Source organism: Leiobunum rupestre, chromosome 4, assembly GCF_980474605.1.
Source record: "Leiobunum rupestre chromosome 4, qqLeiRupe1.1.hap1, whole genome shotgun sequence".
Taxonomy (NCBI): Eukaryota; Metazoa; Arthropoda; class Arachnida; order Opiliones; family Sclerosomatidae; genus Leiobunum; species Leiobunum rupestre.
Window position 1 is genome coordinate 60,001,609 of NC_143387.1, and position 111,221 is coordinate 60,112,829.

General features: G+C 36.7%; 4 protein-coding genes across 6 annotated transcripts; 3 read left to right on the forward strand and 1 right to left on the reverse strand.

Moving 5' to 3' along the window:
• Positions 1-19,922: 19,922 nt before the first annotated feature.
• On the forward strand, positions 19,923-70,772 carry DIP2 (disco-interacting protein 2). Of its 3 annotated transcripts, none has more exons than XM_090173613.1 (25): positions 19,923-20,178; positions 38,928-39,002; positions 46,776-46,865; positions 62,434-62,562; positions 62,655-62,978; positions 63,066-63,274; positions 63,532-63,589; positions 63,671-63,750; positions 63,837-63,960; positions 64,046-64,248; positions 64,315-64,710; positions 64,777-64,990; positions 65,057-65,657; positions 65,720-65,804; positions 65,869-66,100; positions 66,452-66,645; positions 66,712-66,877; positions 66,954-67,255; positions 67,322-67,544; positions 67,619-67,695; positions 67,768-67,938; positions 68,010-68,204; positions 68,273-68,447; positions 68,515-68,638; positions 68,805-70,772. In XM_090173613.1, exons 1-25 carry the CDS (start codon positions 19,938-19,940, stop codon positions 69,055-69,057), a joined length of 4,941 nt encoding a protein of 1,646 aa, XP_090029739.1. In that variant the 5' UTR covers positions 19,923-19,937; the 3' UTR covers positions 69,058-70,772. The 3 variants fall into 3 exon arrangements, with proteins under 3 accessions (XP_090029739.1, XP_090029737.1, XP_090029738.1); XM_090173611.1 differs by having other exon boundaries at positions 65,869-66,099; positions 66,439-66,645; positions 68,805-70,771; XM_090173612.1 differs by having other exon boundaries at positions 65,869-66,099; positions 66,439-66,645; positions 67,771-67,938; positions 68,805-70,771.
• A 99-nt stretch (positions 70,773-70,871) lies between these two features.
• On the reverse strand, positions 70,872-73,092 carry LOC149948565 (uncharacterized). Its single transcript, XM_090173614.1, has one exon. The coding sequence runs from the start codon at positions 72,830-72,832 to the stop codon at positions 71,234-71,236; it is 1,599 nt and encodes a 532-aa protein (XP_090029740.1). The 5' UTR covers positions 72,833-73,092; the 3' UTR covers positions 70,872-71,233.
• Positions 73,093-73,378: 286 nt separating this feature from the next.
• Positions 73,379-80,838, forward strand: LOC149948566 (tyrosine-protein phosphatase non-receptor type 23-like). Its single transcript, XM_090173615.1, has 19 exons — positions 73,379-73,510; positions 73,786-73,860; positions 73,933-74,060; positions 74,128-74,254; positions 74,313-74,444; positions 74,509-74,691; positions 74,761-74,919; positions 74,982-75,304; positions 75,365-75,504; positions 75,561-75,652; positions 75,939-76,143; positions 76,207-76,522; positions 76,591-76,784; positions 76,847-78,841; positions 78,906-79,231; positions 79,296-79,348; positions 79,409-79,513; positions 79,586-79,785; positions 79,860-80,838. Exons 1-19 carry the CDS (start codon positions 73,424-73,426, stop codon positions 80,387-80,389), a joined length of 5,370 nt encoding a protein of 1,789 aa, XP_090029741.1. The 5' UTR covers positions 73,379-73,423; the 3' UTR covers positions 80,390-80,838.
• A 1,152-nt stretch (positions 80,839-81,990) lies between these two features.
• On the forward strand, positions 81,991-106,899 carry LOC149948567 (atrial natriuretic peptide-converting enzyme). The gene is made up of 15 exons (XM_090173616.1): positions 81,991-82,266; positions 99,456-99,678; positions 100,297-100,326; positions 100,418-100,530; positions 100,650-100,720; positions 101,926-102,092; positions 103,110-103,448; positions 103,520-103,627; positions 103,702-103,794; positions 103,865-103,975; positions 105,099-105,452; positions 105,514-105,700; positions 105,769-106,010; positions 106,089-106,210; positions 106,365-106,899. Exons 1-15 carry the CDS (start codon positions 82,249-82,251, stop codon positions 106,518-106,520), a joined length of 2,334 nt encoding a protein of 777 aa, XP_090029742.1. The 5' UTR covers positions 81,991-82,248; the 3' UTR covers positions 106,521-106,899.
• The last annotated feature ends 4,322 nt before the right edge of the window (positions 106,900-111,221 follow it).

Below are 111,221 nucleotides of genomic sequence, written 5' to 3' on the forward strand. Positions count from 1 at the left end.
TCTATTAACTATTAATTCTATTAACTATTAATATACGCTTCCGCTTAAGCTGAATTTCTATTTTTCAGCCAAGCGTAACAAGTCGGTGGTTTAATGGTAGAACGCCCACCTGTCACGCAGGAGGGCTCGGGTTCGAAACCAGTACGATGCTATAGTAATTTGATAAGAAAGACTTTTAGACGTATACCGTGAACATCAAAAACACGAATTCGAATACAGACGTTTTAATAAAAATAAACCTTTTTCCAAAATTCAAGAAATTGCAAACACGGTTTTAACATTTCGCCACAATACTGCGGACAGACAGACAGACACATACACGATGATTGTAAAACCTCTCCTAGGAAACATAAGTTCATCGGATAGGTAAAAATCGAATTGATTGATTTTTATATAATTAATGACTCTATTCCTGAATAATTAACGGATATTTTACTTTTGAGTTAGCTAATCTAGAATTAAATGAAATCTTAATTGAATTAAATTACTATTTAATATTTTAGTTTGCTCAGATGTATTTTCATTATTTAAGAAACTTTTTTGTCATTTTTTATTCCTACACTAAAATTAAATCAATAATTAAGAAAAAAAATCGGTTTTTTCTTCAAAAACTCTAAACCACCTTAAATCCAGATTTAGTCTCGGATGCTTTATTTTCAATAAATTCCGGTACAAAAACCATCGGTTTGCAATATTTTAATGTCCTTTAAAAAATGGTTAAACTACAAATTTTGTAAGTACGTTCTATGATAAATAAATGTTTTGGAATAATTAAATTCAAATAAAGATCTTATTAACATGGTTTCGTAATTGTTATCTATTTAATAATAATAATAATAATAATAATAATAATAATAATAATCAGCTATGCTAATACCCAAGGCACCACCTAACTATTACCATTAACCTCAACAAGTTTTATGGAAGGGGAAACCGAAGAACTCGGGGAAAAACCCCTTAAACCAGTGGGGAGAGAACTTGCAAACTCGACGCGGAAGGAGTGGTTCCGAGTTTCACCCAGTGCCACCAGTTGGGATCGAACCCGGCTCCTCTTGCCGCGAGGCGAAAGTGCTAACCACTCCGCCACCCCACAAATAACCAGATTCTACGTCGAACATGGGCTGGCAATCTCATCTTTATGACTCGGGTACCCGGTAACGTTTGATAGATACCCGACGTAATCATGTTCGGGGTTCTTCCCGCCCGTTCTCCCGTAGTAATCCCGCGAAGGCCTCCGCTTCCGTCTAATGACACTCTCCCGTCCGTCCCGCCGCACCCCGGCTTCGTCTCCCTCGTGCCAAAGACATCAATGATTCCGCTCCCGCCGCGCTAAAATCCCGAGGGGGGGTTCCGAGGGGGGGTTCCGAAGGAATTGGAAGAAATTCCTCCTTCTCTTATATCCAATATGGCGTGTGCGAAATGAGGTAGTTGACGGGGGTTTTATCTTTTCATTGTTCCTCTGGCTGACGTCTTGGCGAAGTCCATAAGACAGGGTGCCTCGTAAAAGTGGCCCTGAGAGAAATGTCTCCATCGATTGGCGGCAGGTCCGTTCCCCGTTGGGCCCGTACTACTTGTTGATGCGCTGTCTCGACTCGACGCCTTTTTATCTTATCCACGCTCCAGACAATGAAAACCGCTCTTTTCTTCCGTCCCAATATTGAAATATCTGGCACATTTTGCATTCGGGAGGCGAGTTTTAGATAAGAGTACGTTTTACCCTATATTTTATAGATTTATTTCTATATTTTATAAATTTATTCCTGTATAAAAACTCTTTTTTGTTAAAATATTGAAATATCCGTCGTATTATTGAGTAGTTGAGTTTTAGAGTATTTGTAGGTTTCATTTATTCCTATATTTTAAAAATTTACTCCTATATTTTATAAATTTACTCATATTTGATAAATAACTCCTATATTTGATAAATTACTCCGATATTTGATAAATGTTCTCCGATATTTGATAAATGTTCTCCGATATTTGATAAATTTACTCCTATATTTGATAAATTACTCCTATATTTGATAAATTACTCCTATATTTTTTTTAAATTTACTCCTATATTTTTAAAATTTACCCCTATATTTGATAAATTTACTCCTATATTTGATAAATTTACTCCTATATTTGTTAAATTACTCCTATATTTGATAAAATACTTCTAAATTTGACAAAATTACTCAAAACAATTTTGCGAGGGGTCGGACACTTGCCATTATTTTGTACGGGATTTCGGGATTTCGTAGAGATTTTGTCGATTTTATCATTACTTTTTGAAGTGATTTTGTGATTTCAATGTTAATTTACCATAGAGAGAGTTAAAAGATTTTGCGATTTTATCATTACTTTTTGAAGTGATTTTGTGATTTCAATGTTAATTTACCATAGAGAGAGTTAAAAGATTTTGCGATTTTCGACAAAGTGTACGGCATTTTGGTAAATGTCCGACCCCTCGGAATTTTGCAAACTTCAAATGTCTTTCTACAAATTCTTATTATTTCAACTGCTGTCCAATATTTTCCCTTTATTCGCTAATTGAAAAATTTAAATATCGTTAATAAACATAAATTTGCAAATTTATGTTTTAAATACTAACCATGGCTAAAACATTTAACGTATGATTAAATATCGTATGAAACAATCAGTCTGTGATGTTTATAATTTAGTTATTAATTCGACTCGCGTGTCAGATTGGAGTAGTTAAATCCAACGTGTTATTATACCACCTTAGAATATTGTATCAAGATGGTAATATTGTTGATCGTTTTTATCCTCGATTCCCAGTTCCGTTAGCCTCGTTTATAACCGCGTGCTTGTGTACGCGATAGAAAATAAGAAATGTAACATTATTACTAGCACTGTACTAGGTACGAAACATTCGTTATCGTTTGAATAGGATAAAGAAGCGTGTGATAAACGCAATCGTTTAGTAACACCTAAATACAGAGGTAAAATCCCTGAACAAATCGACTTCTTTTCTAATTTACGGACGCGCGAAGAAGTGGCGCTAAACATCCTCGAACCACTGTCATTTCCTCCTGACTAATCATACCTTCTGATCCGGCTCAATGACAAGGGACGTTGTCAGTTCGTGTTCCGCTTGGCGCGATGAGTAATCAGATACGTAATGGCGTTGTCTTTGTTTCGAGTTCTCCCACGTAGTTTCCCCGCCGATAAAAACCGCCTTTCGAGAGTGTCTCTTTATGTCCGTCTTTCTATCGAACGCGACGGCCTTGTCCGGGCGACGACTCGTTTTATATTTCTATCGAATGATCTCTTAACGATGCGTGAAAGAAATTGAAATTTCTGAACGGTTTTTACGGGATCATACGCGTTTGCGTGGTCGGAATTGTTAGCGTAAACAATGGTTACGGTTAGCGTATGTGGTTGATTATCATCCTTAGCGTCACCCCCTCTATGGGTCGATTCCTCAGACCTTGATGGTTATTTCATTTTACGCTGTTGCCACCACGTCGTTGAAATACTATCCGAAAAACCGCTACCTAATTTCACATTAGAAGTTACGGCGCTGAGTAGCGGACGGTTTTTCGGTGTAAAATATCAGACTTGGAAATAGTGATATTTTTAACGGGGGCCCTACGGTCTCCCGGCCCCTCTAAGTTTATTTTTATTGAAGGCCACTGGCCTAGGGGGGAGGGGTGAAATGGGGGAAACATATTTTAAAAATAGGGAGGGAAAATACGAGAATAGAAATTGGTTACGTTACTTAAAGCAAACTTTAAAACGTTAACTTTAACTCTAGATTTCGCTCTCGACTATGGTAGGAAAACAGTGTTTCTGAGACGGCGTAAAATATTATCCAGAGTTTCCCTGAGGTTTTTTATAACTATTTTTAATAAACTTTGGGGGCCCCGGTGGCCCGCAACCCCCTTTCGAATTATTTATTTTAAGGGCCCCCTGATTTTTTTAAGAGCCATTGGCCCCAGGACTCCCGCTATTTCCAAGTCTGTAGAATATAATACATTTAAAGGAAGCATGAACCAAATCAAAAAATCGTCTGCCAACTGGCGCTGCGACTTGTATTTAACGTAACTAGCGCCAATCATCTCTAACTTCTGTGGTTCTTTAAGTAGGAATAGAAAACTACAGTCGTTTAACCCGTTTCTTAAAATCGACTTAGTTTAATTTAGTTTCACGAGCATTAAGCGGAAAATATTATCTTGTCTAGCGCAAATAGAATAAAGAGATTTTAGAAGATGATAGTTAGAGTATAAACGTAAATTATTTTATTTTAGTTAATCCAAGTTGAAGCGACAGACGAATTTATATAGCAGAACCAGGGTTGCCACACGTCGGGGAAAACAGGGAAAAGTCAGGGGATTTTAAATATTTGTAAAAGTTCAGGGAAAAGTCAGGGAATTTTAAATATTTGTAAAAGAATCAGGGAAAAGTCAGGGAATTTAAAAAAGGGCCTAAAAAGTCAGGGAATTTTAAATATTTGTAAAAGTTCAGGGAAAAGTCAGGGAATTTAAAAATGGGCCTAAAAAGTCAGGGAATTTTAAATATTTGTAAAAGTTCAGGGAATTTAAAAATGTGCCTAAAAAGTCAGGGAATTTTAAATATTTGTAAAAGTTCAGGGAAAAGTCAGGGAATTTAAAAATGGGCCTAAAAAGTCAGGGAATTTTAAATATTTGTAAAAGTTCAGGGAATTAAATTTTATCTGGACACTTTTTGGAGGTAATTTTACTCTAGATCTATGACAAATTCTACGATTATCATTTATTTCCTTGAAAGTTTGGCTAATTTTTTCAATATTGCGATAACCTTTTTACTGAAATATAAGTCCTATTAGATTTATTAACTTCTGATAAAAGTAAAATATAAAATAAAATAAAATAAAATAAAAATATTGGCCTTAAAAAGTCTGGGAAAATCTCTTAAAATGGTCAGGGAAAACAGGGAATCTGAATCTGAAAATTTTGTGGCAACCCTGGGACTGCAATTCACAAAAGTTTTTGTTTCTTAATTTACGATTAGAGGTAAACAATTACACTATTAACGCCCCAAAACCGGATAATTTCCGCTTATTTTATCGTGTTATAAACTAACTCAGGGTTCATACAGACCTGGAAAACATGGAAACGTCAGGGAAGCCCAAGTTTTAAAATTAGGGAAATCAGGGAAAGTTTGTAGTAAAGAGTACTAATTTACATCAATAAATTTTTGTACTTAAAATTTGCCTTTACTATTTCTCTAACATACATAATAATATAGAACCAATTTAATGTCAGTCACAAATGAATAACCATATATATTGGTTAAGTTAACAATGACACGGAGAGTTACACTTGGTAAGTGTTTGCGACGTGAGATAAAACCTTAGTTTTTATTGAGGTTATCTCGAGACATATTGGGTGCTCTTGCACTTGGAAATATCAGGGAAATTATTTTGCCAATAGTTGTATAATAATAATAATCAGCTAGGACTTTTAATTTCTTTATCCCGAGTGGCCGGGTTACAACGCGTAGGAGGCTGGTGGTGTCAAGCCCTTCGTGCCTTTAACCCAGTAACTAATTTTATAATAGAAACTGTTCCGTAAATATTTTAAATATAAAATGATTTTGAAATGCTTTGCCGACTATTCTCAGTCTGAAAATGTGTTCACCTTTTTCGTACGTGACAATACAGGTACATTTTTACCCTTGAAAATAGGCTAAAGACGAAACTTTCCTAGTAACGTTTTCTTACAGTGTCTCGGGCACTCCTTTTAGGGAGCGACTTATACGAGGAAAAAGATGCGACCCAAGAGACGATCCGGGTTTGCTATAGCGACAGCGGCGTAACTAATGACCCCGGGGAAAATAACAGTTGTCTGCTATATTTCGTAACATTTGGTCTACCACCGCGCGTGCCTGTCGGGCTTCCAAATATACTGGATGCGTGTCCGCCACTAAACCTCCTCACCGGACAGTCTCCTCCACGACTAAGCGGAGGGGTAAAGCTTATTCCCGTAACGCGGGCGATCCATTTCCAATTGACCTTTGTATCGGGAGAGGAGTGTATAGGGCAGGTGTATCGTATGGCGCCGTCCAGATTGGAGGCCACTGTCCGTGACTCAATGAACGCGTTGATGTAATATTATAACTCTCTCTCTACCCCCTTCTTAAGGTGAACCCCCCCCCCCCCCCGGGCTTTTTTTTATGATTATTTGCAACTGGGATTTTTGATAGCGGCACTAAATTCGTAATTGGAGCTCCCGACACGAAATCCGTACTTTTTGGAACCGCGTAACAATGCGTGCCGCAGAGGCCTTCTAGACGATTTTCGATTCTCCACACGCCTACGTTACCTTGTCCGAAATTGGTCAGAAATTGATACGCCGCTCTTTTCTGAATTCTTCTCTCTTTTTAGAAGAGCATTCTTTTGGGGAAATTCACCGCGACCCTCAATTTGCCCCTGCGCGTTCGCGATTGTTTACCCAACTTGGTTTCTTATTTATTGGAGTGCTATTGTTATTTCTATTGGCCGGGATTACGATTATTACCGTATTTATTTTATTTATTTATTTGAAAATATTAACATTTTTATCAATAGAAGGTTTACCACAACTAGTGCTCGGAATTGTTTATTCATTATCCACAAACTTTTCGATTTATTTAAAAAACGTTGGTAAAAAGAATATAATTTTAACTTATTTAATTATGTTTTTTTACGCAACCAAGCATTTATTTGAATAAACGTGGCATTTATTTAAATAATTGTTTGTTTTATTTAAATAATAGGCTTATTCACTTTCGATTATTTAAACATTTTACAATGTTTATTCAACTATTGGTTATTTAAATAAATATTATTTAAATATCGCCGAGCTTATTTTATTCATGGATAAAAATTAATCGAAATCCGAGCACTAACCACAACAGACAAAGTGGGGTGGCGGAGTGGTTAGCACTTTCGCTTCGCAGCGAGAGGTACCGGGTTCCATTCCAACTTGTTGCACTGGGTGAAAACTCAGAACAACTCCTTCCGCGTTGAGTTTGCAAGTTCTCTCCCCACTGGTTTAAGGGGTTTTCCCCCGAGCTCTTCGGTTTCCCTTTCTATAAAAACTTGTCGAGGTTAACGGTAATAGTTAGTGTAGGGAGCTGTTGGCTCGCGTGGCATGAAGGGCTAGCCACCACCCTCCTACGCGTTGTAACCCGGCTACCTGAAGTAAAGGCCTTAAAAGTCGTTCAATGACTTAGGCCTAGCTGATTATTATTATTATTATTAGAATATATTTTTATCAATTCGCCAGTTTCAATAATGTAAAGGTATTTAAGTATAGCCAACTTCATTAGTTTTGAGACGCGCTTTTATTTTATCGCTATTGGCCAGGATGGTACTTTGGCGCGAATCTAATTTTAAGAAATTAGATAGATGGCGGTAATGTTATTGAAACTGGCAAATTAATTATTTTCATCTAAATGGTTTTCTGTCAAATAATAATTTTTAACATTTTGTAAAAATTAGTTTTATATTCTAATAAACCGATCCCACACTGTCATGGCCGCAAACGTGGCGCCATCCCTTTATTTTTTGTTGAACTGTTACTCGGCAAAGCTCGCTGCATTCTGCTAAACCGTGGTTCAGCAACGAATCGAGAGATGGCGCCACGTTTGTTTTTTAGTCCGTTACGACATGAACTTTCCGTAGGTTGAATCTCTAGTATATTTTTACCAATCTAGGCAGTGAGATCGAATTATTAGTTATTTTGAATTAGCAAATGATGTATATTTTCTTTCTTATAAAAGATTTATTCAAATTTCATTTTTTTTTTCGTTTCTTGTAAATTTTTTAGTAATAATGTAATGCATAGTACAATAGGCTTCGCCCGTAGTTTAAACTTTGGTCATAAGTGCCGCCGCCTACCGACCGAGTTTCAAATTGAATATATGAAAGCTGTCTGCTCGTTCAAAATTATCTCTGCGCAACAGCTGAAAGTTCAACCGAAAAACGTCGAAATTCAAAAGTCGTCTGCTATTTCTTCACATATTTAGTTGACGGATATTAAGGCAGATGGCGCTATATTTCCTAAACTCTAAGCCTATAACCACCACTCCAAAACAATATAAAGTTTAAGCTTAAATTAATAATAATAATGATAAAATAAAAATGGGCTAGCAAACGTATTTAATTGGGCGAGGAAATATTTTAAATATTTCAATGAAAATAAAATAGATATCGTTGGAATCAACAACGGCAATCTGAAATCTAATTTCGGAAACGGTCTGCTAAGGGAATTCTTGGATAGATTTTTGAAAACTTAACAAACTGATAAAAGTAAATGTATACAAAGTGAGATATAGAGGGATAGAGGTGATAAATTCATTAAAAGCATGGGAAAAATGTTTCCGTCGATTTATGGGTGAATAAACTAATCGGCAAATGGCGCGGTAATTATTTTCTTCTTGGAAGGCGATTTATTTCCCACACACGATCTCTACGAGAGATTATCGCGGATAAATCAAACAGGGCCTATAGAAATAATGTAAGGCCTTTGCTCTCTCTCTCTTATAATATTTATTTTCGCCGGTATCGTCCGCTATCGTATTTCTCCGCCAGGGGGTGAGATTTGCGATCCGCCCAATCTTTCGTGATTCATACTACTTTCCAAAACGCGTAAACATTGGAGAATAAATATTTTTACAATGTTCAATCTTTGTTTATAGAGTAACGAACTCCCGAGTTTTTTTTTTAACCGCCCGATTGTATACTATATTTTCATAGTGCTATAGCTATTTTTGGTGCAAAAACAGGAACAAAAACCATCTATTTTTCTAACGCCGGTTTTATACCTAACAGGGTTGCCACAGTACTTGGAATTCCTGGAAATGTCAGGGAATTTGAATATGGGTTTTAAATGTCAGGGAATTTCGAAAATTAGTCTAAAAATCGGGGAAATGTCAGGGAATTTCGAAAATTAGTCTAAAAATCGGAGAAATATCAGGGAATTTCGAAAATTAGTCTAAAAATCGGAGAAATATCAGGGAATTTCGAAAATTAGTCTAAAAATCGGAGAAATATCAGGAAATTTCGAAAATTAGTCAAAAATAGGGGAAATGTCAGGGAATTTCGAAAATTAGTCTAAAAATCGGAGAAATATCAGGGAATTTCGAAAATTAGTCTAAAAATCGGAGAAATATCAGGAAATTTCGAAAATTAGTCAAAAATAGGGGAAATGTCAGGGAATTTCGAAAATTAGTCTACAAACCTTGAGGAAAGATAAATTAAAGTAACTACATTCGCTATAGAAAACATAAATATATATAATGTATTGTTAGAGTTAAGTAAATATCGCTACGCAGTGTAAATTTTACATTTCGCATCGTCAGGCGGTGTTATACAATCGTGGTGCGGTTTCGTAAATTAGTTCACAATGAAAGCTGCCTCGATTCAACGAAATTGCTTCATTTCGACTTTAGTCTCTCGGTAGACATCTCGAGAATGTATACTTAGGTAGATCCTAGGGGATTTATGTGTATTCGCTTCATGTACTGCTTCCGCTGCCACCGTCAGTGTTCGCGTGATTTCTCGCGGTATGTTAGAGATAACATGGCACATGATACGTCAATCGATAGCAAATATAATGCCCTCGCCCACATGTAGAGGTCGGCGTTTGAATAAGGAATTATACGATTGTTTATATTTATCCATAACCGAGAATTATTCAGAAATATTCGAAAAAAATGATTAATTTTGCATGTTAAATCGTTGTTTAATCGTATAATTTATTCGTATAAAACAAATAATACTAATTTTAATGATTAATTGAAATTTTTGCGGTTAATTTATTTGTTCCGCCGACCTCTACCCACATGGTTATCATTTGTGAGATCGGGGCCCGGAAGTGGGGCATTCGCCCATTTTAGTGATTTTATGCGATTTTCGACATAAAATCTACATACTTTTCTTAAATTAAGAGCGACTTGGTGGAAAATAATATTTTTAGTTAGGACTGATCATTTCTGAACTACGTTTTCGGTTGCATTTATAAATTTTCATTTCAAGTGATATTTCTGGCCAATTCGCGGGACCCCACAACCCGCGTACGCACTATTTTCATATTTGAACTTCGTGCCAATTGATATAGGTGCCATCTAACTCGTTCGCGATTTGCTACCTTATTTCCAAAATCAGGTAACTCGAAAACTTCTTTTTCAATATATTTCGTCTTGATTGATAATCATGAAATGAGCTACTCTGTAATTCTTAGTTCTTAGTTTTAATTGCAGTTATCTTATACCTGGAAAAATCAGGGTAATACCCGTGGGAAAACCTGGAAATATTAACCCTGCAAAGGCTACGTGTGACGCGTTAGCAAGCGGACGCAAAACGGCGACGAAGCCCGTAATGCAGTCTGTCTATAATAATAATAATCAGCTAGGTTAATTACCCAAGGCACACCTTAGGCCCAAGTCATCATGCGACTTTTAAAGCCATTAAAGTAGCTCTCAGTAAAACTTTTGCATGTGAAGAATTGCAAGTGTCACACTTATAAATGTAACAATCTTATACACTTATGTCCCTATAGAACAATTTATCTGTCCGGGTCCTTTTTAGGCCAGTTTCGACCTTAATTTTGAAGGGATGTCTGTGGTAGAAGTCGGCAGTGAGGTTCCCCCGTAAAGGTTAGGTTTGGAAAATATTTTCCTCAATAATTCCGTATTTATTTTCTGGAAGTAAACGGAGATGTCGCTTTTAGTTGAAAAAGAAAGAATGAATTACTTGAACCGCGCCGTGAGATGACAATGTGGAAGATTTGTAACATATGATATCGGAACCGAAGCGAGTCAGTGGGTGATTCGCCAAATTTTGCCAACAGTGTAGTAGGTCTATAACCTCGCCGAGTCATGGTTGAGAGGAAATTGTCAGGCAAATTGTTGTTCATATTGATTAATTCCGTTAGCAGCTTCCGTAACGCGCGTAATCTGATTTCCCGCCCACTCTTTGTCGTTGGAAGGGTTGATGCACCCAACCTCTCTCTCTCTCTCTCGCTCTCTCTCTCTCTCTCTCTCTCTCTCTCTCTCTCTCTCTCTCTCTCTCTCTCTCTCTCTCTCTCTCTCTCTCTCTCTCTCTCTCTCTCGCTCTCTCGCTCTTCTGATCTGGTTGAGGTCAAAGTGTAAAACCAGTTTCGCGGACTGGTAGGGACGCGCCCATTCTCGTATTCGTATGCAAATGAATGCCTAATAACCTCGGTTGACCGCCTCCTACCTGTAATGCCTCTCGTTTAATCGAAATTATCTCATCCTTACACCCTCCCTTTAAGGCAAATTACGGCAGTTTATTTAGTGGATATACGAGCTCCACACACGTACGCCATCTAACGGCATTGCCAGGAAATTTGACTCGGAATATTCGTGCGCTACGTGATCGAGATTTGAATCTATTGTTATGATTGGTTCCGCCTTTCAAAGACTGCTAAAGCACGTATTTTCTTAACAAACGGTTTTTCCAAGAATTAATTTATTTGCGAATGACTTTGTTGAGATTAATTTTTAAGTTGATCCGTCGATACAGGGTTGCCATTAGTACCTGGAGAACCTGAAATGCCTGGAAAAGTCAGATAATTTTAATATGGGCATACAAATCAGGGAAAAGTCAGGGAACTTTAAAAATTAGTCTAAAACCAGGGACTTTTCAGGGAATTTAATTTCGGTTGCAAATAGGAAACTTTTACTAAAATATTGGTTAAAAAATACAAAATCTTGGCACAAAATAAGTCAGGGAAAATATCCAGAGATGGTCGGGGAAAACCTGGAAAAGTCAAGGAATTTGATTGTGAAAAAACTGTGGCAACCCCGCGATAGATGGCGATAATGGGTAACGTATTATATACGTCATGCTGCCAAGTCCCTATATGTTTTTATGCCAAATAATATTATTATTTTTAAAATTTTTTAAACATTTGTTTTATATTCTAGTAAACCGATCCCACTTTCTTGATTTTTATAACTTTGAGAACTGTAAGAATATAGTGTAGATTTTACAATGAAAACGCGGAACTTGGTAAAGAAAATTAACATTATAATTATAATTATGAAATAGCTGATTCCGAAAAAGATTGGTGGTCACATGATTTGGTTACTTTCTGTTGTATGGTTAAAATATTTTAGCGCGCACTTCTTAAGTTTTTTCATGTTCAACGCGCGCAAAATCGCGCGAGCTACAATTTACTAATATATCGAGAGCGCGCGCCCAAACAAATTTACTCTTTTATACATGTATTTGCCGTTATTATATTTCAGAATCACCTATTCAAATTTTACTTAAATGATTAGCATTTTAATGAAAATTTTCGAACATCTTTCTAGTTGATTCCGTTTATTTTATTAGTTTGGTATTATTATTATTATTTTGCCATTCTGGAACGTGTATATGAATTTAATATCGTATAATTCATCCACCGTTTAATATTATTAAAAGATTGTTTGGGCCCATTTCAGAAGTTGAATTACAACGAAGGCACTCTTTCGGATTGCGCCGCTTCTCCTCGTTGCATCCGAGGAATTTAATCGCTTATTTCCCACCGTGACGGCTAGATGGCGATAGCTGCTCTAGGAAATAATATTTTCACTCCCGTCCCCCACTCCGTTCTTCGTCGTCGTCGGCGTACGTCGTCCGGACGAAAACGGAAGCCCATTTTTCAGGCGGCAGGAAACGGTTTGACGCGCCGAGCAGCGATGTCCCGCCGAGAAAACGGCCGTCCAGGGGGTAATGAATCGTCGAGGAGCGGCAGTAGCGACTCTTTTCCGCCCTGTCGAGAGTCTTTTCATTTTCTTTGGGGATAAAGTTGGGAAAGTTCCGAATGAAGAAGATATTTTCTCGAGATTAACTCGTAGAATCGAAGTCCAATTTTAAACTTCCAACAGTAACTTTCCAAATACCAAGGCGAAATTAAAACGGATCCGTTTTTATTTCGCCAATTTAGCGAATTACTTCAATTGGAAACAATATAAACCGCTCCACCTGGTGGTCTTTTTTCGAACTACGTCCCTCCGCGTGGCGAGAGGCGGGGGTCGGTTTGGGGGTTTTAATGTAGTTAAAGGGAAATGAAAATAGAAACAACATCAATGTTTACCCCCATCCCCCCTCTATGTAATCCCCCCAGCTCGGAATCTATTTATATTCGTAATACCCGGACGACAACCCGGAGATATTAAACGCCACCTAGCGGCTATTCAATTCTTAAGAACGCCTCGTAGACTTTATCCCATCGTCGCCTTTGACGCGCGCTGTCTTATAAAATTCGTCTCGAAGCGAGAAATGAAAACGTGCGGTTTTGATTCCCCCTCGTGACGGTAGGGGGCGGGTGTTGACTCACGCTGTCAGGATGTTCGGTTTTTTTAAAGGGAGGCTTTCGAGTACTGCCACCTGGTAGATAATAACGCGATTATTTTGATTATTTTTTATCTTTATTCCCGACGGAACTAGAATTTGGTCGTTGTGTTAAGGAGTTATAATTAGATTTGAGGTAACTCGAGCTTGTTAGTATAACCGCATGGGGTAAATTGACCTTTAAATAGAGGAGGACTTTTGTTTGGCATATTAATAACGCGGGTAGGGTTCCTACCAAGAATGGATTTATCGGGCCTGATACTGACTCACTTTCCTCACTTAAAATCACTTTTCACAAAATAAGTTACTATTTATCACTTATACTATTTTGGTTGTGTAATTAGTCAAAAAACGCAATAAAAACAGTATTTTTTTACCATTTTTGCTAAATTTTCAGTCACTATTTAGTCACTTTTCGGTTACTTTTTTAAAAAAAATTCAACTTGCAGGGTGACCAGACTTCCTATATTTCCCTATATTTTTAATAATTTCCTTTATTCTTACCTATTTTCCTATAATTTCACGGTCTTTTGAAAATGAAAGAACTTTTTTGTACGTATCATCATCTACTGTAAATACTGCCATTTTCGAACAATATCTTGAAATATACGAGCTTTGTAAATCCGCTAAGTGATCCAATAATGCAAGAAAGCAGTGTACAAAACATTATCAATATTCTAGGTGATTCGAGTCAAAGTATACCGATATGCAATAATTACCTTATTATTTTCCCCATATTTTTCTTAGCCTATTTAGTTTCCTATATTTTCCTATAATTCACCTATTTAGTTTCCTATATTTTCCTATAATTCACCTATTTAGTTTCCTGTATTTTCCTATAATTCGCCCCTAAAATTCCTATTTTTCCTATAAAATTTTCAAAGCTTTTCCCTGGTCACCCTGAACTTGTTTACATCAATTTTTATATAGTATTTTTGAAAAAGAAAAAGCCTCGCCAATTGCTATAATTTAGGTTTAATTATAATCTTTCTTGTATTTCCCCCCTAATGTTGCATTGTATTCTACCTGTGGGCTGTGGCTGGGGATTCCGCCAAATTTGTTTTGTGAAGTACCAAAATAGGTTTTAAAAAATAAAAACTTCTATATGATTATTAGCTTAAATTGAATAAGTCTTTAAAAATTAAACATATTTGTTTTAGGTAAAATTATGATACTAAATTATATAAAACTTTTGAAATTTTAATTAAAATCAAAAAAATCAATAAAAATCGATTTATTTGATTTTTTTTTTAAATCAAAAAATTGCCAACGCTGATTTCGTATCTTCCCAGTCGGTATACTTTAGAAATGGGTGTTTTAATTTATCTTATCCAAGAACGACGTCTTGTTTTATTTCCGAATATTCTCACCTTGGAAATCGGGTATTGGTGTAACGTGGGCGGACATTTTTACCTCAATTATTTTCCGGTGTTTACAAATTACAGTGTTGCCCGCTCGTAATTGGGACCGTTACGATTGAAACGTGGGTGATACGTAGCGACGGATGTTTTTATAAAATCTAGATTATAATTTTTATAATTGGTTTACGATAAACCTTCGATGTTGTTGTCATTCAACGGAAGGAAGTCTGGAGGAATTGGTAACCATATTTGGTTTGAAATATTTCGACCTTATTAGACATTTTACTTTTGATTTTAATTTGATAGTGTAATACCAATTTCCTTCGACGTACGCGGGTCTATAGATGCAGTTTATTTGAACGAAAAGTTAATTTAAGTTATGGCTGGTTTAAATCGGTATTTAAATGAAGTTTTTTTTAAATCTTTGATTTACATCATTGGTTTTTCAATGGTGGAATACCAATGGCATAAAATAGGTTCTAGAACAATTCCAATACAAAACAAATCTAAGCAAAGTAAAATATTTTAAAAAACCTGGAAAAGTCAGGGAATTTCAAAAAATTTCCAAAGGGTTAGGGAATAGTCAGGAAATTTTGATATGGTTCAAAAAAGTTAAAAAATCAGGCAAATACATTTTTAAAAGATATATTAAAAAAACAAATTTTTCAAGTTTTTACCTCGAAACATTCATTATGGTCAGGGGAAATTTGGCAATTTGGTCAGGGAAAACCTGGAAATGTCAGGGAATTTATTTCCGGAAATTTTGTATGAACCCTGTAAATTGTAATTAAGATTTAATTTAGTTTTAGATGTTATAACCGATTGAGGCGTATTATCATATTGAAACGACTGGAAAAGTCAAAATTAAATGTTCAAAAATTAATAAATTCGATTTAATTTAAAAGAATGATTAATTAGATTTTTAGAAAAGAATAAAAATAAAGAACCAATTTTGTTCGGTTTTATTCGATGTTAGGGGCACCTGTACTTTCTTTCTGAAATGAAATACAGAAATACCACGGAATGTTTGGCCAAACGTTATGGTGAGGTTGCATTTTATTTGCCGTGAATTCGAAGATAATTCTGCCTCCATATCTTGTATTTGTTTTTTAATGTTTTGATATTTTGGTGGTCTGTAGAAAAGGGCTTGTTCTTTTCGAAAACTGGTAAGTGAACGGCTGTTTCAGCTTCTTCTTCTGGGGAATGTTAGTGGTCGGCGTTGAAAGAAACAGGTGTTGTGACGTCACCGGCGCTCGGAGTTCCCTCGGGAGTCTAGACATATTTGGGGAGTTCTCAGCTTTTAATGATTCTTTTGATCCTCGCTGAAGATGTGCCTTCGAGCTCTTTTTATTTTTGCGCCATTTTTTTCCACCATTTTAGAAGTCTTTTTTTCGAGCTCTAAAACCAGGTAACTCGACTTAAGCTAATTCGCTTTTTTTTAAAGGGGATTTCAACCTTAATTTATTGTACAGGGTTGACGCGGGTCAGGGAAATATCGGCAGGGCTCCCACCAGGTCCTTAAAATACCTAAAAGTCCTTATTTTTCTTCAAGGTCCCTAATCTACCCCAAATTCTGGATATGGTCCCTGAAGTTCTTAATTTTCGTGAAATTCAGGGAAACCATCAGACTTTTTAAAATAATAATTTTATAAATCTGATCAATTATTGTTTAAAAAATAGTCAAATATGTGGATTAACGATAAAATAGTTCGAACATAGTACATAAGGTAGCACCACAAGCGTAGTAACATCATTAAATTCTAAGACAACCTCCCTGTTAGGTTGTAAAATTAAAAAAGTTAATAAATATCAAGTCGGTTTTGAAATCTATTTCAAATAAAGATCTATTTTTGTTTTACATCCAGGCCTATTTGGTTCCAATTTTGAAAAATTTAGTCCCTATTTTGTTTTTAAAGATTTTAGGTGTTTTAAGAATTTGAGAAAACTTAGGGAAAAGCTTGGAATTTAAACTATAACCCGAAGTGTCACTTACACTTATATAAAATCAGAAGTAAAAAGATTAAAATCTGATAAAAGTAAAGTATAAATTTCCAAAATGACAAATTTGGCCTTTAAAAGGTCAGGGAAAATTTATAAAGGAGGTCCGGGAAAAGTCAGGGAATATAAAACTGAAATTTTTGTGACAATCCTATTTTAAAAATATTAAAAATAATCGCCGGTAAAGTTTGGAAAGTTTTACAAATTTTAAAAAGCATCGCGTAAACCTTAAAATGGTGACAAAAATTCCCTTTTTTGAGATACCCGTTTTAGGAAGTAAGTAGCTTCGAGCCGTAGTCGCGTATGATTTATAAGTCTAGACCCGGCAATTTCCCAAATTCAAAAAGAGATAGTCGAGCTAAAAAGCAATGTTTCGAGTCCTGTGTTCTCGTAAAGACGAAATCACGGTTCTTGATTTTGAATTTAATATATTCTCCATAAAAAAGAAATGAAGAGAGAGAGAGAGAGAGAGAGGGTGGTTTTATCACACGCTTGAATCGGGGAAACGAAGCGCTTTTTTCCGAGTTATTACCCGATAATTTATGACTAATGAAAATGAAGGTCTCGGTAAGAGAAGGAAGGTGCGTTCAGAGGAGGATGGAATTTCGTCCCCTCCTCTTCTCGCGCTCTCTGCCTCTTCCGCGCAATGGACCCTTCCATCAATTTAGACAGTCAACCCGCGCGAAGGGATCTTCCCTAAATGCTCGTCCCGCTAAACGCTGTCTAACCCCAAAATCTTACGAACGGAGGCCCAAAATATCTCAAATAAGCGAAAACGTTTTGAAGGGTATAACTTTAAAAGTTGTTTGAAATTCTACTGAACTTTGTTACAAGGAGCAAATATGAAATACTAAATGGCCCTAAAATCCAGGGTTCCGCCGCTAAACGCGGTCCAACCTCCCACGGGAACGGCAAGGGACCCCAAAATCTTACGAACGGAGGCCCAAAAAATCTAAAATAAGCGAAAACGTTTTGGGAGGTGTTTTAAATTTTTTTTGAAATTCTATTGAACTTTGTTACAGGGAGCAAATATAAAATACTATATTTTGCCAGCTTTAGGAAATGAAAAAGTTCTAAAATCAAGGGTTCCGACATTCGTCAAAATCCCGTACACTCTAGAGAAAAATTATTTTAGAAATCTCCAAATCAATTTGAAAATCCCGAAATATGGGATAAAATCAGTTCCGAAATTTCGAAATCAGTCTAAAAAAACAGAAATCAACACGAAAATTGCGCCCTAAAACAGGTTTTCCACACGTCAGGGAATTTTAAGTATTTTTAAAAAGTGAGGGAAAAGTCAGGGAATTTTAAGAATTTGTAAAACGTGAGGGAAAAGTCAGGGAATTCAATTTTATCTTGACACTTTTTGAAGGTATACTCTATAGATCTTTGACAATTTCTATGATTATCGTTTTTCCTTGAAAGTTTGGCTAATTTTTTCCACATTGCAAAAATCTTGTTACTGAAATAGAAGTCCATTTAAATTTACTAATTTCTAATAAAAGTAAAATAAAAAATAAAACTTAGCCCTAAAAAGTCAGGGAAAATCTCTTAAAATGGTCAGGGAAAACCGGGAATAGTCAGGGAATTTGAATCTGAAAATTTTGTGGCAACCCTGTAAAATCTCAAAATGAGTTTGATTTCAGAGCTTAGATTTTACCACTTTCCCCGATCTACGGGTCCCGTAATGACTTGGCACTATGACGACACCCTTACTTTTTCTTATAGATAAAAATTAGAGTTGTTAATTGTAAAAATTGAATGCGTAAAATTTTTACAAAATTTTCCGCGAATCGGAAAATTGAAAAATTTAAACATATATTAGTTTAGGTTTAGTTGTACTTTTGGATTCGAAAAAATGAGGCGAAAAAGCCGCGAAATTTTAATTTGGCGAACAAATAGTTTTCTACAATAGAATGTTTTCAAATTAAACATTGTAGTACAATTTCAAATTCAAAAAACAAAATTTATTTGACCAAGTATTTGGTTAGCTACAGTTCAATATGGTCAAGTCTTAAAAGACTTTTAGGCCTGGACCCTGGCAGTGCCCATTTAATTAAAGTATTAATTTATTTACATTTAATTATAGTGTTTTTAGTTCGTTTAATTACAGTATTTTAATTCATTCAGTTAGTGTTTTTAGTTAATTTAATTATTTTTACAGGATTCAAGTTTATCTTATTATTATTTTTTTATATATTTTTTGAATGTCATTAAATTATGCATTTCTTGAACGGATACCGGTAGCGAGTTATATAGCTGTACTCCAGTATAGAGTTACTACAAGCATTTAGCCTATTTTCATCGACTTTTCAATAGTCTTGGCGTTTTCAAAGGATTTCGAAAACAAGCCTTCGCTTGTCAATATTACGAACGCGATTCGGGATTTCGAACAAGCCTTCTCTTGTCCAAATGATTTCCGCGATTCGGTAATCGGCTAGCCCGTGGCTAAAGCTCGCGTCGCAGTCCCTTCTAATTAAAAGCCAACCACTCCCTCCCGGAGTATTTCGTCTTCCACTCCCAGATTTCTCGGCGTGGTTGTCCTAATTTCGCTTATTTCATCCGAGTTTGTAAACGCTGATTCAATCTCTTTCTTCGCGAGCAATCCCTCGATACTCTCGCTCTCGCTGTTGGGGTAAAAAAGAGAAACGGTTTGCAACCTCTTCTCCACATCAAGCGTCCGTATGAGAATCTATCTTTCCGACCCCGCACCAGCACCACCACCCCACCACCGCCGCCAGAAGAAGAAGGAGAGGCGAGTCCTCACCAGCCTCCCCCGAAATACGCGGTTGCTCGCCCCCCCCCCCCCGGCGTCCCGACGACTTAGCTCTCACTCTCTCTCTCGAAGCCTTGACAACGGCTCTTCCCCTTCAGTCTGTTTCCAAGACGCTGCTAGTGTGGCCGTGCCGTTCCCACATTCGAGATTTCCCCAACGAAAGCGTCCTTTTCGTCCGACCGCGCCAGATATTCTCCCTATTGTGTCCACACGCGCGAGTCGTAAGTACCGCTACCTCGGGGGAGCGACCGTCTCTTTTTCGCGATAACGTTGGATTTCGCTGATATTATTCGGCGTATTTCGCTCGGTCGGTGCGCTATTCGGAACACGTGGGGTTTTTGGGGAACGCGTCCGGTTCCAACCGTTTCTTATTGTGATTTTTTTCGCGCGCGGTTTCTCGGGAAATGAATTTCGAAGTGCTTTCGCGTTTTTGGTCAGCGCCACTTTTGTGAGAGATTGTTCCGTCATGCAAAGTCATCATCATCATCACCATCGTAAGGATCGCCAGTTGATGGGCTCTTGTTGGAACGACATGACTCCGGCCTTGTGGTCGGCCATCCAGCCCTTGTTGGAACTGGACGGCGTGGTCAATTCCTACGACACTTCTTCGTCCTCGTCGTCCGGAAGTCCGCCGTCGACGTCGTCCTCCAGATATTCGTCGAGGATCTCTTCGGACGGATGCGATTCGGATTACGCCGTTCCAACAGGTAGTGGTTCCCCTTCTCCTCGTTGTCTTTAAGAAGATCCGGGAAACGGTGCCAATGACGAACGGCCCTAGTTTCGCGTTCTTCAATTGTCTTTTCGTTATTTTTAAGTCACCGATGCCAAACGTCCAAATTTACCTTGAGTTACCTGTTTGGTTTACAGAGATTCTTTCCAAATAATTTAAACCGTAAAATGAACTTTAGATTTTAATCTTTAGATGACTTTAGATTTTAGGCTTTAGATGACTTTAGATTTTAATCTTTAGAGGACTTTAGATTTTTATCTTTAGAGGACTTTAGATTTTTATCTTTAGAGGACTTTAGATTTTAATCTTTAGAGGACTTTAGATTTTAGGCTTTAAAGGACTTTATTTAACTTTGGATTTTAGGCTTTAGAGGACTTTATTTGACTTTAGATTTTAGGCTTTAGAGGACTTTATTTGACTTTAGATTTCAGCCTTTAGAGGACATTATTTGACTTTAGATTTTAGGCTTTAGAGGACTTTATTTGACTTTAGATTTCAGCCTTTAGAGGACTTTATTTGACTTTAGATTTTAGGCTATAAAGGACTTTAAATGATTTTATTTGACTTTAGATTTTGAACTTAAGTCGACTTTAGATGACTTTAGATTTTGAACTTAAGTCGACTTTAGATGACTTTAGATTTTGAACTTAAGTCGACTTTAGATGACTTTAGATAACTTTAGATTTTTAACGTAAGTTTCTCTAATTATAAAATTACATTTGAAAGAAATCACGCTCAAAATTTTTGTAAAATTTCTAAATCTGATGTTTTCTTACTTAAAAGAATGTACAGAATTTTTAAAAAAATTCCAGATTCGTCACCGTTTTTGAGCATTTCGAGATCTCCTCATCTACGTGTACTAGGGCCTTGGTAAACGTATTTGGCGTTCGCTAGCATTGGTGTCTCGCTAATTTGTTCATTATCTCTAATTACAAATGGGAGGAAGGAAGAGGCGTGGTCAGACAATTGCTTTCGGGGCTATGACGTCATTTTATGGCTGCAAATTTCTACCCAGAATTACGAATGTAATACAAATTGTAAAAAATTAATTCAGTGTTAAATATTTTTAACCGCGCCTATTTTGTTGGCGTGTGCGATAGTTAATTTTCGGAAAAGTTTAAAATGATTAATATAGATCAGTTGCTATATATAGTTTCAACGAATTTTACACGTCTGCGTGCTAGCTTAAGGTTTTTCGATTTAGCTCCTACCAGGAATTCATATAGTCTTTGCCTCGAACGAAGGTTTACGAAGTTGAAATATTATTTTCGAAACGCATTTTGGCTCCGTACAAAACATAATAATAATAATCCTATTTATGCGCGAAAGAATTTCTTTAGTTATGTTTACAGTTTATTTAAATAAAGTGACAAGATTCTGCCCCTATATTGGTACAGAGACTTCAAATTGGCTGCCTTTAGAGAGGATATACTTTTTAGCATTATTGCAATTTATGTATAAAGTTCATAACAATAGTCACTCAGACTATATATTGATATTGTTCCCAAAGGGTAACGCAGTTCATAATCATAATACGCGGGGTAGTGGCAATAACTTCTATAGAAACTCAGAAAATTCAAAAAAAACTTTGAATAGTAAAAGTATCAAAGAAAATGGGATTAAACTCTGGCATTCTTTGCCGAATGAAATTAAGAATTGTGGAAATTATAAATATTTAATAGAAGTGTCTTGGATTATTGGTCAAATAATGATTTAAATTAACTAATAATAAATTAATTTAACGTGTCAGACCCTTTTGTAAAGCAGTGTAACTGAAAAGGATATCTGAATAAAAAGCTTTTATTATTATTATTATTATTCTCAGATTCCGCAATTTCGCGTTGAATTCAACTTTAATAATGGCCGCAGCTCGAGACTATAACTGTAACCAACCAAGCATTTCTTTGTTTATATCCGTATGTTTATCTTACGCAACGCTGGTCTTAATTTAGTCGAGGAATCTTCTTTGGTGAAACCTTTTAATACGCGTAGCGATCCGCAGTTCCCAGAAGCGCAATCAGTGGCGGGCCCAAACCGCACGAAACCGCTGCCGTTCTTTGTTCTATTCGTCTTTATAGCGACTGGAGGAAAACATTTTTCTCCCTTTACCCGTATAGCCGCTAAGGAAACGTATCTGGGGGGTATATTCGCTTTATGGTCAGTAGCTAAGATAGGCTCTCTCGCCCTCTGCAAATTGACAATGAGCCCGTCTCCGATGTTGCGTGTTTCCCTCGGCAAACAATTATTCGTTGGTGGGCGGCGGTGGCGTGATAAATACCGAAAGGAAACGGGCCGCGTAATGCCCCTCGTACCTTTGCCCCCTCGTCTTCCAGCCAGAGGATCGCTCTTTCTAATGGCGTAAGAACTTCGAGCACCCCCCCCCCCTTTCCCTAGGATCAGCGAACTTGGAATCTTGAGCGTTTTTACACACAATCCCTAATAAGCGATTTGCACGTACTGGGCCCACGCACAGTGTAGCCGATGCCGCCGCCGCCGTATTCCAACAATGGACGCTTCAATAAAAGATACTCGGTTTTTACTCTCCTCTCCAAATTCATCTGGGAAGGAGCTATTTCCGGTCGGTCGGTTAAACGGTTAGAATGGCTAGCCAAAAAGTCATATTTAAGCCATTTGGAGACGCGTTTTTGCTATCATGAGAATTTTGCGTCAGATAAGAAACGCGTCGGCTCACGTGTATAAGGAACATACTAATGTTAATTATTATTATTATTATTATTATTATTATTATTATTATTATTATTATTATCATCGTCTTATGGTATAAATAATTAAAATTATATGTAATATTTTTATAATACCGGGCAATTTTAAGGCAGAGTTAATTCATTTCGTATAAAATTATCTTTAGGAAAAAGATGAAAACTCATTCCTTTAGAACTAAACATTTTACTTTTGCAGTACGGTATGCAACAAGTGTTTCCTTTTTACCAGGTAACTTTTTTGGCATGTTAAGGCTTAGCAAAAAATCGATGTTACGTTCGAGAAAGTTTCCAGCTTTCCAATTTTCAACAAGCACTATATAAATAATAACTTATGAGCCCTGGCTGTCGGAAATATTACTTCTTGGAAATTTCTGGGAAGATGTTTTATTTAAGCGCCTATTAGGTCTAGAAGCGTCGGTGATATGTCCATCGAAGGCATTTAATTCTAGTGGCGTAGGAACGAAAATAAAAAGGGGTGCCAAATAGACGAAACTATAAAGTCCATGGGGACTGAAAAGATGGTAGTCACGTGACTTTGCGGAAAACGGCAGCGCCATCTATCTCGAAAAACGGCAGCGCCATCTATCTTAAGAAATACGAATTATTGTTCATTTTCTTTTGCTAATGGCGGTTTAAATTTGGATCGATTCATCTAAATTAACAAATTACTATTATTATTTAAAACATTTTGTAATGGAAAAGTGGAAGTTAATTAGCTGTCTGCAGTAACTGGAAGGAATAATTTGTTCTTTACCGTCGCACGGCCATTATCGAATCAAAGTTGGCTGTGAAATGGTAGTCACGTGATTTTGTTATCCCATTTTAACAAGTTGTTTAAGACCAAATTTACTTTATAGTTTCGCCTAATAGGCGTCAAATTGTTTTAGAAGGGGCGCAAAAAGTCGGACGATGAGGGGGGCGCCAAATTTAGCATCCTAGCGGAACCCCCCTTAAGCTAAAACGTTCCTACGCGCCTGTATATTTCCATAGGTAGTCCGTAGTAAATTTTTTAAATCGAAGCTCAAGAAGTTAATTATTATTTTTTTTTAATTAAGATCGACTTGGTTGAAAATTACATTTTTAGTTATAGTACTGAACATTTCTTAACTACATTTTCGGTCGCATTAAGAAATTTTAATTTTAATTGAGGTTTATGGCCAATTTGCGGGACCTCATAAACCGCCTACGCACTATTGTGATATTTGAATATTGTACCAATTGATACAGGCGCCATCTAACTCCAAAAAACATTTACCTTTCGCTACCTTAACTCGAAAAATTCGGTTAGTCTAAAAATTAATTTATATTTACTTGTTTGCGTTTTGCTACCTTATTTCCAAAGCCAGGTAACTCGAAAAATTCATTTTCTATAAACTACCTCTTGGGTTTATTAAGCTTATGTATAAGATGATTGAAAATTTGTTCAAATTGAAATTTTACATTTAAAATATATTGAATACATCGGGGGATTGTGTGTACTTAAATGTCCGTGACATCTTGTTATTTCTGGAGTTGGTTTTCGTGACTGTATTAGGTATCTTTGATTTAATTTGACTAGACCCGTTTTGCTCGAAGTTCGGGATCTTTCCTAGAATCTAGATTTGTTCTAGTACCGTATTTTTAAGCGCCATAGGCTTCAAATATTATTATACTTTTCAAGGTAAAGCATCAATGTACAATTGCTACAACTTACAAGGAGACATCCCGAAGTGTAACCCACCGATTTTGTTCAAACTCGGGGGATTGGTAGACCTTCATGTATCATGAAAAATCCTAAAGGGAATTTATTCACTGGGCAACCGTTTTGCCATGGCAACGAAAAATGTTTTTGACAACACGAAATATTAAATTTTCCCATTGAAAATAACATGGGATTTTGACCTCAAATTGATCAACAGCTGATCAATTTTGGTCAATTTGAATCTATTTTTTTCTATTTTTCACAGGGGGGGGGGGGGTCCTAGGAATCGGTCAGAATCCCATGTTATTTTCAATGGGAAAACTTCCATTTGTTGTTGTCAAAAACATTTTTCGTTGCCATGGCCAAACCGTTGCCCATTGAATAAATTCCATTTAGGATTTTTCAAGTTACATGAAGGTCTATCAATCCCCCGAGTTTGAACAAAATCGGTGGGTTACACTTTGGGATGTCTCCTTGTTAGTATACGAGTCAGTTTTGGCGATTGTTAATAACTAAATAAATTTTTGAAATCCGGTAATTAAAACGAAATAAGCTTTTTCGATAATCGAGTTTAAATAAAGATTGCATTTTGTTAAACATTTTCACCTATTTGGTTCCTATTTTTATCCTCTTCCTTTAGTATTGAGGAAAGAGGCTGTTACTTTCGTTGCTGATGTAGGCGTTGGTGGTGAAGGTGAATAATACAGTGTAAGCTAGGATACAGTACAGGCTATAACTCCGTATAGGACCCCGGGAATCGACGAATTATCTGCAACAGCATTCGATATAAATTTAATTCGGGCGTCATTCGATTGGTATTAGTTCTCTCTATCTAACTAAACCAGTGGTGAGTCGCAGTTTTTAATCAAAGTGGTAAAATCAAGAGTGCTAGGAGGAAGAGGCTACTATTGTGGGTGTGCCATCTTGTTAATTTTTTCTCTATTTTACCCTATTTTTTATAACGCGAAAAAACTATTTATTGTAACCCGGCCACCTGTTTAACGGCGTTATAAGTCGCTAGATGACTTGGGCCTAAGGTGGTGCTTTGGGTAATAGCCTATCTGATTATTATTATTATTATTATTATTATCCCTTAATTTTTACCCTGATTTTGATGGGGCCCCCGAAACTGGGTAACACTTACGTATCGGTTAGCCTCATTTCGTTACATTTTTGGTTAATTTCTGATTCAGGCAACGTTTTCTGCAATCCGTACGATTTTCCATAATTACCCTTGATTTCCTTCGAAATTATCACTAATTGCTAGAATATTTCCCGTAATTAGCGCTGATTATCTAGGAAATACTGTTGTACTTAACGGTTCTTAGAAATGTAAGAATAATTTTTAGAAATATAATGTTGAATGATTGTCTTGGAGAACTCGAATCAACATTTACTTTTAACAGAAGGAGATAAAGATAACACAAGGGTTCCCTAGTGTAACGGCAGTCCGACCAACCTCGAAAAGGCGTGAAAAAATGGCGGAAGTACACACTTTTTAAACCAATTTACTCCCACAAAAAACATAGTCCCAAGAGCTCTCCGTGGTTGGCTAATGGCTAGAGAGATTCAAATCTTTTGTCCCGCGTAATTAAATTTACTTTACCAGATTTTTTAAGATTCTCCGCTTTTGCGACGTGAAAGTCGGCCATTTTATTTTAAAAAATGTAAACAGAACTACTTTTTCACTTCACGTCACGTGAGCTACCCGTATCTGATGACATTGTACGTCACTATTACGACATATGCTTGTCAGCCAATCAGAAACAAATCATGAAATTCGATGTTCGTCGGACTGCATAGTGATAGGCAGTGTCATCATAAGTGTATAATATTTATACATAAGTATGACACTTCCTATTCTTCACACGCAAAAGTTTTACTGAGAGCTATTCACAAAACGACTGCATTACGGACTTCGTCGCCGTTTTGCGTCCGCTTGCTAGTTGTAACGCGTCACAAGTAGCCTCGCCAGGGGGATATTTTCTTCTCGTGATGACGTCACTCCGTTACTAGCTCTCAGTAAAATATTCCTCAAAGTGACAAACTTATGGAAAAATATTATAGACTTATGGTTTTATGTACATCTAAAAACATTTCGAAAATATTCTCTTCAGCATCGGCCGACCTCCGTAAGATCATCATCATAAACTCTAGCGTTGTTTTTGACGCGAGAACTTTTCGAATGTATTATTTAATTCTCGAAGATGGGACCTAGTTAATGACTAGCTTCCTGACTCTCTCGCTACGTTGAAGCCTTCTTTTGATTACGTTCAATTATATCCTTTTTTAAAGCAGCCTCGCCATTACTCGAGATGGCTAATTGTCTCTTAAATTGTTTTCCACTTTTTGCTCGTCTCTCGGGGGACTCCGCGAAATTGAAAACTTCAAACTCCCCGTTTTAGCAGGACCACTTGTCGCGAACCGCCTCGTAATGGATCTTCCATCGATTGTTTTATCAACAACCCGCAATTTACTTATATAAACGACTTAATGGTAGCTCGGTAGGATCCATCTCTATCCTTCTTGAATGGCTCCTTGTTGGGATCTGTCTCGTTAGCGAATTGTCGATGTATTTGACGCGTTTAAATATCTCCGTCTCTCTCTAGGGTGGCTAATAAAAACAAAATAACAGGCCCGAGTTCGTTGGCATTTTTGCGTCTTGAGTCGGCCGGCGCCTCGCTAGTTTTTTTCCCCAATTTGGGACGGGCCGTTTTATTTCAGTTTTGACTCTAGATGACACGATGAAGAGGAGACAGGATATGGGTGACGCATTCCTGAGCAAATACACTTTTTAGACATCGTTTTAACCCACTTAAACGCGAAACTTCGCTGTTTGCCGCGAATGGCTGCGTTTATTTTTGTCGATGATTTTTACATTAAGGATGTGTTTTTCGATACACGCCGTAATCTTAACAGGGTCAGTTCCTAGGATGTCTCTCTCTAATATGTCGTTCTTACGGTACCCAAAGTATTATGCCAAATGCGGATGAGCTAAGTGTAGAACGAGAATGAGAGAGAGGTTTAGTACCTGACGTAATGATCGGGAACAAATTATCTAGTTCTAAGATTTTTTTTAATTTTCGAGTCCTATTTTTCTTTCAAAATTTTGGGTCCTAAACTTTTTGGGCAAATTTTCGAGTCCTACAATTTTTATTCAAATTTTTCCGGTCCTACAATTTTTTTTTCGAATTTTCGAGTCCTGCAATTTTATTTCGAATTTTCGAGTCCTGCAATTTTATTTCGAATTTTCGAGTCCTGCAATTTTATTTCGAATTTCCGAGTCCTGCAATTTTATTTCGAATTTTCGAGTTCTACAATTTTATTTCCCAAGTTTCGAATCTCACATCATTTTTTGACAATTTAAAATTTTCGGATCCTAGAATACTGAAAGTATTTTATGAGAAAGCTGGGCAAATTCAAGTTCTTGTCGGTACCCTGTACTGGCATTTAATAGTTCTCACAAGCGGTATTTTCGGTTTTCCACCTTTTCCTTCTCTTTTGAAAGACAGCGTCGCGAAAGAAAAACTTCCGAGATAAAAAAACAATAAACCAAAAATGCCCCCCCCCCCCACCACACTATTAACAAGATTTTATTAGAGTAGACTCACTAATGCATTTCCCTTTTTGTACAAAATGAGCCGGAATAATAATTAAAATAATTTTTATTTCCGCGTACGCTAATTATCAGCGTCCATTATTCACGAAGCATATAAACCGCGTATTTATATATGCAATAAAATAATTCCCCAGCAGACAGACGGAAGACAAAGGCTGTCGAACCTTCCCATTCCATCCCATTTGCGAAATAGCATCGGGTCCTTTTTAATTTAATTGTCCCGTCGGGAGATACGCATCCCCCCACCCGCTATCAATTCCAACTTTACACTTTGAAGGACGAAACATATATTCCGACCGGGGGGTTCCTTCTGTAATTAACTATTGTATTCGCTCGAATGATTACCGCGCTCCTTTCACTTGACAAACTGGCAAAACAAAGAGCCAATTAAATTTCGTCTCCCCAGATACCGCTATAGTTCGCCCCGCTAAAAGACCACCTTCGACGTGACTCATCCTTGGGAATTATTTAAGACTGTACCGCCTTTAAGCTTAGCACTTTTATCTTTCATTTAATGGTGGTGTTGGATGAACGCGTTCTTACGTAAACGTCGTGTTTGAAAACGCTCCTAATGGAAGGAATTTTACACCTATTAAAAGTTTCCAGTGTCTCTCTGTCTTCGGGTGGACGGCCCCACTCGCTTTTGGAGAGATTTCAATTTCATTTCGTTAAATCAAGTTGTCGCGTTTGTTTGCGTTCCCTTGACCACCCCTTATCACTTCTATATTTGGACTATTTTTGAATATAGGGCACTATTGTAACAGAATTGTAAAAAACAAACCGTATTACGAGCCTACGAAAGACCTACAGGGTTTCCTCACGTCAGGGAAATCAGGGAAAAGTCAAGGAATTTAAAAATGGGCATAAAATGTCAGGGAATTTTAGGAATTTTTAAAAAGACAGGGAAAAGTCAGGGAATTCAATTTTATCTTGACACTTTGAAGGGAATTTTACTCTAGTTATCTGACCAATTCTATGATTATTATTTCGTTCTTTTAAAGTTTTGCTATTTTTTAACGTTGCAATAATACTTTTGTACTGAAATGTAGGTTGATTTCAATTTATAAACTTCTGAAAAATGTTAAATATAGAGCTAAAAGTGTCGTATTTGTTTTAAAAAGTCAGGGAAAAGATCTTAAAATTATTAGGGAAAACAGGGATTAGTCAGGGAATTTGAATCTGAAAATATTGTGGCCGCCCTGACCTATTTGTGGCTTTCGACATTTTAAAAATTTATGACGTATACAAATTCAACTGTCTAACTTTTATTCAAAACTCTGTACTTCGTTCAGACTGTAACCTCTTCCACTCAACGCAATACTGTTGATCATAACCTAAGAAACAACTTTTTATCCATCCCTCGGGCAAAAACGTCCAAAAAAACTAAATTAATCTTTTATATGGGCATAAAATTGTATAATGCTTTACCGCAGGAAATACAATCTTTGTCCAATATGATAAACTTTAAAAAATATATCAGAAACTATGTCAATCTAAGTTATGATGAAATTGAACGTGTCTAATGTACCTCATAGGTAAGCTATCTGTTCTAAACCACTAATTTTAATCATTCTGTACCCTTCCAGTACGGATGCGTAAGTCTTTTAAGACTTGGCCTTTTTTCGTTTCATATGCTTTGAATGACTATCATAAAAATTGAATGGAATTGGACACTCCGTAGCTTTTACTGTGGCCGCCATGTTGGGTAGAATTTTTTTTTCAATAGGAGAAAAGCATGGGTGACGTCTTGTGACGTAGAACTGTTAGCTTCCTATTTTGTGTTGATTTCAAATACGAGTTTTTAATATATATCGAAATGAAACAAATAATGAAAGCATTTTGAGCAAAGTACGTCATTTATGGTGTCATGTCGTTTCAGACCAATTTGTTCCCATAATATTCAACCTAATTTGTTTTAATTTCATAAATATTTAAAAATTATACTTTTTAATATAATTTCAACAAATAATTGTGAAATATTTTCTTTACGTTTACTCCTATATGAACGTATAAATCGACTGGAAATTAATTTTTTTTTCTTATGAAGTTTTTAGGGCTTCCCCGCGGTCAGTTTGTGTAACTAACTACCTTTAAAATCGGTTTTAAGTACGAAATCTGAAGTCACAATGAATATTTGGACATCAATTTCGTAATTTTTCCTACTTCAAAGACTGATTTGTAAATTGCTTTCGGGGAAGTTCTAATTACTTCATGCGATATCGTCCCAATCGTTCCATATATAACGCTGATGATACTCCGCAATTTATCTGATAGATTTTGAAATGTATGGGCTCTTGATAGAGGTCAGAATGCATTCGGGTACCTAAAGAATCGCATTAACCTCTAGTACCACCCACTCACAATGTCAGTGGCGGATACCGAAAAAACTCAAGGGGGGCGCTAAAAGAAATCTTGAGCTATGGGTGTAATAATAAATCCTCAAGTCACATGCAAAGCTTAAGTGTATTCGCCACTGCAGGCCCACCCCACGCCTCCCTTATGTATTCGCCACTGCACCCATTTATACTTTGTTGCGAAGGATCGTCTGCTTTTCGATCACAAATCTTAAGCAAACTAAACACGTCGATCGTCTGTGTGAAACAAGAGTGCTAAATCAGTGCTATATTTTCGATACCAGAATGCATTGTGAGGGGACTGGCATTCGTACAAATCTCGTACACTCTAGAGAAAACTGATTTTAGAAATCTTGAAATCAATTTGAAAATTCCGAAATTGGGTGAAAATCCGTTCAAAAATAAAAAATCTGAAATCAACACGAAAATTGCGCTCAGAAATCTCAATTAGTGTTCGGCAGTCGATTAATTTTTATCCATGAATAAAATAAGCTCGGCTATATTTAAATAATATTTATTTAAATAACCAATAGTTGAATAAAAATTGTAAAATGTTTAAATAATCGAAGGTGAATTTAAATAAAACAAACAATTAATTAAATAAATACCACTTTTATTCAAATTAATGCTTGGTTGCGTAAAAAACATAATTAAATAAGTTAAAATGATATTCTTTTTACCAACGTTTTTTAAAATAAATCGGAAAATTTGTGGATAATGAATAAACAATTCCGAGCACTAGTTTCGATTATCGCTTTAATGGCACCGAGGGGGTAGTCACTTAAGTAATCAGGTGTAAAAATCACGATAATTCACTTAAAATAATCACTGGAAATCGCCGAAAAATTATGAGCAATCGCCGATTATTTTCCGAAAATCAGTTATCAGGTGTAAAAAATTTAACGAGTGACTACCCTCTCGGGTGGAACAGAATGATCTCGTTAAAAGGCATTCTCTTCGCGGACGGACGAATATTTGGATGTTGCAAACTCGTTTTGGTCCGTTTCGGGGGATTATATCGAAAACGGGTTTGACGTTAGCGAGAGGATTCCGGAGAGGAGTAATGTCGCAATTACGTTCTTGTCGGCCGCGTGGGACTCCGTTCAAGCGGAACACGCGCCTGCTCCGACAGTCACTCTTGTTTTCCTTCACGCGTCGAAACTCTCCTTCGCTTCTTTCGCTTGTCGTCTTCAGGCATTCGCCAGAAAATGACTCGGCCTCCGTTGTTACGGGACGTTAGTCATCCGCCACAGCGCCTCAGTGATGCCGGGTCGCGAAAATGGAATTTCTCTTTTCGACCATTGAAATTTCCCTTTTTGAACAAAAATTTCCCTAGTTTTCTAAAACACTAAAAACAATGATATTTGCTTAAAAAATTATTACTTGAGACGTTGTAAAACAAAAATAACAAATGTCCAGAAGAAAATATTTCTTTTATTTTCATCTCGATATGTATAAAAACTAGGAACAATTTTACCAGTGTAAAAATCACAGTTTGTACTGGGGATAGAGCGAGAAAAAGTCGTTAGGACCCGTTCCTGTGGGTCACAAATTTCCCAAATAAAATTGCAGGGGTGCCAGCTAAAGCGAATCCGACAAAAAAATTATGATTGTATTGACTCTTACCAGAAGTAAATGAACCGAAGTTATGGAAATAGCGCTCGGAATCGGAGAGCGGTTTTCTTTATGAAAATGATGAGAAAATCTAGTCAAATAAAAGCTAATTTCCATCCCCGTCTTTTGGCGCGATAAACTGCACTTAGTAATTGTGTGTATAGCTATTTCTATGTATCGCGCCAAATTTCAAATTCGAGGTCAAAATGTAACTTTTTAAGGAAAACGCCTCCAACATGGGGAGTATAGCAGTCTGATAACTTCAATTTAATTAAGGTGTGCCATTTTTTATATTAGCTTTGAACAAAATATTTTCCCCCTCGAATTTCCCTAGATTTACCAAATTTTTGGTTGGATTTCCCTTTTACCGTTTTAAGGGGTTAAAATTTCCCTAGATGTGAGAAATAGTTCTTTTTATAAAATAAACTTGGCCATCTTGTTGAAATGTTGCCTCCCCGCTTCAGCTGTGGATCCGTTTTCGCTCCCACTAAAGTGCTTATGAACTCATTTTTAGGCATTGGCTGAACTATTCCAGGGCAACCTTTCAACAAGTTGGGCAAGCGTAAAGACATTTTATAAAATATACTATTTCCCTCAATCTGGCATCACTGGCGGACCTTGGCCGAAACGAAACTCGAACCATAGTGGCGCGACGGATCTTGCGTCCAATGTTTCGAACGTTTGTTTTATGTCCGGATTGACACGTTGGAAACGACGACGGCGAGGCTTAATCCGCTCCAAATTGGCGAGACAAATAAACAATGGCAGCTCCTCGTAACGCGTCTGTCTTACTTCGCTACTGACTCCAGGGACTCGTCTTCGGCAGACAGACGGAGGAACCCATCCTTGATCGAAACCACGATTTTTTCGTCTCGCTGTCTCGCGTCTGCTCGTCTTTTCCCGGATGGACTGATGTCTCTGGTTTCGCCTAAATTGACAGCGCGCACGAAGGAAGGGGAGGGAGTAAAGTCCGCGCTAAAAACCCTAGTTGGCGCCGTCGTGTAAGGCTCGCTAGGGGTACCCCGTCGACAAAATTACCAGCTGAATCTCGTTTGTTTACTTTAACTTGTCCAAATATTTAGTTTGGGGGCGGATCGGTATAGGCCCAATTGATTTGGCGCGTAATTATTTCTAAAAATATGATTTGGTCGACGCGGTCCCTTATCGGGACTCCCGCCCCCCTCTCCTCGAAATGTGCCAGCCACGTGAAGGCCCGGATTTAAAGTGAGCTCTGTACTATGGCCCCGCGCGACCAAATGTCGAGATCTCCCGGCGAATCTCTCTTAAGAAGATGAGTATGAAATTCTTCGGCACTAGCTATACTTCACGCCTACAGCTGTTTGACCTTATGAATGCCTGACCTTTCCCATACCTCGAGTACCAGAAGCGATAAAAAAATGTATGAAAAAATGGGCTGGTCCCTTACGTAAGTATGAATCATAACGTGAATTGTAAAAAAAAAATTGTGTAATTCTATCCGCTTACATTTTACCTTGGATTCTTATCCTATTAAATCACAAACCGTCGAGTAAGAATATATTTAGCAAATTCGTCCCTAACTTAACACTATATGTAATATAATCACTCGTTAGTATGCCTGCGTGGTACGTTTTCCATATAAAACCAATTCAACGTGACTTTGTTGAACAAACGTTAAAATCCCCCTGGGCCCGGTGGAAAAGAGCCCAGAAGCATGCTTTTTAGGGGCTCATCGTCTTGCCCTTAGCTATAGAAACCCCCATTCGAAAATTTAAAAGGACCCGCGATGATATAATTTGCCCCGGGGCCCGAACTGTTCCTGCACGGCTCTGTATACCTCTTGTGCAATTGGAAAGGTTACCATGGGAACAAATTCTCTAGGAATGGTTTCAAAATCCTCTTAACTAACTTCCGATTCCCATCTATAAAGTTGATGACGCGTTTTTCGTTAAGGAGTGGAAGTGACGTCATTTATACGTCATATAGAGTGAACAAGGTTCCATTAAACCAGGGCCAACTTTGATCTCGCGCTACAGCGGCCAACCCATTAGATGAAGTTTCTACGAGACTGTAGGATTTGAGCGCCCCTAGCGGACTATTTTTTAGAATAGCTTTTTTTGCATTGAAGCCAATGTAAAAAAACTGTATGAGTTCAGCGCCACGCTTGTTATAGCGGGAAAATCCTTGCTCACGGAATTTCGGCGAATGGGTTGGCCGCTTTAGCGCCATATCAAGGTCCTATAATTCCTAAAAAATCCTATATTTTTAGAAAAATCCCTTAAAAGTCCTATAAAATCCTATAATTTTGATATTTTGGCCATTTCAGATCCAGCCACTACCAAGACAGTTAAATTGCTAGGTTGAGCTATAGGAGAAATTCCTATACCAAGTCATTCTAGTCTATACTTTTGTTATTGTTAACATGGATAGCTACTAGTATATTTTTGTGATAAAATGGTTAAATCGTTTCTATATTTTAAGTGAAAATCAAAGATTTATTTCTCTAAATATAGATTTTGTTTTAAAATGCATAAAGTTAGTAAATTAAATAGCATATATAGTCCTATAAAGTCCTATAATTTTGAAAAAATAGTCCTATAAAGTCCTATAATTTTGTAAAAATAGTCCTATAAAGTCCTATAATTTTGTAAAAATAGTCCTATAAAGTCCTATAAATTTGTAAAAATAGTCCTATAAAGTCCTATAATTTTGTAAAAATAGTCCTATTAAGTCCTATAATTTTGTAAAAATAGTCCTATAAAGTCCTATATTTTTCGAAAATAATCCTATAAAAAATTGAAGATTTAAGTGGGGGCCCTGCCGTGATTAAAAAAAAACGTTTTTATGGCCTACTTATGAAAGATTACGTTACATATGATAACACGTGTCCCAATAAAACTAGATGGTCTCTAGCACCCCGACATTACCAATCACATCATTTCATTGAAAGCGTGTAACTTTTACAACGCGTACGGCGTTGGGCAAACATTTCTCCATTTGAGTCGGCGAGGAGGCCGTCTCGCTCGCTTCGCTTCCATAACACATTTTTCAAAAAGCTGAAACGATGATTTCATCGATAAATATTGTGGCGCGTAATATTATGTCGGGGACAAGAGGGTGTGGACCCCCTCCGCGTGGTGCGCGCCCACAATCGTCCTCGAGAAGATCCCTTATCTTTTCATCGACGTTATTTTCGGCCACCGAAGAAGCGCGTGGAAAGCCGACCTCTTCATTGGCCTCGCTATTAATTTACTCTGACGGATCACGAACGACTAACCCGGTGCGTGTCAAGCGCAACCTTTGACTGGATTCTGCAGCGTTCCGCGTAGAAATGGATGGTAACTGTCTCCGAGGGCGTTTTGTCTCTCTTTTCTCAGCGTGGTCTCCTTCAATTGTCGTCGGGGAAATATTTCGTGGATGAATCACAGCTGTCTGCCATACAGACACGCGGTTGCCGAAATGTTTTTTTCGGGTCTAAATGGGGACACTACTATGTAATGGGTTTTTGACACGTTTTTTTTAATGTTTTTCAACGATTGTCCGTTCTTACGGGAGGGTTTCTATTTCGCTTCCGACCCAGGTTCCCTGTGTTAAGCCCGATCGATGGTCTTTGCGGACCTGTGTAATGCGCTCCAACCAAATGAATGCGTAATAACAGTATTGGGTTACTGGGAAATAATGTTTCGTTAAATGAATATGCCAGCTGACGCGGGTTTACGTAACGCTAATGCCCAGTGATGGGCATTTTTGGGAAATCCATTCTCAGCTCGCAAGCCGCTCGTATTATTTGTCTCAAACACTCTTTTCAAGAGTGAGTATCAGGGTTGGCAAAAAACCGGCTTTATTTAAATTTAAAAATCCAGAATAGGTAAAACCGGCTGTAACCGGTGGTTTAAACCGGTTAAATCTATTAATAAAAATGCTCAAATTGCTTATATCTAGCCGTCATTACAGTACCTTTAAATTGTGTGGTATACTAGACTTATTTACCCGCTTTTATACCCTAACATGGCGGCGTATTTTCACGCGCAAAATGAATTTTAAGATCCCCTAATTGCTTATATCTATCTAGCTCTCATTACTTACGACAAAAAGTGAAGGTTATAAGTTTTAGTTTTTTCAATATTTCTAATTCATTTCTCAAGTATTACTTTTTAATAAAAAAAAGGGGGTTTTAACTATGGATTTTTTGGTGGTTAACCCTGGGTGAGTGTAGGGAGCTGTTGGTTCGCGTGGCATGAAGGGCTTGCCACCACCCTCCTACGCATTGTAACCCGGCCACCTGAATAAAGCATTATAAGTCGCTAGATGATTTGGGCATAAGGTGGTGCTGATAATTATTATTATTACTATGTATCTATCTTATATCTACTTGGATGAAGCTTTTGTATTTTCAATTTTCTAAGGAATGTGCTTGCTCTCTCATTCGCTCAATATCTAAATGATTGCAGCTAAAGCTTTCTCACGCTCAACTCAATAAAAAATAGATTCTTCTCGTCTCATCAAAAAGCTCGCCGAATTTAGAAAACGAATTATAGTTCTTTAAAAATACTGAAATCTCTAATTCAATCAGCAAAATAAATTGTAGAACTACCAAAATTATATAAAATTCTGAAAATGCAACGAAATAGTGTAAATTCTTCTGCTCATTTAATAAAACTAGAATTTCAGGGCCCCCAGAGGTCCTATAATTCCTATAAAATCCTATATTTTCAAAAATGTCCTATAACATCCTATATTTTTAGCAAAATCCACCAAAAGTCCTATAAAATCCCATAATTTTGATATTTAGCCCATTTCAAATCCAACCACTCAGTTAAATTGCTAGATTTAGCTATAGGATAAATTCCTATACAAAGTTATTCTAGTTTAAACTTTTGTAAAATGTTAACATGGTTAGCTACTAGTATATTTTTGTTATAAAATGGTTAAATAATTTATATTTTTTAAGTGAAAATCAAAGATTTTTTTCTCTAAATATAGATTTTGTTTTTAAATGCATAAAGTTAGTAAATGAAATCGCATATATAGTCCCATAAAATCCTATAATTTTGTAAAAATAGTCTTATAAAGTCCTATATTTTCAGAAATATAATCCAATTTTCCTTTAAAAAAATTGAAGATTTGAGCGGGGGCCCTGGAATTTACGTTCACGAATTTTTTTACTCACTAATAGATAAATATTAAGGTACTAGCTCAGTCATTTGATAGTTAGCGCTCATTCTGACTCCAAACGCTCCGACCCTCTCTAAAATGAGCTGAGCACGCCCATCACTGGTAATGCCAGATTTTTTTAGATAGCGTACAAAGGACTTCCGAGTTATGCTATTTTTGGGTTCGGATACTGTTTCTATCTTTTGTCTATAAAACAGGGTTATTTTTTCACGTACATTTCATTGACTGTGGTTTACTAAACGGGAGTCGAAACCCGGCTTTTATAAGCCTTGTCTGAAAAGTGTAATACGGTTTAAATATTTAGTAAATTTTACTTTATTTCGGTAACCGACAAAGTCTGTTTGGAATCAAACAATTTTTGTTCTTCCTTTTTTAAAAGGATTATAAAATAATTATGGTGGATCACATAGTTTCAAATTTCTGTCACCAGGTTTATCAAAAGCTGGCGCTAGTTACCTTATAACCATTAGAAGTCCGTGTTAGCGTACTGTTTTTCGATTTAGAATGAAGTGAAATGTTTGAAAAATAAGTTAAATTAATTAAAATAATTTAATAACTTCTGATAAACAATGTAAAATTCGTGCCGGCCAAATTCGTTTTTTCCCTAAAAACGAATAAAGCTAATTTGTAAATATCATCTCAAGAAAAATTGTGAAACTTGAAAAACCTTTCAACAATCTTTTATGAAAATCACGTCCGTGTTGATTTAATTACTCGGCTGGAGCAGCCCCGTCAATACAGTCTGCCCCGCATCACGTCAGAGCCTCTCTTGCCGCCTTAATCCTTTTGGAGGGAACGACAGGGGGAAACCCAATTTAATAAAATACGGGGCAGGGGCTGGGGTAGGTGATCCTCGTTGTATTACATTTTGATCCCCGGCTGAGCTGATTTACCACCTACCGCGCTCTGGCCGCTTCCATGACGGGGCCGTGTTATAATCGTAGCTAGAGCTTAGCGCCGCCGATCCAACGCCGCCGTCGCCGCTATTTTCTCTGGCGCCGAGCCGCCGCCGCCGAGTTATTTACTTTTCGGCGCGCCGCTGATAAATTTTGTTCCCGCCGCCGAATTGTTTTTAGTTTTCCTACGTATCTTTACTTTTCTTTTTCTTTCAAAAACATTTTGGATTTTTTTTTTGAAATTTTAAAAAGGGAGGGAGACATTTTTCCCCTTCATGCCGCCGCCGCCGCCGCCGACAAAAATCAACGCCGCCGAGTGTTTTTCGCGAAACGCCGCCGCCGACCGAAATTAAATCGGCGCTATGCTCTAATCGTAGCCGTCCGTCATTCATTTATCCCTGGCAAAGGCTTAACATAATTTCGATATTTAGTTCACTGTCATTCCCGAAACATTGATATTCTCGACGGGTGTTTTTCGCAACGACATCCGCCCCCTACCCCCCCCCCCTACACTCTCCTTAATGTCTTTACCCGAACCTTGGCATTTCTGCTCGGAAGGAAGGGCCGCAGTGAAGTTTGCGAGGGCTATAGGCGGGAGCCGATTGGGTTTCGTCGCGTATAATATAGTGTTGGCGTATTGCGCGTGACTGGAGTGGAATAGTAAATCTTGATGTTTTATTTATAGGGGACATCACCCAGAAAGGATACGAGAAGAAGAAATCGAGACTGTTGGCTCCGTACATCCCGACCCACGCCTCAGGTAAGGACACCGTTTGTTTTTACTCCACCACCCGGCGTTCATTTACTGCCATTGAACGTTTCATTCTGAGTGGATTGTTCGATGAAAGTGAACGATTGATGAGAAAAAGCGATACGGAGAAAGACAAAATTTTATTTTCCTTAAAGGGAATATAACCTCTCGAGAGCATTTCTATACTTTGAATGCTTATCGCGGCTGATTTTCATCTCGATGTGGCTGACGGTTTTTTGACGTCACTATGTCAGGGCCCCCAGAGGTCCTATAATTCCTATAAAATCCTATATTTTCAAAAATGTCCTATAACATCCTATATTTTTAGCAAAATCCCCCCAAAGTCCTATATAATCCTATAAGTTTTATATTTTGCACATTTCAAATCCAGCCACTCAGTTAAATTGCTAGATTTAGCTCGATTTAGCTATAGGATAAATTCCTATACCAAGTCATTCTAGTCTATACTTTTGTTATTGTAAACATACTTAGCTACTAGTATATTTTTGTGATAAAATGGTTAAATAATTTATATTTTTTAAGTGAAAATCAAAGATTTATTTATCTAAATATAGATTTTGTTTTTAAATGCATAAAGTTAGTAAATTAAATAGCATATATAGTCCTATAAAATCCTATAATTTTGTAAAAATAGTCCTATAAAGTCCTATATTTTTAGAAAAATAATCCTATTTTTAGAATAATAATCCTATTTTACCTATACAAATATGAGTAACATAACAAACAACAACGTGAGAGGCGAGCGCGGGATTTTTTTCTCACGGAGGCGGGGCCAAAGCCGTCAGAGTGATCTTACCATACGCGATACGCCAGGATAAGCATTCCAAGTAGAGGTATGGATTCCTGTCTATAGCTTTGCAAAAGAAAGGTTCTACTTTCTAGTATTGTACGCTTCCTTTCTAGGTGTTTTGTAATTTTTAGCGCTGCGTAGTGGTTTGTTGCTGCGGTAATTCTTTACTTTTTAGCTGGAAAAATCCAGAAATTTTACCGGTCAGAACCGATACCAGGACATACGTATTCCGAAGAGTGACGCCCATAAATTTTGAACGTTTATTAGGTTTTTATAAACAAGTTTCGTACTAACAAGGATAATTTGGAAATATCAAGAAATTAGATTATTATCAAAAGTCGGGGAAATTTCAGAAACACCTAAAACATTTAGTATATGTTAGGGAAATTTGTCTGGATTTAGAATGTTTAAAAATTGGCCTAAAACAGGGTTGCCACACGTCAGGGAAATCAGGGAAAAGTCAGGGAATTTAAAAATGGGCTTAAAAAGTCAGGGAAATGTCAGGGAATTTTAAGAATTTGTAAAGATTCAGGGAAAAGTCAGGGAATTTTAAGAATTTGTAAAGATTCAGGGAAAAGTCAGGGAATTTAATTTTATCTGGGCACTTTTTGAAGGTAATTTAACTCTAGATGTATGACAAATTCCACGATTATCATTTATTTCCTTGAATGTTTGGCTAATTTTTTCAACATTGCAATAACCTTTTTACTGAAATATAAGTCCATCCAAATTTATTAACTTCTAATAAAAGTAAAATATAAACGAAAAATTTTGCCCTTTATAAGTCAGGGAAAATCTCTTAAAATGGTCAGGGAAAACAGGGAATAGTCAGGGAATTTGAATCTGAAAATTTTGTGGCAACCCTGTAAAAGGTCTGGGAAGAGTCAAAGATAATTAAATTTTATCTCGACATTTTTTTAGGGTAATTTTACACTAGATCTATGACCAATTCTGTTGTTATTATTTAGGTACTTAAACGTGTTGCTATTTTTTAACGTTGTAATAACCTTTGTACTGAGATATAAGTTGTTTTAAATTTATTAACTTCGGATAAAAGTAAAATTAAAAATTAAAAATTGCCTTATTTTGGACTTAAAAAGTCAGAGAAAAATCTCTTAAAATGGTCAGGGAAAACAAGGAATAGTCAGGGAATTTGAATCTGAAAATATTATGGCAACCATGTTGAAAAATTAGGGAAAACTCCGGGAAAATAATAAAAAAAGTCCGTTTAATAAACCCTGGAAAATAACAGAGAAAACTCCGGTTAATAAACCCTGGAAAATAACAGAGAAAACTCCGGTTAATAAACCCTGGAAAATAAAATGAAAAACTCGGGTAAAAACCTAGGAAAATAACACGGAAAACTTCGGTGAAAAAACGTGGGAAGAATATGATTTTCAGTAATTTGTATAAACCCTGTAGTTATTTCTTCCGACTTTTACAACGAAACTTTTGGGTAAAATTTACAAGGCTAGTTTATTCGCAAATAAATAAACAAATAGTATATTTTTCCTTAGATATAGGATATCCGTTTTCACAGTTAATTTATCCTAATATATCTCAAGTGGCGCGTTTGTAGACACTCGAGGAATGACGGTGGCTCATTTGACTTTGAAATGAGTCGTTCTCCGCTCTTTATTCGCTCTGGTTGAACGTGAATAAAGAGTCCATTTAAAGCGACGATTATTTTGCCAACAAGCATTCTTTCGCATTCTTTGGGAACAGTTTCCCCGCGGTCGCGATTCCGAATCGCGTAACTCCCAATACGATCACCCTCGTCCAATCACTCCGACACGGAATGGCCCCTTACGTCAAACCCGAGACAATATTTGCGTCTATTTTTCAAGTTTCCTTCGGAATGTGGCCCGTCCATTTCTACGGAGCCGAAAAATGGTTTTATGGGAAATAAATTCCCATCTTAGCCGCCATATATTAAACCCCAAACGTTATAAAATAAAATACCTCAGCTTTCTTTCAAATATATCCGTTTTGTTTCCTTTATTGTTATTCCGCACCTGAGAAATAGCTAAGGCTTAGAGAAAAAGCCTTTAAAGTTCACTACCAAGTGATCTCTCAACCACTAAGATTGTATTTCTTTATGATATATAAAATATATATTTCAAGAAATATATTCTGGTGAACGAAGCGTTTGGTTAGTCTCGTGATTCCCGGTGGATATCATGGAAACAGATGCTAAAGGCGGTATTCAGGTGCAATGTAGACAAGATGGCGACCATAGCTCAAAGGCAGGGCGCGATGGGGGAAACGGGGATGCCACTAGCCTTCCACTATAGAGAGGTTGACGTCACGAGAATATTCCTATAGTTTTTTTTAGGTATTCTTAAATATATCTCCTTTCCCCGTTGTTCGATTTACGATTTTTATTACATTTCTTTTTTTTTTTCGTTTTTTTAAAAGTTTTTTTCGGGGGGGGGGGGGTTAATCTTGCACGGAACGCGGATGCTTTTTTATTATTATTATTTTTATTTTATTTCTTTTTTTCTGGTTTTTGATGTATTCTCGCGTTTCGGGATCAGACATGCTTCAGCGAATGACAAATTGTCCCCGCGCGGTCGCCTAAACCCGACGACAAAAAGGTCGAAAACCTCTTCTTACCATTCACGATTTGGACTCTCGTTTGCGTTTGCATAGGCGGACTTTACCCGGTTTTGTGGTTTACAATTCGGTGGCCGGTAAGATTCGGATGCGTATATATATATTAAATCTTAATGTATTTTTGAGGTTGTTAGCCACTGGAATATATTTATTAGATTAAATAAGTTTATCCACCTCAAAATTCTATTTCGGTTTACACTGTGTTTTTTATACTTTTATAAAGGTGAAAGCTATTATAATTATGAATTATTATTATTATTATTATTATTATTATTATTTTTAAAAAGTTGCTACTTCTTGGCTTAATTTTTTTTTAAATTTAAATCGGAGCTTTCGATTCGCGGTCCTACTTCAGCGAACGACTATTATGTTATTTGTGAACGCTTTTGAATCCATACACAGTACTTATGAGCCCCAAAAGAGCGAAACCGGTCTACTTTTCGAATATGTCTACAATTTTTACTTTATATGGTCGCCCCTTGTGAGTTATCTTCCCTACCGGGTCACCGGTGTGAACACGTACAGTCTTACAGATAGCGTTAGTATAGCCAACTCCGTAAATTAACTTCACCTAAGACACCGGTGTACGTCGTGTGAAATACGTTTACATGTTTTTTTGTATTTTATGTTTCTTATTAGACAGTTTAAACTTAACCCATTCATTACCCTTTTTATAAGAATTTTAAAGGGTTGCAGGAAAATTTATATATTTTTAAAAATGGAATAGGCAGCGCAGCGTTGCCAGTTCGTTAAACTCAAATTATCGTACCAGAGCCCAAAAATGATCGATTTTAGAAGTAAATTATCGTACGCCTGAAAACTGGTGATAAATTTTAATTTTGTGTGAAATACTGTCGTTAAACTTATTAAATCAAAATTTGACGTACTGAAAACTTATGTTTAAAAGTAGCAATTTTAACTGGTTTTCAGTCAATTTAAAAAAATATCGTACATTATCGTACGCGTAAACTGAATTATCGAAAACTGCGTACCATTAAGTACGCCATGGAAAATATCGTACGTCCCAAAAATTAGTTCGAAATTATCGACGTGTACAATAATTATCGTACGTCTGGCAATGCTGAGGCAGCCTCAAAAGTGGCGCCATCTCTAAATTCATTGCTGAACTATTAATAAGCAAAGCTCTCAGGATGTTTTTAGCAAACAGGGTTGGTTGATTGAAATCATGTGATTTTTTTAAAAAAAAATCACATGATTTCAATCACACAATGTATTTCAATGGAGTGTTAAAAAAATGGCCAAAAATAGGTTCTTAAAAAATTAAAATACATCTGAGCAAACGAAAATATTAAATAATAATTAAATTTAATTAAGATTCCTTTTAGTTCAAGATTAGCTAACTGATAAAAGTAAAATATCCGCTAATTATACAGGAAAAGGACCATTAATTGTATAAAAATCAATAAATAAAAAAAATACGATTTAAGTTAAAAAAGTATTAATTTTATTTTTATAAAAAAACAGACTCAAGTGCCAACCTTGAGTCTGTTGCAAAAGTATTTTTGCCTAGAATTTGCCAATAGAACTTCTATGGTCGAATCATCACCCAGCATATTTTTGCAACAGGCCCTTAGTTAGCAAAGCTCTCAGTATGCTATTAGCAAAGCCCTCAGGATTCTATTGATTAGCAAAGCCCTCAGGATTCTATTGATTAGCAAAGCCCTCAGGATTCTATTGATTAGCAAAGCCCTCAGGATTGTATTGATTAGCAAAGCCCTCAGGATTGTATTGATTAGCAAAGCCCTCAGGATTGTATTGATTAGCAAAGCCCCCAGGATTGTATTGATTAGCAAAGCCCTCCGGATTGTATTGATTAGCAAAGCCCTCCGGATTCTATTGATTAGCAAAGCCCTCCGGATTCTATTGATTAGCAAAGCCCTCCGGATTCTATTGATTAGCAAAACCTTCAGGATTCTATTGATTAGCAAAGCCCTCAGGATTCTATTGATTAGCAAAGCCCTCGGGATTCTATTGATTAGCAAAGCCCTCAGGATTGTATTGATTAGCAAAGCCCTCCGGATTCTATTGATTAGCAAAGCCCTCAGGATTTATGGATTAGCAAAACCTTCAGGATTCTATTGATTAGCAAAACCTACAGGATTCTATTGATTAGCAAAGCCCTCAGGATTCTATTGATTAGCAAAGCCCTCAGGATTCTATTGATTAGCAAAACCTACAGGATTCTATTGATTAGCAAAGCCCTCAGGATTCTATTGATTAGCAAAACCTACAGGATTCTATTGATTAGCAAAGCCCTCAGGATTCTAGAAACAATCGCGTGCTTAAATAGGGAGTGAGTCACGAATCTAGAGATGAAGCAATTGTCATAATAAAATTTAAGTCTACTATGACAAAAATTGATGGCATATTTTCACAAATCTAGTTTATTAATGAATAACGAAAATCCTTTCGTTACTAAACACAAACGTTAACATTTCACGACGAGAAAAGATTCGAAATATTTCTCAGTGACGTTTAAATTTCACAAATAAAGGTGGACCTTACAATAATTTATTCGACTCATTTGGACGTTTATTAAATATATTTCGATAAAATAGGGAACTAACACTCCGTAGCTTTGGCTGTGCCCGCCATGTTGGGTAGATTTTTTTTTCAATAGGAAAAGGTATGGGCGACGTCGTGTGACGTAGAATTGTTAGCTCCCTATAATCAATTTATTATGCGGCTCTTTTAAGAGTACCGAGAATATATTCGGGTGAAGAGAGAATATGCGTCCCTTGTTTCGTCTCGTGATTCCCGGAGCAAAAACCACGCCCCTCAGTCTTTCCTGGCGTAATCCTTCCCCATTTCTGCCAGCTAGGAGCAACAAACACAGCACCCCACATAATAAATTAATAATAATCGTACTCCTAGGAGCAAAAAACACAAATAGAACGCAGCTAGCCTTTAAACACGCTAACGCAGTGCGGTGTACAAATTTCATTGGACGAGCCTTTACACTGAACAATTTCCGAATTTTCCCCTTCCGACGGCAGCAGGCGCAAAAGTGTCTAGCCAATGAAATCTGAACACAAGAAAATGTATGACGTTTGACGGGTTGCGTTCTCCTTGTGTGGGGTGCTGTGTTTGTTGCTCCTCGCTGCCAGTAAGGGATAGTTTGACCACTGGTATAGCGCATTCTGTGTCTCTCTGTGTAGGCGGAGAATATCTTGCAGGAATCATAAAAACCAGAGGCTACGTATTCTCCGTATTCTTGGTGTATATTCGGTCCGGTCCTCAATGGGTTAGAGTGTGCAATAACTGGTGGCTTTACCGGGGAGTCGGGGTCCGGCTCTTGTAACCCATAAGGGCGGTGGCGCACTGGGAGATGTTAGCTCTGATCAAATGGTCCTATCTCCACCTCCGACTTCGGTCAGGTTTGGGCTGGATACTGAGCTTCGACTCAGGCTAACGGAGAGGGTCCGTGCAAAGTGGCTGCCTCGGCGGATTGGGTAGCCTGCTGTGGGGCGGCGGGCCTCCGTATGAGGGCACGGCGGTCCTGTTTCCCGGCCTCTTGGAGTCACACTGGGATCTCCGGTGCCGGCTATGCCGGGTTACTCGGACTGCTGTGTGCTCGTCGTTCCCCTTTAGGAGCTCTCTCTCCAAAGGGTTTGGCTCTCTACCTACGTAGGTAGGGTGTCGGCTGGAGTTGCTACAGCATCCATTCTTAATCCCACTGCTGTGTGCGAAGTGGGGATTGGTCCACCCATTGCTGCACCTTCTGCTGGGTTGAGTGTCTCGCGTCAAAGATGCGACCATCAGTAGTAGGGTACTACTACCCATGCTGGATTTTTCACCTGTCCGGGCTAGGTGGACGCTGGCGTAGGGCACTATGATGATGGGCCTCCGGTGGTGTGGTCTCTGTTACTAGGTACACCGGGCTATAAATTCTGACACACTGTATATTCGGTCCCTAAACAGACAGTACGTGTAGCATTCCAATATCCAACAGAGTGTGCAGGAAGTGGCGGAGATATAAATGATGCTCTCGCGTACATAGCGCCCGTCAAACGGTTAACAATGTTTTTGCGAAACGCCACGGCCTCAGCCTAAAGAAAAGCGGACTGCTGTCCGTGAACGGGTCCCCGAGGCGTTGGTGAACCTACTGGTTACACCTCCGTCTTTTGAAAGAATCGAAGGTGAATACACCTTTATCAATTTCGCCAGTTTTTGTCCCAGTCAATATTTCTTTTTGGCGAGCTAGTGTTTTCTTTCAACGGCAGAGGCCGCTAATTACGTCGCCCGTCAAAGGCGTCAACGCTTAAGCGACCTCTTGTTGTCTCTTTGTCTGTTTTTTTTTTTTAATTTGCTTTTTTGTGACGTTCTCTTTGTAGCCATCCCCACTGGATCCGCCAGTCCTTCGACCAGAGCTAAGCGAAGAGCCCACAGGAGGCTTACGCGCAATGAAAGCCGCTACCATTCTGGTAAGTACCGATTACAATTTTGTCGCCTCATTTACTGTTGTCTTTTGTTTGGTGTTTTTATGTCCATTCGAAGATTTTGACGCGATAAACTGCACTTGGGAATTGTGTGTATAGCTATTTCTATGTATAAAAAGTGGTTTCATAAAAACAAAAACCTTTTTTTTTCGGCCTAGGAGCTCGCAAAATTTCTGATAACTTCGGTTCATTTAAGCTTTCGGTGCCCCTTTCCGATTTGAAGAGGGGTACGTTGTCCCCCCAACGTTCCCGTTCCTACGCCACTGAATCTGTGGCAACCGAGTCTGTCCCGTCACTATAGTGAGTTGCAGGCTAAGAAAGACAAAATATATAGTACAATCGGCGCAAGGATGCCTCAGATCGTTTCCGGTTATTCCACCGCGCGAAATTTTAATTTGGCCATTTTACGGTCAAATTCGAATTTTGCTTTTTTTGTCGTCTTTTAGCGCCATCTAGAGACCGAAATTGGAATCTTTATTTTTTAGTTTCATAATTGTGGTGGCGAGCAAATTTAAAAGATAAGGCATTCCTATCATTCTTAAATTTAAAATAGTATGTATAATTATTTAATTTTGTAAATTTATTTCTACGACTTACCAGTTAAATCGGCAGTTTCTTTTAAAATAGTTACGACGCTTTCTTGGGGGTAAAGTTGTCTTAATGAGCTATAGACGTTTAAATTTATATTTTTATCTTTACCTGTTAACAATAAACCTTTATCGTGCTTTTTATAGAAACCTCTTGGGCTATTTAAAATATTTGGAGCTTCAATTATCGAACCTTCTTTAGCTGAATTCAGTAATGAAACTCATGACAACATGAAATTAAAAAATAGATTCCTATTTCGGTTCCTAGATGGAGCGAAAAAACGATGAAACTCACGAAATTTGAAATTGACCGTAAAGTGGTCAAATTTAAATTACGCGCGGTCGACTGGCCGGAAATGGTCTGAGGTATCCTTGCGCCGACTGTATTATATATTTTGTTTTTCTTAGCCTGCAACTGACTATACCACAGTCTAGACTTTCCCGTTCTAGTTAAAACTCGGAGAAATTGTAACATCCGTATCTGCCAATAATTTTAAGAATTATTTTTAACAAATGACTTATTCGCGACCGAAAACTATCGCTACGCCCCCTTTGGTTCGCCATTGAAATCTAAATAGGTAGCGGTTAAAGCAGACGCTATTAGTTTTTCCTCTTCGTTATTCGTAAATTTGACTTTATAAATAATGTTACTTGCATTTGAATATAATTTTTGCATCGTTTTCTTATATTTTGATAAGTTTATTTCAGAAAAAACGTTCTAATGACTTTTAAATTTGACTGTAGCAGACGCTAGACCATAGGCGCTACACCTAGTTACGCTACCTAGACTCATTTCAGTCGCGAATACTTTAAAAATTCGTTGTGGGTTAATCCGTGAGTTCTTTCCGCGTTTACAGACTAGAAAAAAACGTCAATCTCGGTACTGGTCGTATTAATATAAAGCGATTTTGCCGAGGGGTCGGACATTCCTAAAAAAATCCCGTACACTTTGCAAGATTGCAAGAAATCCGAAATTTTGCCTGGATTTCTTCAAAATCTCGAAATCCGGAAAGTTCTCCAGCAATCCGACACGAAATCACGAAATCCCGAAAACCGTCACGAAATTCCGAAATCCAGCAATAAATTCCGAAATCCGACGCAAAATTCCGAAATCCAGCAATAAATTCCGAAATCCGACACGAAATCCAGAAATCCGACACGAAATCCAGAAATCCGACGCGAAATCCAGAAATCCGACGCGAAATTCCGAAATCCGACGCGAAATCCAGAAATCCGACGCGAAATTCCGAAATCCGACGCGAAATCCCGAAATCCGACGCGAAATCCCGAAATCCGACGCGAAATCCCGAAATCCGACGCGAAATCCCGAAATCCGACGCGAAATCCCGAAATCCGACGCGAAATCCCGAAATCCGACGTGAAATTCCGAAATCCGCCGCGAAATTCCGAAATCCGACACGAAATCGAGAAATTTCAAAATCTTACTAGAAATTGATAAATCCCGAAATCCAACGAGAAATCCGATGAGAAATCCCGAAATCCGGGACAAAAGTGAAGGAATCCGAAATGCAACAAGAAATCTTGAAATCCAGCGTGAAATCCCGTACACGTTTTTAATGAAAGTCCGACCCCTCGTGATTTGGCGAAAGGTTTATACCGGAAGATCACGATATTTCCCTCGAAGGAAGCCGGTACTTGAAACCAAATTAGCTCTAAAAATAAATGTAAAACCAGAAGGGTTGCTTAATATTAGTATTGACAATGAAAACACGGTTCGTTTGGAGGCGGCTAGGGATATTGGCGGCTTCAGTTCCGGGCCCAGTTTTGCATCCTTTTTTGTATAAAAGAAAAATTTCGCATTGTTGAGCATCGGGAATATAATTTCGTAAAAACCCGTTTGCGTTTTAGCGAAACGTAGAGCCTTTATTTTGGCCAAAACACACTCGTCTCCGGGCGATTATTTCGCGCGTAGTCAGCTCGCCGGTCGATTGTATTCTTAGGAGAAGAATATGCGCGTTTTAACCCGCAAACGTAAGTTAACTATTCCGAGAATTATCAATGATAAAGTATCAGAGCCCACTTGTGTTGACTTTCAAATCGTAGAAACGTTTTGACAAGCGTTCCAATGTGTTCGATAGATAAAAACGTATTTCAACTTGTTTTACAATTTAGGTTTTTTTTATGTGTGATTGGGATAAAAGATTGGAACGTTTTGTGGTAAATGTTTCATTGGTTAGAGTAACAGTAACAACGGTGTTTTAGAATTAAACGCGTTTTTTTTAGGTTTGTTTGTTATTCTTTATAATTAGAATAGAAAAACACCTGTGTATTCGGTAACAGAAGACAATAAAATACAACTTTAAAATTAACGCAGTAAAACTAAAGTTTTACTGTGTAATTTTAAAGTTGTATTTTATTGCCTTCTATTTGTTATTCTTTGGTGTAATCGAGTTTAATGAATCTAATGGTTAAGTCACCCCTGCCAAACGTGAAGGGATAACTTGCAGGAGGTACAAGCTGAACGCGACAAAAAAACCTCTACAATCCTACAAGTTTCTCCTCCACGTTCCCTACGTTAGTAATTAGCGGCAATTTTTGAAAATCGGCGACAGACGTTGCAGGATTAAAAACAATATTTAAATTATCTCTAGTGAGCAAATTGTTTAAGAATTTGAGTGATGGGAATTTAGCGATTTGTATATTTATGAGTTTTTATTACATTCTTACGTTAATATTTATTAGGCATTTTTTTTGGTCGTGTTGGGATACGATCTATCGGGGTTTAAAGCGTATTCTTGCGGCCTCCCTTTCCCGCCTTCGACAACGCTGCCAAGTGTCTTCTTTAATCTTGGTCGTTGCGGTGGCGTGGCGCAAGGTTACGAAAATAGTTCTGTCGTAATAAATTTACACAAACAGCGACGCTCCCGCGGATTATAAATAACCTTGAAAGGGGGTCGTTCTCTCTTTTTATAAATATATAAATTAGTTCTTTTTCTCCCGCGGAGTACTTGTAAAAGTACTTGCTCTTAAAGTACATCCCAGTTGACTCTTAAGTGGCCAAGTAAGGCCCTCCTCACCGACAAAAATGAAACATTCGCGTTAATGTCGGCAGAAATTAGGTCTCTTCAACAACAAAAGAAAATGCCGTAGTCACGATAAAAACGCGTCATTTTTAACGGGATCCTACTTTTGAGTCGTAAACAAGCTATTTTTAAAAACCCCTTTGGTTCCAAAGAAGAAAAAAAAATTAAATATTTGGGGGTCATCGAGACATTGAAATATTTTTCACACCCTGTTTTAAATTTGCTTAATTTACGGGGATATTATCATCCTTCGATTTAAACCACCTCACCGAATTGATTTAAAAAAAATTTAAACTTCAATAATGACATTGAAATTCTGAAATCGATTAGTGATCACATTCTCGAGGCGCTTTCCCAGCACTCTTTTCTTTTTCAAAAGTTGTTCGTTTTATTCTAGAAAATAACTGACAATGTAATAAGGAGTTTCCATTTAACTCGTTTAACGACATCTGAGTCATTTATTTCTGGCAAAGTACTTGAGAATTTTTTTACGTTTGTACCCTCTCAGGGAAGAGCCCAAAGAATGTCCGAAAATTCTTCAAATAGTTTATAAAGGAAATTCCAATCGCGTCTCAATTGTAAAAAGGGGTCTATAATTTATCGAGCTATTAATTTCGCTTAAAATTTAAATATAATTAAAATATTTTTTTTTTAATGCGATGAAACCTTCAGTAATTTCCCCCACAATATTCGAGGATTTTGTTTTTTTTTTACAGTTGGCGGTGTAGATTTTTAGCCGGGTTTTATAATAGTAACCCCATTTCGTGTTTCGATTTCCGCGCTCTGATAGTGTTTTCGCTTTTCAAGTTTGTAAAAAAAAATTACGCCAAAATATTTGGAGGTCGACAATTTTTCGAACGTGAAATTTCCTTATCCTTTACAAAAATCGCGAAATAGTTGGCTGGCGCTGAAGTTTACAAGGTATATTCGTTTCTTCGTCATCGTGTTTTAATAAAATATATCAGTTTGAGACTTTGCGTCTGCCGCTTCGGAGGAATCGGAGGGGATTGATTAGGCCTTTGCGTCGCCAGAGTCGGACTGATTAGGCTTAGCGTCGTATCTAGTTTTTGCGTCTGTAATTCGTTAGATTACGATTAATTGACAAGGCAGGACTAATTCGTCACTTCCGCGGAGACAGGGAGGGGTGTCGTCACGTGACCTTCGCCTCTGTCAAAGAATTTCACCCTTTTCGCGACGCGTCGGGGCAAACATTTCCAGGAAGGATACGAGCTAGCCCGTTGTGTTTTTATCCCTCCGTTAACCGCGTATTTTACAGACTGCACTCATTAAGCGACGGTCGGTTTCAGTTATCGGTCGGAAGCTGCTCGTGTTGGTTTTGTTCGAAATGCGTTGATATTTCCCCGATGGATTACTGTGCTTTCAAACTTTCATTTTGGTAACGTTTTTAACGCTTGAAGTTAAACATGAGAGACATATTGATGAATAAGTATAAAAGGCGTAAGTTTCATTTGGTTTTTTAAAAAAATTTATGGTTTTTTAAGGGATTTTGGTGGTAGTTGGTAGTTACGCTAGTGATGGGCGGGTTTTCCAAAATAATTTGGTTGGTTTGAAACCTGTTACTAAGATTCATTTGCCACGTTATTAAGAGTCTTGATATTAAACTACTTTGCGAAACAAATACTTCAGCTACTGAGGATAATTAATAATAATAATTAATCACATTTTGTGGGCAGTTATGTTGATAGCAATAAATAAGAATTTAAACGCGTTTATGGTAGCAAAATTTCATGTTGTAGGTTTATATTCAATAGTTGGTCATGAATAGTGCTCGGAATTGTTTATTCATTATCCACAAATTTTACGATTTATTTAAAAAACGTTGCTAAAAAGAATATCATTTTAACCTATTTAATTATGTTTTTTACGCAACCAAGCATTTATTTGAATAAAAGTAGCATTTATTTAAATAATTGTTTGTTTTATTTAAATAATAGGCTTATTCACTTTCGATTATTTAAACATTTTACAATGTTTATTCAACTATTGGTTATTTAAATAAATATTATTTAAATATCGCCGAGCTTATTTTATTCATGGATTAAAATTAATCGAAATCCGAGCACTAGTCAGGAATTCACCGAAATGTCGTTTTCATGATGAAATCTTGATAATTTTTAACAGGCCTCGCCTAACAAATGAAACCTTTATGAACATGTTAAATTGACTTTTTTCAAAGTGTGAGGTCATTACTAGGGAAAATATTTCCACACTCGCATGTCAGTCTATTGTCAGCGGTTCAAGTCTCTCTGACGTTAGTTTTCCACAGAAAATAAAACTTTCCGTATTTGGGAAACCTCCTGTAGTTCTAGAAGAGTGACGTCACCACCTTGTGAAAATGTCTCAAGTGGCGAGACGCTATTGCCGAATTGCTTCCGCAGCCCACTCCGTGGTTATAGAGATATTCAGTCACCCCCGGGCCTCAGTGAGTGAGCCCGGGCCCCGGTAAAATAATAATTCCGGGCCCTAAGAGAAACGTTACTATAATGGAGAGAAAACCCGGGAAACTTATATCTCAATTTCTCAAACCCCCCGGGCTGCACGGGCCCCGGCAAATTTGTACTTGTAGGAGTGTATCTTGTACGCTATAACGGTAATAGTTAGTGTAGGGAGCTGTTTGTAACCCGGCTACCTGAATTAATGGCTTTAAAAGTCGCTAGATGACTTGGGCCTAAGGTGGTGCCTTGGGTCTTAGCCTAGCTGATTATTATTATTATTATTATTATTATTATTACAATTTACAAGCTTGGCCTACACGTTTTCAAGCATTGTCTAATGTCATCTGACGTGTTCGTGAGCGTAAACGTCCAACGTCATTCTAATCGGAAATCAAATCAGCATCGATAGGGCTAGATAAGCCTTCGCCTCCTTTTGGCGAGAATTTGACTAGGCAAAAACGTCCAGCTTCCCACGAAAAGGCAGAATATTGCGCGCGTCGAATCCTTTGGCCATGCTCCATTAACTGCCATTATCAATGTATGCCCTCCAAATTATACTCCCATGCGTGATAATGCAATCGCCTCATTTGACCGACAGCGACGGCGAGCCGGCAAACATACCGTTTTATAGACGCTATTTTCATCGTTCAAATATTAGTAGATGTACGAAAAATATTAGGATTTAAAATGCCTTTCAAATCGCAGTTCGTATAAGTCTTAAAATATTTCGGAGGTTTTGAACGAGAGTAGAATCGTCAACGTGTACAGTGCCATTCGTAATGACGTGAAATTACACGTAAAAACTAAAGTAAATATAGTCTGAGTTGCGATACGAATCGTACAATTTACTTTCTAACGTGGAAAAAGATGCAACGGTACGCGTTATATATTTACCCTGCTTTTAATATTGGTTGGCATTTATGGTGTCATTAGGTGGTTTCTTTCGCTTGTTCAGGGATTTCGGAGTAGGGTAAGAAGAGTAAGGCTATGATTTCATTTTACTCCGATTCTGTGGTGGCGAATAGTTGGAGTCGGAGTAAAATAGTTTTTTCCAAAATGGCTGCCTGTGGCCTTTTTACCAGATAGTCTGGCTAGCAGACGACAAAATCTGATTTACCCCCTTTACAACTCCTTTTCAGAAGGAGTATAAAGAGTAGCCCTAATGCCCCGGAACAAGCGAATAGTTTATGGGCCGGAGTAATTCTCATCCCCGGAACACACGAATAAAACTTTCTAGGGTATACTTTTAGTCCGAGAACAGGCGAAAAGATACCACCTAATTTTACAAATTTAAACTTAAAAATCCTTGGAAATAATAGCGGAATTAAAATATTTTTTCTGGTAGGAAATTTCATATAACGCGATGGGTAATTAAACGTTTAGATCCTCTTTACACCTGAAATAATAACAATACTCGGGGGGGGGGGGGAGTTAATTATCAAAGCAAATGTCTCCCAAATAGGTATGACAACACATCCTTCACTAGTTGGGAGTTTTTTAACCTACAGATAACAGATGATTTAAACATCCGTTTATTACTTCGAAATTGTTGGATAGATTTCGAAATTTCAATTTACCGAGCGCGCTTTATTTCATTTTTGATGTTTTTTTTTTGTTGTAAAAGCCAGTTTCAAAATGAAATTAGTCACGGCTGTTCCTTACGGAGAAATTCATTTTTCGTCATTATCGGCGATGATTACGACCGCCACAGTTGGAGGGGAAATGAAGTCATCGCCGGCATCTTCGCCTTTATATTTTTGTTAGACCTACAATTTCCCGAAATGAACTTTTACAGTTTTGCTGGCGTCCTAAAGACACTTTCATTTCAACGCGTTCCGAAGGGTCGAATATACAGAAAAATACTACACACTCGCCGAAAAATATCAAAAAATACACAAATCTAGTAATTAGTTCACTTTTTTAAACCTGAATTTTTAAAAAAAAATCGCCGAAAAATCCACAACTAATCTATCAAAACGACAAATACGTGTTTTTTAAACTAAATGTAGCTGGAAAATCTATGAAATTTGTGAGAAAAAAAATTACAAATCTGCAAAGAACCAATATACAATTGACGGCTTTTAAAATTCATTTTGCGCGTGAAAATACCTCTACATGTTATGGGCAAAAAAGCACGCAAAGAAGGCTGTGTGCCCAAGACATGTACCTGTAGTGTCGCGCGCTAAAACGTCATTTCAAAATCCGTCAATTACGCAAAATCTAAGAGGAAAATTTTCAATAGTTCTTTTTATAAACTAACGTGGCTTTCTTGTTTAAATGTAGCTCTTACGTCACAGTCTCTTACTTTCACAAGCCTACTAGCGCGCGCTACAGTCGCTAGGAAAATAATTTTTTTTTGCGCGCGTGCAAAATGCTCGTGCGCAAAATATACTAATAAAGCTGTGTCTTGTGACGTAAGAGCAACATTTTAACAAGCTGGGCAAGACCACTTTTTATTTTATAAAATAAACTATTCTTAAAAACGATTTACTATTTATTATTAATTTATATAACTTTTCTACTTAAAAATCAATGATATACATTTTCTGTACGCTACAAATTACCGCGAATCATTTAGTCTTTTTTATTCTTACTGTAATTTATGTAATATTTTAGGCGTCTTCGAGAAGCAGATGCAATTAAAGTGTTTTAATAGAAATAGTGATTTCCTTCTCCAACGAGAAGGCTTTATCGTATTGTCATTTGGGACCGATCTCGGCAATTATCACGAGGGGGATATGGCTGCATTCATTAAAACAATGAATATCTCAATAGCACGGGGAAGATTTTGAAGGGGGCTCGTAGACTAGGCGGGGCGTTCACCTGGCAGGTTGCAACGGCATTCTCTCTTGGCAATGTCAGGTTTATGTAAATATACTTTAATTACCGTTAACTCTGTAGGATCGTCTCTTGAATATAAATTAAAATATGTAAACAATGGTTTCTTCGCGATTCTACGGTTAAGGCGGAGTTAATGCGGAATAATTTTAATTTGTACGTTTGAGGACAAAGTTCGTCGTCCCAAAATAGAATTACCGGTATTTCGGTAATGATAATGGCTTTACCCCGGTTTGGGAGGACGTTTGATTGTATAGTGTAGTAACCATGTCCGTGAATGTATAGGAAAAATATTGGTGACGTCGTGGCATGTAATTTTAGAACCATAAGTCTATAATATCGACCCTAAGTATGACACTGTTGTTCATACGCATGCTAGCAAAACGTTTAGTAGAATTATAAGTATAAAATATTTACCCTAAGTATGACACTCTTATCTTAAATTGTTCAAAGGCATGCTAGCAAAACGCTTAGTAGAATTATGTCTAGAATATTTACCCTAAGTATGACATATACATGCAAGCAAAACGTTTACTAAGACGTTGTAAATAGTTATGACTTGTTTCACCGCAATTTTGCGTTAGTTTATCCTGTTATGGGAAAAAGAATAGTGGACATCGTGTCACGTGACTGAAATTCCGTGACGTCATCGTTGCTGTAGTGAAAGGCTAGTGCATGGTGACCAGACTTCCTATATTTTCAATGCCTTCCTAAAAATTCCTTTAATTTTACCTTATTTCCTATAATTTCGCCAGTTTTCATTGATTTTCCTGGTACTTGTTTTGATTTTAAATTTTTGCTTGAATTTCTACCAAACAACGAAAATAGTATTCTGGAGTTGTCCTAATGCACAAGAATAATAATTTTGGTTTTTCCGTGTAGTATAACCCAAAAACATTTCGTCGTCGTGTACCCACATCTTATCTAAAATTTACTTTATTTGGCCAATTTTTTTGTTTTCCTTTATTTGGCTTATGGTGTTTCCTATATTTTCCTTCATTTGGCCTATGGTGTTTCCTATATTTTGCTTCATTTGGCCTATGGTGTTTCCTATATTTTACCTATTTTGTATCCTTCATTTTCTTATAATTCGCCATAAAATTTCCAATTTTTCCAATAAATTTTCTGATAAATTTCCCTGGACATACTTGAAAAATATATATTAATATTACTATGTTATGGAATCCTGTATATCGGTGTTATTGCTTAGATTTGATGCTTAGACTAGCCCACACTATTCTTACCAGAGCATCTTAGATTGGTGATGATTCCTGTTAAAAATGAAAAAATAATCATAAATGTTTCTTTAGTTACCATGGTTTAGTTATTATTTAAAATGCTGAAGGACCACGGTCCGAAAGTTCCCGAGTTAAACCTTGAAATAGCAGTTCTTTTTAAAAAAAAAAGTTTTTAAATAGTGTTGTAAGTCGGAAAATGACTGAGGTCTTTTTTCCGGAAAAGTTTTCCGTATTTTTCCGCCAAAAATAAAGTTTTCATTCCATGATTAGTCTAATATATGGTTTGCAAATTTAAATAAAGCGGCATTTTCGCCCCATTTTTTAGAATCTAAAAGTAAAAATAAAAGTCTAGACTAGCTTTAAACTGATTAACAATGTAACACTATTAATGATTTGTAGTATGTTTACTGTTATTAGACATTTTATATCGATATAACGTTTAAAAAAAAATCCTTAAAAATAATTGGTTAAATTTTTTTTATTTTTCTGGAAAATTAACAACACTAGTTTTAAATATTGAAAAAAAAATAAATAGGCTTACCCACAAACGGGTTGTTTATTAATAACATGGGCTCGTAAAAATTTCCGGCAAAATAGAGATTCGGGGGAGTTTATGGGTCTAAGCTAATTTCTATATACGCTACCTAATTTTGTCTCTAAATGTTCCGCAAGATTACGGGCCGGATGTAGGTAGTGTCGGTGGGTAAGGCCCATATCGAGAAAGGCATCCACAGTGGCGGGCGTTGAGGGGAAGTGGTGGCTCGTTCGGAATGTAGCCAAAACATACATATCCGGTTGAAGGCACTTTCTTCCTCGCCACCGTTATTCCTGATAATTGCTTTTAATCGTGGAGAAAGCCGGCCTTTTTTCAACTGACATTTCTTGGTATTGTTTTGTGTTTAAACTTTCCGCCGGAATTCAGATTATGGGTTTTTTTAGAAACTCAAAAAATATAAAATTATTTGTATCAAAAATTGAATTTTTGATCTGTAAAATAGGGCTTGAGAAATTCCATATGACACGAGGTACGGAAGTGAAGGAGCTATTTTAAATTCGGGAATAATTTTTCAAGTGATTCTGTGGCCCTTTAAAACGGTGTTAAATTCCATGTTTATGGTGAATCCAAGAATGTATTGAAGTTACGAAGAATATTGGACTACAGGATTCTCTTTCCCATCCTCGCAGCCTTTGTAGCTTAAATTCGTCTGCTGTCCCATTCAAGTTTGCTATATGGTATGACCTTGAATGCCTCTTAAATGCGGACGAACTTTCTCCACAAAAGCTGTGAGGATGGTACCAGGGGTTAAGCTATGCTGAAATATTCTTAGTATCTTCAATACATTCTTGGTGAATCGCTTAATTTCTACCATCAGATTAAACTATACAGGGTTGCCTCCGGGAATTTCTGGAAAGTTAGGGAATTTGAATATGGGTATAAAAATCAGGGAATTTAATTTCATTTGCAAATAGGGAACTTTTACTAAAATATAGCTTAAAAAAACAAAATCTTGTCACAAAATAATTCGGGAAAAATCTCCGGAGATGGTCAGCTAAAACCTGGAAAAGTCAGGGAATTTGATTGTGAAAAACTGGCAACCCAGTAGTAACTGGCACTAGTTACGTAGATTCTACATATGAATTAAATGTTCATTAAATCATGGGCTTAATGTGGCAGTATTTTCATACAAAACTTGCGGTTTATTTTATTAACGCGAATTTGTACAAATAATGTAATTAGAATGGTTGCAGGTTTCCCTTTTAAGCAACGCAATTGTGATTTGCGTGTTCGTACCATTTACCGAATTAAAATGCCAATTTTGTCAATGCTCTAACGACATTTGTAAGCAAAACTAATTTGATAAGTTCTATAAACACGACGTATAAGAATAAAGTCAAGGACTATTCGCTTCGTTTCACGTATTTATAGAAAGTAACAACTCTTTACTAGCCGAATATTTGCAATCTTTTCGCGGGTTGAAAAACCGTCAAAGTTATCTTTCTAATAAGGTTTAATCAGTGGAAAACTGATTAACGCTATCTAACCCTCTGTCTTGTTTTGATAAACCGTCGTTGGTCCTAGGAGTAACAAACGCACGGCACCCCCACTCAAATAGAACGCAGCTAGCCTTTAAACACGCTAACGCAGGGTTGTGTACAAATTTCATCGGACGAGCCTTTACGCGGAACGTTTTACGGAATTTTCCCCTTCCGACGTCAGAAGGTGCTAAAACGTCTAACCAATGAAAACTGTACGTAAGAAAATGCACGGCTTTTGAGTGGTTGCGTTCTCCTTGTGTTTGTTGCTCCTAAGCTGGTCCTAGACCCAGGGTCGTCTTAAGGCATGGGCTAAGTGGGCTACAGCCCAGGGCCTCCAGCCAGTATGGGGGCCCCTGAAAGGCCATCCATACCGCCTCTACTCTAGGGATAAGGGATTAGTTAATTAAATATTATTTATACTCATTTAATATTTTGTATCTTTTAGTTACGTCTAAAGTAATTTGACTCCTCGCCACATCGCGCATCATACGGTACCAAGAATTTCTAAAACCTAACAGTGAGTCACTGTCAGTAAAAGTCTTATTTTTAGTAGGACTATGTTATACTTTTGAAATTAAAAGCTTTGTTTTGATTATTGTGTAGTTGAATTTAGACAACGGACATAAAAAGGCTGACCGTTGGGGATCGCAAAGGTCTTAAGAAATAATTTAGCCCATGGCCCCAAAAGGTCTTAAGACGGCCCTGCCTAGACCCGCAATCCAACGCGTATATTTACAAAACCGATATAATTATTCGTTTCCAAATATTTGGAAATTGGAGACTATACAGTCGTCCGTGTCCTAATGACGTTAAAAATCCCGTGAGAACATCGTCCACTAAGCCTAACTTGTACCGTCACTTTTTTTTATATTTTATTATATTACTTAGGCGAACATTATTTAATAACTTTAAATATAGGAGCTACTCTCAAACGGCCTCGAGCGCATTTATCTATAGCCACTATCGAGTTCGACGTTTCGGGAATCGCGTTTTTACGGGCGGTTTGCTGCCGACTCCCTCGGGCCGCCTAAAACGCGTTGAAATCGTCAAACAAGTTGCTTTCTGCCGAAAACCTGTTTTCTCGTCTACTTTTCTATTCATACCTTCGGAAAGGGTGGGGGATATATTTTTTATTGAGAATTATTCGTTGCATCATTATGTTTTTTGGCATTCCTACAAAAATTACTGAAGAAACACGCGGTCTCGGAGATGGCAACCCAAATTTGGAGCATTGCCTGTTCTTAGTCATCGTCATTAGTTAATTTCCAGAATTCACCGAGCCGTATTTTCACACCAAATTATTCGTTACTTTGAAATTATGTAATTTGTTTGATATTTTCAACGCCTCTTGAGAAAATGTAAAACGTTCCGTGTAAATTGGTTTTTGTACTGATCAGTCTTGTTTTGTGATGGATCGACTTAAAGTACATATTAAAGGGAAAAAATTGGTATTTTTGGAAACGGCTTCGTTTTTTTTTAAATTTTGCTAAAAAAAATTGATGCTAATGGCATTTTCTCCTTCCTTTAGAATTTTGATGTATTTTTCAAGGTTATATATGTATTAAGAAAAAATGATTAAACCACCCTTTAACAAATACGGCCATAATATTTGAATGTATTTGATGCTTAAATATTTCCTCTCAGTCATTCAACTTTCGTTTTTATTTTTGCATAAGAAATATTTTATCTCCTTTCGTAATATTTATTTGACTATGTTTTGATACGCAATGTTTAAGTTTCCAAAACCTGAAATGTTGAACTTTTATCTCCTAAGTACTTTTTTTTCTAACTTTCTACAGCGTGTAAATAGCTTTCTTAAGAGGTTTAAATTTTGTTCCTTATCTTTTTCCTATATATTCCGGGGTTTTAGGCATAATATATCGGCAAGCGTTTAAAAAATATTTTCAAAGCCTTAAAAGCTAGTTTTTGAAGGTTAAAAGCGCGGGTACTTATAATTTGTGTTAAAAAATACTTTTAATTACTATCGAGTACGATTTTAATTATTTATTAAGTTAGTTTTAGATTAACCTTTGGGTTTTTTTGTATTAGGTATTCTAATCCTATTTCCTAAACAGATGGTGTATTCTTAAACAGGATTGAAAATGAGTAAATAATAGTGTTTCTAATGCCGCGCGTGTAGGCGTGAAACTCATAAATTACTTTCCTCCAAGTCCTTATTGTAAGAAAACCATACGTGTATATCCTACACATAATGTTCGATTAAATCCGCTATTTCAGAAAGCGGCTCTGAACCTGACTGCTCTTAAGAAAGTTGAAAAATTCGTTTTCCTGTCCGAGTAAACCTACGCTAATAAACTAGAACTTCTAAAACTACGTCCTACTTAATTCTACGCGTAATATTTTGCTTTCAGTCGGCTCTGTTAAACTCATAGAATTGTGGATTTATGTTAGGTTTTTGATAATTTAACCCGGCCACCAGTAATTGGACTGTGTGGTTCCTTATTAGCTTATTATTATTAGAACTGAAAATTTGTGAGATCTATCGAGAAAGGGGTTTTTTAATGGAGCACATCGATGGGGTAGTCATGAGTAATCAATTACGAAAATCACTGATTTTCACCGATATATTGTGATAAATAAATGGAAATCACAGAACGTCTTTCGAAAATTAGTGATCAGGTTAACAAACGTTTTACGAGTCACTACTCCCTTCGACGCACGTTTTGAGGGTCTTAACAGGTGTCTGCGAGTTGGCTATTGACAGGGTCGAGCGAAACTAATGTTTGTCCCCCAGTGACGCGCTTGTTTAAATATAACTCTTAATAATGCGTTACTACCCACCAGCGCGATCGAAATACAACGGACTTCCTGCCTGTGTAGGTGGTTCAAGACAATTAGCAAAAGTTCTGGGGTTATAGTTTTTGTAACAAATATTCAGAATATTCTGAAATATTTTCCAACCACCTATTTTCATAAAATTAATATAAAAATACTTTTAATTATAGTGTGTAAAATTTTATTTTGATTTGTGAAATTCTTACTTCGTAGTTACCGAAATTGGCCCGAAAGTTGTCTGAGAATAAATATAAGTAGAGTTGCAGGAGTAGTTTTTATGGCGTTTGAATCATCATTTAATGTGTTATTGGTTGCCACTGTCATTAAGGTAACCTGTTTCTAAGATATTTAAAGGAGCACCGCGATGCTACACCCTTTAGTCTGCAGGCGCTTTGTAAAACATTATTTTCTAAGGGGGTTTGGATTAACCCTATATTTTATTTATTTATTGAATCGTATCCAATGGTGCTAAAATTATTTTTCCTCATATTATCTTGGTTTAAATCAACCAGTTCTTATTTTTTAATATTCCCAATGTTTATTTTTTTTCGTAACAGAGGTCCGTCAAGAGGCGGTTCAGCAAGCTCTGGCGGCCATGCAGAATCGACCCAAGCCATCGTTACCAATGCCTTCCAAACGTACCTCAGTTATGGCAACTTCGCCCTCCAGGGAAAGGCACCCTTCTGGTATGTGAAATACACTAGCTGCGATTGTCCCTGCGCGCAGTGGGTTTGTGTTTGACCATATTAATCCTTAAATTACCTTGGTCTAACTTTAGATACCTCATCTGACGAAGATAGTGTCCTCAATGAGGGCAGCACGCCAGAACAAGAGGTGTCATCTAGGTCCTATATGGCGCCCTTTCAGCAACCCCCTTCGGACACATCCAGCGCGTCCTCTCCCAGAGAAACTCCGCCACCGCCACCCTTACAAAGACATCACATGAGGTACAACAATGGTGGCAGTGGTGGGGGAGGGAGCAGTGGTGGCAGCAGCGATGGAAGGAGAGGGGATGATTGGAGGTCCAACAATTCGGAAGACAGAACTAGCAGTATCGAAGGCATTACCAGTTTAGCTGATGTCATGCAGAATTTGACACCAAGTATGTTTGCAATTGCATTGCACCTCGAGTAACTATTTTCTGTATAACTAAAGTCTTTGCGTTAAATGAATTGCGTGTTTAATACAGCCGAACTGTCAACTACCCAGCCAGATGTTACAAATACAAATGTTGGGAGTGTTCGAAATCCTGATCAATTAAATCGCTACAACTCCGCTCATATGTCCTCCGTTAGATTAACGCAACATTCTTCAACTAATATGGACTTTGGCACAGGAACTGGCACAGGGAAATGGAAAGTTTCTGCCAAAATTCAACAATTGCTCAACACACTGAAGGTATGCCACTCGCTTGTTTCTTGTAAGAGCCCTTTGCCAATTTGCACTTGGAATTTACAGTAAAATTTTTTATTTGACAACATGTGGCGTAAGATTATAAATTAATTTATTTCAATTGTGGGTGGTTTATTAATTATTAAAAGTTATTTAAAAACAATACGTGATGCCCTATTGTAATAATTGGCAGTGGCCCTGTATGGATCAAGAACCTTGCTATAGAAATTGAAATAATGACAATTAATATTACCTAAAAACAGAGGCCAAAAAGAAGACCATTACCAGAATTTTATGTAGATGATGAGACTGATCTTGAAAGTAAGTATTCCGTAGAGGAGAACATGATGATCCCGTTAATTATAAGTTATTTTTTTAATAAAATTGGCATGGTGGTTACAGTTACAGCAACTCAACTGGATCCAAATTCACCTAGACCCGAAGGGGCAGTTATGACTCCTTTAGCTGGGGAGCCTCTTATGGTACATTCCTCATTAGCTTTACTTTTTACGCTTGACTCGGCACTAGGATAATGACGTGACTAACTCTCTGCCCTTTCATTATTTAGATACCTTCGGGTCTACCTAAGAATTTAGAAGCTGCCATTCAAAGATACGGTTCAGCAACTTTTAAAGCTCCAGCAGCAACTGTTTTAGATACTAATGGCAAAATAGGACCACCTTTAACTTATGGTGCGCAATAATTGGATTTTAATAGAAGTTATTGAATTTTTCATTGTCCTTTTTTAATTTTCTTTATTATTATCTATCCAATTAGGTAAACTTCTCAGTCGGTCCCATAAAATTGCCTATAATTTATTGAATAAAGTGGGACAGAAGGGAGAAGTTATTATTAAGCCCGGAGACAGGGTTGCTCTGGTTTATCCTAATAATGATCCTATTGCCTTCATGTGTGCATTCTATGGCTGTTTAACCGCTGGAGTTGTGCCTGTACCAATTGAAGTTCCTCTCACTAGGAGGGTAAGTTCTAAAATTATACAAATAACTGGTGTACATCATTTAAAAAATTTTGTTGTGATATTTTAGGATGCGGGGTCTCAGCAGATAGGTTTCATGCTAGGCAGCTGTAGTGTTAGCTACGCACTTACATCAGAAGCCTGTTATAAAGGCTTGCCAAAAACAGCTACGGGTGAAATACACACTTTCAAAGGCTGGCCCAGGCTGAATTGGGTTGTCACTGAACATCTAAGTAAACCTACCAAAGATTGGATGCCTCCAACGAGGCTTAATGAGGAAGCCACCGCCTACGTTGAGTACACTGTAGATAGAGATGGTGCCATGAAAGGGGTGGCTGTAACTAGATCGGCATTAGTCAACCATTGTCGCTCCCTTACGTCTGCATGCAATTATACAGAAGGTGAAATTATGGTCTGCGTTCTTGATTTCAAGAGAGAAGTTGGATTGTGGCACAGCGTTTTAGCTGTAAGTATGAAATTATCCATTCACCTTTTTTGTTATGTGAAAGCTTATGAAATATTTACATTTCAGAGTGTTTTCAATGGCATGCATGCAATATTTATTCCCTACTCCCTCATGAAAATCAACCCAGCGTCTTGGATGCTTATGATAACTAAATACAAAGCTAGTGTAGCAATTTGTAAATCTAGAGATTTGCACTGGGGACTTCTGGCCACGAAAGACCACAAAGATGTCAATTTAAGCAGCCTCAGACTCTTATTAGTAGCTGATGGATCAAACCCTTGTAAGACAATGACTTTCGTAAACATTTTGTCATTCAGCGCTCTTGTTAAAACCTGATATTTTTAAGGGTCCTTATCATCGTGTGACCAGTTCATGAGCGTCTTCCATAGCCGAGGCCTGAGGCCTGATGCGGTTTGTCCATGCGCCGCTTCAGCCGAGGCTCTAACTGTAGCTGTAAGAAGGCCGGGACGAACTGGCCACGGGGCAACGGGTAGGGGAGTTCTCTCAATGGCAGCTTTGAGCTATGGCGTGATACGGGTTGACCAGGAGAACAGCCTAACTTCTCTAACCTTGCAAGACTGTGGCCTAATTCCTCCAGGTAGTCTGGCTGCTGTTGTCAAAATGGACGGCCCTCCCTATCTCTGTCGTACTGATGAAGTTGGAGAGATTTGCATTTCATCTCCCGGAGTTGGAGCTTCCTATTGGGGCCTTCAAGGCCTAACTAATGCCATATTCAAGATGCAACCTCTCTCACCCGATGGTCATACAGTTGGAGAACAAACTTACGTTCGCTCGGGTTTACTTGGTTTTATGGGCCCTGGTGGTTTGGTCTTCATATGTGGCGTCCGAGATGGTTTAATGCAAGTTAGTGGAAGGAAGCACAATACGGATGATGTAATAGCTACAGTACTTGCTGTTGAGCCCATGAAATTTATCTATAGAGGAAGGTACGCTTGAAGATAACAACATGGAAAAAATAAATAAATTAACCACTGATATTTATCTTCAGGATCGCTGTTTTCTCGATCAAGGTATTAAGGGATGAAAGAATATGTGTTATAGCTGAACAAAGACCTGATTGTACGGAAGAAGAGGTGTGTTATTCAATAACCATACGTTTCAAAAGAAATTGTTTAAAATTATTATATTTTCTAACAGAGCTTTCAGTGGATGAGTAGAGTCTTGCAAGCAGTAGATAGTATTCATCAAGTTGGCATATACTGCTTAGCTCTTCTACCACCTAATTATTTGCCAAAAACCCCGTTGGGTGGTATCCATCTTTCGGAAACCAAGAGGCGTTTCTTGGAAGGGAGTTTGCACCCAGCAAATGTATTGATGTGTCCTCACACCTGCGTAACAAATTTGCCCAAACCCAGAGAGGTTCATCCAGGTGAGGCTCTAAATTATTTTCTTTTTAGATAAATCTGTTTGTGTGCTTGTCCTGTTTTTGCATTTTTAAAAAGTCTGTGGGTTGTTGTTATTTTATAAAATTCAAACCTCCTGCCTAACCTTCTTTCCCTTTTAACCGCGGTGGTTGTCTCTTGTGCTTATCATTTTCATTTAGAACTTTCATACAGAAATAAATTAAATAATCTCATTAGATTATTGCCCATGTGGGCAAATTATTATCTTATGGGCTTTTACGGGTTCCCTTCCTCAACTCCGCCTGAGATATGGAGGTTTATTGTATATTTTTTGTCCGACCTTTCTCACTCATTTAAACCAACTGGCTGCCTACCAGAAGTGGGTCCCGCTTCCATTATGGTGGGCAACATGGTCCAAGGAAACAGACTGGCCATTGCTCACGGAAGAGATATTGGAGTTATTGATGACGATAGCGATGCTGCTAGAAAGTACCAATTTATTTCTGAAATCCTAAAGTGGAGAGCCACGACAACTGCTGAACACATGCTGTTCACGTTACTCAGCTCCAAAGTAGGTTTACAATTCTTATTTCAAAATGAGTGTGCGTAAGTGATATAAATTGTTACGTTTTTACAGGGAAGTGTTGCAGCTTCTTTAAATTGTGCACAGTTGCACAAGAAAGCTGAACGGGTTGGTTGTTTATTACTGGAAAAAGGGAAACTCAATACGGGTGATCATGTGGCACTTATCTATCCTCCTGGTATTGATCTCATATGTGCCTTTTATGGCTGCCTTTATGTTGGTGAGTTAGTTAATTTTAAGCTAAATTTTACCATTTAGTTTAATAGGAAATTAATTGAATTTCATAATCTTTTTAGGGGTTGTGCCAGTTACCATCAGACCACCCCACCCTCAAAACCTACAAACAACTTTACCAACTGTTAGAATGATTGTTGATGTTAGCAAGTCTGTTCTAATATTATCAACTGGGGCTGTTATCAAACTCCTAAAATCTAAAGAAGCGGGCAATGTGGTGGACATAAAATCTTGGCCAATGACTTTGGACACGGAAGATGTTCCCAAGAAGAAACTTAGTAGTATTTATAGAGCCCCAACTCCTGAAATGATTGCTTATTTAGATTTTAGCGTCAGTACAACAGGGATGCTAGCAGGAATAAAAGTAATGTGTTATTTATACATTGATTAGGAGACACTGAACTAAAGCCTTTGTTTGTGCTTCATTCAGGTGTCACACGCAGCAGCTACTTCTTTGTGTCGCAGTATGAAGCTAGCTTGTGAACTCTACCCATCTAGACACATAGCTTTATGTTTAGATCCTTATTGCGGATTGGGATTTGTTCTCTGGTGTCTAAACAGTGTTTATTCCGGTCATCATTCCATTTTAATTCCTCCCTCGGAGGTTGAAGCCAACCCTGGTCTATGGTTGACTGCAGTCAGCATGTACAAAGGTTGGTATTTTAGTCCATAGAAATTTCATTATATTTTATTCTTGATTAATGACAATTTTTTATCTCCGTAACAGTGAGAGATACATTTTGCTCTTACGGTGTCATGGAACTATGTACTAAAGGTCTTGGGTCTTCTATAAACCAATTGAAAGTGGGTTACAGTTTAGTAAATTTTTCATTATTTTTATCAACAAGCGTAGCTCTTAGACAGTATTTCTCTTAGCAGCGTCAAGTTAATCTAAGCTGCGTACGGACATGTGTGGTAGTAGCTGAAGAAAGACCACGTACTGCCCTCACTACTTCCTTCTCTAAATTATTTAGTGGACTTGGCCTTTCACCCAGGGCTGTCAGCACTAGTTTTGGTTGTAGAGTCAATGTTGCCTTCTGTTTACAAGTACGAACAGTTTGCTTGCTGTCTATTATATGTGCCATTGAACATATATTTATGTTTTTGGGTTATTGTAGGGCGCTTCTAGTCCTGACCCTACAACTGTCTATGTTGACATGCGAGCTTTACGAAATGACAGGGTCACTTTAGTCGAAAGAGGTGCTCCTCATAGCTTATGTTTAATGGAGTCAGGTAAACTACTTCCTGGTGTCAAAGTAGTTATCGCTAATCCAGAAACAAAAGGCCAGTGTGGAGACTCTAACTTGGGAGAAGTAAAACCACCTCCTTTTTCCTTTTGTGTGTGTGGGCGAGTGAAAAATTTCTTCATTTCCCGTTATAGATTTGGGTCCAATCGCCCCACAATGCCAGTGGTTATTTTACTATTTACGGTGATGATTCCTTGCATAATGAACACTTCAATGTTAGACTCATAACGGGTGATACCACTCAAACCTACGCTAGAACGGGATATTTAGGATTCCTACGCAGAACCGAGTCTGTTCAAGCTGATGGGGGTAAGTAACGTAATTTGTTTATAAATTGTACAAAAAAGATAATAAATTCCCCTTTTGAACTTAACAGAACTTCATGATGCTATTTTCGTTGTGGGTTCCTTGGATGAAACTGTGATGTTGCGAGGGATGCGGTACCATCCCATTGACATTGAGAACAGTGTACTCCGATGTCACAAAAAGATCTGTGAATGGTGAGTTTCTTATATTCGATACTAAAATTTTACGTAGTGCAATTTTTTGATAGTGTGTTTGATAGAATAGTGTCTTAAATATACCATTATTATTAGATCAATTGCCATTGACAATTCTTAGGCCTGATTTAAGAATATATTTATAGATTAATTTTTTTTACTCCAGTGCTGTTTTTACCTGGACAAATCTACTCGTTGTGGTAGTTGAGCTTGATGGTAATGAGAATGAAGCTTTGGACTTGGTGCCATTAGTCACCAATGTTGTGTTGGAAGAGCACCAGTTAATAGTGGGAGTCGTTGTTGTGGTTGATCCCGGTGTGGTTCCAATCAATTCCAGAGGAGAGAAGCAACGTATGCATTTGCGCGACGGATTTTTGGCCGACCAATTAGATCCCATTTATGTAGCTTATAATATGTGAAGAAATTATTTTTAATTATAACTTTAATATAATTTTATTCTGTGTCGGAAGTTCTTCGCAACGTCACATAATGTGTTTGAGTTAGCTAAAAGTTACACACTGCCATTATAAGATTTGACAAAGAAGTGCTGCGAGTGTCTCCGCATAAACTCCCCCAAATCTGTGGGAAACTTTATATATTTACTCATCAGGTCCTATCCCTGTCTTCAGTCTTAATAATCGTATAAAGAACCAAAAAGATAACAAATATTCCTCGCACAAAAACATGCTGCTCTTCCGGAGCTACAATGCGAGTTAGGAGGAACTTTTAATATGCGAGTGTCTAAAAGAAAACTGAGATTTTTACAATTTAAGCTTTGTGATTATGTTTTGTCCCTATTGTGAGTTGTGACGCCGTTTCTCAAAGAAATTTAGCTTGTACGCGATTTTGGTCAATTACACCAAATTCAAGATTAAAGTGGAACAAAAATGTGGATTTGTAATCTCTCTCCTTCTATAAGCCAAGGTTTTTGTTTTAAATTTTATTGGGTCCGTAATGCTTTCTTCACCTCAAATGGCTTCCAAAGAAAAATTATTCCAAGCAGTTAAACCTAAACATTTCCACTTGAAAGTGAACATTACGGATAATATGTATGCTTGATGTTCATGTTTCATAGATAAATACGAACTGAATAAAAAGATAAAAAGAAAACATTTAATTTATATTTAGGCCTTAGGTTATTTAGAATTTTGCTATAAACACTGATTTAGATACTGGCACCTTGTATCATTTACGCGTATTTGTAAAAGCACTGATTGAGCCACAGCACACCAGAGTAAAAATATCTAGAGATAAATATGTTAACAAATATGCCGCAAATTCCAATTAAATATCTTATCTAAATTGAAAAACCCACCCTTATTCGATAGAACTTCCAAAATTTGTCTAGCTTAAAGTTAATTAAACCCAAGAAAACAAAGTTACAACTAAACAAGCTTAGTATAAAAGTATCGTACTATTGAACTTTATAGCTCAAATTGAAATTTTTTAATTTATAAAGTCTTTAAAAGACTATTGTTGATTGAATTAGATATGAAACTTAAAATATAAATGCGCCTTAGGTATTAGACTTCCTCATTGTGTACAATGTAGTTAACATATCAGATATAATTCCCATCTTTTTGTTAAATTTATTTTTATGGAATTGGCAAAATATATCATTTCCCAATTTATTACAACAAATATAAACAAGCTTGCTTTCTAAACATAACATAAACTGTACTCATTTTTAACTAGACCCAATAGAGCAAATTATTTTAAATTAACACTGCGGGTTATTTAAAGGGGAGATATAAAAGATAAACTAAAGCTTATTTTGCGTTAATGATGGTAAATAAGTTTAATTCTACGCCAAAACTTTGTATATAAATGTTAATTTGTACAGATTTTGTTTAAGGAAGTGTATATATAAAGAAAACAAATTGTAACTGCTGTCTTGATTCTCAAACAACCTGAAAATTTTCAGGCATTTTATTGCGTAGAGATTATTCAACTCCTTACATTATCAACAAAGTGTGTGTGGAAAAAAATATCCCCTTTCCTGGTTAAGAAAAGGTTTTTTTGTATAAGAAGCAAAAACAATAGGGCACTTGCCTAAAGAAATATACCAAGTTACTAAGTCATTTTCAAAGAATTGTGTCTAGTAAAAAACAATAAATCCATTTTGTTTTAAAAATGTTTTAAGAGCTGTTATTATCACACGCCAACCACGGTGAAAGCTTTTTTGGTGTTTAAGAACACCATAAGTTTGTTCTAAAAAAAAACTTTAAAAGCTTTTGTAAAGACGTCATTTGAAATATAATTTTTATTTAAGAAAAAATATTACATAATGACATTTTCTTAAATTTTTAAGCCAAGTAACAATACAATTTTAAAGTATTTTAAGCGCCAATTATCATTCAATATATTCTTATTATTACCAGTATACAGTGTTTGAACATTTTCAACCAACTTGTCTTTCCAAATGCACTTTCCAGATTTAACAATTTAGAAAATATAATACCAATGTTTCAATGGATCTTTTGAGCCTTTTTCCAAAAAATATTTCTTATTTCAATTTCTATTCCAAACATTCCTTTTTAAAATAATGTTATACATTAATATTAGATTTTTTTTAAAAAATAGATGAAAGTTATCTTATATAGGTGTATTGTCTTGACAAGTTATGTCAAAAGGTGCTGATAGGGGTGGTTCATTTATGTTGCTGACATCGCTTCCAGCTGGGGATATTCCAGGTTGAGCAGGGCTCACATCATCAAAGCATGTTTCTAGGATGTATGGAGAAGGATCAGTTGACTGCATTTCAGAATTTAACATATCCAAATCCAGTGGTGACACTGTTCGGGATTCCTCTTGCCCAGTTTCTTCAGCGGATTTGTTATCATTGTAAATACTGCTCCCTCGATCACTGAGCGAGTCGGAAACTCCCAATGAATTTTTTGAACGTTTTTTAGTGGTTTGAGGGTTGTCAGTTCTCATTGAATGCATGGCGGTTTTCATTTTGGACAAAATAGACTCTGAGACTGTAAATCCAACAATTTCATTCATAGCCAATCCGGGGCTATTTCGGTATTCGTCAGTTTGGGCAAGTTCCTTGATATCCTCCACTAATAACATGTACGCTTTTCCACCAGTTGCTGGCATGAGGTTGTGGTCATACAGCCACTGTTTGTCATCTTGATCCCCAGAGTATTTGAATATATCAGGGTGTTTTATGTATAGCCTTCCTCGAGTAGCCCCCAAACCTAAAGCCTTGTTTGCTTTGGCTCCCATAATAAAATAGGTCTCTGAAGTTAAACGTGCTGGGTCCCATTTAGGACCTTCCCTTCTTATAACATCTGCTTTAATTTTAGAGGGAGTGGAACGACCTGATGCTGTACCCAAATGATGAATGGGGGGTCTGCCTTTTTTCCGTCTAACTTTGGGAACAATAAGACTGGCTTCCGAATCAGTATCAGAGTCTTTTCTTTTCCGCCCCGGGCGTCTGGCTCGACTTTCTGAAGAATTTTCCACATCAGAACTTTGTTCTGCTGGGCTATTTGCATTCTGTGGATAAGCTCCACTTAACAAAGTAGAAGAACCATTGCTGCAAGTGATATGGTACATCTTTTTCGCTTCATCCAATATTTGTCGGCAAACAGTATGAACGTGGAACTCTGATACTTTCTTTCCACTGTTTGATGTTATATTTTTAATAGCGAGGCTAAAGAATCTTTTCATGTAATTTTGGATGACATTGTCAATTTCCTGATTGAGGCTCTTTTGGAGATTTTGCCTTAATATATCTAAACTTTTGGCGCTACTTGACACGTAGCCACTACGTGTGCGATTTATGGCTATCATTTGCGATCGATGTGTTGACCGGTAGGTTGTATTGGTGAAATTTGACACATTGAATGGTCTCATATGAAAGGTATTCTCCCATCTCACCAGGTTTGAATTACTGCCCTGCTTGGATTCTTCAGAATCTTGCTTTGGAGAATAGCTATCTCTGCATTCTTCAAGTTGAAAACCACTGGGTTCTGATGATCCACCATCTCTAGATTGGGATGCAGGCGAACTTGGGGTAACTTTGGTAACAAACTTTGTTTGAAAGCCAGTTTCTGTCCTAACCAGAGTTAACTTTGTACCTCCACTAGAAAAATATCTTTTACTCAAATCTATATCACTTTCGTTGCTTTCGTCATCTTTCTCAGAAGGAGAATACACTCGAATCTCGGGTATCATTGTAGACATTTTTGTACTTAAGTTACTTAAATTAACAAATCAAAAGTACGGGAACAACGAATTGAATTCCGGGGGTTCGAGACCCGGGAATTCGGAAGGCGCATCAGATGCGATCCTGGTCTTGACCCACTAACCACCCATTTAGAGTGACCCGCCCCTTTCAATTGGCCTTGACATTATTCCCAGAAATATCGATTGATCCCGGAGATTCTCTTTGCCTTCAAAAATACAAGGACACCAGCTTGCCATTCAGTGTGCATGACAAATAAATAACTTCGGTTTTATAATAATAATCATATCTTAGATTTATCATTGTTACTGTTTTTTGTATGTTTGCTATATTTTTATTGTGTTAGATATTCTCCATGATCCATCTCCTTTTATTTTATTTTCATTTTAACTGCAGTTCTTCTAACTAGTTAATATCATATTGTATGATTAGTTCCTGTACATTGAAATATCTTTGCTGAGCTCTACAAGGAGCCGCTCTGTTACAAAGGATTGTATTTTATACGGCAATAAATTAACCTGTAAACCCGAATGGGTCATGATCGTAGTCTCTGATTTGAACTTTCTGTAAATTCAGAAATTCAAAACAAAATGGAGGCGGTGCCGCGATTGCCTATGCTCTCTTGCGAACTTAAAACAAGCCCTTCTAATGCTGAATTTGGTCCACCATTGAAAAAGGTAACTACTTAAATTGTTAATGGTATTTTTGTGTAATTGGAAATAATTAATATTATTTTGTTGTTCATTATATCGTTTAAAAGATAGTGACAAGGCTTACTATGTTCATTTGTTGATGCGTCATTGACACATGAATCATGATTGGCCATTAACATTGCGTTGCTAGTTTGTAAATCCTAGAGAAAGCCAAAATTTTAATTCAATGGTCATCAACTCGAGCCAAAATTAAAAATGTTATGGAGTATAAACCTAATTAATTTCATATTTTTTCATAGTACATTGCGGAATATTACCATGAAAACCCTGAAAATTACAACAAAGAAATTAAAGAAATTGAAAGTTTGAGAATAGTATGTTGACATTTCGAACATAGCATTAAAAAATTATACTATTTATTCATAATGTACTTTAAATATTGTCAGTCTGCTTGTAAAGTTCCTCGCGACTTCACTGGCATTAGAATATTGAAAAGGTATTATGCCCAACTATTGTGTCTTCAAAGCCGTTTCCCTATGTCAGAAGATGGAGAAGCCAGTGTAGTTTTTGTATGGTGAGAGGATGAAGTTATATTTTCGAATGCCAATAACTTTTATTTTAATACAAAACATTTCTTCTAGGAGTGACATATACTCTGGAATGTCATTTAACATAACTGATGTTCGTTATGAAGAAGCGTGCATTTTGTACAATATTGGGGCTTTGCATTCTGAACTAGGAGCTAATGATAAACGGTCAAATGCGGAAGTACGCTACTTTATATTTAACTTTTGTGAAATTATTTTAAAACTTTTTACAATATTAGGGTATGAAAGTTGCATGTACACATTTTCAATGTGCTGCGTGGGCCTTTCAACATCTTAGGGATAATTACCCTCAACCCAAAGGCAGTGACATGTCTCAAGACTTGTTATCATGTTTTATAACATTGATGCTGGTACAGTTCTCACACTCTTTATGTAAAACAAAAGTCGCAAATTTTTACAAAATATATTTTGTAGGCTCAAGCTCAGGAGTGTATTTTGGAGAAATCAATGTTAGACAGTCGCAAATCCACCATAACGGCTAAAGTAGCGGCTCAAGTTGTAGAATATTACCGTAGCACGCTTAATGTACTTTTATTAGGAAGCTCATCTGGCGAAACTGGTTGCATATTAGATATTATAAAAACTAAAATGTTTAAGGTATTTTAAATATTACATTAGATTTATAATTTTTATATTATGTTTCTTAATGATTCAATTTGCTTTCAGCATTTGGAAAAGTTTTTAGAATTTAAAATATCTTACTATTTGAGTATTGCTCATTTATATATGGGGAACCAAGCTGAAGAGCAACAGTTGATGGGTGAAAGAGTAGCTTGGTTCCAATCGTCCTTAGAAAAGCATGAAGAGGCTGTGAAACTTTCAAAAGTACTGATTTTAGGTAACTTAAACCCTGGGGCCAAATATTAACTTTTTATTTTTAAATATAGCACTTAAACAAAGAAGATTTGATGGAAGCTCTTACATTCACATTGGACGTGATTGGAGGGAAGTGTAATGCAGCTAAAAAGGAAAATGAATTTGTCTACCATGAGAAAGTTCTGCCACCCGAAGCCCTACCCGAGATTAAGGGAGCTTCCTTGGTGAAAGGTGTTCCATTCAGCCCCCACGATCCTGATGTTTGTGGTCCTGATATCTTTGCCCGTCTCGTTCCAATGGAAACTCACGAAGCCTCGTCTCTATATAGTGAAGAAAAGGCTAAGCTATTAAGAGATGTTTCGGCCAAAATTGAGAAGAAAAATGAAGAACTTGCGTATGTTTTCATGTTTACTTTACATATGAAATAAATTCTTAATTGAACGCTGTTATACAGGACTTTTTTATCATCTGTTCAATTGGATCGTAACTCTCTTGTACCTAAAATGGATCAAATTCCCGAAGAATTAATTGAGAGATGCGCAGCTCTTAGTGTCAAACCAAATGCCATAGATGACGTGAAGACTTCTTTAAATAGTAAAAATATTGAATTATTTTTTTTAGTGAAATTAATGGGTAAACTTTTCTTAAAGTGTTACTGGAAGTTTGTCACGAAGTGGAATCTTCTATTAATGATGCCAAAACTTTGCTAACCAAAGATGAAGACCGGGAAAAACAACATCAAGTTAGTTCAGCTTTTAATTTAATTTTAGTAGTGATGGGACGAAACCGATATCGCCATTATGCCAATTAATTGGTTAGCGTTCAAATTACTGATTTTACCCGATACTGATTATCACAAACAAGGCAGATGACACCTCTAACCTTGACCTTTTTCTTTGCTAATTTATTGTAAAATAGCGGTAATAATTGTTTAGGTATTGATATCTTCTCAAAATCGGTATTGGTATTGGTTAAATTACGATATCGGCCAACACCAAATTTTACCTACTAAACACCATTCTTTCAAGGAAATCTTTGGTAAACGTCCACCAAATTTAATCACTGTTGAACTCAGTAAAGAACTTTCAAAATACGAAATGGCCCACAGGAAGGCTATTGAATCTAACGCCACGCTTCAAAAAGCATTGGAAATTCATTTGTCGCATATTCAACTGCTTCAATGTCCATTGGAAGAATTGCAACAGAAAATTCCTTCTATTTCAATATCCCAAAGTATTTTGCTTTTTTTGGTTTTATTGGGTGAACTTTGAAAATGACATGAATATTTTTTCTCAGTTCCCAATGGCGAGGAAGTAGTTCAGGAACTTAAGATTTTGTTCGATAAAGTGGAAGAAATGAGATCTCAAAGACAGTTGTTGGAGATGCAATTGCGGGAGACAATCCAGAATGATGATATTACTAAACTTCTAGTCACCAGAGATAAGAAAGACAGCCTTTCTAAAATCTTTAGTGATCAACTGAGGAAACATGAGACCACTTTAGGATATCTGGAGCAGAATTTGAATGCCCAAGACAATATTTTTAGAGCCTTAATCAATGCCATTTCCAGATACGCTGAAACTCGTAAAATCTTAGCCAAAACTTTGTCTGAGTAAGCAAATTTTTTCACTACTTGGCAGACAGTTTCACTTAAATTTACAACTTTTGATTTTTTTTAAGACGTGACTTATTGATTAAAAACTTGATGAAATCATACGATGCTTACGATGACTTAGTTCTTAAAACCCAAAAAGGAATAGATTTCTACCGCAAGCTGCAAACCAATGTACAAAGGCTTCAAGCTAGGGTTAAAAGTGTGACTAGTGTCCAGGAAGAAGAGAGGGCCCAAATGAGTCAGGCCCAAACTAAGAAAGGTGAGTGTGTTTTATTTCAAAAAAATTAATTTGAATATTAATGTACTTTTCTTATTTTCCAGTTAGTAAACAGCCTAGTAGCATTTCAGTATCCAGTTTCCCAGCTTCGGTTCCAGCTTCAACAACTCCAAAACTTAAAGACTATTTGCCTTACATGACTGGTAGATTGGGAAGTGTTGTACCTCCAACCCAACAACCCTCATCTTGGGCACCAACACCCGAATCAATACCTTCAAATATTTCAAATTTAAAATCTCAGCCTTTGCCTTCAAGTATCCCAGCAGATAGTGCCGCAATTTGTTCTGGCTCGTATGCAGCTCCAGGTATTCCTGATACAGCCCCGATGGGAATTCGTCCAGCTCCAGTTGGATCGGAACAAACCAACACGGGTTCCTGTTCCACCAGTGCTTATAATACCAACATTTCCATGAATTTTCAAAACCAAACTGAAATATCTAAATACAGTGGCAAGAGTCAAAATTATTATTCCCAGTACGGATACTCAACAAATTCCAGCTATGACACTCAAAATCCATCTTCGTACACCTACAACTACCCCACCACAGTACCTTCAACGACAATGTGCACAAGTAGCTATTATCAAGCACCAAGTTCACAGTACTATTCGCAACCTTCTTCAGTAAAACCAGCAACGCCCGATATAGGTGCATATTCGCCCCAAGTGTACTCAACTGTTGCTTCTCCTTCAGTAGCTGGGGATTTCCAGTACCCAAATCAGTATAATAGTTCAATGGCAACATCTTCCTATAGCGCACCTCAAGTCTCTGCTACTTCTCAACATTCCACCTCTTATAATTACCCAGCAACTGTGCCAATAACATCAGCGATAGTTGGGATGCCTTATCAATCAAATTTACCAGCTTCGTCAACGGTAACTGGTGGTACATACCCAGCAACTTCGAGTCCATATCATACTTATTATAGTTCAAATGATACCTCAAAAATGGGCTACGCATCTCAACCAGAATCCTCTCAAATGAATGTTCAGTCTACCTATCAGCAGTACACGAGTGTTTATACCCCAACTGTCACCACTGTTTCAAACTCTCAGCCCGTTGTATCTCAGTCTTATCAAGCTCCTCTATCTTCTTACTCAACTTCAGCTTCTACAAATTATAACATGGAAACTAGAGAACCCTATGCTTATGGAAATCCAGGAACATACGCTAACCAATCAGAAACTCTTAAAACTCAGTATGGATATACGCAACCACAGACTTACGAAACTGTGTATTCTAATGTAGATCAACAAACAGTTGGACAATATCAACAGTATAACTATACCCAAGACCAAAAACCAACTAGTCAAGAATATGGCGCTTCTCAAACATACCAAGCTGGTTATACTCAATACGGCTCGAACACCAATCAAACTTACCAACCGGCAAATGTACCATCAAACTATACAACTCCAGTTCTAATGTCACAAAGTTATCAAACGGAGTTGTCTTGTCTGTTGCCACTTCAACCAACGCCAGTATCCCAACAACCTCAACCTGAACCTGTTATAGAAAGTAAAACTCCAACTCAACCTGCCCCAGCGCAGTCGCCTAATATGACCCAAATTACGCCAAAAGGCACTGGCTCTGAAAGCCAGTCCTCAGTATCTTCGGGGCGAAGTTCAGTTACGTCAAGTCCTGCTCATGGTTCTACGAGCGTTTCCGTTTCTAATAAAGATTTCCTGGAGTCTTTAGTTTCCGATATCCCTGATACCACAGTCAGGCCAGTTTTACAACCCAAGACAGTACCATTGGCTGATATACAAACTCCGAAGGATAAAACTGAAATTGAAACTCAGCAATTGCACTTAAAAGATCCACTATCCGATAAAAATATACTGGAGAAGTTTGTGGTTGAGGTTGACAAGTTTAAAAAAGTGGTTGAAGGCCTTACAAAGAAGTCCTTAAATGGTCCAACACCTCTTGATCAAAAATGGAAAGAAGTGACAGATGCTCAAGATAAGGAATCTAGAAAGAGATCCATATCCGTAGCCCGTTGTTATCCATTGAAGAATAGAGTACCCGATATCATGCCTTGTAAGTGTTCATTTATAATTTTTAATTAACTCAAAATAACAATGATGATGTTTTACTTGTCCAGATGACAGCAATAGAATTGAAATTCAATCGCTGAAAGATGATTATATAAATGCATCGTGTATAAATGATCTCTCTCCGACTAGTCCTAAATTCATAGTTACGCAAGCTCCTCTACCTTCAACATTCATGGATTTCTGGGTTATGGTTTGGGAGCAACAAGTTGAAGTGGTTGTCTGTTTGATAGCTAATGCTGAACTGAAAGGTCACATTTATTGGCCTACAGAAAGGGGTCGTCCTGTGGAATTTGGAACGCTGAGTCTGAATCTGCAGAGTTTCAAGGAATCCCAATATTTCAACGAGTTCATGATAAATATTACTCAAAATGAGGTATATCTGCGTAAAAGTGCTTGTCTTAAGAGTTTTTATTAACTAAATTTTTTCTGTTTTTTAGACTAAAATATCTAGAGTTGTGATTTTCTTACAATTCTTCACATGGCCTCCTGGGTAAATATGCAAATTTTATTTATAGTATTTCAAAATGTTTATAATGTATTCTCCTATTAGAGCTCAACCGTCCAATCCAGCAATTATATTGCAGTTTATTTCTGAAGTACATAACTATCATCGTCAGCAACGAAACTTGCAAAGGCCCATTGTGGTTCATTGTTTGTAAGTTGAATCATTTCTTTCTTATAAATGGTATAAAGCTATAATGGGTTATTTCCATTTCTCCTTGATCAGAAGCGGAGTTGGACGCAGTGGTGTATTTTGTTTGCTCTCTGCATCGATGAAGGAATTGAGTTTAGGAGGAAACATTCCTGATCTGAGTCTGATGGCTGCTAAAGGCAACCAACAACGAAAAGTCCTGATTCAAGAAAAAGATCAACTTAAATTTAGCCATGAAGCAGCGCTGTACTATGCTCAGGACATCCTAGTAAAAAGTAATTTTATTTCTTAGTACTTTGGAAGATTTCGGCGATTTAAATAAAGTAATGGTATCATTGGATTCATTTAGGGGGCATTCTGTCTAACAAAACTACATTTGATGAAAAAATTCCAAAAGTTCGTACCCATACTCGACACCCTTCTGAAGATTTCATCCTAGGTGGGATCAAAATTGAAAAATCGAGCAGCTTGGATTCTGAGACCAAATCTGTAAAGTCTGAAACAGAAACTGACTCAAAAACCAGCCTGACATCAATTGATAAGTCAGAAGAAAAGGATGTTCCAACCATAGAGTCTCTAGCTGCAGAGATGATTCTTAAAGACGTAGTTGAACCAGAACAGAGACCAAGTTCGTGTCCTGTTAACAGAACAGATGATTCAATGACGAATGCTTCTAGACGAGGTAGCACCGCCAGCTATTCAAGTTCCGTCACTAGTATCTTAGATCCGGCAAATTTTAATTTAGATACAGGTGTTTCGAGTAAGAAAAAGTTTACGAGGGAAAGCTTTAAAAATCCACTCGGCTTAGGCCAAGCTAATACTAGCGTTGCTGACCCATTGAGTATGCTCGACCCATTATGGTCTTTGAAAAAGGAATAAATTTAGTTTTTTTGCCTCTTACGATTAAAATGTTTGTGAGCATTAACAGTTTTATTCTATGCTATTAATATTTACATTGTTCTATTATTATATAAGTGTACAGACTGATTTATTTTCTGTTAATTTAATATTTGGTAAACGAAGCAAATGCTTATTAATAGGGTAAAGTTTTAGGCTCAAATAGTCATTTTTAAAAGTGCCTGACATCGAAAGTGAGCTAAATTGTGCGGTATTAGTGATTTCGTAGGCCCAGGATATTTCTTAAGAGTGTGTTGGTTGTAGATATTTTGTTTTTCAAAATTACAATGGTAATTAATACATGTATTCAGAATGTTGTAGATAAATTTGCTCTAAAAATGTATTAGAATCCTATTTTATATATTAATTTTTATTTTATTGTATATTGTTTCTATTGCATATAAAAATTGGAAATGTTATATTTCATTAGAAAAAAAGAGTTAATTCTTATTCGAAACAAGCAAAACTCTGGGTACGTTTAGTAACTAGTTTTTTTTATTCGGGATTGTAACGTGTGGGACAACTCAGTCCGCTCGTCCACCTGATTAATCAGGGCGAGATATGTGTAACGGCCAAGCCAACGGGGGGATACGTGGAGACAGCCGTTGTGGAAGTATTCCGAATACCCGTTGGGGGATTGGTGGTCATCCTCACAGGGCCATCCACAAACTTGAATCAAAAGTAACTCAACCCACAATGAACTCAACGTTGAGACCGTTTTCTCTACTGTAGGATTTTTTGCGTATCCATTTTTGACATCACGTTAAAAACGCGTCAACAAGTCATCGGCTGAAAGAGCAGATTATTTCGTTGATCAACGGTCACGTGACGTCGCAGCACGGAGGAAGACTAGCTGCAGACGCTGCGACGGACTATATTTTACAAAATTTGCAACAAGCGTAAAAAGCGTTCAACAAGATCATACGCCACGTTTAAATAATTTTTCAGATACTTCGTTGAGCGTTACTGAACGCAGCCACCGCTACAGCGCGGCGTTGAGAATCGTGACGTCTAAATTTTCTCTTGTACCGACCTTTTTATAGAGTGTTGTCGTCTGATACGATTTTGAAAACTTGTAACGTCACAGCTGTAGTGTTAATAGTGGCCGCCATGACAGTTGCCGTTTTTTATCAATAGGCAAATTGCAATGGTGACGTCGCAGGGTTTCAGAGGACAACACTCTATTGATTAAAAAACCCAAATGAAAATCAAGCTCAACGCTTCACTGCGACGTTGAATTTGTTGAGCAACCGTTGAGAATCGTGACGTCAATACCGGAGTACAAAAAGTCGTTCAACAACTTTCAACGGTTCAACGCTGACTCCGTTGACTAGTTACTGAACGTACGTTTCTTAAAGAGCCACACCAGAGTTTGCTAGTTTCCAGAATAGAATTGGTCATATTTGCTACCATGTGCTAAGTTCGGGCCGAACTTTTAAACGTCATTGTGGCCCTTTAAGAAACGCGGAAATAACAAAAAGGATACCCCAGTTGGGTTCATTCCTGACAGATGGCGGTAGCTTCGCTAATCCCATTTTATTTTCGCTCCGACGCTCTATTTTTGATCACAGAGAAGGACGTTTTTCGAAATCATTCAAACGCAGTAAGAGCGTGCTGGAGAGTAGATCTATCTTTTCGTTCATCGCTTGTTTGAATTAAAATAATTAACAATTCTAGTTTGTATCATGTCGTCATGTGTAGTTGGACTAGGCATGTTGTTCCGCGGAGTTTTTTCATGATTCGGTAAATCGCATTGGATTAAAAGACGAGTTTTAAGTTTAGTTTGACAAGGAATCTTCAACTTAATGTGGGACCGGCTTGGAATTTAAAAACCTAATACAATGGCTAAAGATATGGAGGTAAGATTGACACTTTACTTCGACATAATATTATAACTGGTTGGGATAGCTATATTAGCAATGATAAACAAATAAGCGCTCTGTGTGTCAGTAGTATAAACCGAATTTCATAGATCATTAGACTTTAAATGAGGTTTCTTCGTGAGAGCCTCTTTCCCATTAAACATAACGTTTTGGTCCATTAACTTTCTTTAGAAAACTTTAAATAGTCGCGATTTTTTTTTTTTGGTGCCTAAGGGCGAACATTTCTATAATAAACCTTTCCACATTTTTTCATTATTACATTTTAAAACCTAAGCTTAGGTTTAAATTCGTAAGTGAAGACGAAATCTGTCTTCCCACTTCAGCGTGACCCAGTGCTCCGTAACCGTCACATTCGAGATAATTTTTCAATAAATTTCATTCGTAAAGAGATAAATAAGTATTTCCGGTTCAGGGTTGGATAAGTTTAAGTAACTAGTTCGTTACAGATAGCTAACGCCAATTGAATAAAACTTCTTTTAAGAAACTTCGCGAAGGCGTTTTGAATAAATTGGTGGAGTGTTATTTCGTGAAATCAAGTTATTGAAAAAAGTTCATACCGTTATATTCTTTGCATTATTCTATGCGAGGTGAAATTGTGAATAAAATGTTTAAATATTATAATTTAAATAATTTAGCCTGTAGACACGTAAACAGCTGTATCGTTAACAAATAGACCAAAGCGAGTCGAGAGGTGCATCAAGTCAGAAAAAACTGTCAATTTCTTAAGATATCTTGACTGTTTGCGCAATATTCGTAAGAATTCCGTTCTTAAAATACAGTTCTTGAAAGAATTCTGGCCGACTTGACGCACCTAGTGTTAGTTTTAAGTCTATGAAATGGTCCGGTATGGAGTATATACCTCATACGTTGGTTATATCTATGGACAAACAAATACTGAAGAAGTTGGCCGTGATTGTATTACGAAATTCGGCTACTATATTTTGGTATACTTTTCAATGAGTGATTGAATACGCGATACAAGTAGTGAAGAAGGTGGTACATAACCGTTTGGTGTTCCGATTGTTCTTAGCGTTGTACAACCGTTTTGTAATATGAAACAAAAACTTGACCTTTATTCTTTGGGAAGGAATATAGTCTTACGTTTTCGCACGCTCGAGCGGGTCTCTTCTTCTTGTACTGGCAGAAACAACTTTTTACATTTTCCCCTTTGAAAATAACATAATAGCTCCTCGCCCGTTGTCGAGAGAAAATATAGCAACGGCACCACCTGGTCATGGTCCACTGTCAAAGCTATTACGAGGGGCACCCTTCGATTCGAGCTGGGGGAACACTTCCGCTACCGGAAGTTGGGAGCTTATTACCAGCGTTAGAAATGTTGTCCCAACCACCCAAAAGACGCTCGATAATTTTCTAAAAAAATAAGTGCTTTTCCAAGTTGTTTCACCGGATAAAATGCTTTTTATAACGCAATAATCACTTCGAAATAACTGTTTCCAAACTAATAACTTATAGCTGATTATTTTTATTGATATAAGTATATAAATGTCCTTATAAATCAAGAAAGTTCATTTTTTGAGACACTGGAAATTTTAATTTTGTAGAGGGTTTTTTAAGAGATACTGGGATAAAATGCACTATCCCTTTAGTTAGAATAAGAATTTCAATGACAAGTAACCGTGCTCATGCTTTTGAGATGAGGGGGTAATTACTAATTAGGTGTAAAATTAGTACTTGTAATCACGGGAATTGTCTTAAAAACATCACTGGAAATGATGCAAAAAGTTTGAAACTTTGTTGGAAATAACTGAAAACTTTTGAATTTTCGATGGAAATCACCAAAAAGATTCGAGTTATCAATGGAAATCACCGAAACATTTATAGTAATCAATTGAATCGCCTAAAAATTATAGTAATCAATGAAATCGCCTAAAATTTTAGCTACCAATGGAATCGCCTAAAAATTATAGTAACTAATGGAAATCAAAAGAAAAATTGAAAATAATCAATGAAAAAAAAAGAGTAGACAATGAAAATAACCGTCAAATTTATAATATTCAATAAATAAAAAAGATTAATCAATGAAAAAAACCGACAAATTTATAATAATCAATAAATAAAAAAGATTAATCAATGAAAAAAACCGACAAATTTATAATAATCCATAAAGAAAAAAGAGTAATCAATGAAAATCAACGAAAAATTTGCAACCTCGTTAGAAACCAGATTTTTTTTCTTTTAAAATCAATAATCAAATAAACAAAACATTTCCGAGTCATTGCGTTTCGATTTGAGACCACACGAAAAAAAATAACTTAAAATTAGATTTAAAAAAAATAAATTAGATTTATTTTAAATAAAATTATTAGCCTTAAATATAAAAAAAAATATTTACTCGCGTGGAAACGTTTTTGAAACCTAAATTAATATATAAACAATTAAGTTGTATAATTATCGTTTCATAATTTGAATATTTTCACACTTGTTGACTTATTTATCGTGACACTAAACCAATGAAGCGAATACGGTAAATTATAGGGAATTTCGCGCGTAAACACGGGCTGGTTTCCAACGCGAAAATGAACGACCATAAAACTACCCTCGAATTTGTCCCAGTGGTATACTTTCGCGCCTAATTTCTAATTATTTTCATACGTTATTTTCTTATTATCGTAATTTGCAGATGTTCAATAATTTTCCCCATGGATTAATTATATTTAGCAGGACGCGTCGGCGCGGGTTCGATGATAATAACAATAATAACCAGACCTCTTTCCTTGAAAAATGCTTATCGGTAAAATTGGCTGACATCCATTCATTATTTTATTTGGCAAAGTTACCTTTATTGGGTATCATTGTGGCCCCATCTTGGCCTGATTTATTATCTTTTTTTGTATAACACCCGCGCGCAACATTTTCCCACCACTCAATTTAATTGGTTATATTTTAAATCAACGGGTTTTCCCCATTTCGATGACCACTCCGAAATTAGAACGCGTGAAATTAAAATATCGGCCTACGTTTATTGACATCTAATTTTATCTTTCAATAAATTTAGAAAGTGGTTACGTGGGAGTTTTTAATATTTGACGTTTTGTTTTAAAAAATTTGGTAAAATTGGAAAAAACCAACTTTTTTTTAAAGTTATTTGATGAAATTTGGGATTTTCATGGTTCCAATTTCTATAAATAAATGTCATAACAGGGTGGACACGGTATCTGGAAAACCTGGAAAAGTCAGAGAATTTGAATATGGGTATAAAAATCAGGGAATTTTTAAGATTATTCTAAAAATCAGAGAATCAGTGAAATGTCTGCGAATTTAATTTTGATGTAAATTATGTCAGGGAAAATCTCCGGAGATGGTCAGGGAAAACCTGGAAAAGTCAGGGAAGTTAATTCTAAAGAAACTGTGGCAACCCTGCATAAGTAACATAATAAAATGAGTATGACAGTTTGAATCGAATATGCGTCTTATTTAATTTCATTTATTTTAAATTAAACGTAAATCAATTTTAACCTTGATATTAATTATATGTAATTACAGATGTAAGAAAATTAGCATTAAAACAATAAGAAGTGTCATACTTATTGTGAATATATTAATTGTGATATAAAACGTAATACACTTAATTTTTATTCATTTGGGACGTTTTTAATTAAATTAAAACAGTTTGACAATACGAAGATTTTAACCCATATTTTACTTAAAGTAAATTTGGTATTCTCCCAAAGTAGAAATTGGTTCTTTGCTAGCGCTGAATGAAACATATTTCTTGGCTTGATAACAATTGGTTAATTTGGTTTAAATCGGCTTTTATTGATGTTATTTGATTTTAATACATTTTATGTTTATCCTTAGCAAATTGATTAATTTAATTTAATTACAATTTAAATGACCATAAAAAAATTAGAATTTGCTGCGGATATTTACATTGCTTAAAAAACCTTTGTTTTTAAACCATGGTGTAAATATTTTTAAATTTCTACTTAATAAAATGTTTTGAAACCATGAAGTAAATATTTTTAAATTTCGACTTAATAAACTGTTTTTAAAACATGAAGTAAATATTTTTAAATTTAAACCATGAATTATTGTCATTTCATCCAGGCTAATGAATTTTAACGTGTACGATTAAAATTAAATTAATTTTAATTAAACTCTGTTTGTTCCGCATTGGCATTGCTCCAGAAAAAATTGTTCGTACACATTTTAATAAATACAATGAAATAGATTTAAAACATATTTTGAATTAAATGAAATTTATGGAAAACAGACAATTCTGCTTTGACTGCAAAGTAAACAAAACTGATCCACTTCCAAAGTACCCGGGTCAGGGGCGAATCATTTCCCCAAAGGGACCAGAAACCCGACAAACATCAAAACAATAATTATAATGTTTACATTTTATATAAATAAATTATGGGGAGGTTGTAAATTAAAAAAAAACGTAAAATTGGTCGAAAAAACCCGTTTTTGCAACTCGGGTAGATATAGGAAGTCATTACTGTGGAAACTGGGAATGAATTTGGCAGCGCAACCAAGTTCTCTCTAAATAGAGGTGAATCTAAAGCGGTCGCCCACCTCAGAGCCCAGTGACAAATTACCACGCGCGAAATTGCCACTTTTACCAGGTTAACTTGATTTCCTCGGAGTGAATCTCCGGACTTGGACTTTGAGAGCCCACTCGTTGGGCGGTTAAGTTGGAGGACAAGCGAGCGCACTCTCTCTCATTTCATTTCATCTCGAAGACGCGAGAGTACGAGTGGCGGTGTGTGCAAAGACAAAGGGACCCGTTTCCCCAATTGGGTCATCTGGCGCTGGAAAGACCAGTTTTGACGGGTTTCCGTCCAATCGGACTCTTTCTTACCTCTTATCAAAATGTAGCGCCGATTTGGTGCGCCGGTACATTATGGGGAACAAATTTAATATAGAATGCCGGGGCCAAATATGGGATTTCAAACCGGCCGAGGATGCTTATCGTCAATTTTATTGAATCTTAAATTTTGATTTTTTGTTGATATGGCCGGATTTTTTTATTTTCTTTAAAATCTGTAACGTTTTATTTGTGACAATTAAAAGATTTTTTGGAGTTATTTTTGGGGCTTCAAATAATGCTCATAATATTGAAGTTTGTACTGATATTTTTTACAATAATTCTCATAATATTGAAGTTTGTACCGGTATTTGTTTAATGCTCATAATATTGAAGTTTGTACTGATATTTTTTAGAATAATAATAATTTTGAAATTTGTAACGACATTTTTTAGAATAATACGAATAATATTGAATTTTGTACCGATATTCTTCGGAATAATGCTCATAATATTGAAATTTGTAACGACATTTTTTAGAATAAAAATAATATTGAAATTTGTAACGACACTTTTTAGAATAATAATAATATTGAAATTTGTAACGACATTTTTTAGAATAATAATAATATTGAAATTTGTAACGACATTTTTTAGAATAATAATAATAATTTTGAAATTTGTAACCACATTTTTTAGAACAATAATAATATTGAAGGTTGTACCGAAATTGGTACGGCGTAGGTCCAGGAAAATTAGTACAGGTAGCTTTAGTCTTATTATCACCCCTGTAGATTATGGGATTATTTATAACGTGTCTTCTAAACTCTTTATAAAAATAAGTTTAATTAAATTCTTATCTTCATTTTCCATGAAAAAATGAGAATATTGTGTATTATATTATAAGAAATGCAACTTCGTTGATTTAGAATATTTATTTTAACCAAAAAAACGTTTTCAACATATTGCAGTAGCGGAAAAAATTTCGAAGGACAATAAAAACTGAACGATTAAAATTTAAAATAATATCGTTTAAAAACATTAGTCTAAGTAGTAGCAGAACTTTGATTAAATTTTACTTTAAGTTATATCGACTATGGAACGAAATTTTAGTATTTATAACATTAGTCTATCTCGGTTTTAAAGACGTCGTAAAGATTTATTTTGCTCATTGCATTCGTTATGAAAGGCTAGTGGGCGGTGGGGAATATTTGATATCAAAACTGGGAGAGTTCTGTCTTTTTGGGGGATAGTACTTTTGCTTCTAGGACATATACCCGCATCAAACAATGGCCGTGGTCTATGCCGTAATGGCCGAAGTTATGTTTGAAAGTTATTTTTTTACAAGCCACGAAAGGTTTCAAGCCGGGGCTGCGTTGAATGAAACTCCGCAACAGACTTTATCAGGAAGAAACCCTCGTCATTTGGCTGACGGGGCACACCCCACCGGCTCCATTCCAGCTTAATAGGAAGGCTGCTTTAGGGTTTCCTGTATATACTGGGGTTCACGAGAGATAAGCGATATTCAAAGTCATATCTGGATTTAGATTCGATAAAAGCATCTAGGGTGAACCCCTGTTACTATCAAATATATTATATTAAAACAAATATTAATTTTTCATATATTTTAAAATATATTGTTTCTTTTAAAAAACCAAATATTATACATAAAAACTATGTATAAACATTAGACTACAGCGTGTAGTGTTTAAAAGTCCATTATCGTGTTTAATCTTCAACAATTTTTAATATATTTTAAAATATATTGTTTATTTTTAATATATTTTAAAATGTATTGTTTATTTTTAATATATTTTAAAATGTATGGTTTATTTTTAATATATTTTAAAATGTATGGTTTATTTTTAATATATTTTAAAATGTATGGTTTATTTTTAATATATTTTAAAATGTATGGTTTATTTTTAATATATTTTAAAATGTATTGTTTATTTTTAATATATTTTAAATTGTATTGCTTATTTTTAATATATTTTAAAATGTATTGTTTATTTTTAATATATTTTAAAATGTATGGTTTATTTTTAATATATTTTAAAATGTATGGTTTATTTTTAATATACTTTAAAATTTATCGTTTATTATTAATATTTTTTAAATATATCGTTTATTATTAATATTTTTTATAATATATCGTTTTATTTTAATATATTTTAAACTGTATTGTTTATTTTTAATATATTCTAAAATGTATCGTCTATTATTAATATTTTTTAAATATATCGTTTATTATTATTTTTTAAATATATCGTTTATTATTAATATTTTTAAAATATATCGTTTATTTTTAATATATTTTAAAATTAATCGTTTATTAATATTTTTTAAATATATCGTTTATTATTAATATTTTTATAATATATGGTTTTATTTTAATATATCATTTATTTTTTAATAGTTTTTGGAATATATCGTAATTTTTTTAATATATACTGGAATGTATCGTATATTTAAAAATAAAATATCGTTTATTTTTTATATATTCCGAAATAAGTGGTTTATTTTTAATATATTCCAGAATAAATTGTTTACTTTTAAAATATTCCGGAATATATCGTTTACTTTTAATATACTCTGGAATATATCGTTTATTTTGGTGTAAAATAAGTATTAAACGTGTTTATAAAACAAACCGGAAAGATATGTGCCAACGGCTGTAGAAAAATTCAAATATTCTACACGACATTTCATATTCGGCGCTACTAAATAACAATGACCATGACATTGGCTGTGCCACTTAATTAATAAAAGGAAAATGTATCAAATAATGTAATGAAATATGGATCGGATAACTGATGGGGTTAGATAGTACCTTAGAGCTCCAAACAGCGTTTCCCCAATTTCGCGCGGTACCATCTCCTGACGGCTCTTAGATAAACATAAAAAAATCGTGCCAGGCCAAGCATCCTTGACTGGGTCCAAACCGTCGATTGACTCTCCTTCGTACACGACGAAATACGAAAATACATTTTATTTTAACAGTATGAAAAACTAACTCTCCGTTGACTTATAGCACGATTTCTAACGCGCTGCTTGTTGAAAACTAACTCAAACAATAGAAAAGGAGACCAGATAAATATAAAGCCCGAAGACGGCGATTTTACCGTCTCCCCCGCAAATAAACGTTACCATAAGTTAATGATACCTCTAAGTAGACAAATGGCTATGCCGCCTATGGCGGATATGCTTGTCCAAATCGACCTATGTCTCTCCGTACTGCGTATCAAAGTAACCTTAACATACACTTGGAACTGCCGAAGCTGACGTTTCTTTAATCCCGTTTGGTGTAAGATAAATTTCGGTATTCCCTTAGAAAATTCGTTCCCCCCGCAGAGGCAAAAGAACGTTTTTTTTGGTATTGGTTTATTACTGTCAGCCCAATATAGTTTCATTCTCGACCGCACAGCGGCGCTGGGCCGAGATTTTTTTCAAATCTTTCATTTTCGCGAGAATCGGAGAGACAAGATTTGACATCACATTTTCTGGACAAAGATTCCACCTTGAAAGGGCTTATTTGTCTACTTAGAGGTATCATTAACTTATGACGTTACCTCGAGATGAAAGTTTGATCCTCCCCGCGCAACAATGGGATAAAGCGGGACCCCCGACGAAGCGTAAATCTTCTCGAAACAGCACGCTGAAAAATTAGGCGCGCCGCGAGCTCAATTTTGGGGAATTACAAATAGGCTCGGAGGCGGAGATTGAATTTGGCGATGACTGTCGACGTTAGTGGGTGCTCGTGGTTAAAACCGAAACTGGTGGAACTTCCTAGGTGGTAATTATCCACCGTCCCCTTCGCTTCGCAGACAATACCCGGGGGTGCTCGCGGCCGTATTTTTGGGTCTCTGTATGTGGGTCTGTCCTCCGTGACCTTAGCGTCTTCGATAGTGGAGCGGCTATCCTGTTTCGACGAACTTTGGAGGAACGCGCGGACTTCTTTGAAGGCAATATTTGCTAATTAGTGTTTTGGAAACATCAACTCGGAGCCTGCTTTAATGGACTTTTTTTACTAGGCCGACGGGATTTCTGGGGTTTATGACTGTTTTATTACAATTTTTATCTAGTTGTATATTAAAACGTAAATTAAAACTGGATAAAAGTTTCAAATAGAATAAAAAATTTAATTTTATGTATTTTAATAACGACTAAATTTTGAATTTTTTTAAAGGTAGGGGGTATATTTTTTAAATTTAATATAAGAGTTTGAAATTTAACATAATCGTTAAGGTAAATAAATATTTCCAAAATTAAAATGTGCTTAGTAATGTAAAATATAAAAATTTACTTTGTATAGTGGAATTAAGAAGATAATAGTTTTAGAAAGTAGCTATAATGATGTAAATATCACGAATGTTCACTATGTTTCACTTTAGAAGATATAATATAGACAGGGAGTAAGGTCCTTACTCCCTGATATAGATTTCTGATTATGCTATAACAAATATCAAAATATATAAATTATTTTTTATTTAGAATTTTTGCAAACTATTTAATTTAATGTAGAAAAAAGTGTAAATCTAAACGTAATTTTTGCGAGGGCTAGGAGTGGGGTGGCTTAGTGGTTAGCACTTTCGCCTCGCAGAAAGAGGAGCCGGGTTTGATCCCAACTTGTGGCACTGGGTGAAAACTCGAAACAGCGCCTTCCGAGTTGAGTTTGCAAGTTCTCTCCCCACTGGTTTAAGGGGTTTTCCCCCGAGCTCTTCGGTTTCCCCTTCCATAAAAACTTGCTGAGGTTAACGGTAATAGTGAGTGTAGGGAGCTGTTGGCTCGCGTGGCATGCGGGGCTTGCCACCACCCTCCTACGCATTGCAACCCGGCCACCTAAACTATTGGCTTTAAAAGTCACTCGATGACTTAGACCTAAGGTGGTGCCTTGCGTATTAGCCTAGCTGATGATTATTTACATTTGTGAATTTTAAAAAATCTGGTATCATCAACTTGAAAATCCTGAAATAAGCTATCCCGTAATATATGTTAAATATCTGAATTATGCTCGTTAACCCAAAACCTATAGAATCGAATTTATCATTTTTATTCATAATTGTTTTTCTAAGTCGCCGTAACCGCCTTGTAAAATTCGCGAATTTATTATCACAAAATTACAATCAAAAGTATGTTGACCCTCTTGGAAGTGAAAACCTCATTATAACAACCAGTATATTCCGCCACTATCGCGTTAATTTCTTCGCTTCACACAATAAACCATTTGTTTAAGAAACGTTGTAACTTTACGTAAATTAACTTAACAAATGATCTCAAGCGAACCCCCATAAATTGTTAAAATTTTCGTTATGAAAAATAGGTTCAATGACGCGTTTGGCCACAGGGTAGAGGCCATTTTTCTCTTATTTCGTTGTTATTATTCGGCATTATTTTTGTTCGCGTCGAGTAGATTTCTCGGGCTGAAAAGCTCGCCTCATTTTCGCCGTATCCGCCTTTTTTCTTGACTCACTCAAATTGCTCGCGCAATGCTCGTCCCAGCTAGAAACGAGCACGCCCTGAAACGTATTTTGTGGCGAAATAAATGGAGTGTGCCCCGAACGCCAACAATTCCAAATGGTCGCCGAAAAATGAGTTGTAAGAAATCCACAGATCCGCAATTCTAGTGAGAAATCCACAAATTCGCAATTCTAGTGAGAAATCCACAAATCCGCAATTCTAGTGAGAAATCCACAAATCCGCAATTCTAGTGAGAAATCCACAAATCCGCAATTCTAGTGAGAAATCCACAAATCCGCAATTCTAGTGAGAAATCCACAAATCCGCAATTCTAGTGAGAAATCCACAAATCCGCAATTCTAGTGAGAAATCCACAAATCCGCAATTCTAGTGAGAAATCCACAAATCCGCAATTCTAGTGAGAAATCCACAAATCCGCAATTCTAGTGAGAAATCCACAAATTCGCAATTCTAGTGAGAAATCCACAAATTCGCAATTCTAGTGAGAAATCCACAAATCCGCAATTCTAGTGAGAAATCCACAAATCCGCAATTCTAGTGAGAAATCCACAAATCCGCAATTCTAGTGAGGAATCCACAATTCTAGTGAGGAATCCACAAATTCGCAATTCTAGTGAGAAATCCACAAATCCGCAATTCTAGTGAGAAATCCACAAATCCGCAATTCTAGTGAGAAATCCACAAATCCGCAATTCTAGTGAGAAATCCACAAATCCACAATTCTAGTGAAAAATCCACAAATCTCACATAAAAAAATCCGTGGATTTTTAAAAATACAGCTGATTTTTTTTCACAAAATACAAAGAGAAAATTCAAAATTCCGTAGAGGTGTGCTAATACCATTATTTGGGGATCGAATCGAATATTAAATATTATTTTTCAAAGCACGTCAAATACCAAATCGAATATTTATAACGTCAAATAATTTGGTCGAATATTTTTAGAGCAAAATTTTAAACCAGTTAACTGATCAAATACCAAATAGTATTTCGAATACCAAATAATTCGACGTATTTGGTTTTCAAAGAACCAAATAGTTTGCATATTTGTCAAAAAAAAATAAAAAAGTAATCACTTTTCGTTTTACTTGCAAATAGCAAAATATTAAACCGAATATATAATTTTTACTTTATTTTATTTTATAGATTTAAACTATAATAGTAGACTTTTTCAAAGAAAAAATATTTATTAATTATGAATTAAGTTATCAACTGGGTACCATTGCAAAATAATAATAATAATAATAATAATAATAATAATAATAATAATAATAATAATAATAATAATAATAATAATAATAATAATAATAATAATAATAATAATAATAATAATAATAATAATAATAATAATAATAATAATAATAATTATTATTATTATTATTATTATTATTATTATTATTTTTAGCTAGGCTAATACCATAGGCACCACCCGAGGCCCAAGTCAGCTAACGACTTTTAACCTTTAGTAACTACTAACTACAATTAAAATCCAAGGACATATTTCATGGTTTGCAAAATCTCGAGTTTTTAAATATATGTAAAACAGATCTTTTATTACAAATGAAAAAATAGCATTTATTTAAATCAATAATTTAGTTAACTCAAAAATTATAAACAGAAAAATCCAAAAAGTTACTTACCTTCCGGTTTTTAGTTTTGTTTTGGACTTGGTTTACGTTTTAGTTTTATGCTATTCTAGAAAATTACGTAACAACAGAGAACCAGCGAATAATCTAGCCAATAGGCGCTAGAAGGGGTTTTAATAAACACGGTATAGATAACGGACGTGCAAGGTACTCTTTACATGGTCCTTGTCACTGTGGCATAAAGAGAGGTGCCAGAAATAAGGATTAGTTTGGAAATTTCACTGCATTCTCCTCTGAAGGCCTTGAAACTCAACAAATTAGAAAAAGACCCGCGGTTATTTGACCAGTTTGCAAACTATTTGAAAATACCAAATATTTTTTCCCTATCTTTTCGAATATTCGACTATTTGATCAAGAAAAACGAATATTCGCGAACTTTTCCAAGCGCTATTCGATTTTGGTATTCGATCGAATTATTTGGTCTCACCAAATATTTTTCACACCCCTACCAAACACCGAAAGAAATATCCAAAACTTTTCGGAAAAAATCCCAAAATCCAGCGGGTAAGCAAATCCCGTAGTCGTTTACTTTTAAATATTAAAGGCAGTGTAACCTTAGTTAGCTTCCGTCATTTCTCACACGTGGCGCTACAGTCTGAACGTGGTAGAAAATTCCAAATTATCATCCTGCTGTGAAGTGTAAATAACTATCTACGTTCACAACAGGATTTCCTACTAATTTTTCGACTCTCGCGCCACGAGTGAGAAATGACGGAAGCTCGCTAAGGCTATACTCCCTTTAATATTTGAAAGTAAATCCTACGTATTTGAGAAAGTATTTAACTCAACCCGGCCGTGTTCCCTTCCACCTGTAAAACGCCGGTGCCTTGCGCGTTAGCACCTTTTACAGGCACCCCTAATAGCAAGCTTCCTGTAAAACACCGTTAGTTTGTTCTATAGGTAGTTTTCAACTATTTAATTCCAAAAAGCTATAAATACCTAATTTATTTTAACTCTTTTTTCACCCTACCATAAGTAACCTAGTAACAATAAGTATGTCATTTAGGAAAATTATCACCGAACTGATTTTCAGAGCTATAGCGCAATCTAAGTTTAGTTCTCCGCACAGAGCCCCCTAGTGTCTAAATATGTATAAGGCGAAATATTCTACTACCAAGGACGATAACATGATACCAGAAGTAAATGAACCAAAGTTATCGAAATAGCGCTCAGAATCGGAGGGCGTTTTCCTTTGAAAATGATGAGAAAATCGAGTCAAATAAAAGCTAATTTCCATTCCCGTCTTTTGACGCGATAAATGGCACTTGGGAATTGTGGGTATAGCTATTTCTATGTATTAAATATAGTTTCATAAAAACAAAAACGGTTTTTTTCGGCCTTGGAACGGCAAATTTCAAATTCGAGGTCAAAATGTAACTTCATAAGGAAAACGCCTCCAACATGGGGAATGTAGCAGTCTGATAACTCCGTTTCATTTACTTTTGATGGATATCCTAGAAAAGCTGGATAAGTCAGGGATCTGTAAAATGGAGGAAAAATGTCGGGGATAAGTCAGGGATTTAAATAATTTCGTAGAAAGTCAGGGATTTTAGTTAGTCAACCAAGCCACACATTAACAAAGAATTTTTGACCTAAAATTATTTTAAAAAATGTCCAAAAAATAACCAAAAAAAGGTCAGGAATATTGGCAAAAATTGGTCAGTGATTTTAGATCAGAAATTTTCGTACGAACCCTGATAACATTGGCGAATAAGTAGATAAGTCCATAATGAAAAGGGATAATAAAGCTAAACCCTAAACAAATTTGAAGAAATTAAAACACTTACTAATAGCTCGTACCGATAGGTCTTCGAGCGGACAAAAACGCGAAACTCGGACCAAATAGATCTTCGAGTGAATAATTAAATTAGATTAAATAAAATAGCCAGAAAATCCAACGGTAGACCGGTTTCGTCCTATTTGGGACTCGTACCGTGCGGGAAATCTGGCTCGCGACTATAACACCGAATAGAGAAACTAAGCCTAAATATTAAAAATTTCAAAACGAGTTGCGTAGCAACGGAAAGCCGAATAGGGGGAGAGTGGTGGAGATTATTATATACGTAATGTTAAGTTAAAAGGAACCACCTGCATTGTAAAGGATTATTTTGAATACGTTACTATTTGAATACGTTACTTAAGTGGCGTAGACAAGGGGGGGGGGGTTTCCGTGTCCAACCCCCCCCCCTTGGGTCTACCTTTGACTTTACTAAATTTCCACCCCCTTATCGACCCCCCTCTTAACATTCACATACTTCGACCACCCCCTTGACGAATTTCTGGCTACGCCACTGGTAGAACGTATATGGAATTCACTATAAAACCCGATGTTTTCAATTAAAAACTAAAGAAAGCGTAACTAACAAAATAATATAAATTTTCAACAAAAGCAACATATTTTACGAAAAATATTATTTTTAGCTTTTTCAATTTCCCTTTCTCCAAATTTGGGACTAATTTTCGTATAATCTACCCCCAGCAATCGGCCACCCTATTTTTTTTAAATATAAATATAATTTGCACGCTTTTGTATAGAAGATCCTACGTCCCGCATAAACCACAAAAACGCAAATGTTGTTTTCATTTACTCGTAAAAGGTAAACAACCCCATTTCGTATGATACGGGGCTTTCATAAGAAACGCGTTTCAAATGATACTTTACATTTTGACATTCTTCCAAAGGAAGATTTCAACAAATTCAGTATGCGCTTATAAAAACGCAGAAAAGCTCACTTTTTGATCCCGGGTTTTTTCGTTTGTATTTCTTATTTCCCAAATAATAGAAAGAAAAAAAAATAACACTCGAATAGTCTGTTCCCCAAACAAAAGTCGTCTGCTATCTCGGCTAAGATTAAAGCGACGATCCGTGAATGACGTCACACATCCTTAATTTTCCGATTTGACGGAGGTTCACTCGTCCAGAAATATCTCGTTCCGGACCACTTAGCGTAATTCGCGACTCCCCCGCGAGACGTCGCTGTACGCGACGCTGATAGAAGACGACACCCCCGGCGGGGAGGGTCGAATGGGAAAGCGCGCGGGCGGACGGACGCCGATTGCCAATCTGACTAATCCGTAAGCCTCCCCTTTCGTTTGTCTCAGTGTCTTTCCCCCACTCCGTCGAATTCCGTTATTTCTGCCGACGTTCGGGGGATGTTTAATGATGATATCAATTCGCCGCCAGGTGGTGTGGCGACCTTTTCGCCTCGAGTAACCCGTAAAGAAAAACAGAATGGAATATAAAACCGTTCCAAATCTTTCTCGTTCTGTGGCGCGCGCTTTCGATATATTTTTTTCTGCTTAGGTTTTTTTTTATTATTTTGTTCAAATTCAGTCGCGAAAAAATAGTTTCCGGGTTTTTAAGGTGACGTCTCTTTAGGCGAAAAAAAATGGTTATTTAAAAGTCACCGTTTTGAGGGAGGAGGATCGCGCTCGATTTAGTTACATTCAGGAAATTGAACTAGTCTCTCTAATTTAAGAGAAATTCGGGAGTTCTCAAGGCTATAGTGATTAACTAATTAGCTAAAAGTTATTTTTAAATCGATTATTAATTTTTAGTTTTTGGATAAGAAATCCAATTGCTATTTATTTTAGTGTAACCATAAGTCTATAATATTCCTCCATAAGTCTATAATATTCCTCCATAAGTCTATAATATTCCTCCATAAGTCTATAATATTCCTCCATAAGTCTATAATATTCCTCCATAAGTCTATAATATTCCTCCATAAGTCTATAATATTCCTCCATAAGTCTATAATATTCCTCCATAAGTCTATAATATTCCTCCATAAGTCTATAATATTGCTCCATAAGTCTATAATATTGCTCCATAAGTCTATAATATTGCTCCATAAGTCTATAATATTGCTCCATAAGTCTATAATATTCCTCCATAAGTCTATAATATTCCTCCATAAGTCTATAATATTCCTCCATAAGTCTATAATCTTCCTCCATAAGTTTGCCACTTTAGGGAATATTTTACTGAGAGCTAGTGACGTAATCACAAGAGGAAAATCTCCCCCTAGCGAGGCGCTTTCAAAGGCTACGTGTGACGCGTTAGCAAGTGGTCACAAAATGGTATGTCTTGTGAATAGCTCTCAGTAAAACTTTTGCATGTGAAGAATAGGAAGTGTCACACTTTTGTAAAAATATTATACACTTATGGTGTAACCTATGTAAACACTAAGTATTATTCCAATATTATAGGTAATTAAATTCAAAATATTTTTAATTTTAATTGGGTTTTATAAACGCTTGATTTAATTTTTTTACCTTGGTTTAAAAAAAAGTGTGGTTTTTACATGGTTACAATTTCATAGCGTAAATGGAAAAGTGTACACTAATTAATTCTAAATTAAACTATTCGCCTGTCACATCAAATCGATTTTCCCCTCCTAAACGCGTAACGAACAATGTGAAATTTGTTTTCAAAATGTAAACTTTATTATTCGTGTTTATGACAAATGGACCACCGATTAGATGGCGCCACTAAATAAGTACTAATAGGATTTTGAGCTATTTCAACCAATAGGAAAGCGGGTTAAAGGTTTACGCCCCTTGCTCTTATTTTCTATTGGGCAATGAAAAAGCGTGATTTTTACTCGCGTTCCCATTGGTGGAAATAGCTTAAACCCACCTAGTATTTACTTGTTAGTGGCGCCATCTAATCGGTGGCTGCTCATAAAAATTTCCCTCATTGAAAAGACCGTTACCTCAAAATTACGTAAATAAGACTCAAATCCAGCTTAATTATAATAACCATCATAAACCTAACAATTAAATTTCTTTCAAAATTAAGTCAATTTGTTTTTACATAGATAAAACTAAACATACTAATGAGAAAAACCAGTAAAATAATTAATAATTTAGACACCATTATAGAATAGAAGTATGTGACGTAACATTTCAACATACCTTGACCCCTGTAACATTTAGTACCACCATAAGTCTATAATAATGTTCCATAAGTTTGTCACTTTGGGGAATATTTTACTGAGGGCTAGTAAGGGAGTGACGTCATCACGAAAAAAAATCTCCTCCGGGCGAGGCGCTGTCAAAGGTTACGCGTGACGCGTTAGCAAGCGGACGCAAAACGGCAGGTTGACTCAGTTAAATTCTTGCATGTGAAGAATAGGAAATGTCACACTTATGTAAGAATATTATACACTTATGGTAACGCTTACACCCCCTTACTGCGTGACGTAATTTGTGAAGTAGTTGATGTTGGCAAAGTGTTAACTTGGTTCTTAATGCCTTTCAGCGTGGTCGAGTGTCTCCTCAACAGCGACCCCTGACGGTCAATGGCAAAAAGAAAAGCGGAATCTGCGGCTCCGAAGTCAACAGTGGCGCCTCTAGCGAAAGCGGCGACAGTCACGAAATCAAATTCACGCAGAAGGAAGGCTGCACGCCGTGCACCTGCGCTTGCGTGTTTCTGGCCATCAGCTTCGTGGCCCTGGGCTCAGCCGCCGGCATTTACTTCGGGTGTAAGACAGTACAACCATTACCTCTTTCGTACCTGAAAATCCAGTCTTTGTCGCGAACAATTGGAACTGGATATTTTTTAGGAAGCAACACGACTTAACTTGATAGTAAAATCGAAGGATAAGTTGGCACTTTCCCCCTTTCGAACTTACTGTCAAGTTAAGCGTTTCTTTAATGAGCCCGGTAGTTCTTACTTTTCCCCAATGACAAAATTAAAAAGCTCAAGTTTTTTTAAAATTCATGGACCCACCTTTTTTTTTACAATTATCAAAATATCTCGCATTGTGTTCCAATTATTTCGGGGGGAAATTTTCGCTAACGGCATTGTTGAAAAATATTAAAATTCTTTCGGAAAAAATAAACCACCCGCGTATCGCGTATTTTAATTACGTACCAACGCCGTTTAAATCCGGCGCGGCGGGTACGATAACCATAAAGAAAATAACAAGTTGTAAATTAGGGTTACATTCCCACGACCCGAATATTTAAAATTCTTCCGATTTAAATTACATGAAAAAAAATCTTGTCGCGTGTCATCAAAACAGTCTTATCTTTGAAATATACAATGAAATCGTAATTAATTATAATTGATTGCGACAATTTACGTTCTTTATTTCCAGTTCAATTTTTGATGCAGAAACCAGTTACAGGTAAAAATAAATCCGAATGTTCGAGAGTCGAATTTTAAATGAGGATTATTTTAATATTTCCTCGTATTGAAACTTTCTCCCATTGTTGTAGATCGGGTCTTCAAAGGGAAATTGGTCATTCTGGAGGGTGATAAATTCACGGAAGAGCTTCTGGATCCCAGCTCCAACGACTTCGAATCGAAAGCCGATAGTTATCGCTCCAAGGTAATCCCACCGAAAAAAGGAAATTGCTAAAAAAATATCCGTTTCGAGCGAGCGGAACTGTCAACCCCATTCCAAATGTGATTAATATTTCAAATGTATTTTTTTTTCATTCTTTTTAGCTGGATTCTTTATACAATAACAGTATCGTGAAAGACTCCTATCACCATTCGGAAATTGTCACGTTCGACAAGTTAGTACACCTCCCAATTCTTTTCAAATCTATTTTGGTTATTTAATGATTCGACACTTGCCTCTAGTCAATCTATTTTTTAATAGCAGAAGTAAATTATTATTGCCCATGATTAAAATGCGTATTTGTTTAAATTTAAATAGAAGAATTACACGTGGATGGTTTTTCAATTATTAAAACCTTTTAATATTTTAAAATGTTTAAAACAAGAATACATAGATACCGAAAAAGAGACTCGAGCTCGAAAGCTCCTGTATCTATTAACTTAAACACCAAATCTCTCGAAATAATGATAATGGTAATCGAAATGATTTTTGTAATAAAGGTCGTTAATTTCGCCAATATAATTAAAATGATTGAAGTTCTTACCGGCTAGCTTGTGTATATAAATTAAAATCAAATAATATAACCACTATTGAACAATTAAAGTTAATGGTATATACTCTAACAAATCACCTTAACCTCACTTATGGTAACGTGTAAATCGAATTATATACTTCTGGTAACGTGTAAATCGAATTATATACTTCTGGCAACGTGTAAATCGAATTATATACTTCTGGTAACGTGTAAATCGAATTACATACTTCTGGTTACGTGTAAATCGAATTACATACTTCTGGTAACGTGTAAATGGAACTATATACTTCTGGTAACGTGTAAATCGAATTACATACTTCTGGTAACGTTTAAATCTAGTTACATACTTCTGGTAACGTGTAAATGGAATTATATACTTCTGGTAACGTGTAAATCGAGTTACATACTTCTGGTAACGTTTACGTCGAGTTATATACTTCTGGTAACGTGTACGTCGAGTTATATATTTCTGGTAACGTGTAGGTCGAATTATTAGTTTATATTTAAATTTTAAGCGTATTATTTGTCCTGTTTTAAGTAATGTTCTTTGACTTTTGCCGGTGGCCAACTTGTTTTGTTTATTTTCCGATGATAGATAGTCAAATAGTGTTTAAAGAGTTTAAAGTTGGAAAATTTTATCTTCGAGAATGGGTAAATGACTTAGGAAAATGGGGTTAGTCGGAATGCATTCGTTTGTTAGTTCTGTCTTGTGTATTTTCTGTAATTTTCTAAATTCTATGTCCTTAGGCTGTTTTTGAATTATGTCAGTGGCAATCAAGTTGTTTGATAAATTTTCTCTTTTGGAAGTAGTTCTTTATTCAAATGAATTTTGTTCCCCGCTACAGTGAAAACGGGAAAAGACTGACAGTTCATTTCAACCTTCATTTGCTGCCGGAGAACAAAGAGGTGGACACGGGTGACCTTTACTTTGTCCTTTCCGAGGAGGTCATGAAAAATCAAGCCGGCATCTTTGGTGGTCTAAAAATCGACCATCAGTCCCTGAACATTCAAGGTAATCAGATGTCGCTTAAAAGCGAGGGCGAACCACTTCAGAAATCGGCTGTACAAGCAGCGAGAAATAGATATGATTATTATTGAAACTCTAGAAATCCACAAGAATTATAAAATATTTGGGGAATCCGAAGGTTTACTGGAAATCCGGACAAATGTATTTGGAAATCTTGAAAAATACTTACAAATTTATTAGAAATTTCAGGAAATCCATAGAAATATATTAAGCATTTCAGGAAATCCATATAAATATATTAGACATTCCAGGAAATCCATATAAATATATTAGACATTCCAGGAAATCCATAGAAGTATATTAGACGTTCCAGGAAATCCACAGAAATATATTAGACATTTAGGGAAATCCTCAGAAATATATCATAAATACCAGGAAATCCACATTAATACAAAATTCAGGGAATAAAATATAAATATATTAGGAATCTCGAGAAATATCCGGGATAAATATATTAGGATTCTCGAGAAATATCCGGGATAAATATATTAGGATTCTCGAGAAATCTGGGATAAATATATTAGGAATCTCGAGAAATCCGGGATAAATATATTAGGAATCTCGAGAAATTCGGGATAAATATATTAGGAATCTCGAGAAATCTGGGATAAATATATTAGGAATCTCGAGAAATTCGGGATAAATATATTAGGAATCTCGAGAAATTCGGGATAAATATATTAGGAATCTCGAGAAATCCGGGATAAATATATTAGGAATCTCGAGAAATCCGGGATAAATATATTATTAATCTCGAGAAATCCGGGATAAATATATTAGGAAATCCGGATAAAAATGGAAAATTTTCGAGTAAATAATATTTTCAATATTTCTTCTGACGAAACCGGAAAACTCCGTAAATCCAAAACTACAGAATGTCAATGGAAATATTAGAAATATTTAGAAATGAAAAAATCTGCTGTACACATTTCATCGAAGTGTTTAGCCCATCGGTTTAAAATCGAATGAATGTGAATAGATATTAATGATCTTATACCAAAGAGAGGAAATCGTCATCGGACAGCGCGAATGACCCCTGGTCGCCACGGCGTCAGTACCCGGGCTCACTGGTGGGCTTGACCACTAAGAGTCCCAACGACGGCCCTCGGCGTTGCGGGCCCGTCTCTCTGGACTACTGCCACAAGTTGAGTTACAACCAGACGTCCTACCCCAACGTGGTGGGGCATCGCAATTTGGCGGAAGTGACCAAAGAGGCCATCACCTTCCGACAGGTGATCGACTTCGAGTGTTACGCTTTGGCCCAGGAGTTCATTTGCAGCTTGTTGCAGCCCAATTGCCTCGACGACAAGATGATCCCACCCTGTAAAAGTTTCTGCATCGGTGAGTTATTTATCTTCCGTTTCTTCGAAATGTTAAATTGTTCGCTAATTTGGGATATTTTAATCGAATAGATTTTCAAAGTTCGTGCTTGAATTTACTGCCCAAAGAAATCGAGGAAAAAGTGAACTGTTCCCATCTGCCAGACTCCAAAGATAGCCGCGTTTGCACTCCTAAACCAGGTATTCATTATTTTCAACGGAACGTGGTTGAGTTGTCGAGTCCACTAAGTTAAGCGTCCGTATCTCGTCTTTAGACTGCTCCGAAGAGTTGCGAACCAGAGGAAAGTCGCGCCTCTTGTGCGACGGCGTCTTGGACTGTCCCGATTATTCGGACGAGATGAACTGCGGTAATTAATCTTCATCAGTCTAACGATTGAAATTTGTCCTAAATACAACTATTTAATGGTTTTTGTCCAGAGTTCTGCAAACCCAGCGATTTCTACTGCGGCAGTCGGCAGTGCGTGCCTTTGTCGAAGAGATGCGACCAGACCCGCGACTGCGGCAATGGTGCTGACGAACGCGGTTGTTGTAAGTACACCTGAGAAGATTTTATTAGCATATACACCCTAAGAAACTTAAGCTCCTTCCAGTGGTGATTATTGGTCAATTATCCCTAAACTCTAATCTTTAGTTCCTTAGTCCCTTAGTCCCTATACTCTAGTCTGTAGTCCCTATACTCTAGTCTGTAGTCCCTATACTCTAGTCTGTAGTCCCTATACTCTAGTCTGTAGTCCCTATACTCTAGTCTGTAGTCCCTATACTCTAGTCTGTAGTCCCTATACTCTAGTCTGTAGTCCCTATATTCTAGTCTGTAGTCCCTATACTCTAGTCTGTAGTCCCTATATTCTAGTCTGTAGTCCCTATATTCTAGTCTGTAGTCCCTATATTCTAGTGTGTAGTCCCTAAACTCTAGTTTGTAGTAACTTAGTCCCTAGATTCTAGTTTGTAGTAACTTAGTCCCTAGACTCTAGTTTGTAGTAACTTAGTCCCTAGACTCTAGTTTGTAGTAACTTAGTCCCTAGACTCTGGTTTGTAGTAACTTAGTCCCTAGACTCTAGTTTGTAGTAACTTAGTCCCTAGACTCTAGTTTGTAGTAACTTAGTCCCTAGACTCTAGTTTGTAGTAACTTAGTCCCTAGACTCTAGTTTGTAGTAACTTAGTCCCTAGACTCTAGTTTGTAGTAACTTAGTCCCTAGACTCTAGTTTGTAGTAACTTAGTCCCTAGACTCTGGTTTGTAGTAACTTAGTCCCTAAGACTCTAGTTTGTAGTAACTTAGTCCCTAAGACTCTAGTTTGTAGTAACTTAGTCCCTGGTCTCTTAAGCTAGGCAGGCAGGCAGGGGTTCACTGCCTTATTTCTGGCTCATCTGAATTTCTTTACTGGAAGTTCGTAAGTCAACTGAACACCAATAAAGATTCTTTTATTCCCGGGCAAGTTACTCAAAATAATTACTGCTAGTTATGGAGTGACGTAGAATTAACTACGACGAGGCACAGACCACGTATTAGGACTTCTAACTTATTTTGAAGTCTACCAAAAATGTTTGGTCACTCTAGATATGATTCTCAGTAAAAATTTCATATTGAACTTAAAATAATGTAATTATAAAATTACGGTATTATTGACGACTCTTCAATGGTGTCCTTTCTAGTGTACTTGACGAACTCGACGGAGGCGCTGCAGAACGAAACCAGGCTTCGCTTGTACCAAAAGGAAGGCTTCGTCGTTTCGATCAGTTCCGGGTCAAGCAATCAAACCAAAGTCTGCCTAGATAATGGAAATAACTCTGTGTCCATGGCCAGACAGGAAGTCATGATGAGACACTTGGCCACTTCAACCTGCAGTCAACTCAACTACCGGACGGCGGAATTGGTGGAAACTAGAAGTGACCAGTCCAACGGTACCACCTACTCCAAAATGGTGGAACCTATGACATCCCCCGTCACTTTCGTCAGTTCTGAATGTCCCAGTCAACAGCCCATTTTCGTCAAGTGCAACGGATTAGGTACGTCATTTCAAAGTGTTTTTAATGTGCTTTTCTTCATTTCAATTTATTGTTTTCACAGAATGTGGTAAGAGACCCGCCAGTGTCCAGTCAACGCATAGTTTGAAGTACCGTCCCGAATCGGTCCAGCACACGACTCACGGAGATTGGCCTTGGATTGCCACACTCGTCACTGATGACCAGTACAAGTGCCAGAGCGTTCTCTTGAATGACCAATGGCTTCTAGCGTCCAGTGATTGCCTTCAGACGTACGATTTAAGATAATTGATTTATTTCAGGAATCTGGCATCTAATTATGATAATTTTAATCTTTTAGTGGAATTCAAAGCAACTGGACGGCCAATTTTGGAAAAATTCGCTTGAATTCCAATTCACCCTTCGACCAGAAGAGGTCAGTGTCCAGGATCATACAATCACCGGACATTCGCAGTCACGTCTCCCTCTTGAAGCTTGACCATCCAGTCAATACTTCGGACTATGTCAGGCCAGTTTGCTTACCAGGAGACCGTCCCATCTTGGAAGGCAGCATTTGCTACGCTCTCACTTGGGATACCAAAGGTAGCGAATCTCCATTAGTTTTGGTAATTAATTCTAAATTTCTAATGTTAACGCTATTTGAACATTATTACTCATTAGCCCAAGAATTGTTGCAAATACAAATGAGAATCAAGGCTCAAAAAGAATGCATCAACGAGAACAGCTATTTAGATGGCATTTGTGCGAAACCAACTGGAATCGTAACCCATTACAGTTGCAAGGTACATTTACAATTAAATTAAAAACAAGAAGTAGTTTTATATACTATGGCACCATCTCTTAAAAATGTCTGAACTAAATGCCATAGACCATATTAAAATATAAAACTTGTTTTTGTCGGGCGCTTAAAAATGATTTTTTATTTTTTGCACGAAGGACGACCAGCCCACCATCCTGTTTTGCGATTTGGAGAACAAGTGGTCTGTTCTTGGTTATACGTCCATTTCAGTTTGTGGTCAGACGAATGTGTCTCTCAGCTTCACCAAGATTTCAACGCATGCGCAGTGGATTAGTCATATCATCAATGTCTAAAGCGTGTTTTGTGCGTGAAATTTTATTTAAAAAAAACCAAAAACAATATTTCTTTGCATTCGTAATGCAAATGAAACTGGGACAATAAGCCCAACTCGTTGCCCTATTGGCGTTTGTAAAATATTAACTTTTGAGCCCCACCGCACCACAATTTGCCCAATTTGGACAAATATCCATTCGTCAATCAACGCTCTCTCGCTCAGTGTTGATTATAAAACTCAAACCAAATATATTTGGTTTAACCTGAAAAAAGCAGTCTCTGTAAAAAAACCAAAATCTCACTAACATTCCAACCGTATTTAAAAAGAGAAATTTAAACCATAGTTTTATAGAGATTTGTAAATTTATATTTCTATATAAAAAAACATTTTTATACTAATTTTAAGATTTAGTTCTCTTTTATGGCGATAGGTGGCGACACCATCTCGGTAACTGGTTAAAGATAAAAAGAAAAATAGATTCAATTGCAGCAAACCGAAAAGCGTATTCGCGGATTTCGAAACTACTTTGCTTCACACTCGATGATAAGACTTTTATTTTTATATCTAGCTAAAGTTTTATTTTTATATCGTTTTTTTTCCTAGCTTATATATTTTCTATCTGTTGACTTTGACTTTTTCTGATTCTATATGACCTTTTTTTTGGTCTTTATTTTTTTTATTTGCTAACATTTTAAAAGCGGGAACTAGGTTTTTACTATAGGTTTTAGGTTCTCTTTTTCACGCCTAATTTGCCGAATAGGACCGATAGAGGACGTACCCAATCGAAAATCGAAAACATCCTTATAAACCCTTTTTTTTTCTTCGGAAGCCCCTAAAGTTGCGGAACCAAGGCTTAGTGAAAGAAAGTGGACTCAAACTCCCCCTTTTTTCGCTACCGCGGAGCGCTATCAGTTTTGCCTCTTCAGCGGGCGATACTTTTTATCAGTACGCCATCTATCGGAGGACGTTTTCGTCAATACGAGGAGCTTGTTACAACCAAAAAGTTTTGGTTTCGCCTTTTTTTTATCTTACTTTTTCACACTCGCGATAGAGCTGGTGGTAATATATGTTGCTGTCTGTCCGTTTTACAGATTATTTTTGTTATGATCTTGAGGGGGATCAGTTAGGCCTAGAACCCGTAGAAGTAACTAAGAACTATGAAAATATGAAGTTATACTTCTCAAACTCCGGGAATTGACTGGCGCCCTCTTGTGCTTACATTTTCATGGAAAATGGAGTCTATAAATTATAATTTATTGTTATTATTTTTATAATTATAAATAATAATATAAAATTCATCTTCCCATTTTTGAATTTTCAATCAGAGTGGGGGGAAATATCCCAATTTTGTATTTTCCAGATGGCGCTGCAGACAGATGTTTAAAGCGTTTCCATTCTGAGAAGTATAAGATCATGGCAGCAGCCAGCATGGGACAATGTTATCATGATAGATATATGAAATAGTATAGATTCACAATTCTACGAGGGACGGATACAGAAGTACAGCTAGCAGACAATGCGTATTTTCTGGATGCGCTACGTAAAAAAGCCATCTTTCCACCAAAAGCAAAGAAATTACACGTGACTTCAACTCCACGTTAGTCTAGGGCTATCAACATTATTAGGGATAATCTAAGGCCTTCTCTTTTCAAAATATTAATTTTAAACACCGATAGATGGCACTATTACGAAGCGCATCCAGAAAATATTTTCCAAATACTAATTTTAGCCACCAATAGATGGCACTAATACGTAGCGCATCCAGAAAATATGGGTCTTCTGCTAGCTGAAACTGACGACGTGAGTGTAGCAGCCTTCCACTATATACATCCCTATGGCAAAATTTTAGCGCCCCTGGGCAGTCGCCAATTCGCCAAGGCACCCCCTCCTAAACAAGGCCCTGTTCTTAGTTACTTATACGCGTTCTTGGTTAGGCTAATACCCAAGGCCACCACCTTAGGCCCAAGTCAGCTAGCTCCACTTAATTCAGGTGGTCGGGTTATATTGCGTAGGATGGTGAGGCTGAGCCCTTCATGCCTCGAGAACCTTAGTTAAACGCGACGTCTTGTTTCCTGTTTTCTGGGTTTATTTTTTTCCTTAGCTTGTGTTGTGTCCGAAAAAAGTTCCGGTGATTGGGTTCCATAGTATTCTTTGCTCTGGAAAGTAAAGATAGTGCGAGTCAATACGGGAACCTGGGTATTATCTTAGACCAAGTTCTGCATTGTGAACGAGTACAGGTTTGTCCCTAAACCTTATTTCCACCCCCCCCCCTCTTTTATTCTATCAGGTTTTGACCTGTATACGTAAGAAATTAAAGCAAGTGGCGGCTTTATCAAAAAAAGTAAAGTTTACAAAAAATGCTTCTAAAGACGCTTCTAGATGGCAGCACCTTCCGGTACTTAAAGCGAAAGACGACTTGTCTGCCATCTATTGGCTTGCCGAAACCACGTTTTTAATAAATTAATAATTCAAATCAACGCGAGAAGCTTCAAACTTGCCAGATTTAGGCTAGTTTTTGATACTTACTCAACCTGTTTTGATTATTAGGCTAACGACATCTAGTGCAAGCGAATGCAACTAGACAGAAGCCGTCACTTGCTTTAAATTAATAACAGAAAATATTACATTTTTGTGTTCACCCACACCTATGTGAAATCCGGAACTAGGGTTGAAGAAAGCCCACAATTTTATAAACCGCATCGCATATTACGAAAGGGGCGGAGCTACTGGATTTTCACCCAGATTTTTTAACCACCGTTGTGGCCATTTAAATTACAGCCGCCATAAGTAACATAAGTATAGCTAACTATTTCACTTGTTTTATTATGTTACTTATGGAGCCATGGTTACACTATCACTTGAAACCAATTCGTATGACGATTTTATCTCAATTTAATTGTTCAAAACTGGCATTCAAACCGACTTAAACTGGGTTTTAAGGTGTAATGTTATATTTAGTTGTATCATAAGTGTATAATATTTTAACATAAGTGTGACACTTCCTATTTTTTATATGCAAACGTTTTACTGAGAGCTATTCACAAGACAGACTGCATTACGGGCTTCTTCGCCATTTTGCGTCCGCTCGCTAACGCGTCACACGTAGCCTTTGACAGGGCCTCGCTAGGGGGAGATTTTCCTCTTGTGATGACGTCACTCCATTACTAGCTCTCAGTAAAATATTCCCCAAACTTAGGAGCAACAAACATAAGGAGAACGCAGCTAGCTTTTAAACACGCTAACGCAGTGTTGTGTTGGAAAGGGGGAAGACAATTTCCGAATTTTCCCCTTCCGACGGCAGCAGGCGCGAAAGCGTCTAACCAATGAAAAATGTACGACTTTTGACGGGTTGCGTTCTCCTTGCGTGGGGTGCTGTGTTGGTTGCTCCTAGCCCAAAGTGACAAATGTATGGAACAATATTATAGGTTTATGTTGCACCATATGTAAGTATACGTCTGAATAACCTTTCCATTGGAAACAATTTCAATAAGATTTTATCCCTCGTGCAGTTGAAAAGGTTACCATGGAAACCAATTCTGGCGAGGACGGAACTGGTCAAAGCGAAGAGCGGTCGAGGAATTCTGCACGATTTCGAAATCCGCTTCACTAATTTCCGTGCCCCATCTGTTGGTGACACTTTGTTTCATCAACAGTTGTAAAGGATGTAATTTACGTCGTATCCAGCGCGCACAGTTTAATTAACGAAAAAATCATTGTGACATACTTACTGTACAGGTTGGCCAAATTATCTGGGCTTCCATAAAAACTTACTTAGATTACAGGTAATAGTAAGTAATAATAATAATCAGCTAGCCTAAGTCATCAAGCGACTTTTAAAGACCGGTGGCGAGCGGTTGGGTACGCCATCTTTTATCCAATTTCGCAGAATCGTCGGATTTAAAATTTTTGAAAATAGGCGAAACTATAAAGTCCAAGGGGGCTGAAAAGATGGTAGTCACGAGACTTTGTGGAGAACTGCAGCGCCATCTATCCTAAGAAATACGAACTATTATTCATTATATTTTGCTAATGGTGGTTTAAATTTTGATCGATTAATTAGCTGTCTGCAGTATCTGGAAGGAATAATTTTTTCTTTAACGTCACACGGCCAACTATGAACACGAGTTACCGAATCGAAGTTGGCGGTGAAATGGTAGTCACGTGATTTTGTTTTCCCATTTTAACAAGTTGGTTAATACCAAATTTACTTTATAGTATCGCCTATTGAAATTTTGTCGAAATTGGTAAATTTATCATCAATTTGTTTTGGTAAATATATATAAAAATATAATCAGCTAGGCTAATACCCAAGGCACCACCTTAGGCCTAAGTCATCAAGCGACTTTTGAAGCCTTTAATTCAGGTGGCCGGGTTACAACGCGTAGAAGGGTGGTGGCAAGCCTTTCATGCCACGCGAGCCAACAGCTCCCTACACTCACTATTACCGTTAACCTCAACAAGTTTTTATGGAAGGGGAAACTGAAGAACTCGAGTGAAAACCCCTTAAACCAGTGGGGAGAGAACTTGCAAACTCTACGCGGAAGGAGTTGTTCCGAGTTTTCACCCACTGCCACAAGCTGGGATCGAACCCGGCTCCTCTCGCTGCGAGGCGAAAGTGCTAACCACGGTAATTGTCTTCACAAGTCACTAGTTGACTTGAACCCGCGTAGTTCCTTGGTTATTTTATAACTCTAACCTTCCTAAAACAAGATCAACACAT

Excerpts from the sequence above, each read along its gene's own strand:
- DIP2 (XM_090173611.1), top strand. The coding sequence starts at position 19,938 with ATGCAAAGTCATCATCATCATCACCATCGTAAGGATCGCCAGTTGATG. Across the intron at positions 63,275-63,531 it reads AATTGCTCAACACACTGAAG|AGGCCAAAAAGAAGACCATT; the intron begins GTATGCCACTCG and ends ACCTAAAAACAG. Across the intron at positions 63,961-64,045 it reads AGGACCACCTTTAACTTATG|GTAAACTTCTCAGTCGGTCC; the intron begins GTGCGCAATAAT and ends CTATCCAATTAG.
- LOC149948565 (XM_090173614.1), bottom strand. The coding sequence starts at position 72,832 with ATGTCTACAATGATACCCGAGATTCGAGTGTATTCTCCTTCTGAGAAA.
- LOC149948566 (XM_090173615.1), top strand. The coding sequence starts at position 73,424 with ATGGAGGCGGTGCCGCGATTGCCTATGCTCTCTTGCGAACTTAAAACA. Across the intron at positions 74,061-74,127 it reads GCCAGTGTAGTTTTTGTATG|GAGTGACATATACTCTGGAA; the intron begins GTGAGAGGATGA and ends CATTTCTTCTAG. Across the intron at positions 76,523-76,590 it reads TTAGCCAAAACTTTGTCTGA|ACGTGACTTATTGATTAAAA; the intron begins GTAAGCAAATTT and ends ATTTTTTTTAAG.
- LOC149948567 (XM_090173616.1), top strand. Across the intron at positions 103,449-103,519 it reads CTGTAAAAGTTTCTGCATCG|ATTTTCAAAGTTCGTGCTTG; the intron begins GTGAGTTATTTA and ends TTAATCGAATAG. Across the intron at positions 106,211-106,364 it reads TAACCCATTACAGTTGCAAG|GACGACCAGCCCACCATCCT; the intron begins GTACATTTACAA and ends TTTTGCACGAAG.